At 41.0% G+C, this 136,132-nt stretch overlaps 3 protein-coding genes across 6 annotated transcripts; 2 read left to right on the plus strand and 1 right to left on the minus strand.

Annotated features, from left to right (window-relative positions):
- The first annotated feature begins 844 nt into the window (after nucleotides 1-844).
- Nucleotides 845-34,787, plus strand: LOC130928036 (oocyte zinc finger protein XlCOF6-like). 2 transcript variants are annotated; one of them, XM_057854229.1, is made up of 3 exons: nucleotides 845-1,212; nucleotides 10,495-10,893; nucleotides 30,000-34,787. In XM_057854229.1, exons 1-3 carry the CDS (start codon nucleotides 1,206-1,208, stop codon nucleotides 31,637-31,639), a joined length of 2,046 nt encoding a protein of 681 aa, XP_057710212.1. In that variant the 5' UTR covers nucleotides 845-1,205; the 3' UTR covers nucleotides 31,640-34,787. The 2 variants fall into 2 exon arrangements, with proteins under 2 accessions (XP_057710212.1, XP_057710213.1); XM_057854230.1 differs by lacking the exon at nucleotides 30,000-34,787 and adding an exon at nucleotides 12,073-12,406.
- Nucleotides 34,788-58,218: 23,431 nt separating this feature from the next.
- LOC130928022 (oocyte zinc finger protein XlCOF6-like) lies at nucleotides 58,219-92,102 on the plus strand. 3 transcript variants are annotated; one of them, XM_057854199.1, is made up of 4 exons: nucleotides 58,219-58,508; nucleotides 68,939-69,343; nucleotides 70,101-70,160; nucleotides 89,539-92,102. In XM_057854199.1, exons 1-4 carry the CDS (start codon nucleotides 58,502-58,504, stop codon nucleotides 91,344-91,346), a joined length of 2,280 nt encoding a protein of 759 aa, XP_057710182.1. In that variant the 5' UTR covers nucleotides 58,219-58,501; the 3' UTR covers nucleotides 91,347-92,102. The 3 variants fall into 3 exon arrangements, with proteins under 3 accessions (XP_057710182.1, XP_057710183.1, XP_057710184.1); XM_057854200.1 differs by lacking the exon at nucleotides 70,101-70,160; XM_057854201.1 differs by lacking the exons at nucleotides 70,101-70,160; nucleotides 89,539-92,102 and adding an exon at nucleotides 82,827-84,114.
- A 27,081-nt stretch (nucleotides 92,103-119,183) lies between these two features.
- On the minus strand, nucleotides 119,184-119,883 carry LOC130927982 (histone H3-like centromeric protein A). Its single transcript, XM_057854144.1, has 4 exons — nucleotides 119,611-119,883; nucleotides 119,482-119,556; nucleotides 119,327-119,417; nucleotides 119,184-119,248 (listed from the first exon to the last, which is right to left on the minus strand). Exons 1-4 carry the CDS (start codon nucleotides 119,881-119,883, stop codon nucleotides 119,184-119,186), a joined length of 504 nt encoding a protein of 167 aa, XP_057710127.1.
- Nucleotides 119,884-136,132: the final 16,249 nt, after the last annotated feature.

Consider the following 136,132-nt stretch of genomic DNA (forward strand, 5'->3'; position numbering starts at 1 on the left):
GACATATTGCGACATCTCCCGTGTCTGCGTGCGTTGTTTTGGGCGCTTGAGTAGCACATGATGGACGGATTGACATAATTTGTCAAACCAACCAACACCCGACACGCTGACACGAAAAAAAAAAAAAAAAACACTCGGGAAAAAATTGACATGTATATACAGTTTCATTGCAAATCAGTATTATGGTGATCATACTAAATATTTTTTTCTGTGCACATATGAGGTAAATGTCGCTGCCATGAAGCCTCCATATAGTGACAGTTCTCTGCCCGCTTCACTGCCGTCACGCGACCGCAGCTCAGCTTTTGCTTGCCTCGTAGCTACCCGTGTTTTAAATTACTGTAAATTTGATAGTATGTCGTCATAGGCAGTCACGAGTTTGTTGAGAAAAGTACTACTCTAAACAATGCTCGCTAGATTTGTGTGGTCTTTTTGTCTGTTTGAGCAGCATTTGATAGGCTCCACGTTAACAAATATGTGACAAAGTCATTTCCTTTCATTTTCTGATTCGTTCACCGCATAGTCATTGTCATTACTGGAAAATCAAGTTAGCAGCAAGCTAGGTCAGGAACCGGAGGACCGAGTCACTGAACGGGAAGTGACAAAACTCAGTCTTGCCCCCCTGCCTGCACGCTGGCTGCTTATTGGCCACACGTGGACGTGAGTGACAAACGCCCTGATTCTGTTTCCGCTCCCTCCCCTGCCCGCGATGAGGCTGGCGTCTGATTGGTCGTGTGCGATGTCAGAAGACGCTGCCGCTTGCTCAACGCCCTCCCACGCAGCGAACAAGCACCACCTTCATAGAACGAATCAGTGCAGATGATGATTAGTTCGGTCTCGTTCACCAAAACAATTCGTTCAAAAAGAACGAATCGTTCGCGACCGATACAACACTAAGGTATACGTGCGCGTCATACGTCATGACGTAAAGAACGTGTGGCTGGAGTTGCATTGGATTGCTTTGGAAAAGTCGTTCTTTGAAGACAATCCACTAAGCCCCAAGACGTAATGTAATCGATTGAAAGGTGTCAGATATTTTGGGCAAGAATCCGTTCAATTTCACTTCTGCTTCGAGTCGTTTGGGTGCACGTTGAAACTTCGAGGCCTGCTTTGTTAGCCTAGCCTAGTTTAGTAGCTAACAAAAGAGAACAAGCAACGGTCCTGGGATAAACACGTCGCCGAACAAGCCAACATCAAGTCCCAAAATGTCAGGTGAGTCAGTACCATTCGAATGTTTAGAGTCACAAAATGTCTGATTAGTGCTGTCACTCGGCACCACATTTATTTATTTATTTATTCTTTTTTATTTTTACTGTTTTTGATCGTCTCCTTCTAATTTAAATGTGATGTAAAGCACTTAAATTATTCTCATTTAACAATTCTACACATTTACCAATGGAAAAATGGAGTAATTTAATACGTACAAAATGGGCTTTTGCCAATCCAATAAATGTCCAAATCAAGGGCGTAGGTTTGGTTTCAACATTGGTAGGGACGGTATAAACACATAACTTGCATGTACACTTTTTGCTGAAAAGTTGGAAGTGTTATGTCCCTACCGTCCCTATGCAAACCTACGCCCTTGGTCCAAACTGTCAGGAGAATACTCCAGATTAGGGCTGTCCCAAACGACTAATTTTCTCCCGATTAGTCAGCCGACTATTTTTACGATTAGTCGACTAATCTTATAATTAAATTTTTTTGTTTGTTTACTAATTTAGCAATGAAATTTTTGTTGACGCTTATCAATTCACAAAAAACATATTGGAACACTTAAATTATTTATTAAAGTACAAATAAACACATAAATAATAATAAATCACAAATAAACAATTAGTTCAAATGCTGATAGAATTTACTAGTGTAGCATCCCTGATTGAAAAGGTGGTCTCTTAAACTGATGGTTTACAACTTTTATTCCATCCTTGATGTAATCACACCGTAAGAGCTATGGTGCACACAAATAAAACAACACAATTAGAAATTAACAAAAACTTTTCACCTTTTTCCTTTTAAACCTTATTTATATATCAATGAATTGCCTTTACCTTAATTTATTACCTTATCATTGACAATCTCTCCCTTGAGTGCAATCACTGTATATACTGTATATATTTATGACCTTTTAACCTTATATAATTTTCTATACCATAAAATAAACCATACCATGAAATAAACCTTTCAGTTAGAGTTAAGGACAATACTAATAGCACTTAAAGGCCCATTGTCAATGAAACATTATTATTCAGTAAGGCGACAGCACCCTCTGGTGTACAAAAAATGAAAAAAAAAAACGGTGACGGCGCTTGAGGTGTTTATTCACGGCCGACGTGCAGCCAAGCTTGGCATTGAACAGACAGGACAGAAGAGTGTACCCTCCGTTGTTTCTTTGAAATAAGTCAATGTTTTGGACACTCTGGTGCGCTTTTTTTGTCTTTGTGCCGCTTTCCCCGCTTGCATACAGAGCATCCGACATTCTGAACTTTCCACGCATGTATTTTTTTTTTTAACCCTTCATTAACCGTCGACGGGATGTTGTGCTCGTCGACGGATTTACGTCATCGATGACGTCGACTATGTCGACTAGTCGGGACAGCTCTACTCCAGATACATATTTGTACAACAGGTCTGGCTGCGGGTAATGAAGGAACTCTCATCCCTTTCGAACTGCGGGATTCCATTGTCTCCAAATCTTGCCCTGCTTGGTGATCTGAATATTTCATGTAATCAGGCCCGTCTGCTACTAGCGACTTTAACGATCGCTTAAAAAACATAACAATGTTGCTCAATTGGAAAAATAAACAAAATATTAACACTAACTAAGGGCTAAATTTAGACATGGAACATATAACACTGGAGCAAATACCTGCAAAACCCAACAAACAAATTGTTCAACGATGAAAAATAATGGTCAAAATTCACTTGAATGCTGAAGCTAGAATCATGGTTCTTTCTTGCATGTGAAGTAGGGGTGTGACAAAATATCGAAATGGTGATATATCGTGATACTTTGTATCCCAAAAGGTTATCGATATGCTCCTGCCAAGAGTTGATATATCGTTGGGGCGCTTACAGGTCCCTTTTTGTTCATTTTAAGGCATTTACATGTTTGAGTCACTGCCTATTCATTTTGGGAGAATTTTTGCTCCTGTCCTGAAACTCAAAATAAACTGAAAGTGACCAATAAATGCCCCAAAATCAGAAAGAAGTGACAAAAAATCATAGAGCTGAAACGAATACTTGAGCAACTCCAGTAACTCGAGTTTAAAAACTGATCCGAGTAATTTTATTCACCTCGAGGAATCGTTTAATATTGCCAGCTCTAAGCATCACATTTTGCCCGGACTGCTTTTAATGCGGGACAACGCGCTGACGTCACGTGCGTAGAGGAAGAAGCAATAAAAATAAAAAAAATAAAAATTAAAAACCTTACTGCAGCCAACAGCCGCTACAAACTACGCTGACGTTGCTAAAAATTACGCCCGCATGATGCTAGTGTGGTAGCAGGTAGTGTCCGATGCGTCTCATAGATATCCCATGCATTTAGGACTAGATGCGAAATGACAGACTCGGCCGAACAACGAAGTTTTTGCAGAACACTGCAAAAACTCAAAATCCTTTCAGCATTTACAGTTTAGACTAACTTAAAACTTAACTAAACCTAAAAATAGCTTGACACAAATGGAAAGCCAATTGAAACACGTGGGAAAAACACATAGCTTTCAAGTGATGTTTGAAGAAATGTTTTTTTTGTTTTTTTTTTTTTGTTTAAGATGTAGAAGTTTTTTGAGTGAAAGCAGTGAATTTTTTTTCTCGTCACAACTGAGATGCAATTGTTGGCTGTTTTCAACAATGTACATCGAAAATAAAGACATTGATTGACTGAAAATGGTTCAATATTGTATTAAATTTCTTTTTTTTTCATGTATATTTATAATTGATCTTTACCTAAAAAAAATATGTTATCCGATTACTCGATTAATCGATAGAATTTTCAGTCGATTACTCGATTACTAAAATATTCGATAGCTGCAGCCCTAAAAAATAACTAGCAAATAAACAGATTCAGAACATTGTGAGTGACTTCAATTTTCCAACAGGATTCAAAACAATTCTTACATTTTCTTTTAGTGGTATGACTATATTGTCCTGAGCATTAGCGTGAGCACCAGCAGAGTAGATAAATAAATGTCACGAATCACTGGAGTGAAGTAAGTGAAGAAAACTTAATGATGCACATTGATTGGACACTATGACTAATTATTAAGGCAAAAAAAAATCAATAAAATAAGGACTACGACATTAAAATTGTACTTTTGCTATGAGAAAAAAAAAGTCACATTGTCACGTAGGGGTAGTTGCTGTGAGCAGCTACGCACTTTCCAGGACGTACATGTACCTTAACTTGGAGCTACGACGGAGCATGAGTATAACAGGGTTTTCCCTAGGATTTTTTGAAGCTGTGGTGGTGGTGGACTGTGTCTGAGTCGGACAACCCCATCATGTTGTGCCGCGGCGAATTTTTTTCATATCATCAATCAATCAATCAATCAATCAACTTTATTTGTATAGCACATTTAAAAATCCGCCAAGGAGACCAAAGTGCTTTACATAGCAAAACACAGCAAAATAAGTCAACTTTGAAAGATAAAACAAACACATAAAATAAAATAAATAAAAGACGAGGTCATAAACTGTCATTGCACATTAAAAGCTGACGAAAAATAAAATGTTTTAAGACGTGATTTAAAATCCGTAAGTGAGGGGGCCTGTCTAATAGTAAGTGGTAATTGGTTCCACAGCCTGGGCGCCATCACCGCAAATGCACGGTCACCCCTAAGCTTCAGCCTTGATCTTGGGACTACTAGAAGCAGGTGGTCAGCTGATCTGAGGGTTCTGGTTGGACTGTAAGGCTGAAGCAGTTCTGACAAATATGGCGGCGCAAGATTATTCAAACATTTAAAAACAAATAATAATATCTTAAAATGTATTCGGTAATGTACCGGGAGCCAGTGAAGAGATGCTAAAATTGGGGTGATATGTTCACGCCTGCGGGTTCTAGTTAGGAGTCGAGCAGCAGAGTTTTGTACAAGTTGCAGACGGGCCAGTGCCGCCTGACCGACACCTGCATACAAAGAATTACCGTAATCCAGCCGAGTTGTGACAAAAGCATGAATCAATTTTTCCATATCAGAGCGTGAAACAATAGATTTCACCTTAGCAATCTGGCGAAGCTGATAAAAACAGTCCCGAACAACACAAGAAATCTGCTTCTCAAATTTAAAATCAGCATCAAATTGGACCCCTAGATTTTTGACATAATTCTTAAGAAACGGAGACAATGAACCGAGGTCAACATTCAGGGAGGCCTGGCTACTCGGTTTGAACACCATGACTTCAGACTTACTGTCATTCAAACTTAAAAAATTACATGAGAGCCACGACTTTATATCGTTGAGGCATTCAATAAGTTGACAGAAAGTGCCATTCTGCGCCAATGGAAAATAGATCTGACAGTCATCAGCATACAAATGAAATGAAACACCATGTTTTCTAAAAACAGAACCAAGAGGCAATAAATAAAGTGAAAATAAAAGAGGGCCGAGAACAGATCCCTGGGGAACCCCATGTGGAAGCGATGCCTTTTTGGACATGAAATTGCCCATTTTCACACAAAAACTCCGTTCATTTAGGTAAGACTTAAACCATTCAAGAGCGACACCTTGAATACCCACACTGTGTTCAAGACGAGAAATTAAAATCTGATGGTCTACGGTATCAAATGCTGCAGATAAATCTAAAAGAACTAAAACAACAAACTTGCCAGAGTCTGTTGCCAGAAGTATATCATTTGATACTCTTAAAAGTGCCGACTCAGTGCTGTGGAGGGATTTAAAACCAGACTGAAATGGTTCCGAAATCTGGTTTTCTTCAAGGAATGGTAGCAGCTGACTATAGATAACCTTTTCTAGTATTTTAGAGATGTATGGAAGATGAGAAATGGGCCTAAAATTTGAACAGAGGGTGGAGTCTAGGCCGTGTCTAGGTCATGACAAATAAGATTTTTAAAAATTATTTTATTTTTTTCAAGAATCATAACAAAGATCTATTTGCAAAGTTTGCATCCTGCCTGGGAACACTTGATTTTCCTGGAAAAAAAAAATGGTGGGGGGTGGATGGAGGGAATCAGCAATAGACCCTACTCACGTGACGTCACAGCCATTCCCCCGCGCCATGTCTACTCGTCATGTTAATGCATTAGCACTTCGTAAATTCCTCCTATTATGGCGTGTTTTTCTGCTCGTTAACATTAATAATCAAAATGGTGAAGGCGTGTGTGGCGGCCGGTTGCAATAACAGAGAAGATAGACGGAGAGGCTTGAAGTTCTACCGTATTCCGAGAGACCCGGAGAGGAGAGCGACATGGACTGCTGCAATTCAACGAGAAAATTGGGCTCCAAACGACTACCACAGATTATGTAGTAGTCATTTTATATCTGGTAAGATGCATTTAATATATATTTAGAGGGTTTTGGGCTGACAACCATAATTAAGATCATTGCTAGGCTAATCGCCGACAACATACACTCAGACGTTGTGAATGAACTACCTGAAAATATATAATTATAAGGGGATAATAAGACAGTTGTCATACAATTAATTTACAATTTAACTATTGAGGTCAAAAGCCAAAAAATAAATTCAACTAGGGACAATCTGGAGTAGTGCTATCGCACTTCATATTTATTACATATTATATATGTATGTAGTGAGAGTGCTATCGCTAAACCATATAAACATTAAAAGCCCTAGCTCCATTGACAAATGACATGAAATACATTAGACTTGACAGTGGATGTTAGCAAGAACAAAAGATTTTGAATTGAAAATTTCGTTACTCACCTTCCCGAGCACACGATAGATTCCTGCCGAATTTTCGTGGACGAGGACCTGTTTCACCCAACCAGCAACGAAGTATTTATAAGCCTCCAAGCTCTTAAAGTTTTTCAAACTTTCGTGAGAATAGGCTGATTTTGTGTGGACAAGATAGTTGTAAATGTCAGGGAAGCAGATGTCAGGCAAAGACGGCGAAGACAGCGGGTCGAAAAACATCGATTTAGGCATCAAATATGGATCTGGCGAATGGCTAAACTGAAGCTCTTCCACATAACGCCTTTTATGCAACGCATCCAATGAGTTTACAGCATCAGATAACACCGGGGCTTCCATGAATTCCTCTATAACTTGCACGACTAATTGAAAACAATGAGAATAGGTCTAAAAAATACGGACAATATGGCGGCCGGATACAGCGACACGTCATTTTGTGACGTAGGTGAGTAGGGTCTATAGGTGGTCCTTTTATAGTCAATGTGAGGCATGCTGCAAGATTGTCCCCCTGTTCCTCAAGTCTGTTTCACCTACACAGGAATTTAAAGAAAAATGAGATCAAGGAAATGAAAACACTCAAGCATTTAAAACTTACATTGTACAGTTGACAAAATGTCTTACTCAGTTCATTGAAGAAAAATCTCACAGTTCACTGTTGAGATGGGCACTGTCAACGCAATGGCCGACGGTTGCCGTCAGCAGCACTCCCCATTTATCAGTCTGTGATGCCATCTTTGACATCGTGCTGACCTGGTCCATATTCTGAAACACATTCAATGGATTACCCATTTAGATTTAAATCAAATATGTTAAATTTACATAAGCCAATCCAACTTCATTTCAAAGTGAAGTGTCTTTGTGGGAGTTACTTTTCTGATTGTTAGTACAAATTCATATAATGATTTGTTTCAAGGAGACGAAAAATACTTCTTTAAATGCAAATACACCATCTGTTTTGTCATTATTTTCCGATAAGGATTATGCCAGGTTATAGACAATGAACCTTTTTCAATTTCACAATTTATGGTAAAATAATACAATTATGATTATTAAAAATGATAGGTGCAAGATTCTAAACACTCACCTTGATTTTTGTGGTACAGCCACGGCTTGAACTTTGCCATTTTTGTGCAGGTTGGGTCCCAGCTAGATTTCCTGTTTGCTTTTTTGCATACTTCTCCTACCCTGGACTGTGTGCCTTCCTGATCTGCGTCTCTATGTGCTATCTCCTCTCATTCAGTTTTTGAAAAACTCATCTCAACATTAAAATACTACGCTTGCCATAACCATTTGGTTATTTCTACTCCTCCGAACGTGAGAGCGTATACATTCGCAACTGAAGAGCACCTGAGAGCATGAGCCCTCCAGTACGTTCCGAAATATTTAATTAACCTCATACGCTAATAAAATATTTCAGAACGTGACGTTCTAGATCATCATAACAATAATGGTCACTTTGTCAGCGGACCCTCGTCCTCAGGAACTTTTCTCTTTCCAAAATACTGTACTTCAATAACAACAAGTGACGTCAGTGCCGAACAAAAACATGCCATAATGAACTTAAACGTTATGTCAGTGTCAGTATATTAAGGTCATTTTCACAGTCTTAAACCAAAAGTACATCCATTAACTTCAAATGCCTTTCCGTGGTTTTGTCTCCCAATTTCCATCTCTGCGCCGAGCCGACGTACCAGGCGCAAGCTTTCAATACAATTGATTAGAGCTGGGAATCTCTGGGCACCTAACGATTCGATTACGATTACGATTCAGAGGCTCCGATTCGATTGTAAAACGATTATTGATGCACCCCCCTCCTTTTTTTTTCTTTTTAATGTTTTGTACATTAGTTCCAAAATTGTTCAAAAATACTCTCAGGCTAAACCACACTACTATTTCAGTATCAAGTTAACATATAGCAGTAAACAAATGTACAAAAATAACATTAAATAAAAAACTCCAGTCCCCATTCTGTATCAGCAGCTTTAAACTACATTCAATTAATTTAATGTTGTGAATCAACCGTTAAATTTGTTAAAATTGCTCCCGTTATTCCATAATTTCCCTTTTGTCTACTTTCGACATGTGAAAGTTTTAAAACTATTTTAAAGATAGATTCAAGTCAATATTTTACCGATTTAGGAGTATTTTAGATAAAAAGTTAATTAGGTTTGCTTGGAAGGTTCGCTACAACAGCCTTGCAGGGAAGTGTACTGCTTTAAGATGGCGGCCGTTTATAACGCCCGCATCTAGCTTTTTGTAGATGTGCTGCTAACACTACCAAATCTATATTGCATCTAGTCCTGTATAAATGATATCCGCCGTAACATTATATGGATGTACTTGTAGCAGCTTTTCGGCAGCAGTCAGGTATGTTGTTGTGTTTTTTTTATCTCGTTGCATGAGTTGAGCTAGAGCCGTGAGTTGAGCATTGGCATTACCCAAGGGGCCGGGTAATGGGAAGCATGATGTTTAGCTACTCTCGCTCCGTTCCGTCCCGAAGACCGCGCGGCGCGCTGAGTGTTGTGTACTTCCGCTTTACTTCGCATATTTCAATAATCGGAAGTTGGATGTTTGTGAATCGTTCTCGAATCTTCCACGGCCGAATCGCGAATAATCTAAGAATCGGAAATTTTGCACACCTCTACAATTGATACACTTTTCAAAATAAAGCGTGTAAATGAACAATTTGTATTTTACGTGCTAGTTTAGACGACTTATGGTAAATCGTGCATACAAATGAGCTTCATGAATTCATTTAGAAGGCATGTTAAATGATACAAATTATAAATTAGAATGGATCTTTAAATCTTAAAAAAGAAATAATAATAATCGCATTTGCAAGGCGTGGCGGCTTTCATTTTGGTGTGGCGGCCCGCCACGATAATTCCTATGTAGGGGAAACGTTGGTATAAATCCTCCTATTATTTCTTCAGCTACATTAGCCCGACGCAATTATACGACTTTTAGTCTCGCACTATTAATTCAACGTTTATTCTAGTAGTAACAGTTCAATGTTTTTTCTCGTACTATAACGATGAGAGTAAAAGTCGTATTATTACGTAGCTGAATAAACAACTGCGTACTTAACATAACGCCATGCCACCTCCGTTTAAATCAGCAATCGTACAACTTTATTCTCGTAGTTCTCTTTTACTTAAGGCCATATCGCCCATTCCTAATATGGATTTACGAGAGACTGCACACGACAGTGACACCCTCCTTTTATCCGTTGAATTAAGTCCATGCTTTGGCCACTGTGGTCTGCTTTTTTGGCTTTGTGTCGCTTTCCTCGCTTGCATCCTGGGCATCTGACATTCTCAACTTTCCACGCATGTATTTTATTTGATTTTTTTTTTACTCACCTTTAACCGTCGATGGGATATTGTGCTCGTTGACGCATTTACTTCATCGACTACGTCAACAGCGTCGACTAGTCGGGACGGCTCTATTACATTGTGTTGTAGTGGATGACAACGAAATACGAATAAATACAAAATCGTCACAGAGGATTACTTCTGAAGCAGTACATTTTTGGGGGGACAGATTATGGCAAATGAAGACATAAAATTTGTCCCATGTGTTTTTTTGGTCTTGGTCTGGCAGATGTCAGTCACGCGCATCGTCCTGAACGCCTGGAGTCTGCTCGCATGGAGTTAGCTGAAGAGTCGCCATACATCAAAAAGCTGGAGGAAGAATTTGTCCACATTAAAGAGGAGCAGGAGGAGTATTTCATTAGAGTGGAGAACCCCCACATTGAGGAGCAGCAGCAACCTGATCCCCTCAAAAAGGATGAGGAGGACCCTCCATATGTTAAAGTGGAGTTGGTGAACATCCCCAAGTGGACTGGTGAGCCCTTAAAGGGTGAAGATGGAGGTCCGAGTGAGGGCAGCAGAGGGGCGGAGCCTCCAAATGGCAGCAGCTGTTCAAAAGAAGGGTCCCAGGCAGACAACCTCATCGCTCGACCATCAGAGAGTGACGATTTCACATCACACTCCCTGTTCTGTGAGTATCACATTACTCAGCTTGATGAAGTGCCGGGCTCTGTCTGAAGAAGAAGCCAGAACTGTCATTTGGTGGCATTTATTTAATCCGTTTAGTCTTTATGCAATAGTGTGTCCAATCCTTGTGGTTTTACGAAATATGACTAACTCGTTTTGACATCGGCACATCAGCGCGTTTAAGGTGCAACGCATCTATGTATAAACTTAAGAAACGGAAGCACGTGTAGCGTAATGGTCTGCAAAACAAGCATGTGCACCATGATTGTGTGAAAGATGAGCACATGGCAGAAAACACTCATGTGGCTTGAAATTCTGTTCTGAGACCTCCAATTCAACCATATTTAAAAAATCTCAACATGCATGTCTGATTCATCATTGGAAACTGAGCAGGAGGGCATTTTTGACACCCTAAAAGTAGTTCAAATCATGTGAGCTAAAAATCGAGTTTCTCATTTTAAAATCAAGTTTTGGACACCCGTACTGGTACATATTAAATAACATATACTTTTGCAACATAAAATGTATTCAAATCAACAAAGGGGAGATAAGTAGGTAATTTTGGAGCAAGGAAAGTTTTTTTTAAATCAGGGAAACAAAATCAACAACTACATCTTGAAGAGGAAGTCCCCCCTTTTTGTAATTTCATAGTTAGTGGGATTAAGGACTACGACCCATCTGAAGTAATCAGGTGGCCCTTCTCGGATGATGCCAACGTCTTCATCTCTGCCGTAGGTATTGAGGCTTCTTGAGGTAATGCACCGAGAAGCCATTGTCATAATCATGTATTTCATTGTTTCCTCTCGCACAACTGATACTCGGGGCTGAAACTGTCTGCGGTCCACGTCCCACCAGACTGACGTTATTCCAAACCGCCGCCCAACATAAGTTTGTTGCAGTCTTTGTCATTGTGTAGCCCGTCTTCCAGCAATTGTGCGTTTTGTACTGAGGAAGTATTCAAGGGTAAGGTTTACAAGCGCACCCATGTGTAAAACGAGGTGCAGAAATCTCTCGTCTGTACTGTTCGCCTCCATGGTTTACAAAAAATTGCGGTATATGAACGTGCCGGTTACTGGTTTGAAGGTATAACGTGGTATGAAAACGACACGGTTTCAAAATCACTAAAATTTTCCGTCATACCGTTCTTTTGGTATTAACTATTCTTTGTACCCCAAAAATGCAGGTAGAAATCCCTCGCAGCTGCGAGTATGGCTCACCCCCCTCCGGTTGTTGCTCAGTGTGTCAGCTGTGCAACACGATAGCTGCAGGAGGTGAAACACCTCAACTTTTTCCCTCATCGAAGAAAACAAAGTTAATGGTATGGGTTTGGTTAGGTTTGTAGCTTTGACCTAGCGAGAGAAAGTTCCGTAACGCTACGATCGAAGGCTTCAAATGTGTCAATCATCGTTTAATTTGTTTACCACCAGTCTATGGCAATTCATTCAAGTGAGAGGCTGTTGTCAGTCACTCAATGAAGCCTTGAATAAAGACAAGCATTTTTTCTTTTGTTGTTCTTGTTTGAAAATAATTCACATAATGAATAGGGGTGGGAACCTCTTGGTACCTCATTAAACGATATGAATGACGATGCAAAGCTCAAGATAACGATGATCTCACGATATGGCAATGCAACGATTATTGATACATTGGTCGGGAAATCGTTCTACTAAACAACTAATAAACATGAAGAACAAGCGCTTCTCATCCTGCTGTGAGTTTTATCACTGGTAGACGTCTGATCCATTTGAACTGGGAGTGTGAACGAACGTTCATTTGCTGCCATCCCTCCCACTTCAAACGGATCAGTTGTCAATGGCCGTCAATGGCAACTCATGAGTTTAATTTGGGGGCATTTTAAGTCATTTGTTGTTCATTTTGGGGCATTTCCGACTCACTTCCTGTTGATTCTTCCGGTCTAAGTGGATTGGGTGTCTAGCGCCGTCAAAGGCAGCCAGAGTTAAGAGAGCCAGTGAAAAAAAAATACTGCAAAGGTAAATTTGCAGTCATGTATCTTTAATTATTGGCGAATGTTCTCTTTATACATCAACAGTAAAGTTAGTAAACAATATGATGTACATGAACTACAATTTACATAAACGATGCTTCAGTTGTTTGTTTACTTTCACACTTGCTTCAGTTGGTAATGGTGTCATGCATACTGCTATGTTGTGCATCTTTTTTTTAAATTAATATTTTAACATCCCACAAATAATATACATTGTACTTACAGTGATGAGTAAATACAGTCCATTTCTCCATTCCTTACATTTTTCTTTTAAGGAGAACAAAAAATAATAAACATAATTTAGAAAGAAAAAGGTAAATAAAAATAACGCACAGCAACTTAAAAACATTTGGGAGCACACCAGGTATTGTTTTCTCACCCAGCATACTTAGGAGGTACTTTCCTTTTTGAGCGTCAAATGAAGTCCATTCTAATTGGTGTTACGTACTCTGTCCATTTGGACCATATCAAATAAAATGTATCAATGTCAAGTAGAGCTGAAACGAATACTGGAGCAACTCCAGTAACTCGAATTTAAAAACTGATCCGAATATTTTTATTCACCTCGAGGAATCATTTAATTTTGCCAGCTCTAAGCATCACGTTTTGCCCGGACTACTTTTAATGCGGGACAACGCGCAGACGTCACGTGCGTAGAGGAAGAAGCAATAAAAAAAAAAGTTACCGCAGCCGACAGCCACTACAAATTACGCCGACGTTGCTAAAAACTCGCATGATGCTAGTAGCAGGTCGTGTCCGATGCGTCTCATAGATCGCATGCATTTAGGACAAGATGTGAAATGACAGACTCAGCCGCGTCTGGTCAGCGTTGGTAAACAGCCGTCATCTTAAAGCAGTAGACTTCTCATCACTAATAAATATAATGTTACTGTCGCTCGCTCACGTACCGTTAGCCCTTCAGAGGGCTAGGTTTCTATTGATTATGACCACTGTCGATATGTCGCTAACGTGTCTTACAAACAGTCTTTATTTAATCTGTAAAAACACAGCGCTGTAGAGTGATGAGGGTGTAAAATTAAAACATAATAAAGCTTACTGTCAGTTTTAGCTCAGTAGTCATTGCTGAATAAAACACCAAGTAGCACTGGCCCCTAATGTGCTCCAATACAGCAGGTATCATATATTTATTTTGAACACTGCAAAAACTCAAAATCCTATCAGTACTTACAGTTTAGACTAACGTATAACTTAACTAGAACTTAAAAATCACTTGACACAAATGGAAATTAAATTGAAACACGTGTAAAAAACACGTAGCTTTCAAGTGATGTGTATTATCAAGCGTAATTACATTTTTAGGTAAGAAATATGTTTGTTTTTTATAAGATCTAGAAGTTTTTTGAGTGAAAGCAGTGATTTTTTTTTCTAGTCACATCTTAGATGCAATTGTTGGCGGTTTTCAACAATGTACATCGAAAATAAAGACATTGATTGACTGAAAATGGTTCAATAGTGATTAAATGTCTTTTTTTCTCATGTATATGTATAATGGCTCTTTACCCCCCCCCCAAAATGTTTTATCCGATTACTCGATTAATCGATAGAATTTTCAGTCGATTACTCGATTACTAAAATATTCGATAGCTGCAGCCCTAATCTCAAGTTTGAGTGAAAACAATTCTCCATGATATAGATTTCATGTACAATATCTAGCCATTCTTCAATAGTAGGTGATTCTTTTTTAAGCCGTCTCCTAGTAATAGATTTCTTAATGGCTGCTAGTAGGCCTGTCGCGATAACAAATTTTAGTGTGCGATAATTTATCCCATAAATTAGTGCAATATGCGATATTATTGCGCCCCCACCATTTTTTTTTTTTAAAAACAATTTACAATAACACGGTGAGAATACAGTATATATTAATAGATCAAGTACAACCATTTAAACGCGATAAATGTTTACTATTAAATTCAAAAATACTTGTTAAGAAATCCCAACTAAAAACAGAAGACCATGCCTCGTAAGTAAAAGACACCAATATTACTACCGGATAGAAACACAGAAGAAATAAAATGTCTTCCCCCCCCCAAAAAAATAAAATTGCACTAAATAACTTAAAGTGCATGTGACATGAAAAAGCATGTTAATTTCATAATACACGCGGTATTTTATTTTGGTATGTTTACATTCTCCGAAGCCGGGGAAGGGAAATGACATATGTCCGATTTAGGTGTCATAAAATATCGTTCGGGAGGTGCGAAAGTAAAGGTGAAGTCGACAGTTTTGACCATTATGGAGTAATTTTGCCATTTCGTCCTGAATTGATACATTTTTATTATTTCATATTCCATTTAGCACAAGACTGTTATTTGTCATGACCATGCCATTTATTTAGCAATTGGGGAAAATACTTGGATAAAAAGAATATCCTGTAAAAATATTGAAGGAAAGAGACGGAACCAATGACATTTTGCAGCTCTCTTCGTCGCGTTTTCCTTGTTGTTATTAGTTCCCCCTTCGACGGGCTGACTGGTCCTTCTCAAGCCATTTATATAGCTATTGGGGAAAAATATTTGGATAAAAAGAATATCCTGTAAAAATATTGGAATAGAGAGACTGAAACAATGACATTTTGCGGCTCTCTTCGTCGCGTTTTCCTCGTTCTGAATAATTCCCCCTCAATGGGCTGAATAGTAAAACCGATGAGCCCAGTCTACCGCTGACGTCATCCACCTGTTGGGGACGCTAAAGCCCTATAATGGTAGGCGTGGCTAACCGGTAGATTAAAAGACTAAGTTCTCGTCATCTGCGCTTTGCTAAATTGTTGTATATAGTCGAATCGTCTCAAAATATGATTCAAATTCACATAATAATGCCATTTAAGACTTTTTTTCTCCTGTCGTATGCTCTTTAAGCATTTAGGCTAAGGTTGTCCCGATCCGATATTTGGATCGGATCAACTGCCGATATGTGCAAAAACAATGCGCATCGGTATCGGATCGGCCGACACGGAAAAATTTCGATCGAGACTCCCGATCTAGTTGGGTTTTTTTTTCTTTTCTTAAATCCTGTCCGGGTTTTCCAGCTCACCGATTTCCATAATCCATTACAGTTTTTTCTTTGGTTTCCCTAAAATCCGGTCTGCATTTTACTGCACACCCAATTTACCTCGGTGGCATCTCCTATATTATGACTGCAATGTAAATTTAAAGTTTATCGGTAAAAATGTCGGCTGTGTGGGATTATTTTACCTTAAAGGACGACAAAGACGAAGAGGCAGAGTTCAACATATGCCACAATAAAGTCAAGTGTGAAGGTAAAGCTGTAAGAAGTTTTAATACAGCCAACCTAATCAAGCATTTAGCGAAATAACACCATAAACAATATAAGGAGTATGTTAAGAAAACCGAAGACAAAACGAAAAGTCCTACGCAACTAACACTGGCAGAAACACTTTTGCTATGCTGACAAACTGGCACTTGACAGTCCCAAAGCCTAGGGAATAACAAGAGTCATTGCCGAAGAAATCATTCTGGATGACGAGCCATTATCTCTCATGAATAAAGTGGGATTTAGCCGCACCATCCAACATCTAGAACCACGGTACAACATGCCCAGCCGTCATTACATCCTTGAGTGAGCCTTGAGCGATTCGGCCGTGGAAGATTCGAGAATGATTCACAAACATCCAAATTCCGATTATTGAAATATGTCAAGTAAACCTGAACTAAAACACAGCGCGGTCTTTGGGACGCAATGAGGAAGGGAGCGCATTGCGTCCCGAGAGTAAACATCCTGCTTGTCATAGACACGGGTAATGCCAATGCTCAACTCATGCCGCTAGATATAAAACACAGGAATACCTGACTGCTGCTGACAGCCGCTACACACTACGTCAACTAGATGCAAAATGACAGACTCGACGGCGTTAGCAGCACATGTTTGTAAAACTAGATGCGAAATGACAGACTTACCAGCGTTAGTAAACAGCCACCATCTTAAAGCAGAAGACTTCCCCAGAAGGCTGTTGTAGCGAACCTTCCAAGCGAACCTAATTAACTTTTTATCTAAAATGCTCCTAAATCGGCAAAATCTTGACTTGAATCTATCTTCAAAACAGTTTTAAAACTTTCACATGTCGAAAGCAGACAGAAGGGAAATTATGGAATAACGGGAGCAATCTTAACAACTTAACAGTTGATTTGCATCATTAAATTAATTGAATGTAGTTTAAAGAGCATACGACATGAGAAAAAAAGTCTTAAATGGCATTATTATGTGAATTAGAATCATATTTTGAGACGATTCGACTATACAGTGGTACCTCTACATACGATCGCTTCGACACACGAACTTTTCGACATCCGACGTAAAATTTGACTCGCGATTTGTTTCTACATCCGACGACATGCTCAAAATACGACGACAATGGCAGCACCGCAGACGAATGCTTGGCGGATTTTCTTGTGTGACAAATCAACACAGGTTTCAGAAAAGGTTGGTACAGGTGGTGAAACAAGGAAAAAGTTGACGCTTACCTTCTAAATGAAGATGCAAATGACAGAAAAATATGAGCGTAGGGTGGGCATCCGTGAAATGGCTCAACAATACATCTCCACGGTCCTCCTCCGACCATCGTTCGCCAGTCTTTATAAGTTAAGCTGACAATTCTTATTGTGGTAACATCTCCAGAGAAATCGCCAGCTTCGCCACGTTTTCATCATTTCTTTCACAACTTATTTTACACAAAACGCCTGCTGTCTGCCGCAATTGACGATGTTCTCAAGAAAGCATTGAAAGCGAAAGTAAACTTTCACCCGCTCCCCTCCCTCTTTGTCACGTCAGCGCCGCGGTGCCTTCAGGTACAGAAAAAAACGTCCGCCTTATTAGAACCCGTTTCGTTACACTATTACAGGAATTATTATTATTATTATGTTATTAATCCGATTTTTATTTATTATTTATTTGTTTTGCTATATGTAATTGCCATTTTAATAGTACCAGCAGTATTTTTTAAGGATTTAGTGCAGGTTTTTGGGCTGTGGAACGAATTAATGGAATTATAATGTATTCCTATGGGAAAATCCTGCTCGACATACGACCATTTCGACTTACAAACAAGCTCCTGGAACGGATTAACTTCGTATGTAGAGGTACCACTGTATACAACAATTTAACAAAGCACAGATGACGAGAAATTAGCCTTTTAATCTGCCGGTTAGCCACGCCTACCATTATAGGGCTTTAGCGTCCCCAACAGGTGGATGACGTCAGCGGTAGACTGGGCTCATCGATTTTACTATTCAGCCCATTGAGGGGGAATTATTCAGAACAAGGAAAACGCGACGAAGAAAGCCGCCAAAAGTCATTGTTTCAGTCTCTCTACTCCAATATTTTTACAGGATATTCTTTTTATCCAAGTATTTTTCCCCAATAGCAATATAAATGGCTTGAGAAGGACCAGTCAGCCTGTCGAGGGGGAACTATTCACAATGAGGAAAACGCGACGAAGAGAGCGGCAAAATGTCATTGTTTCTGTCTCTTTACTTCAATATTTTTACAGGATATTCTTTTTATCCAAGTATTTTCCCCAATTGCTAAATAAATGGCATGGTCATGACAAATAACAGTCTTGTGCTGAATGGAATATGAAATAATAAAAATGCATTTGTTCAGGACGACATGGCAAAATTACTCTATAATGGTCAAAACTTTCGACTTCACCTTTACTGTCGCACCTCCCGAACTATATTTTATGACACCTAAATCGGACATATGTCATTTCCCTTCCCCGGCTTCGGAGAATGTAAACAAACCAGAAGGCGTGACAGCTAGCCGACATGCTAACCCGAACCGAGTGATGTTTCAAAGTCTTCAAAGCGGAAAATCACACATAACTATCCTGGATTATTTGACATGACGACCCGGTTGTCTATTGTCGTCGCGGATCGGCAAACCGCCCGGCGGAGAGCAATTTACAGTTCGTTCCCCGGAGGAGGGTGGCTGGAGTTGTTGTGCAGCTAACGGGCTGCTGCTAATGACCATTAGGACAGCTTTTTACATGCCTATCAATGATCAAACGTTAGTAGTCCTTCATTTAAAGGAAGTTTGTAGTGTTTACTTTGTAATCGCTGTATTCGTATTTGACATAATACAAAACAAGATGTTTACTCACTTCCTCGTAAGTCCAATGGTCCCACAGTAAATATCCACGGTGAATGGGAACCTTTTGAAACTCCAAAAAGGCGCATACGCCTCTCCCTCATACAGAATGATTTTTCTGCAGCCGTTTGGCTGGCGTGATGCGAAAAATAAACGTATTAATCCGCAAAATCAGCTGAATCCTTCGTCCTCATACACAACAGTACACTGTAGCGTGAAGAGGACGTCTTCTACCGTACACGTCACAGCGCCCTCCTCCTTAATGCAAGACCGAAGCCGGAAGTCACTCATTTTCCTGGCGCGGGATTCAAAAAACTAAATAAATATAGCGATCGCTTCCACACAGATCCAAGCGGTACATATCATTCAGGAGCATAAAATACCGCGTGTATTATGAAATAAACATGCTTTTTCGTGTCACAGGCACTTTAAAGCTGCTGATACAGAATGGGGACTTGAGTATTTTATTTACTGTTTTAAATTGTTAAGTTGATACTGAAATAGTCGTTTATTTAAGCCTGAGAGGCTTTTTGTATAATTTTTACATTAAAACAAACATTAAAAGCAGCTAATAGCTTGGGCGGTTCGTGAAATTTTCCACTAAGGTTGTTTGTGTGTTTTGCTTTTTTAAGACAGTTTACAATATTATTTGCACGTTTTACTGACTGACTATGCCATTTCTGTTTGTTATTTATAATGCCTTGTGTTTATCACTGAATAAACAGGTCAGTTTCTTGTTACCAACCGTTGTGTGTTATTCAAACTCGCCTAATTCAGCTGGCCAGTTGTTATCAAGAGTACTAAAACCCTTTTCAACATGACTCTGACAAATAAATAAGGAGGCAAAATAACTTTAAACTTTAATACATGCTCAGATAGGCCGGTATCAGTATCGACCAGTATCGGTATCGGATCGGAAGTGCAAAACGATATCGGTATCGGATCGGAAGTGCAAAAACCTGGATCGGGACATCCCATTTTAGGCAAATGAAAACTTTTCCCCTCATACTGTAGCTTCTGCTATGGCGTTCCTTGTGTAATATTCTGATTGGATGTTTTCTTAGATTATTCGCGATTCGGCCGTGGAAGATTCGAGAACGATTCACAAACATCCAAATTCCGATTATTGAAATATGCCAAGTAAAGCGGAAGTACAACACACTCAGCGCGCCGCACGGCCTTCGGGACGCAATGAGGAACAAAGCGAGAGTAGCTAAACATCATGCTTCTCATTACCCGGCCCCTCGGGTAATGCCAATGCTTAACTCACGGCTCTAGCTCAACTCATGCCACGAGATAAAAAAACACAACAACATACCTGACTGCTGCCGAAAAGCTGCTACAAAGTACATCCACATGTTACGGTAGATATCATTTATATAGGACTAGATGCAATATAGATTCGGTAGCTTTAGTAGCACATCTACAAAAAGCTAGATAAGGGCGTTAGTAAACGGCCGCCATCTTAAAGCAGTACACTTCCCTGCAAGGCTGTTGTAGCGAACCTTCCAAGCAAACCTAATTAACTTTTCATCTAAAATAAACCTAAATCGATAAAATATTGACTTGAATCTATCTTTAAAATGGTTTTAAAACTTTCACATGTCGAAAGTAGACAAAAGGGAAATTATGGAATAACGGGAGCAATTTTAACAACTTTAACTGTTGATTCACAACATTAAATTAATTGAATGTAGTTTAAAGCTGCTGATACAGAATGGGGACTGGAGTTTTTTATTTACTGTTATTTTTGTATATTTGTTTACAGCTATATGTTAACTTGATACTAAAATAGTAGTTTGGTTTAGCCTGAGAGTATTTTTGAACAATTTTGGAACTAATGTACATAACATTAAAAGAAAAGTTTTTTTTTTTTTTTTTTTAAAAAGGGGGGGGGGGTGCATCAATAATCGTTTTATAATCGAATCGGAGCCTCTGAATCGTAATCGAATCGTTAGGTGCCCAAAGATTCCCAGCTCTAGTTGTTAGCACGTCATGTGTTTGATATCTTTGCCAGAAAAGCGTACATAATAGACCCTACCCACGTGACGTCACAACTCCGCTCTCCTGACTGGTGCCGCCCACTTGTCCGGCAACACATCGTGTTGACCTGTTACGGCTACGTACATTCCTCCTATTTACGGCATGTTTTTCTGCTCGTTAACATTAATAATCAAAATGGTGAAGGCGTGTGTGGCGGTCGGTTGCAATAACAGAGAAGATAGACGGAGAGACTTGAAGTTCTACCGGATTCCGAGAGACACGGAGAGGAGAGAGCGAGATGGGCTGCTGCAATTCGACGAGAAAACTGGGCTCCAAACGATTACCACAGATTATGTAGTAGTCATTTTATATCTGGTAAGATGCATTTAATATATATTTAGAGGGTTTTGGGCTGACAACCACAATTAAGATCATTGCTAGGCTAATCGCCGACAACATACACGTATGTATGTAGTGAGTGCTATCGCTAAACCATATAAACATTAAAAGCCCTAGCTCCATTGACAAATGACATGAAATACATTAGACTTGACAGTGGATGTTAGCAAGAACAAAAGATTTTGAATTGAAAATTTCGTAACTCACCTTCCGAGCACAAGATTCCTGCCGAATTTTCGTGTACGAGGACCTGTTTCACCCAACCAGCAACGTAGCATTTATAAGCCTCCAAGCTCTTAAAGTTTTTCAAACTTTCGTGAGAATAGGCTGATTTTGTGTGGACAAGATAGTTGTAAATATCAGGGTCAGGCAGAGACAGTGAAGGCAGCCGGTCAAAAATCATCGATTTAGGCATCAAATATGGATCTGGCGACTGTATAGAATGAAGCTTTTCCACATAACGCCTTTTATGCAACACATCCAGTGAGTTTACGGCATCAGAAAGCACCTTCCATGAAATGCATTTTAAATTCCTCGATCAATTGAAACCAATGCTAATACAGAGACAAAATGACGGACAAGTGGGCGGAACCATACAGCGAGCACGTGGTTTTATGACGTCGGTGGGTAGGCTCTATAGGACACCATACAGCCTCCTTTTAATGTTGTCCTTATCATGATGATCTGCTTCATCGTAAATCACTTTGTGACTTTCCACCTCCATGATGGAGCGTTCTTCGTCCATGTTCGCTGGTTAAGCCGTGAATAAGCAACTGGGCTGTTGATTCGAGGCCAGGCTCCGCCCATTTTGACGTTTGCGTATCCGGCAAAAATAAAAAATAGCCTAAACCATCCGGCGTGCCGGAGCCCGCCAGAGATGGTCCGCAGTCAATCCGGAGCACTGACATGGCCGGTATACATTGAACAATAGGATATAATGGGAACGGATTGGCTCCGGTGCTATTTTTGCCGGACCCGGAACTAAGATGCATTTTGCGTAGATGGTAACAAGGAAGCCAAACTTTTGATAGCACGTCTGCCGCACGCGCCCACGCACATGCACGCGAGGCGATAAATCGCAGAGGAAAACTTTCCGCCTTCATTTTCATTTACCGTGCTATATATGGAAGTATTGCATATTGCGACAGGCAGACCTGTTAAGTTTCACGATTTGGTCGGGAGACTCCCGATTTTGACCCCAATGCTCACGCCTCACGATTAGAAATCCAAATCTCCCGATTTTCCAAAAATGTGAATTTTTTTTTTTTTTACGTTTTTGTTTGTCACTGTTTTGTAACGATACCATTCGGCCCGATTCGGAAAGTGACCAACAACGAATAGCCTGGCCGCCTCCGACTTCCCTGCCCTCCCTCCCCTTCAGAGCTGGAAAAGCCCACATCTGACAGGGAGGGAAGAGGCGAAGCACCACCGACTTCCCAAGATGCTGGCACTAATAAACCGGCTTTTAGACTGGTTCAAGTCTTTATTTTGGAAGGAAGAGATGGAGCTGACCCTGGTCGGCCTCCAGTATTCGGGAAAAATGACGTTCGTCAACGTAATTGCCGTAAGTCTTACCTGCCAGCGATAGCTAACTAGCCTAATGCTAATAGCATTAGAGCTAATGATGGGAGAACGATGACGAGGAAGAAGTCGCTGCTTTACTCTGTTTTCGTGGATCAAACATCATGGAATATTAAACCACTGCGGTCCTACCCCCACAATATATGAATTTAAGTGAGAAAGCGTATCGTTACTTACTTGAAGTTTAATCATTTAGATTCGCTATTATGCTAAAGCTAAAGTGTATACTATACACTTTGTTACATTATATCATTGTTACTGTGCTTAAAAAAAATATATAAAGTTTCAATTCTAGGTTACAATTCAATTAAAAAACTGCCATGACAAAGATACTTTTAAAAACAAATATGATTAATTTTCTAAATGATGTAATTAATGTTTTTAATCTTGCTGATTTAGTCTGACGAAACCCTAATTGGAGTGATGGTTGATGAGATGAAGAGGCTGCTGAGGAAGCTGATGTCCAAATTTGTGCAAATGGATGTGATCAGGAAAGCTGAGGATATCCTAGATGTTGATTACAGGAACAAGGAGAACTGGCATGACACAGGCAACATAGCAGTATCACATGATGCCAGACAATACATGGAGCAAGTTGAAGACTATCTCTGATGCCACCAAAAAGAGGTTCTTTGACAGTGTAGTTAATTTTTACACAAGTGTTGTGACCAAAATGAACTTGAAAAAAAAATGGTTGCATTTTGTCTTAGCGATTGTCGCGCGCGCGCGCGTCATCGGGGTTGGCAAACAGAAATCTCCCTATTTGCAATTTCTACAACTTAACAGGTATGGACAGGCTTAGCTGCGAGTAAAATCTTTAATGGTTTTTTTAATAATTGGATTTCCAATTTTCCAGCTTCAAATCACCCTCATACAGACATTCGCATTTAAAAGGGATATGTTGCCCGAACATGTTCTCCAAATGTTCATAAATTTCAGTTCAGAAGGGTTTAATAACATTGCATTTCCAAAATGTATGTGAGTGGTCCGCTCCATTTGTTCCACAGTCACTCCAGCAGGCATGGGGTTATAAAGTATCTCATAATATTTTTCCAACAGAATTCGCGGCATACATTCGAGCCTGTCGTGGTCCTTTGCAGCTGGCACATGTTCTCCCAACATATTTTATCAAGTGGCATAATTCCTTCCCATTATTGTTTTATATAATGAGTATTATCCATCTTTGTTGACCTCATAATATTATACAATTTGGAAAGAACTTTATCACAGGTCTTCGCCTCAAAGAGATCTACAGTTTCTGGTGGAACCAGAGTTTCTTGTCTAGTTAGGTTCTTTGTTACATCATGGTAAAAGTGTAGTGATGATGATAGTGTCTAACCTGAAGGTATCTGTAAAAAATCATCTTTTTGTAGGCCGTTTTTGGATGTCAAGCTTTCAAAATCCTGAAATGTATCATCTTGTGTGAATGAGTGATATGAAGTCAAACCTTTATGAAATCGACTTTTTAAACCTTGCAGGCATGAAAATCTCTCACCTTTCGGCGAAATTCGCCGTTTTGAAGTCAAAAAGGATGACCTACGTGAATCGTGTAGATCGAGGAGAAAAAATTTTAAGGGGGGGGGGGGGTCGTTTGTAGGCATGTGCCAGTTACCTTCACGGATTACCATGCTATGAAAACGTCGCGGTTACAAAACCACTAAAATTTTCCGTCATACAGTAGTACGTATTCGTTATTTTTCATGTGTCGAAAATGCAGCCAGAATTAGCTTGGCGCGGCAGTGCTTACCCCTTCCCCTGTTTGATGCTGCGTGTGTCAGTGACGCTATTCCAGCAAACCCAAAAACAAGCACTCCAAATGCAAGGCGTAAATTCTTCAATTTATTGATCTCTCAAATCGTGGTAACTGAAATATACCAAATGAATACATTTAAAACGTTGTACACTTGTATTTTTCCACATGTGAGTAGCTTCAACAGTTTAGCTTCATGAAAAAGTTCGTCAAAAACAAAACACACATTTTCCTTTCAAATTCAATACACAAAGTTACTAAAAACTTACAAAGACGAATGATAGTCAAGGCTTAGCTAGGACAGCAACTTCATTGAGGTTAATCACAGCCGCTGAGAGAGAAACAAGTTTGTATGCGGGGAGGGGAAAAAAAAAAGAGCGTCAAAGATCGCTAATTGCGACAGATGATCTTGTACTAAGCACAAATTCACATTCGCTGGAGGAGGTAAAGTATCACTCCCAATTGTTTTTAGATGAATGCATTTGCCAGCATATTGAATTTAGTGAGTAATGGTTTTCGTTTTCATATTTTGTGGTATGACAAAGTTACTGCCGTTCGTTGCAGCTTGCGTTGAACACTGCCGGAGCGTCCGGTGAAAAAATAGCTCCCGTTAAGGTAGCGTCAAGCTTGTGTATTTAACGGTAATATAAAAGCAGTGTTGTCAATAACGCGGTATCGTAATGCGTAACTAATCTGATTACTTTCTTTCAGTAAAGAACAATCTAACGCGTTCATTTTTCTAAATCAGTAATCTGAGTAAAATTACTTTCCTTGATGCCTGTGCGTTACTATTTTGTTATTGCCCCATAATGTGTGTAGAATGAAGAATACTGTAGTCATGGGAGTGACATCACATGTCACATTTTTTAATCGGGGATGGAACAAAAAGGGTCACGTGTATTACCATGATGCGTGAGCGCTGGGAGTTTGTGGCCAAAACAACATAGCCTTGCTACTTCGCCAGGATGCAATGAAATAGGCAGGAGATATACTACAAACTAGGAGTGGGAACCTCAGGGCACCTCACGATACGATACGATTCGCGATACAAGGCTCACGATAACGATTATATCACGATACAGCGATTATCGATATATTGGTCAGAAATTGGATACATGAAATTCTTCGATACAACTGTTGAAACGGAAAAAAAAAAGAAAATATATTTGAAAATCGAAAAAATACTGTTTAAGTCATTTATTAAACAGTGACACCTTTTCTGTGCAACATTGCTGTAAAATATAAATCTACTGCAAATTGTGCCCCTGCACATATAGAGGAAACCAACCACGACCACTGATATCGCTTGGAGAGATCATGATGAATGGCACCCTTGATTTCTTTAAAGTTTTAAATCTTTAAAAAATAAATAAATAAAAAGTGCCGTAGGTGTCAGCAGTTGAGCTTGGAGTGGGGCAATGATCAAATTGGTGGGTGTTTTTTTCGTGTATGAACTTTGTTGCTTGGTTTGAGCACTTCCGCTATCTGCTTCAGCATTTAAGATGTCAGACTTGCTCAGTCACAGTCTTCCTCACCTTAAAAACAAACAAAATAAAACAAAAAATATTAGCTACTTCATAGCGTTTGAGTTGAAATCCTGATTTTTTTTTTGTATTGGAAGTATTGAATTAAAAAAAAATATGAATTGAATGTATAGAAATTAAAAAATCAATAATTACCTATTTTTAATATGTAGGCTACATTAATTATCATGCACATCACTTTATATATCTTGGAACCTATTCAAACCATTTTTATAGCTTATTGTATCAAAATGACAGTAATGACAGTTTGTGTAGTAAACTAGATGGAAATTGGTTCTCAAATAAATCGGTAAATTCATGTGGGCTTGTTCGATATTCATTTTCATCCAGTTTAGGGTCCTGGTTTATTTTATATCATTCATCACCAAATGTCATCATAATAATACATGTAAATTAAAAAGTCAATTACATTGCAAAACTTTCTTACCTCAAGTGATGAAAGCAAAGCTCACAAACTCCAGTGTCCACTACGTCACCAGCTCCCAGTGAAACTTATTTTTCTTAGACAATTCTTGCATACAGCAAAGTCCTTGTTCACCTTACTTCCTTTCTTGTTGGTGTAAAATCTAAAGTGTGTCCCCATGTGTGATTTGTGGCAATATTTTTCTCATTTTTTCCTCCACCGTTCTCACGGAGCTTTTTTATTTTTTCAACCCACTTGGAGCTTCTTCTCTAGACAACTTGTGCGCACTTTACCCTCACCGCCACTCCCGAGCGCCCCTAGTGGACCGCCAAGGGATTGCTCAACAAACATTGAGCAGTTTACAGCATCCATACTCCATTGTATGGCCAATATGTTAAATAAAAGTATCGATTCTTGGCGGGAGCATATCGATAACCCATCGGGTTGCAAAATATCGCGATATATCGCTGTATCGAGATATTGTCACACTCTTACTACAAACGGCTGCATTTGCACACTGGAAACACAGCCATTACTTCACATTTTTGTCCAGTAAAGATAACAAAAATATCTCCGTGCGCTGCAAACTTTGCGCTGGCTCAAAAAGACTGTCCACCGCTATAAGCATCCAATTCAAGCACCACTTGGAATTACAGCACAACAGGTAACACGACAGCCAGGACTTTTTTGATACTGCTCGTGCTCAATCCTCGGTTCAAGCTCAGTGGTTGTTGAGGGTTTTGAAAGCTTAGGTTTAAAGAAATTCTAAATATCCATCTTGCCTCCTCAGCTGTAGTTTTGGCTAAGCAATGCAAACGGCTGTCTCTAAGGTTCTATAGTCACATGATCTGTTCGAAAAATAATTTGGACCCATTATGAAATACTTTGAAGGATTCCTGTTCATTTTATTCATTTGTGTTGTTTGTTTTATTGCTCTAAAACTTTTATAGACAACATTTTAAGGGTCATATTCAATGGTCTTTATTTTAAAGGGGAAGTTCAGAATTTTTTACATTAGGCTTAATCTTTGAGTTAGCTGGGGTTTAATTAGTCGTTGGAAATGATTTGAACAAATTCTGTGCAGTTTGACAGTTATTTGTTAGTTTCAGGGCTCCGGAGTGGCTAAGCTAGCGCGAGTCAATGGTGGTTGAAATCAACTCCTTCAACTAATTAAACCCCCGTTAACTCGAATATTAAGCCTTATGTGAAAAATTAAAATGGTCAAATTCGCCACATGTAGGACGTTTTGCCGACGGCGGACATTTTGGCAGAACGCCGGAACATATTTCCTCCACACCTTTCTCACCTTTTTAACCCCTGACCCATTTTCATGCCTGACCTTGTATCTGTTTTGCTCGGTGTAAATTCTGTATCGAAAACACAACATCTTAACCTTTTCAATGAGTTCTCAATTCTACATTTTTATTGCAGCTCTCCTGCCTGACCTGCAGTAAATGATGGGTCATGTTGCCACCTGCAATGTTCAAACCTTGCCACAATACAATGTCCGCCATCAAAGCAGACATTGGAGTTCCCTTCAGCCTTTTACATTCAATTTCTTTCCAACGTGTATTGTATGTTGGGGAAAATAAACAAATTAGAGGTTTAAGCTGGGCTGCCTAGAAATAATCTTGTAAATTCAGAAGTTCCATTCCACCTTTATCTTTACTCAATTGCATTGTTTTAAATTTGATTTTAGCCTGTTTTCCTTGCCACAGATATCTTGAAATTAACCTCTCCCATTCCAAAAAGTGTTTAAATGGTATGTTAAAAGGTAGACATTGGAAGAGGTAGAGCAGTCGTGGAAGTATGATCATCTTAATTGATTCTGTCTTTGAACTCAGACTCAAGAAGGGTATGAGGTTCCATCTTTGGAGATCTGCTTTAAATTTAAGGGATTATAGTTAAGTTCGAATAAATTTGTCATGTCTTTTGGTATCTGAACACCCAGGTACTTAATTGAACCCGCCTCCCAGTTCCAGTCATACATTATTTTAACCTATGGTGGAGGATCATAGTTAAATGTCAGGGCTTGTGTTTTATGTATGTTAATTTTATATCCCAATAGCTTGCCATATTCCTCTAACATAGTCATTAATTTAGGTAACGTCTGTCCATCGGGCCTATTAATTATGTTATCGGATTTATTGGGATGACGTCCAACCATCCATCCATTATCTTCCGCTTGGTAGTCGACACACAAATACTGAGTCTCATGGTGCGGTCGAACAATAAACACAAGTTTCAATGAATGAGTCACACATATTTCACAATCCGACTCCATTATATACCTCACATTTTACAATCTAGTGGGCGTTAACGTTAATCATTCAAACCATTGGTCAACAGTTCTGGGGGTCGTCTGTGACTTCCCCATATTGGATTATTAAAGACTTGAGTAGACTAAGGGGGATCATGTTATACACCTTTGTGTTCTTCAAAGGACTAAGATAACTTTGCTTACTTTTATGACACCAAATGGCATATGTTAAAACTAACCAGAATGTGAATGCATGGTTGCCTTAACTTAGAATAAAAGGCTACATAATTGCACGCAAGTAAACATATGAGTACATAACACTCAGAAAAATGATTTGCGCTCGACAGGGAGTGCAGTGTTTCCCACAGTCTCGTTTGCCCAGTTTGGGCAGTGGGAAAGGGGTATAAATGTCATTACATGGTGATCAGACCATTATACAACAATTTAAATTTTTGGATATTTTGATGGTGCTTGAAGTGTTTGTCTATTTTTTCTTTTATAGTATTGACCAATATTTACACACACAAAAAAAACTACAGACAAGTTTCCTGAGCGAAATATGGGCGAAGCCATCTTGGACAGTGTCTGCCTCGAACTTCCGGTTTAGAAAAAACCCTCATCAGTTGCGGTCGAAGTTGGCAAAGTGTTGACTAAGTTAAAACTGCGAACTGAAGTCAGAGGAACCAACGGAATCATCCAAAATGGATTCTGCCCGACGTAGATGAGACGTTGATGAGATTGGATGATTGTTCTTATCACTTCGTTGATCATTCGTGGACAAAATTATGACAACAATTATAACATTGGACACCGAATTTTCGGTCACACCTCTATGCGAAACAATGTCTCTTGTGTCTCAAAATGAACTGACGAGTATTTTTTCACTTTTATTTTTTGATGAATATATTTTCAAACCCTGCAATGAACTGTACCCGCGCAACGTAAACCGGGAAGTCTTGAGGGATCACTGTTCTCATCTTCAAGTTCTGCACAAAGAAAAGACTGGCCGATGAAACGGTGGTGGTCCATAAAATATATAATTGATTTTCTTGTGTCTTGCAGGTTTCAGAAAATATCTTGGTGCTGAGCCAGAATCTCCTGGCGTAAAAGAGGGTGTTGAGCTCCCCCAAATCAAAGAGGAGCCAAAGCCCTGTCAACAAAAGCAACTTCCAATCAAAAAGGACGAGGAGGAGCTGCCATATGGTAAAAAGGAGGAAGAGGAGGAGCATATCACCAGGTCTACTGGTGATCCCTTGAAGAGTGAAGATGGTCTAAGTGAGGCCAGCAGATTGGCGGAGCCTCCAAGCGGCAGCAGCTCAACAGAAGGATTGCAAGCAGACATTTTCATCGCTACTTCAGACACAAATGGCACCATGTCACACTCACCTTACATTGATGATGGTCATAATACATCTCACGGTGACAACAAACTCTGCAAATGCTCTCAGTGTGGGAAAACCTTTGCTAATAAGTATAATTGTCGGATGCATATGAGGAGCCACACTGGTGAAAAGCCTTTTTCCTGCTCGGTTTGTGGAAAAGATTTTGTTTCAGTGGGAAACCTAAAAAAACACACAATAATCCACACTGGCGAAAAACCTTTTGCCTGCTCAATTTGTGAGAAAAGATTCAGGCACAATAGCAACTTCATATCCCACGCAAGAACCCACACTGGTGAAAAACCTTTTTCCTGCTCAATTTGTGGTCAAGGATTCAGTCATAAGAGTGCCTTAAAAGTACACACAAGAACCCACACTGGCGAAAAACCTTTTTCCTGCTCAGTTTGTTGTCAAGGATTCAGTCAGAAGAATGCCTTAAAAGTACACACAAGAACCCACACTGGCGAAAAACCTTTTTCCTGCTCAGTTTGTGGTCAAGGTTTCGCTCGAAAGGATCACTTAAACAAACACACGAGAACTCACATTGGCGAAAAACCTTTTTCCTGCTCAGTTTGTGGTCAAGGTTTCGCTCGAAAGGAACACTTAAAAAAACACACAAGAACCCACACTGGCGAAAAACCTTTTCCATGCTCAGTGTGTGGTCAAAGATTTGCTCAAAAGCGATCCTTGAAAGAACACACAAGAATCCACACTGGCGAAAAACCTTTTTCCTGCTCAGTTTGTGGTCAAGATTTTGCTCGAAAGGAACACTTAAACGAACACACGAAAACCCACACTGGCGAAAAACCTTTTTCCTGCCCAGTTTGTGATAAAAGATTCAGTTACAAGACCACCTTAAAAAGACACACAAGAACCCACACTGGCGAAAAACCTTTTCCATGCTCAGTTTGTGGTCAAAGATTTGCTCAAAAGCGATCCTTGAAAGAACACACAAGAACCCACACTGGCGAAAAACCCTTTTTCTGCTCAGTTTGTGGTCAAAGATTCAGTCATAAGAGCATCCTAAAACAACACATAAGAACCCACACTGGCGAAAAACCTTTTTCCTGCTCAGTTTGTGGTCAAGGATTCTCTAAAAAGCAACACTTACAAAGTCACGAAAGAACCCACACTGGCGAAAAACCTTTTTCCTGCTTAGTTTGTGGTCAAGGATTCTCTCAAAAGCAACGCCTACAAAGTCATGAAAGAACCCACACTGGCGAAAAACCTTTTTCCTGCTCAGTTTGTGGTCGAGGTTTCGCTGCAAAGATAAACTTACAAAAACACATAAGAACCCACACTGGCGAAAAACCTTTAGGTTAGGCTAGGGTTGGGCGATTACGTTCGTATTCGTGGTACACTGTATTTTTGTGATAGCATTTCTGTTTGGACTTTGCCATTTTGTGTTTTACCTTTTCTGGCCATCAACGTCTTTCCTTTGGGTCTCTCGGCAACTGGCATCATTTATATCATAATCTCCTATTCAAACTACACTTTTCACATTTAATATTTGAAACCGCGGACCCCAAATTCCAAAAATTACAAATCATTCATAACACTATCAGGAAATTGAAAAGGGAAATTAGAATATATTGTTAAATATTGCAAAAATACTGATAATAGAAAAATCAATTCTTGCTCACAAATGATTTTTTTGTGAGGGGATAAACGTTACCAAGGCGCAAATATGAATTTTCACGATACAAAAACTGGGACATTTTCTAAAATTCAATTGGAGGTCAAAAATGAACATGATTATGATGATAGTAATAGTGCCCAGTGGGGAAAAGTTAGTTGAGGATCTAGATTGTGGAGTCCTGAAAGGAAATCTATCATTGGTGTCTTCAAATTGGTAGAATATGTTTTTTAGCCATAATATTTGTTGTTTTTTATTCGTGTGCAATTTATTTTAGCGTTGTGAAAAGGGGGTGTGAAACAGAGTCTTATTGGACCTTTTAGTTTTCAAATGTGTTCGTGTGTCATTGCGCCGTCTAGCTGCGGGGATTTGCATTAACATACATGGGCACTTTTATTTCCAATACCAGAACACTAAGTTAATTAGAAGTAGTGATGCACGATAATGCATTTTTCAGCCGATACCGATAACCGATAATTTCCTCCTCGTTCCAACCGATAACTGATAATGTCAAGCCGATAATTTTATTAAAAGATTTATGTAAAATTTTAAAGTATACACAAGAGAAAATATTACTGTGCAAAAATATTATTGCGCTTTTTTTCCAACATCAAATGTGAAAAAGTAGTAAATTCCAACATCTGAATAAAGACAGATTGTCTGACATTGTGTAATGGTAAACTTTTGGCAACAATTACTCAGAGTAAATACATAAGTTGCACAAAAATGGCTTTAAAAGTAAGCCATTCCTAACGTATAACATTACTACACAGCAAAAACACAACTCCTTAAAACTAGTTTAATTCCCTTGTTTTCAGTGTAAATCTATTGGAAATAAGTGAAATTAACCGCCAGCACTTAAAGTATATTTCACTCAGATTCCTTGAAGAAAAATAGCCAGCTGAAAATAAGCTTAACAGCCTTATTTTAAGCAATAAATTATACATAATCCTAAAAAAAAAAAAAATTGTCAGAAATGTTCTTTATTCGAGAATATGTATGGTGGAAAATATTATTTGAAAGCAATTTTTTCTTGATTTAGGTGAAAAATGACATTTTTTAGATGTTTGGGCTTAATAAAAACAAATGGCAATATTTAGTTCAAGTAAGTGGAATAATCTGCCACATTCATCTGTTAACTAGTCTTCAACACTCAAATAAGCTGGGGAAAATTATTTGACTAGATTTAAGAAGAATGATGTGATTAAGACGTCATAAATTTAAAGCGTACTGAATGCATTACTGACTGGATGACTTCTTTGTGTGGTTTGGTGCATGTTAAAATTATCAACTAACCACTGTGCCGTCATGAAAAACATGCTTTCTTGACATCACTTGTGTAAATGTCCGTGGTAAAACTGAGGTGATCGGCATGTCTTTCACGAAGAATCGTGGTCGTATAAATTGCGTTATTTTTTTCATCCAGGGGTTTGGCTATCGGTCATTTCGGGAATTTCCCCCCGCCTGTGCCCTTCAGTCCGCCTGGCTGCCAAATTAGCACCCGCGCCAGGCCTCTGTCTCGAACCGGAGTGGCGGCGGCAGCTAAGTTCGTACCGGATATCCGCCCACCCCGGCCAGCTCGCTGCAGCATATTCAGTGCTTGGCTCTGCTCTGCCTGCCGAGGGCGAGGCGGCGGCCTGCATGACCAGACCGGCGGGCTCCGTCGGAAGACAGCTACTTGTTGACTGTCGGTCTCGTGAGGTGTTTAGCCATAGATGGGATTTTACCACCCGCTTTGGGCTGCATTCCCTAACAACCCGACTCCGGGAGGACCGCAGCGTCTCTGTATCGTCACAAGCCCCTTAGCTTATTTTATAGTTTATTTGTGTTTACAATAGCTTTAGCATTCGCGCTAGCAACAGCCTCGTATTCGTTCCAAAAATCATTGTAATGCAGTTTTAAATGGCTGCTGGGTTACTGCTAGTGGTGTTCAATGAGGACGCTTTCTTTACGCCTCGTGGAACTGTTTTGTAGATGGCGAGAGCGTCGTTTATTCCATTTCACACACGGGAAAAGCAACGCACGCTAGTAAGAGTGCCTCAACACTGATGTGTAACACCACCTCCTCTATGACGCCGTACTCCTCAACCCCTCCTCCCACAGTGGGTTCAGAGAGGGGAGGGGTTGAGCAGGCGGAGGTGGAAAAGTGGAGAAAACTGCTTGGTTGCGCACATTTGGAGGCTAAATCAAGTATATGATTATCCGATTGCATTATCGGTTGATTTTTTTTATTGTTTTATCTGTATTATCTGTGTGACGTCATAATTGCCATTATCGGCCGATAATTATCGGTAACCGATATTATCTTGTATCTTTAATTAGAACAAGGAGATAAAGGCTTGGATGAGTAAAAATTCTTGCAGCTGAACAGCGCCAAAAGAGAAGCTATTCACATGGGTCCTCCTCACCAGCTCCATTCCGCCCCCATTTCCTCAGTCTCCATTTTCGGCCACAAATTTTCCTTCTCCCCTTCTATGACTAATTTGGGAGTCAGGTTTGACCCCCATCTTAGCTTTAACAATCACATCAATTATATTTGCAAAACCTCCTTTTTTCACCTCCGCAATATTGCCAAACTCTGACCATCTCTCGCCCGTCCTGCTGCAGATAGACTCGTCCATGCTTTAAAGGGCGACAGGGCCTTTGCAGCTGCTGCTCCCCGTCTGTGGAACGCCCTCCCAGACCACCTCAGAGCCCCGCAGACAGTGGATGCATTTAAGAAAGGACTAAGGACTTTGTTATAGGTAATTTGGTGAGTGCCACGTTGATTAGCTGCTCTCCAGTTTTGTGGATCAGCATCCCTACACATGATTATCTCACTTTGGGTGGGCTTTGTATTTCACTGGATGGAATACAGGGGTTGGGCAAGGGATTGTTTTTTTTCTTTTTTTTCTTTCTTTTTTTTTTTTTGCATGTTAGGTAGGCGTGAGAGTGTGGATGAATGTGTAAGCTTGCAAAGAAGAAGAAATATATATATATATATATATATATATATATATATATATATATATATATATTGTTCCTTCCTTTGTGTAAATTAAACATTTCATGGACAGGACAAGCCAAGAAAACAATTTCAATGCAATAATAACTAGTTGGAATGTCAGGGGCATAAGAAAATTAACAAAATTGAAGAAAATATTGAATAAAATTAAAGACATTAAATCAAAAATAGTTTTTATTCAATAGTCTCATCTACCAACATCAGATATTAAAATGTTAACAAAAAGATGGCCAGGTCAGGTGTTTCATGCTCCCTTCACTAGCCAAGCTAGAGGGGTAATTACGTTGATTCATAAATCAATACCATTTCAAAAATCTAAACTTATTGTTAACACAGGGGGAAGATATATTATTGTTCAAGGCACAATCTATTCACAAAAAATAAATCTTGTTAATCTATATGGCCCTAATGAAGATTCCCTATCATTCTTTGGTAAGCTGTTTCTGATAATCTCTGCTCTTGATGGAAAATATTTGGGGGGGACTTTAACTGCACTCTCAACCCAGTATTAGACCGGTCCACTGAAAATGATTACACACATATAAAATCTAGAAAATTATTACAAAATTATATGCATGACCTTGCATTACAAGACGTATGGAGGGCGAGAAACACAACCATCAGACAATATTCATGTTTTTCAAGTAGGTTTAAAAGCCATTCGCGCATTGATTATTTTTTAATATCAAATACATTACAAAAACGTGGAAGAATGTTGGTATAATAGCATTGTGATGAGTGATCATGCACCTGTATCAATAAAAATACAATTGGATAATACTGACACTAAATCAATTAGGTGGCGATTACAAACTTTTCTATTAAAAGATAAATCGTTTATCAAGAATATTGAAAAATCCATTGAACCCATTTTGAACACAATAAAGAAGAAACGTCTGCTAATATTAGATGGGAAGCTTTTAAAGCATATATTAGAGGGGAGATTATTAGCTATAAGAGCTCTCGTAACAGAAAAATAAACCAAGAGATGAGATCTTTAGAACATGAAATAAAGACATTGGAAACTGAACTATACAAAAGTAACGACCCCATTAAATTACACAGTTTAACTATGTTGAGAGCCAAATACGACAAAATCTCAACAGATAAAGTGACAAAACAAACATTTTACGATCAAGGTGAAAAAGCAGGCAAACTGTTAGCCTGGAGGATTAAAAAACAACAAGCTGATAGAGCTATACTAAGTATAAAATCGGAAAACGACCACATTACGAACGATCCCCTAGAAATAAACGAAAAATTTAGAGAATTTTTCAAGAAATTATATACATCAGAATCCATGATAAATGATCCTCTTCAAAATGCATTTCTTGATAAATTACAATTTCAATCATTATTGGAGGGTGACAAAGAAATACTTGACAGCCCACTGTCAAGAAATGAAATTTTAGAAGCCATAGGTAACATAAACAGTGGGAAAACACCAGGGCCAGACGGAATACCGATAGAGTTCTACAAAATATTCAAAAATAAGTTGACCCAGCCACTGCTTGACATGTATAACAAATCATTCAAAACAGGGACTCTTCCAGATACATTGAGATTAGCCACAATTACACTGATTTTGAAACCAAACAAGCCACAAACGGAATGTGCCTCATATAGAGGAATTAGTTTAATGGGATGTGATATTAAGATATTGTGTAAAGTATTTGCTAGAAGATTAGAAAAATACATTCCAAAGCTAATATTGGATGATCAACAAGGCTTTGTTCAAAAAAGACAAAGCTATCATAATATTAGGCGAGTACTGAACATAATGCATGAGAAAAAAAGTGCTAAGGATACAGCAATGTTAGCAGTGGATGCATGTCAAGCATTTGATAGGATAGAGTGGAATTATCTTTTAAAACTACTTCCAAGATACGGATTTGGGGAAAAAATTGTAAAATGGATCAAGTTACTATATACAAACCCTGCTGCTCAAGTCCTAACTAACACCAATACTTCCAAACCGTTCATTTTGCAACGTTCAACTAGACAAGGCTGCTCATTGTCCCCGATTTTATTCATTCTGGCAATGGAACCATTGGCTATGGCAGTAAGAACACATCCTACTATCTGGTATCTCTCTAGGAGGAATAAACCATGTAATATCTCTATTCGCAGATGACATAATATTTTTTCTGTCTGAGTTGAAAAAGACTATCCCAACCGTGGTTAAGTTATTGGAGGACTTTGGTACCTTTACAGGATACAAAATTAATAATAATAAATCAATGCTCATGTTCCTGAATGAGGAAGACCAAAGAAATCCCCCAATAAATACCCAATTTACAATTGCAACAAATGGCTTCAAATATCTGGGTATCAAGATTACTCCAAATTTAAACAAATTTATCGAATCAAATTATCACCCACTGGTGGATGAAATTACTGAAACTTTAAATCGCTGGTCAACTTTACCCATTTCCATGATGGGACGGATTAATGTAATAAAGATGTCAATACTACCAAAATTTTTATATTATTTCCAAACAATTCCTCTGCCATTACCACTGATTTTTTTTCGACAATATGAATAAGTTATTAAGAAATTTTATCTGGGATAAGAAAAAAGCGAGACTTCGATTCAAATTACTTTACTTGCCTTATGAAAGAGGAGGCCTACAACTCCCAAACCTTAGATGGTACTATATGGCTGCGCAATTAACATCAGCTACCCACTACTTCAACATAGACTCTCCTCCCCCATGGGTAAAGATTGAACAACAATCAATATCAAACATACCAATCCACAGTTATCTATATTCTGCAAACTTGAAAAAACTAAAAAAGGACACAAAAAAATCCCTTTTTAAATGATACTTTAATGAACTGGCACAAGGCACACAATCTTATTGATAGCCCTATAACAATATCTTATTTTTCTCCTTTGCAGAATAATGATAATTTTCCACCTGGGAGAATGGATGGAGGTTTGAAATTATGGAAAATCAAGGGTATCGAAACAGTTGGGGACTTGTATGAAAATGGAACATTGTTTACATTTAACTCTCTATGTGACAAATACCAAATCCCCTCAAGACATTTTTTCAAATATTTGCAAATGAGGAATTTCATTTACACAAACATTGGAGATGTCACACATTCTCTTAATCTATCGCAGATTGAGGAAATAACCTTCAAGCAATTAAGAAATGGTCTACTGTCAAAGTTCTACAATCTACTTATGCTCAACTGCAAGGAATCATCAGTGGATAAATTGAATGCTTGGAGAAATGACTTGAACGAAAATATTTCTGAGAATGATTGGAATGAAGCCTGTTTGAAAGCCCAAATAAATACAATAAATACTAGATTAAAACTGATTCAATACCAGAGGTTAACAAGAATGTATATAACTCCTGAAATATTGCATCACATGTCTGGTAACATTCCTGATACATGCTATAAATGTAACAACTTTAAAGGTACCCTCATACACTGTGTTTGGGAGTGTTCGAAAATTTTGAATTTTTGGAAATATATTACAAAATGTTTATCATATGTCTTTAAAGTGAATGTACCTACCTCGGCCAAACTTTGTGTTTTGGGTATTTATCCCACAGATGCTGTTATAACCAAAAAAGTGAAAAAAATGTTAGATTTTGGATTTTTGCATGCACGAAGAGTGATCGCTTTGAACTGGAAGAACATGGAACCCCCTTCGTTAAGACAATGGATTAAGGAACTGAAGCATCGGAATGGAAAGACTGACTTACATTGCAAAAGGAAAATCGAAAGAATTTGTGAAATTATGGGACACATATATGTATATTGTATCAACATTCTAAAGAAATCTGGGAATGTAATGACATATACAGTGCCTTGCAAAAGTATTCGGCCCCCTTGAATCTTGCAACCTTTCGCCACATTTCAGGCTTCAAACATAAATATATGAAATTTAATTTTTTTGTCAAGAATCAACAACAAGTGGGACACAATCGTGAAGTGGAACAACATTTATTGGATAATTTAAACTTTTTTAACAAATAAAAAACTGAAAAGTGGGGCATGCAATATTATTCGGCCCCTTTACTTTCAGTGCAGCAAACTCACTCCAGAAGTTCAGTGAGGATCTCTGAATGATCCAATGTTGTCCTAAATGACCGATGATGATCAATAGAATCCACCTGTGTGTAATCAAGTCTCCGTATAAATGCACCTGCTCTGTGATAGTCTCAGGGTTCTGTTTAAAGTGCAGAGAGCGTTATGAAAACCAAGGAACACACCAGGCAGGTCCGAGATACTGTTGTGGAGAAGTTTAAAGCCGGATTTGGATACAAAAAGATTTCCCGAGCTTTAAACATCTCAAGGAGCACTGTGCAAGCCATCATATTGAAATGGAAGGAGCATCAGACCACTGCAAATCTACCTAGACCCGGCCGTCCTTCCAAACTTTCTTCTCAAACAAGGAGAAAACTGATCAGAGATGCAGCCAAGAGGCCCATGATCACTCTGGATGAACTGCATAGATCTACAGCTGAGGTGGGAGAGTCTGTCCATAGGACAACAATCAGTCGTACACTGCACAAATCTGGCCTTTATGGAAGAGTGGCAAGAAGAAAGCCATTTCTCAAAGATATCCATAAAAAGTCTCGTTTAAAGTTTGCCACAAGCCATCTGGGAGACACACCAAACATGTGGAAGAAGGTGCTCTGGTCAGATAAAACCAAAATTGAACTTTTTGGCCACAATGCAAAACGATATGTTTGGCGTAAAAGCAACACAGCTCATCACCCTGAACACACCATCCCCACTGTCAAACATGGTGGTGGCAGCATCATGGTTTGGGCCTGCTTTTCTTCAGCAGGGACAGGGAAGATGGTTAAAATTGACGGGAAGATGGATGCAGCCAAATACAGGAACATTCTGGAAGAAAACCTGTTGGTATCTGCACAAAACCTGAGACTGGGACGGAGATTTATCTTCCAACAGGACAATGATCCAAAACATAAAGCCAAATCTACAATGGAATGGTTCAAAAATAAACGTATCCAGGTGTTAGAATGGCCAAGTCAAAGTCCAGACCTGAATCCAATCGAGAATCTGTGGAAAGAGCTGAAGACTGCTGTTCACAAACACTCTCCATCCAACCTCACTGAGCTCGAGCTGTTTTGCAAGGAAGAATGGGCAAGAATGTCAGTCTCTTGATGTGCAAAACTGATAGAAACATACCCCAAGCGACTTGCAGCTGTAATTGGAGCAAAAGGTGGAGCTACAAAGTATTAACGCAAGGGGGCCGAATAATATTGCACGCCCCACTTTTCAGTTTTTTATTTGTTAAAAAAAGTTTAAATTATCCAATAAATTTTGTTCCACTTCACGATTGTGTCCCACTTGTTGTTGATTCTTGACAAAAAATCAAAATTTTATATCTTTATGTTTGAAGCCTGAAATGTGGCGAAAGGTTGCAAGGTCCAAGGGGGCCGAATACTTTTGCAAGGCACTGTATATTTGTGTATAAGAATTTTTCATTTTTTTCTTTGCAAGCTATGTGAATGTGTGTGTGAATGTGTATAAGATTATTCATTATTTTTGTTTTTTATTCAATTGGATTGCGAAATATGGCCATGATGTTTTGAATTTTCAGTTTTTGTCTTTTTATTTTTTGAAAAATAATAAAAATATAGATGAAAAAAAGAAAGGACTAAAAACTTACCTTTTTCAAAAAGCTTACTCTGGCTAATTTTTATCTGATTTCTATCTGATTTTATCTGTGTTTCTGTCTGTTTCTGCTTTTACTCTTTTATTTTTAGTCTTTTTTTTTTTTTTTTTTATATATATATATATATACATGGTAATGAGCACTTTGAGATTTGTTTTTCAAATGTAAAGTGCGTTATAAATAAAATGTATTATTATTATAATTATTATAGTTCTGTAAAAGTGCTCAGTGAAGAAAAGTTCGCTGCAGATTTAGACTGTGGAGTCCAGAAAGGAAATCTATCTTTGGTGTCTTCAAATAAGTAGGATAATATTTTTTTAGCTACAATATTCTTTGTTGTTGCTGTTGAGCTTCCACTGTGCAGAGCGCTGTTGGTTATCTGTGTGCAAATTTATTTTAGTGTTATGAAAAGGGGTGTTAAACCGAGGATTATTGGACCTTTTAGTTTTCAAATGTGTTTGTGTGTCACTGGGCCGTCTCGCTGTGAGGATTTGCACTTTTATTTCCAATACCCGAACTCCAACACACACAGTAATTGAAATAGAACGTTGTCTTTGTTGTAACCTAGTACTTAAAATATCAGGCATGCGTGTGTACCGCCATCGTGCACGCCTTGTGTGGAGAAACATACAAATTTGGACCGAAACGGCTGTTTTTGGATGGGGAAAACCTAAAACAGATTCTCAGCTTCTAGCGCCCCTGTACCAGCCCACGCCGATGAAAATCTCGTCTCTGCCTTGAACTTTAAAGTGCTTGCACCTCACCGCCCTTGTTTATTTTTATTCATAATTCATACCTTGTTTTTGTTTAGTCCACTACATTTAAATATACTTTTCATATTTTATCCTGATATTATGTGATATAGTTATTAACCATTTCTATTCAGTGTTAACACATTTGCAACCAATTTATGAGGGATGGAACAATACAACTCATGATATCATTCGCCTCAATATGTAAGGGTGACGACATTATACAGCAGGGGCGTCACTAGATTTTTTTGAACAGGGGGGTCTTAGCCCCCAGCAGATGCATAGGATCTAAGTGAACATTGCCTACAAGCACAAAACCTCACAAACAGCAAACAAAGACTCATAATTTATTCATTAATATCATTGTTGTTTCGGTCTATTTTTTAATACAGTATAACAACAGGAAAACAATGGCTAGAATTGCAATTTACTTGGTAGATGGAAGCATCAAAGAATGCTGACTGTTTTTAAGGGTAGCAAATTGGTCTATCACTCTGCTCTGACTCCTACAGGTCAATAAAGATTGTAGAGTGACTATTATTAGTGTATTATTGTGACTATCCACCGATGATATTCAATGTGAATGAGCTCAGCTCCTGTACTCTTCTATGCGTAAAGTGACAAACAACCGATACTCCAGAAGGAAGTCACCCCATAGATAGTGGTAAAAAGAGTGCACACTTAACTCTATAAGCGACCAGGACCTTCACAATGCATTTCAGGCTAACTAGCGAGCAGCAGCTAAGTAGCGGCAGCTGCTAAATAGAATAATTGTAGAGCTGGGATGAAACTTTTGACCGCAAAACAACAAAGGTAAGACGTCCGCAGATTGTCTGTTGTGTGCAAGTCAGGTTTCTATTTGTCAAACACGGAGCAGTTACATTAATTACATGGGACTTTCTGCTGTTAGTCGAGGGCTAACTATTACTACCAGCAGTGATAAATATTTACTTTCTTGGAAAACCTTCTTACAGTGAAGGAAAAAAAGTATTTGAACACCCTACTATTTTGTGAGTTCTCCCACTTAGAAATCATGGAGGGGTCTGAAATTCTATCTAAAGAAAAATCCAGAAATCAAAATATATGATTTTTTAAGGATTTATTTGTGTGATACACCTGCAAATAAGTATTTGAACACCTGAGAAAACAAATGTTAATATCTGGTACAGTAGCCTTTGTTTGCAAGTACAGAGGTCAAACTTTTCCTGTAGTTTTTCACCAGGTTTGCAACACTGCAGTGGGGCTGTTGGCCAACCCATCATTCAGGTTCCTGGGCTGTCGCTGAGAAACACGGAGTTTGAGCTCCCTCCAAAGGTTTACTGTTGGGTTTACATAGGTGAAGTTTGACTTTTGGGGCATGGGGGGCACAACATGTTGATGACCCCGATATGCAGTGTCAACAATAAAATTAACTTACAATAATATTTATAATGATAAGTTAAAAATGAGCGGGTTTTTTTTGGGGGGGGGGTGGGGTTCCCATCATTCTCGAGGGAAATTCTAAATCAGGCTGCATAGGACAGCTATACTTTTTGCCAAGATTTTCATCCATTGAATATGGTGAGCCCGCAGGTGTCGTGCCAATGTAGTTGCTCCTGTCTAAAATTGCATCACCTTGAAGGATCCCCTGATTTGCTTGATTTCCGTGTTTTGGTGATATAGGTATCTACGAGGTTTTAAAACTTGGCCCATCCATAAAAAAACAAACTTTTTTTCTGTCGTATAACGTAACATACGTACTGTACGTAAAAAAAGGAAACGTTATAAGCGTTGCTGTCCAAAATACATAACACTGGTTCTTCTCTGGCTTCAATTAATTGTTTAAGTCGACATAACGAATGTGTACTCCTGCGGCCAGGGAATACAATTTTTGACGGGGGTAACTACATTGGCAAGACACCGGTGGTGGCTCTTTTGTACAATTGGCGTTTTTAGTGGGCAGATTGAAACCCCGCTCACCATTTTGGTGGTGCTCTCTGGCGTTTCATGGTCCACATTTTCAATCCTTGGATCTTGTTCAGTAGTTGTCACTTTTGAAAGTTTAGGTTTGAAAAAATTACGTATATCTGTCTTGCCTCTTCGGTCCTCGGGTGGTTTTGGCTAAGCAAATGACTGTCTAAGGCAGTAGTCTCCAAACTATTCCACATAGGGCCGCAGGATTTCATTCCAACAAAACAAGACAACACCGATGCACCAGTCGGGTGTCTTACAAGTGTAATGTGTTGATTGTAGTCAGGTGCTGCTTGTTTTAGCAGAAACTTCATTGGTTAAACTGTCGTTACTTGATCGGTTGTAACAAAAACCAGGACCCACAGCGGCCCTTGAGCACCAGATTGAAGACCCCTGATCTAAGGTACTAGTCACATGATCTGTTTGAAAAATAATTTTGGGGGTTTATTTCATTCATTTTTGTTGCGTTTTATTGCTTTGGAACTTTTATAGACAATATTTTACCAGAAAACTTAAAAAATAATCATAGATAAATAAAATCATATATAGGAAAGTCAATTACATGCAATGATACTTTTTGGCCACCGGGGGGGGCTGTCCCCTCAGCCCCCCCTTAAACTCCGCATATAGATTTAGGTCTGGAGACCAACTAGGTTGGGGATCGGCAATCCGTGGTTTGAGAGCCGCATGCTGCTCTTTAGCGCTGCCCTAGTGCCTCCCTGGAGCATTTTCAAAAATGTTAGAAAATGGAAAAACATGGTTGAGGGAAATATATTTTTTGTTTTGATATGGTTTCTGTAGGAGGACAAAAATGACACAAACATTCTTAATGTTTTCCAATGCTTAAAAATGTGCAGAAGAAATATTAAATTTCAACATTTCTGTCAACGAAGATTTGCGTCATTGCCTGCGACACATGTTTCTATCAGCAGGGTGGGATACTAGGCAGGTGACTATTGTAAACAAATTGGCAGCAGAGTCCCCAGTTGGGAGTGAGAGAAAAAGTGCAATTCCATTACTTCTGAAGAACTTACAGGAGCAGAAAAATAGATTTAAGAAGTGGATTGCATCGCCAAACTCCACGACGACTGCTGCATGTTTTGTTGCAACCCGAGAGTAAAGCGTGGAAAACCGTTCACAGATGGTGAGTACATGAAGGAGTCATTCATCAACATATCAGAACACCTATTTGCATACTTCAAAAACAAAACTGAGAAATTAAAGAAAATCAAAGACATGCCCAGATAAGGGGCATGTTACGCATGTTCCATTTTGTATTTCTATAATTTCATTTAAGCTATGAAACAATTCATTATCATCATAATGAAGTTAACTTGAAGTAGCATCATACAACAGAGTAGTCACGTGATGCGTTGGATGCACTGCAGGGAAAATAAACTTTAAATCATGAAGGCTCATTATGCATTCTTAGCCGACTTAGTCATTTTGATAGTAGGCTAATATAGCGAATACAGATAAATAGAGCATGTGTTGCCTTCATTATTATGCTTATTTAAAACTTTTTTGCGGCTCCAGACATATTTGTTTTTTTGGTCCAACATGGCTTTTTCAACATTTTGGGTTGCCGACCCCTGGACTAGGCCATGCTCGAACCTTTTTATGCTTCTTATGGAGCCACTCCTTGGTTTTCCTAGCTGTGTGCTTCAGGTCATTGTCATGTTGGAAGACCCAGGCACGACCCATCTTTAATGCTCTGATTGAAGGAAGGAGATTGTTCCCGAAGTCTCACAATACAGGGCCCCAGTCATCCCCTCTTTAATACAGTGCACTCGTCCTGTCCCATCCACAGAAAAACACTCCCAAAGCATGATGCTACCACCCTCGTGCTTCACAGTCGGGACGGTAGTCTTGAGATAGTACTCATCATTCTTCTTCCTCCAGACATGGTTAGTGGAATTATGACCAAAAAGTTCTATTTTACTCTCATCTGACCACAAAACTTGCTCCCATGACTCCTTTGCATCATCCAAATGGTCATAGGCAAACTTAAAACGGGCCATGACATGTGCTGTTTTAAGCAGGGGAACCTTCCATGCCATGCAAGATTTCAAGCCATGACGTCTTAATGTATTACCAACAGTAACTTTGTGGTCCCAGCTCTTTTCAGGTCATTGACCAACTCCTGTCATGTAGTTCTGGGTTGATCCTCATCTTTTTTAGGATCATTGAGACCCCACGACACGAGGTGATATCTTACATGGGGCTCCACTCCGATTGAGATTGACCGTCATGATTAGCTTCTTCAATTTTCTAATGATTACTCCAACAGTGGACCTTTTAATACCAAGCTGCTTGGCAATTGCTGTGTAGCCCTTTCCAGCCCTGTGGAGGTGAACAATTTTGTCTCTGGTGTCTTTGGACAGCTCTTTGGTTTTGACCATGTTACAAGTTTGAGTCCGACTGATTGTATGGGGAGGACAGGGGTCTTTATGCTGCCATCGACCTCAAACGAGTGCATTTCATTCAGAGTAATACATGGAGTGGAGGTGGACTTTTAATAGGCAGACTAACAGGTCTTTCAGGGTCAGAATTCCAGCTGATAGACAGGTGTTCAAATACTTTGCAGCTGTATCACACTAATAAATTGTAAAAATAAATAAATAATGCATGGTGATTTGTGGATTTTTGTTTTTTTATTATCTCTCCGTGGGCATGCACGTACGATGAACATTTCAGACTCCTCCATGATTTCTAAGTGGGAGAACTTACAAAATATTAGGGTGTTTAAATACTTATTTTCTTCACTATATAATATATATTAACTATAAGAGAGTAGCGTCGTATAGGTAAATACTAGTAAATAATAAATAATATAAAAAAACATCTGTTCATGTGGCTATAAGGCCCAAATATATATATTTTTTTAATTGTGATGTTCATATCAAAAAGGAATAACTTGTAAAAAAAAAAATAATAAAAAAAAAGGATTAATAGTTGTACTTGTTTATATTGAAATACAACAATAGCAACAATAGAAAAAAAAAAACACAAAGAAATGTATTCGACATACATTTAAAAAGTACACTAAATTTATTCATTCATTCATCTTCTGATCCTATCCCAGCCGACTATGTGCAGTAGGCAGGGTACACCCTGAATTGGTTGCCAGCCAATTACAGGGCACGAGGAGACAAACAACCTGTCACGCACACACACCAATAACTCTGGACAAACTGGAGTGTCCAATCAGCCTTAGTCTGCATGTTTTTGGGATGGGATTTAGGAGGAAAGCCAAGCAGCCGAAAAAAACCTCTACAGGCACTGTTACAAAAGTCAAACTAAACACTGGAAAGCCTGGGATTGAACCCCTTTAAAGTCAGAACTGAGAGGCATATATGCTAATTACTCTTCCACCATGCCGGGACCAGGGCATAAAAGCCAGCCTACGCAGGGTAAGAAGGGAAAAGAAAGAGGGGGAAGAAAAACGAGGGGAAAAATTGTGCAGATATCTAATGAGGTAGCCTGCGACACAAGCTAGAATCGAAATACCGCCAGACAGAAGAGCGGTGACTTGCACTCATGTGTTTTTCTTTACTTTTTTTTGCCAATCAAATCTTTAATCCACAATACGTCATCACTGTTTTTGTTGTGTGTGTTTGTTTGTATTTAGTAAAGAGAAATTTGAATTCCAGTTACCCAAAAACAAAAAAAGTATAATCTTTAAAGAATTTGTTTGAAATTTTGCAGCTCCAAAAATGTTGACAATGTAACGTTAACATTAAAGTGACATTTCTGTACCTCCAACATTATGTCACTTCATTTTTTTTTTTTTTTTTTTTTTTTTTTTTTTAAACCTGTCCTGTTCAGCTGTTTGACACAGAGAATGGAAGTCTAAGTGCCCAGATTCTGAACAGTTTTAATGTTTCACATTGAGAGTCTGACATACTCCCATTGTGATCATTCAAAATACCTTTTTATTATGACAAAGCAGCGAACAGGAAGGGATTATGGGGGGACAGAAGAAAAGAAATACAAGAGAAGAAGGAAAAGAAACACATACACAAACAACAACTAGATATACATTGAACATCTAAACTAGTTACTAATATGCTGGTGCTATCGTCAGCGAGATGTATTTCCGGTTTACACCATGTGGGGGCCTATTGGCCAGTGAAAGAGGAGAATGGGGGTGGGGGTGTCTATAAGCCTATAAGCTAAGTGATTGAAAGGGGTAGAGTGTGCACAAATCAGTTCTGTGATCTAGAACCCAGTAATCGTGTGAATCTCTTACGAGTAAGCCCGTTGGCGACCAACCCTACGCCGCCGCATTGCCAATCCCGGCACCGGGACCCCCGACCCGAGAATGCCCTACCACATCCAGCAGCACGCAGGCCCCACCGGGCGCGCGACAGCCACGCAGACGGGCGGAGAAGCCGCGCGGGCGCCAACCCAGGGCCACAGCCCCCACCCAGCCAGCCCGGGGAGGGAGGGAGGGAGGGCGGGCGCGGGGGCGGGGGGCCATGCGCAGCCCATCCCTCCTCCCGCAGCCCAGCAAAGGAGCCATCGTCCCCCCCCCCGGGACCCAGGGTGGTCCCCCGGGCCACCCGCGCACCCATCAACCGGCCTTCAGGGATGGCAGGAGGGGACGCACCACCAACCCCACGCCTGCACCCACTCCCGCCCGCCCACCCGGGCCACGAGCCACAGCCCCCCAACCGGCACGGCACGCCACGGGACCCCCAGTGGCCCACCAAGCCCCAGGCAAGGCAGGGTCCCCCACCGGTGCAGGCGACACCCCGCTGATACACCGGCGCCCAGTCAGCGACCCGCGACGGAGCGCAGGGCGGATGCCCAGCCAGAGAAGAGAGGGGAAGGCGGAGGCAGGAGAACGCCCAGGAACTGCCACGGGGCGATGCAAGATCGGGGACCCGACCCCCCAACCTACTCCCGCGGCCGGCAGCCGAGGCAGAGGGGAGGCCACACCCCAGGAGCCACGCCATATAAAAAAAGTGTGGGACCCACCTACCACCCTATTACTGTGGCTGCCAGGTTCCCGACTGGCAGCCATCACCCAGCACCGTGATGGGGGTGTGAGGGGAGGGTAGTGCAATGTATGCATTAAAATAGGAGAGCTTGGCTTGGGGCAGTGGGACCGCAGCATGGAGCTTCTGCCCAGCCGCCCGTCCCACCGCCCTTTGCCAGAGCTCTCCTGTGGAGTATGATGTGTGGTGCATTTAAAAAAGGTGCAGAGATGGCGGGGCCTGTGGTGAGGAGGCAGCCGTGAGGTACCCCCACCCCCAACAGGTCCCAACCATCCCACAACCTTGGTGTGTGGTGCATTAAAAACAGGGGGGAGCCGGGCCGGGACTGTAAAGCCACGTCCCAACTCTCCCCGGAGAAATGTATGAGCATGTAAGTGCCAAGGTGAAAAATATTTACAGTGCCGAAGTGAGAAGTGCGTGAGTTAAGAGGCAGGCTCCCGCGGGCGTGGCCCCGTCCACCAGAACCACCGGCCGCAGGGCAGAAGAGGCGTCAGGGCCCCAATCAATCCCCGCCCCAGACCACCCACGGCGCCTCCGCGACCGCCCCCCCCCCCCCCCCCCACCACCGAGCACCCACCCCGCACCCCGAGCAGGCGCCACACCAAGCGCCGGCGACCAGGGGACGTCCACCCCACCGGCAAGGGACAGCAAGCCTCACCCAAGGCCCCGCGGGCCCCAAGAGGCCCCGCCAACGACCCCGCCGGCCGGGGGGCAGCAGCGGCCGCCGCGGCCCAGGGAGGCGGACAGGGCCGGAAGCAGACCAAGGGGACGGAAGCGCGCCCCCCACAACCCACCCCCGGGCCAGGAGGGGCGCGCGGCATGACACCAGAGGGCACCTCCCCGGCACCCGGTACAGGGAGACGCGGCTCCGGCCGGGCGGACCTGGGAGGGAACCATGGCTGCCGCATGTACCCCCCGGCCCCCACCCCAACTCCACCCCACCCCACCCCGGCCGGCCGGGGAAGGGCCGCGGCCCCGGACCGGCACCCGCGCGGCCCCCCCACCCGCCCACGACACCAGCGCGCGCCCGACGGGACCCCCGCACAGCCAGACGCAACCAGACGAGCCCCGGCCGAAAATCCCGGGGGCCAAGACCGGCGACGGGACGGCCCAGGGCAGGACGCCAACAAACTCCACCTGCAAAGCTGACAGAAGAAGAGGTTTATCAAACACCATTAGATGTATGCCAAGGACCGGTGAAGTGTATTATTTACGCATAGTTCCTTAATTGTTCCAAGTCTGATAATATATAGGGTGTTCCAAAAAAAAGTTGCATATGTTCCCCAGCAGCTGGAAACCAAATTGTCTATGAGTATCCTTGTAAAATAAGCCCATTGACCGACTAAACTATGAAGGAAGAAAGTGTATTTATTACATGCTGTTGGGAGTGTACAAAACAGTTTGGATTTAAACATGTCCTGTTTCCAGCTGCAGAAGGATGCATACAACTTCCCTGGACACCCCGCATACATCAATTTATGTGTACATTTTTATTATTTTTGTGGCATTCCTTCGCAGGTGAAAGAGAATCCTTATTCTATGTTCATCATTCTTGCGACCGTTTCCCACTGTTGTTCGTATTTGTCCATTTTATTTGTCTGTTTGGCAGATATTTTCTCTAATGTTATATATTCAATGATTAGATTTAGCCATTGGTTAATGTTAATGTTTTGTTTGACAAACATTATGTCACTTCAAACAAAAAGCAATTATGCATGACCACAAATACAACAATAATAAAACCTGGAAATTATTCAACAAATATCAACATCATGTATATCCAAAAATATTTATTATATAAGACAAAAGTGGGAATTATTCACATCCAAAACTATTTACAATATGCAATTTCAAGCAAATATTTAAAATATACAAGGACAAAAAAGTGGCAATTATTCACAAGCAAAATTAACAATATTTAGATTTGAAAAAACAGCAAGAATGTTACCAAATTATATTTACAATAGTAAGCACTTTAAAGCGTGTTTTTCCACTCCTGTATGGTTTGGCCAGAATCAGGTCAATACCATACCATGGTAGTGGAGCAGTTTTTTGTCTTTCCACATTTTCGGCACTGGTATTGATAATTTTCTTCATATCGCCTTTTCTTTGGAGCTTCCCCTCTTGCCTCATGCTCCTGGTCTTCAAGAGTGGAAGAGTCTGTGAAAATGCAAGATTGTAGTCAGTATTTTGCTATGAGATGAGACACACGCAAATAGACACAAACCTGTCAGCTGCTTACTGGCCAGGCACAGAACCAGCAGACTTGCGAAAAGTTCTCCAGGGCCCAGGCAAGGTTTTCTTTTTTTATCTTAATGAATGTTTTGAAGAAGCCATGTCAGATGGATGCAGGCGGGAGTACAGCTTCAATATGTAGGAGACTTCATGTGTTGACAATGCTGTGACAGTTCAATTCAGGCCAACAAACGCCGCTAGATCATCCACTGCCTCCCAATTAGCAATTATGCTGGCAAAAAAGCACACAAAACCATCTTTACAAAACTTCAGTAAAAGTAGAGATGAATTCATCAATGCATTTGTGATGAAATGCGAGGTTATGCGGGGTTGATGTCCGAAGCCCACTTGAATCCTTTCTGCCAATCAGTTGTATCAATCCCTCCGCAATTGCTTTTTATTATCAAGTTAAAGTCTTTGAATGGAATTGCAACATAGTATGAAAACATGAATTGCTCATATGACAATGTATTTTGTCATTAGCAGCAAATGAGAGTGTAATGAGAGACTCCTGACATCACAAAAAGCACCGTTTTAACCTGGCGTATTGATGGTAATTGGCTGTCTATTTAGCCAGCGACCGAAATAAAAACGAATTATAACGTTTTCAAATAATCATCCTGAAGTGAATTGAGTGGTATTGTTCAAATTAGTCCAATGTGACTATCAAAAGAGTTTTGAGTTTGTAAAGTCAGCAACAGACAGTTTTTTAAAACATTTTTTTAATCACTCCCTTCAAGTAATTGCCCAATTGCACAGCCTTAAGAGTGTGTATATCATGAATGCTGTGTCTTGATTGGTTTTCTGAGAATTTACTGTACCTATACTGACTTGTCTGCCATGTGGCAATAAAAATATACCAATTTATCTGGTTGGTCACATTAGACCAGAGGTCTATAGACCCCACTCACATGACGTCATAACCACGCCTCCGCGCCATATTGTCCGTCAGCTCGTCGTGTTTACGCATTACCGCGACGTAAATTCCTCCTATTATGGCGTTTTTCTGCTCGTTAACATTAATAATCAAAATGGTGAAGGTGTGTGTGGCGGTTGGTTGCAGTAACAGAGAAGATAGACGGAGAGACTTGAAGTTCTACCGTATTCCGAGAGACCCGGAGAGGAGAGCGAGATGGACTGCTGCAATTCGACGAGAAAACTGGGCACCAAACGATCACCACAGATTATGTAGTAGTCATTTTATATCTGGTATGATGCATTTAATATATATTTAAAGGGTTTTGGGATGACAACCACAATTAAGATCATTGCGAGGCTAATCGCCGACAACATACAGTTTCAAATTCAAGATGCTTATTTCTTCCACCATCATTATTTTTTTAATAATATTTAGCTGGTAACAAGTGAAAGAAGCTGGCCTTGTCTACAGATCATCAGTTAAACAGGGGTGTCCAAACTTTTTGCAAAGGGGGCCAGATTTGGTGTGGTAAAAATGTGGGGGGATACCTTGGCCGATTTACGTAGAATAATATATTTAAACAAATTTTAGCAAGCCCATCTGTGTGTCACATTTGCTTTATTATTATTTTTTTTAATTCATAATTTCAACAATCTCGCCTTTGTGGCATTCTCTTTCGACACTCGGGCTCTTGCGAAATACTGCTGCTGTGAAATGAAACTAGCTTCAAGTTGCTTTAATATCTCGCTGCGTATCTTCCCTGTAATGTTGCGTGTCTTTTTTGGTAATATCGCGTCACATCAAACTCTTTGAAAACAGCGACTGTCTCTTTGCAAATGAGTCAGACACAGTTGTTGCGTATTTTATTGAAGAAATAGTCCAATATCCACCTATCCTTGAAGCGTCGGCCATCGCAGTCAACTTTTTTTAATTAAAAAAAAAATTTTTTTTTTAATTGATTGTCGCCATTTTAGAAAATTAGAAGTAAAGGGTCACACGGGGTAATGTTGCTTAGAGTGCAGCTCTTTAAAGTTTTTCAAAATTTTGTGAGAATAGGCTGAGTTTCTGTGGACAAGGTAGTTGTAGATATCAGGGTAGCAGATGTCAGGCAGAGACGGCGAAGACAGCGGGTCGAAAAATATCGATTTAGGCATCAAATATGGATCTGGGGTAACGCCTTTTATGCAACACATCCAATGAGTTTACAGCGTCTGAAAGCACCGGGGCTTCCATGAATTGCACTATAAATTGCACGATAAATTGAGACCATTGAGAATACGGACACACAATGACGGACAATATGGCGGCACAATACAGCGACACGTCATTGTGTGACATTGGTGAGTGGGGTCTATAATTCCAAGTGCTTCCTTGTTGAATTGGATGTCGAGTTTTTAGCGGTCCAGAGTCTTCCTGAGCCTGCGCAGAGTTTGCAACGCACAGAGATATTTTTGTCATCTTGACTGGACGGATATGTGAAGTAATGGCTGTATCTTTAGTGAGCAAATGCAGCCGTTTGTTGTATCTCTCCGGCTACTTTACTGTTAGCATCCTGATAAGTAGCCACTAGCCAGGCTGTTGTTGACCGCCGTGGCAGACGGCGCGCGCACAGGCAGGATGGGAATACACGTGACCCGTTTTTTTCCCCCCGATGAGAAAACGTGAGATGTGATGTCACTCCCAAACTCAAGCGCAGTATGTTCTTTTCAAATGCTCTTCGTACATGACTACAATATTCTTCATTCTACATACAGTATGAGGCAACAACAAAATAGTAACGCACAGGCACCGAGGAAACTAATCAGATTACTGACTTGGAAAATGGAACGTGTTTGATTGCTCGTTACTGAAAGAAAGTAATCCGACTGATACCCCCTTCCCACTGGCCAAAAAGCCCGTGTCAACCCGCTAACAATCGGCTTTTGGTGGCAGTGGGAAAGGTGCAGCGACCCGCCTCGACCCGTGTCAATCAACGCGCTAAGCGACCCGCGTTAAAATCACCTCGGCTCCGATCGCCATGCAGTGTGAAAGCAAAACCCCGGGTCAACAGTCAACACCCTAATCTACGTGGTGACGTAGGCTAGTACGTGATGCGTCATAACAAAAAACAAAAACCATGTGCTCTAGCCCAGATCCACATACGGCGAACAATCGGTGTAGCAGCGTTAGCAATAGCCATAACAGATGAAACAAAGGCTCTTCTCCTCCTTCTGTGACGTACACGACTCCTTTCAATTTCAGACCAAAATTTACGTCGCCTACGTTGCCTCAGCACAAGCACAGTGTTGATCTTTTGCTGCATTTCGACCATTTTGCGGGCAGTAAAAAGCATGAAAACAGAGAACACAAACGGAAAGGAGGCTTCCATGTTGCTTTGCACTGTCAACTTCCTTGAACTGAATGAATTCGGTCGCACTTGTCGAAGCGCATCTTAGCGTGGTGACGTCACGCACCTTACGCACGGCTGAGGAGGGGTGGGGGTTAGACGGGCGAAAAAAAAAAAAAAAAATGACACGGCTTTTTTCGTCAATAGGAAAGGTGCCAAATAACAATTGCTAGTGGGATGCATCGGCTTGAAAAAACGCGCGTTGACCCACTAGTTTCAGTGGGAAAGGGGTATGAGTAACGCGTTACTCACAACACTGTTTAGATGTGATTTTCTGAAGCAGACATTTTATTAATGACAACGTCATGATTAGATATCATGACGTTTATTCCGTGGAAGGGAAAATAAGCCTCGGCAATTTGTAGCGAGCGTATACACTCATTTACGTAGCAGATGGGAGTTTACGCCGTTAGCGTAAGTGGCCTTCTTCGTTTACTCATCGTCGTTGCTGTCGGCAATACCGCCCTCCTTCATCACAGATTCTGATGGATCGCAGATTTCGGTACAACACCGGGGTGAAATTTTTTTGCGTTTTTTTTTTTTTTTTTACCATTTTAACAGCGATAAGTGATGTCATGGGAAAGGGGGGGGGTCAATATACATACTGTTTATATATGTACACACACACATGCCCCCCCCCCCCAACACACAGGAAAGTTAACCACCAGTTAACTATGTAAAATGCGATTAAAAATTCGAATGCCTTGACAGCACTACTTATAACAAGAAAAATGAATTCTCATCACCGGGATCAGTCTCCGTCATGTACGATATACAGTACGTATCATCGAACGTGAACCAACCTTCTAGTCTGTGAAGAACAACTTTTGCGTGCATTATATTGCACACAGTCAAGGGCTGGTGACGTGGGGGCTCCTCTTTTACTCCACAAAGTTCCTCCTGGAACTTTACTGCAGCCGGTGTCATTCTCGCTGACATTTTCCTGACTTGATTTCTAAACGCTTAACAACGTGCCTTTCAGCTTTTTTAGCAGTTGGTCAGCTTGGCTAGGCTAGGGTGACCAAACGTCCTCTATTGCCCGGACATGTCCTACTTTCACGTTGTGTCCTCGTAATCCGGCCGGGTTTTATAAATTCATGAAAATGTCAGTTTTTTATGATTTTTCACGGGATCAATTTGAAGAGAATCCCACCGGCCGCTGGGGGGCAGCGCTTGCCTGCGTTGTCGTGGCTCCTACTAGTAGGGGCGGGAGAACGAGTACAGTTTGGATCCAAAACACAGACCAGGAGATCAGTAGAGCGAATTTTTGTATTTAATGAGTACAACAAAAGGAGCACGCTAGGAAACGCGAGTATAACAAAGTACAACAGAGAGCACACAAGAGAACGTGAGTATAACAAAGTACAACTGAGAGAGCACACTAGAGAACGCGAGTATAACAAAATACAACTGAGAGAGCACACTAGAGAAGGCGAGTATAAGAAAGTACAACTGAGAGAGCACGCTAGAAAACGCGAGTATAAGAAAATACAACTAAGAGAGCACGCAAGATGGCGCGAATATAACTGAGTACAAAATTACAACTACAAAATACAAAAGAGCACAAAAGTAAATGAGATCAAACCAGAACACGACCGAAGAATGTCGGGAAGCACCAAGGGTGACGATGAGCACACAGCGGTAAGCAAGGCAGGTAACAAGCATATACAATAGTCCGACACTCTTGTATGGTGACAGGAGCCCTTAAATAATAAGTGCTCCTGATGCGTTGCAGGTGTGTTGTGCAGCCCCGCCCATCCAGCTGATTCATGTGTTGGAATGAAAGGAAAATAACTGAGAAGGCACACAAACATGGCACTCTTAGCACAGACAAACTTTACTCATTGTCTGCGTAGTCCAGCTCTTTTTCTTGCGTTCAGGAACTCATGGGTGCTACATTGCGACAAATGGCTATTTGTACACCACATAGCGTGACAGATTTGAACCATTTTAGCGATTTTTTTGATAAAACACGAACGCAACTCTTCTCGTTGATAAACAACGATGGCACCTGCCTCGACATTTTGTTTCCTTGTTGTGACGTCTCCGCCCCATTTGGCTGTTTCCGGAATACTTTCGGAAATGTTCGTAATTTTCGATCTATTTTCGATAATTGCTCATGAATGTGATTTATTTTTTTGGTTAACTTTATCAATATTGGTTATCTTGCCACATAACGGTTCTATTGATATCTCACAGCCCCTTAGTATTATAATACACTTTAAAATAATATGAATTTATTGGTAATATTGTCAAATGGATGGATGAAAGAATCCAAGAAACCATATTTGTCATGATTGTTTGTGTTCTCAGTTCATTTTCCTGTATTCAGCACCTGATTGAGCCAGCTGGGCGGGGTAACGTGACACACCTGTGCTGCATTAGGAAGGCTCAATATTTAAGGAACCCTGTCACCATCTGCAAGTGTCGGACTATTACATGGCAACCTGCTTGCTTACCGCTGTGTGCATCATCTCGAGTTCTACTTGCCATTTACCGTTGTATTCTTTGTTATCACATTGTTGTGCTAGTATTTTTGTTGGACTTTGCTATCATTTAGTTTAGCCTTTTTCCGGCCCTTGTGCCTTCTCCTTAGTTTACTCGCCGACTAGTTTCGTGCCATTTTTATTTTGTATTTTGTCTCTCGTGTTCTGGCGTGCTCCCTTAGTTCTCGTTTTGTAATAAATACGACAAACTTCCACCTCTGTGTTGGATCCATGCTTAACGGCTTGCCGTATCACAACAATATTTATGCGTTTTTCATACACTTTTATAAACTTGAGTAAAATTACAGTGCATAACAATATAATTAAAAAGGTCCATTGATAAAATTAACTTACCGATGCAATCTTTGAATCACGGAAAAATTTTTTTGCTCCTGCAATATTGTGGTCCTTTTGTTAGGAACAAAAATTATACAACATAAAATATAGAATATAAATGAATACTACATTACATTTTTAAAACATAAATGCGTGATAAAATAAATAATAGCCCATATACATAAAAAAATTTGAAATAAAACACCTGTAATTAAATAATAAGAATAATACAAAAATCCTGCTTCCACAATTAAAGCGCCACGCAGAAATTCATAAATTTAACTTGAGAAAACCCATCAATAAAACTTTAGAAAAATGTTCATACGAAAAAAAAAAAGATGCACTGACTCATTTCATTTGTAAAAAACTTTGTCATTGAGATTGCTTTACACTTTAGCACAGGACTTTTTTTTCTCCTTTCTTTCAGAAAGAAAGCTGACCAATATGTAGTGTTTGAAAGGCAAATCAAATGGTTGTTGTATTATTATCTTTAAATACCCACTACGCACTGCTCAAAAACGAGTCCTATGGAAATTGACGCCAAGCGTCACTGCTGCATTCACGCGCCGTAGACATCTCTTGGTCCGCATTTACCCCTACGCCTCTGAATGCGGTGCATTGTCTCGTTGACAAACGGTGACAAAATCAGAACGGCGAAAAAAAAATGTAATGCATGAAAAACGTACAGATTTTTAACGTACGGCGTACATATTTAAAAATCAGTACTCACTTGTACAAATTACGCCGAAACCGTACAACTTTACAGATATGGGATGATGTTGTTGAGTCTGTTGCTCGATGAGTTTGTGTGCCGCTGTACTGACAAATTGGGAACCCCATTCGTCAGAACACCGGAGCACATGGAGTCCAAAATCAAGAGGTACCGGAACATGTTCCGGCTCAAATTAACCCCTGGCACCAGTTGAATGTCAGTGGGCTGTAACGGTAAGTTTTTGGTCAAAAATCACAACCACCCATGTTTTTCTGCCATTGAAAATAAATAAAGGGGAAATTTTTCCCATTCGAAATGAATGGAACGACGTACGTGGGAATGGCGTGACATTAGAAACTAATAGGAAATTTGGGGGCGAATTTGGGGGGAACCGTAGGGTTTTGGTAAATTCTGTTCAACTTTTCTACCCCTAGATTCCCTGAAAATTTTAATGTTATGATGATTAATGTGAATTGGACAAGAATTGTAGGATTTTGAAGAAAAAAAAAAAATTCCCTGCATCGCTCGAGAATTCCGGTCATTTCGGTATTTGAACGGTGTCGACGGGCAACCGGTTTGGGCTGTGCCGTGCGCCGAAGAAACGCCATTCCAAAAAAAATAAAATAAAAAAAACGAATTGACAAAGATTATTTCTTTTGTATTACATGCAAAGCTACCACCAATGACCATGGATAAATAAGGCCCTTAAAAAATAGTGTTCCTGTCTGTTTCACGTTGGACAATGAAAAGTATGCAAAAAAAAAAAAAAAAAAGCAAGAGGTGTGGTATACGTGCGCGTCATGCGTCATGACGTAAAGAATGTGTGTGGCTGGAGTTGCAGTCCGATTGCTTTGGAAAAGTCGTGCTTTGAAGACAATCCACTAAGCCCCAAGACGTAATGTAATCGACTGAAAGTTGTCAGATATTTTTGGGCAAGAATCCGTTCAATCTCGCTTCTGCTTCGAGTCGTTTGGGTGCACGTTGAAACTTCGAGGCCTGCTTTGTTAGCCTAGCCTAGTTTAGCCGCTAACAAAGAGAACAAACAACGCGCCTGGGATCAACACGTCGGCGAGCAAGCAAACATCAAGTCCCAAAATGTCAGGTGAGTCAGTTGACTTATGACTCAAGCTTTCTGAAGCAGTGAATCAATATCAAGCAATGTGTCGAAATGGTTCAGTGTTATGAAGTATTAGCCATGAAGCAGTGTGGTGGGTCATGACACTGCTTGACCACTGCTTTCTGTATCACTGAAGCAAATGTGTTGAAATGGTTCAGTACTACGAGGCATTTGACACAATTCAGTGTGGTGAGTCACGACACTGCTTCACCACTGCTTTCTGTATCACTGAAGCAAATGTGTTGAAATGGTTCAGTGCTACGAGGCATGACACAATTGAGTTTGATGACATCTGTTGGACAAAAATATATTGAACTTTCATATAACCAGGTGTCATCTGAGCAACTAAATATTAAGCTTGAGAACGATAAACCGATACGACCGGATATCCGGTTTTCCAGGTGAGAGATACAGATGTATCGATTGTAAAGTTACCATTCGACAGTAATTAGCCATTAAATATTCAGTGAACCGATAGTAGAGATAGAATTCGGCTATCGTGAGCACAAGAATCGGCTTCTAATGCCTAGTTCAATGCATTGCTTAATGTGATAATTTAACTTTTACTTCACATGCTACGCTTGTGTCTTTCAGTGAATGACACAAGTGCGCGTCATTCGCCACACAGCGCACACTTAGATCGAGACCGCACGCATGATATAATATGGACAAGCACTACTCACAGTCGTGGTTGCCACAAGTTACTTCCCATGCATTTCGATAGAACCGCTACTAGTCGCCGTCATTACCTGATCGTCACGGGCGTGTCATAACAACGCGAGAGCTAACGAAACCACTGTAACGCACGCAGCGTCGCGTTTTCTTCACAGCCCAAAACGAAAACGAAACTAGTAGTGGCAACGAAGCAACATGCTAAAACAATGGACCGTGTGATCACCGACGGCAGCGACGTGCTGTGATTGATTTTCAACGCACCCAGGAAAACAAAAGTCGGACTTTTAAGTGATGAAAGCAGCCAGATCTGTTCGCATGGGACAGAGTTTGTGTGAAGTGTGGATCGGTACAGAAATCGTGAGTTTTAACCCTGAATAATAACCCACTACAATGCTGGAAAGGGCGGCATATTGTTTCCACGAAACGCAGTCTGCTTAAACAAGAACATGTGGATTAGTTGATCTTCCTCAAGAAAAAATTGCCCTTCAAAAAAGATATGGACAGTGATGAGCAATAAAAAATGAGGAAGCACGGGCATAAGTGAATGACTTTGCTGTGTATTAGGTTAAAGTAATGATTATTGACCTGTCTAAAATGCTGTTTTTATTCCCCCAATTATACCAGTCGTAAAGCATAATTTATTATTTATTTATGATAACACTAGCAGGTTTAATTTTTTTTTCAAGAGCTGCTGCATATAATTAATATTTTTTGTTTGTAAGATGTTTACATTGAAAGTTTGCACTTAAATTACTTACCTCTTGTGTTAAAAACACCAGGAAATACAGTAATTGAATTACTGCACTTTATTGTTGTCTGTGACTGGAGTTTTATTGTATTATCAGTCCCATCCAACAAAATGACGGTCATATAGTAAGCCGTATTTATTTTCTCATAAAAAATAAAACATAACATTGGTATGAAATTTTGTAAATTTTGCTATTAAAAAATATGGTCTTTTTTATATTTTTAAAATACTGTACGAACACACACAACAAATGTTTACTATCGTATCATTTTCACTCTGTATCGAACCGTATCGTTCTTAAACTGTATCGAATCGTATCGAATCGCTGGGCCTTAAAAATGTATCGTTTTTTAATCGAATCGTAACCTGTGTATCTAGATACATATCGAATCGGCTTCATGCCAGAGATTCCCAACCCTACTAAATATGTGGGTCGTATGGTGGTTACATACTTTGCCTAGTGTGCAAGCAGTAGTGAGTTCGACCCCTAGCATGAAATGTATCCTTTATTCTTCCCCAGATTAATTAAAAATGATAATAAAAACAAAGAAAAAGCTGTTTTGTTACTTTTAAATGAAAAACGGAAATGCTTGTGGAATAGGGAACTCTTGATGGTAGGTGTATAGAATGCTAGTGACACTGGGATGGGGATTTGGGTGTTTCACACATTTTTATTTAAAAACAAACTCATCTCAGCAGCATTTGGTTTCAGCCGGTTCCTCTTTTTGCTAATGACCTCTCCAGCTTTTGAGAAATACAAATATACAAACTGGCAGATAGACAAACAAACACAAAAATTGACTGATAGACACAAAAAGTAACGTGTGTTTGGGGGGTGCGTGTGTGTGTGTGTGTGCGTATTATATAAATCAGTGTATAGTGTGTCAATGAATGCCTATACTATGTGCATTTGCAATTTAATGTGTGATCTAATTTCACTTTACTCTCCCTCGTTCTCAATATGACGTAATGTGCGCAAAAGCTCTCCTCACAACCCACAACATTTTGAGGGATATTTCCCCTTTTTATAAGCATTGTGAGTTTGACTGACTCGACCCCTCGCTACCTGAGTGACACGGTCACGGCCGACACGCGTGTGACATCACAACGCGTTGCTTCCGCGGCCAGGTGTTTTTCCACTGAATGAAGTGAGGCATCAGTACAACGTATCGGAATACTTGTTGCCGCGAGCGCTCGACACTTGTCGGGCGTCTGCTTCGAGCGTGACGTCACTAGCTGTTCCACCGGATCCAGCGAGACATCGGGACGACTGATTCGTGATACTTCTGCCGCGAGCGCTCGACACTTGTCTCGAGCGTCTGCTTCAAGCGTAACATCACTACTATACATTAGGCCAGAACGATATTGGAAAAAACTATTGTTGCGATTTTTTTGAGGTGTGCAATATATTGCGATATTATATTGCGATAGTAAAAAAAAAAATATATATATATATAAATATATATATATATATATATATTTTTTTTTTTTTTTAAAGAAATTTTCACTAGATGACTTGAATAGCTGTTTGGAAATACTTTGCATGACACACCGTGACCACAGTGTATTCATATAATACCGTTTCATTTGTGAATGATTAAGATTGCTGTATTATTATGAAGGGATCCAGGAAGCAATGTCTGCACAAAATAGATAATTTATTGAACACAATATTTGACACTTCAACAGCAGCAAATACATTAAATGACAAATAAAAGAGCAGGTGCATTCGTCCCCTAAGTTTTTGACAAAATATAACAATAAATAAAAACTTCTGTAAAATAACAACAAAGTTGTAAACATAGTTGAACAAAAATATTAAATATGACAAATAAGAGTTGTTCACAAACTATAACAATAAATAAAAACCTCAGTAAAACAATAAAGTTGTCAACATATTTGAACTTAAATATTAAATCTGTCAAATAAAAGTGCAAGTGCATTAGTCCCCTGAGTTGTTTACACAAAATATAACAATATAAAACTGCAAAACTGCAACAAAGTTGTAAAAATATTTAAAAAAATATTAAGTATCAAAACTTTATTTGCAGCTGTACTATAGTTATTTGAAAAATACGATTTACAATTAATTTAAATATAAAAGAAACAGAAACTCAATTGAACTTGTAAATAATTGAACTGAATAACAGCAAATAACTGATGAATAACAGAACCATTTTAACTCCCAAATTTCCTGCCTTCCTGTTAGCTGTCACATGAATAAAAAGAAGAAAAGACATTCCTGCAGCTGTGTTATGTATTTGTCTGCATATCGTCCACCTTCCTTGCTCAGCAATTCTCAACTGGGTCTCATAGGTTTTTGGCCAAGACTACTAGTTTATCCACCATTGCAGGCTTGAGACAACAACGTTGGCACGTAACAATGTTCCCAACTGTACTAAAAAGCCTCTGATGGGAAGCTCGTAGCAGGAATGCATAGATACCTGCGTTTTAAATGGTCCCACATGTTCGACGGATTACTTCTTGTTGAGGCAACCATGGCGAGGCACTGTCAACAGGGCTGTTTTTTGTTCCTTATATTCTTGTCGATAGCCAAAATACTTCCAAAACTCCTTTTGGAGACAGTCTTCCCTATTCAACGTGTTGCTTGCTTTCACTTTGAAAACGGCCCCTCCTCCCTCCGCTCTGCTGTTCGGCCCCTCCTCCCTCCACTCCGCTGTAGCAGGGGAGGGGGAGGAGCCGATGACTGCGAGTTGGAGGGAATGAGATGAGAGGCTGTGCGCTCTCCTTCGCGCTCCTTCCTCAAAACAAACGTTTTTGGATTTAAAAAAATGAAATGAAAAAACTATCGCACGTCCTTGCGATGGGACTATTGCGCATGCGCACATCGCGATGGCGATGTTTAAACGATATATCGTTCAGGCCTACTATACATTACCATTCGAATGTTTAGAGTCACAAAATGTCCGATTAGTGCTGTCACTCAGCACCACATCTGTTGTTTTTATCTTTACTGTTTTTGATCGTCTCCTTCTAATTTAAATGTGATGTAAAGCACTGAAATTATTCTCATGTAACAATTCTACACATTTACCAATCGAAAAATGGAGTAACGACTTTTCACTCACATCCTATAGTAGTTGCTGGGACACAAATCTGTAACAATACATTTATAATGACTACGAACAGCAATCTGCAATTTATCAAATTTAAAATTCTGCATAGATAGCATTAAACTCAATTTAATGCGTACAAAATGGACTTTTGCCAATCCAATAAATGTCCAAACCAAGGGCGTAGGTTTGGTTTCAACATGGGTAGGGACGGTATAAACACATAACTTGCATGAACACTTTTTGCTGAAAAGTTGCAAGTGTTATGTTCCTACCGTCCCTATGCAAACCTACGCCCTTGGTCCAAACTGTCAGGCGAATACTCCAGATACATATTTGTACAACAGGTCTGGCTGTGGGTAATGAAGGAACTCTCATCCCTTTCGAAGTGCGGGATTCCATTGTCTCCAAATCTTGCCCTGCTTGGTGATCTGAATATTTCATGTAATCAGGCCCTTCTGCTACTGGCGACTTTAACGATCGCTAAAAAAACAAAACAATGTTGCTCAATTGGAAAAATAAACAAAATATTAACACTAACTAGGGCTAAATTTAGTCATGGGACATATAACACTGGAGCAAATATCTGCAAAACCCAACAAACAAATTGTACAACGATGTAAAATAATGGTCAAAATTCACTAGAATGCTGAAGCTAGAATCATGATTCTTTCTTGCATGTAAAGTAGGGGTGTGACAAAATAGCAAAATGGTGATATACCGTGATACTTTGTATCCCAAAAGGTTATCGATATGCTCCTGCGAAGAATTCATATATCGTTGGGGCGCTTACAGATCCCTTTTTGTTCATTTTAAGGCATTTACATGTTTCTGTTGAGTTTGAGTCACTGCCTATTGACCCCAATCACGTGACGTCACAGCTCCGCCCCCTTGACTGGTGCCGCCATATAGACCCTATTCACCAACGTCAAACAATGACGTGTCGCTGTATCCGGCTGCCATATTGTCCGTCATTGTTTATCCGTATTCTCAATGGTTTCAATTTGTCGTGCAATTTATAGTGCAATTCGTGGAAGCCCCGGTGCTTTCAGACGCTGTAAACTCATTGGATGTGTTGCATAAAAGGCGTTATGAGGAAAAGCTTCAGTCGATCCATTCGCCAGATCCATATTTGTTGCCTAAATCAATATTTTTCGACCCGCTGTCTTCGCCGTCTCTGCCTGACATCTGCTATCCTGATATTGACAACTATCTTGTCCACAGAAACTCAGCCTATTCTCACGAAATTATGAAAAATTTTTAGGAGCAGCACTCTAAGCAACATTACCCCGTGTGACCCTTCCAATTTTCTAAAATGGCGACAATCAATTAAAAAAAAAAAAGTTGACTGCGATGGCCGACGCGTCAAGGATAGGTGGATATTGGACTATTTCTTCAATAAAATACGCAACAACTGTGTCTGCCTCATTTGCAAAGAGACAGTCGCTGTTTTCAAAGAGTTTGATGTGACGCTGACACGCTCACATGTACGACAACATAACAGGGAAGATAAGCAGCGAGAAATGAAAGCAACTTGAAGCTAGTTTAATTTCACAGCAGCAGTATTTCACAAGAGCCCGAGTGTCGAAAGAGAACGCCACAAAGGCGAGATTGTTGAAATTATGAATTAAAAAAAATAATAATAAAGCAAATGTGACACACAGAAGGGCTTGCTTTGTTTAAATATATTTTTCTACGTAAATCAGCCAAGGTAGCCCCCCACATTTTTTCCACACCAAATCTGGCCTCCTTTGCAAAAAGTTTGGACACCCCTGTTTAACTGATGATCCGCCTTCACCATTTTGATTATTAATGTTAACGAGCAGAAAAACATGCCATAATAGGAGGAATTTACGTAGAGGTAATGCGTAAACACGATGAGCTGACGGACAATATGGCGCGGAGGCGTGGTTGTGACGTCATTTGAGTAGGGTCTATTGTCCGTCAGCTCATAGTATTTACATATTACAGCTACGTACAGTCCTTCTATTACTGCGTGTTTTTCTGCTTGTCTAAGGAATCACCGCCTAGTAAACGAACCCAAAAACCTTCCTGACAATCGTTAACATTGATTAATCAAAATGGTGAAGGCATGTGTTGCGGTTGGTTGCAGTAACAGAGAAGATAGATGGTCAATTTAGTAGTTGCTGTGTGCCCATTGTGGGCAAATCTCAAAATCAGCACGGTTTGTTTATCTCGGTCCATGATGCGTTTGTGTCGACAGCCGCTAGACAGCGGCAAAAACATCAATATGATGCCAACACGATCGCAGACATCATCAGACGGAGACTACGAAGCTCGTCGCCACGGTCGCGCAGCAAGAAGGTGAGTGCAACAACAGGTGTTGTGCCGAAAAATAGCTGCCCTGTGTGAAATGTCCCCCCTGACGGCAGCGCCCACACGGAGACGACTTTCTTGTACCGTGAATATGTATTCTTTTACTCTGCTAAATGTCATACCTGTGTGATTGTCATTGGGATATGGTCGCGAAAACCTGTAGACTAATACATTTCTGTTCAAAGATGGTTATGTGGCCCAGTCCACGATTTGTTACTAAAATACAGTACTAATATTTTGTGTAATTTAATTATTTAAAACTGATCTTACAGTCGTAAATCCATTACTGTAATGCGTCCATGAAAACATTTGTTTTAACATCAATCAAGCGCCATAAATAAGCACTCCTGTCAGGGGGGGACATTTCACGCTGGGCAGCTATTTTTCGGCACACAGCGGCCCGTTGTCGATCAAGTTTCATTTTACAATCGTGACAACGGTGACGCTCAGCTGACCAAATGTCGGTTTATATTCGGGCCGGTGCCGATTTTGGGTACCCGACTCCTCATCGTGACATAATCTGGAGTATGATTGGAAATTTTGTGGTCTCAGGACGAGCTCTGACACACGGGACGGGACCAGACGGGAGGAAACATCGGTTTGGGCATCAAATATGGATCTGGCGACTGGATCGACTGAAGCTTTTCCAAAAAACGGCTTTTATGCAACTCATCCAATGAGTTAACAGCGTCTGAAAGCACCGGGGCTTCCATAATTTGCAAGTGAATCTACTTTTAGAAACTACGATCAATGGCAATACGGACACACAATGACGGACAATATGGCGACACAATACAGGGATCACGTGATTGTGTGACGTTGGTGATTGGGGTCTATTCATTTCGGGAGAATTTTTGCTCCTGTCCTGAAACTCAAACCGAAAGTGACCAATAAATGCCCCAAAATCAGAAAGAAGTGACAAAAAAAATCATAGAGCTGAAACAAATACTTGAGCAACTCCAGTAACCCGAGTTTAAAAACTGATTCGAGTAATTTTATTCACCTCGAATCGTTTAATTTTGCCAGCTCTAAGCATCACGTTTTGCCCGGACTGCTTTTAACGCGGGACAACGCGCTGACATCACGTGCGTAAAGGAAGAAGCAATTAAAAAAAAAAAAAAAAAACTTTACTGCAGCTGACAGCCGCTACAAACTACGCCGACGTTGCTAAAAACTATGCCCGCATGATGCTATTGTGGTAGCAGGTAGTGTCCGATGCGTCTCATAGATATTGCATGCATTTAGGACTAGGTGCGAAATGACAGACTCGGACGCGTCTGGGCAGTGTTAGTAAACAGCCGTCATCTTTAAGCAGTAGACTTCTCACCGCTAATAAATAGCACTGAATAAGTAAATAAGTATAAAACTAAATAAGTAGCACTGGTTCCTAATGTGCTCCAGCACATTAGGCAGCGGCAGGTATCATACATTTATTTTGAACACTGCAAAAACTCAAAATCCTTTCAGCATTTACAGTTTAGACTAACTTAAAACTTAACTAGAACTTAAAAATAGCTTGACACAAATGGAAATCCAATTGAAACACGTGGGAAAAACACGTAGCTTTCATGTGATGTGTGTTATCAAGCGTAATTACATTTTTAGGTCAGAAATATGTTTTTTTTTTTTTTTTACAAGATGTAGAAGTTTTTTGAGTGAAAGCAGTGAATTTTTTTTCTCGTCACATCTGAGATGCAATTGTTGGCTGTTTTCAGCAATGTACATCGAAAATAAAGACCTTGATTGACTGAAAATGGTTCAATATTGGATTAAATGTCTTTTTTTTCCATGTCTATTTATAATTGCTCTTTACCTAAAAAAAAAAAAGTGTTATCCGATTACTCGATTAATCGATAGAATTTTCAGTCGATCACTCGATTACTAAAATATTCGATAGCTGCAGCCCTAAAAAATCACTAGCAAATAAACAGATTCAGAACATTGTGAGTGACTTCAATTTTCCAACAGGATTCAAAACAATTCTTACATTTTCTTTTAGTGGTATGACTATATTGTCCTAAGCATCAGCGTGAGCACCAGCAGAGTAGATGGATAAATGTCACGAATCACTGGAGTGAAGTCAGTGAGGAAAACTTAATGATTCACATTGATTGGACACTATAACTAATTATTAGGGCCAACAAAATGAAATGAAATAAGGACTACGACATTAAAGTTGTACTTTTGCTATGGGAAAAAAAAGTTGCTGTGAGCAGCTATGCACATTCCAGGACGTACATGTACCTTAACTTGGAGCTACAGGGTTTCCCCTAGGATTTTTTGAAGCGGTGGTGGTGGTGGACTGTGTCTGAGTCGGACAACCCCATCATGTTGTGCCGCGGCAAATTTGTTTCATATCATGAAAAATAAGATTTTCAAGAACCATAACAAAGATCTATTTGCAAAGTTTGCATCCTGCCTGGGAACACTTGATTTTCCTGGACTTAAAAAAAAAAAAAAGGAGGGTGGTGGATGGAGGGAATCAGCAATATGTAGTCCTTTTATAGTCAATGTGAGATGGTCCCCCTGTTCCTCAAGTCTGTCTTCACCCACACAGGAATTAAAAAAAATTAGATCAAGGAAATGAAAACACTCAAGCAGTTCAAACTTGCATTGTACAGTTGTGTCCAATGTACCAAATGTCCAAATGTCTTTCTCGGTTCATTGAAGAAAAATCTCACCGTTCTCTGTTGAGATGGGCACTGTCAACTAATGGCCGACGGTTGCCGTCAGCAGCACTCTCCATTCATCAGTCTGTGATGCCATCTTTGACATCGTGCTGACCTGGTCCATATTCTGAAACACATTCAATGGATTACCCATTTAGATTTAAATCAAATATGTTGAATTTACATGAGCCAATCCAACTTTATTTCAAACTGAAGTGTCTTTGTGGGAGTTACTTTTCTGATTGTTAGTACAAATTCATATAATGATTTGTTTCAATGAGATGAAAAATACTTCTTTAAATGCAAATACGCCATCTGTTTTGTCATTATTTTCCGATAAGGATTATGCCAGGTTATAGACAACGAACAAATAAGTAAATCCTTAATATATTGATTCATATACATCAATGACTTTTTTTTTCCTTGTAGCAATCGTACAACTTTATTCTCGTAGTTCTCTTTGACTTAAGGCCATATCGCCCATTCCTAATATGGATTTACGAGAGACTGCAGACGACAGTGACACCCTCCTTTTATCCGTTGAATTAAGTCCATGCGTTGGCCTCTGTGGTTTGCTTTTTTGGCTTTGTGTCGCTTTCCTCGCTTGCATCTTGGGCATCTGACATTCTCAACTTTCCACGCATGAATTTTGTTTTGTTTTTTTAACTCACCTTTAACCGTCGATGGGATATTGTGCTCGTTGATGCATTTACTTCATCGACTACGTCAACAGCGTCGACTTGTCGGGACGGCTCTATTACATTGTGTCTTAGTGGATGACAACAAAATACGAATAAATCCAAAATAGTCGCAGAGGATTACTTCTGAAGCAGTACATTTTTGGGGGGACATATTATGGCAAAGGAAGACATAAAATTTGACCCATGTGTTTTTATGGTCTTGGTCTGGCAGATTTCAGTCACGCGCATCGTCCTGAACGCCTGGAGTCTGCTCGCATGGAGGTAGCTGAAGAGTCGCCGTACATCAAAAAGCTGGGGGAAGAATTTGTCCACATTAAAGAGGAGCAGGAGGAGTATTTCATTAGAGTGGAGAACCCCCACATTGAGGAGCAGCAGCAACCTCATCCCCCCCTCGAAAAGGATGAGGAGGACCCTTCGTATATTAAAGTGGAGTTGGTGAACATCCCCAAGTGGACTGGTGAGCCCTTAAAGGGTGAAGATGGAGGTCCGAGTGAGGCCAGCAGAGGGGCGGAGCCTCCAAATGGCAGCAGCAGCTGTTCAAAAGAAGGGTCCCAGGCAGACAACCTCATCGCTCCACCATCAGAGAGTGACGATTTCACATCACACTCCCTGTTCTGTGAGTATCACATTACTCAGCTTGATGGAGTGCCGGGCTCGGTCTGAAGAAGAAGCCAGAACTGTCATTTGGTGGCATTTATTCAATCCGTTTAGTCTTTATGCAATAGTGTGTCCAATCCTTGTTGTTTTACGAAATACGACTGACTCGTTTTGACATCGCCACATCAGCGCGTGTTTAAGGTGCAACGCATCTATGTGTAAACTTAAGAAACGGAAGCACGTGTAGAGTAATGGTCTGCAAAACAAGCATGTGCACCATGATTGTGTGAAAGATGAGCACATGGCAGAAAACACTCATGTGGCTTGAAATTCTGTTCTGAGATCTCCAATTCAACCATATTTAAAATATCTCAACGTGCATGCCTGATTCATCATTGGAAACTTTAAAATATTTTTTTTCTGAGCAGGAGGACATTTTTGACACCCTAAAAGTAGTTCAAATCATGTGAGCTAAAAATCGAGTTTCTCATTTTAAAAACAAGTTTTGGACACCCATACTGATACATATTAAATAACATACACTTTTGCAACATAAAATGTATTCAAATCAACAAAGGGGAGATAAGTAGGTAATTTTGGAGCAAGGAAGGTTTTTTTTTTTTTTTAAAAATCAGGGAAACAAAATCAACTACATCTTGAAGAGGAAGTCCCCCCTTTTTGTAATTTCATAGTTAGCGGGAGTAAGGACTACTACCCATCTAAAGTAATCAGGTGGCCCTTCTCGGATGATGCCAACGTCTTCATCTCTGCCGTAGGTATTGAGGCTTCTAGAGGTCATGCACCGAGAAGCAGTGACGTGCGGTCAGGGGAGGCAGGTGAGGTAGAGCCTTGCTCTTAATGTATGACTCATTTCAAACATTTTTTATAGTCAAAATCGCTGAATTTGCCCATTTCCTGTTCAAATAACGAAATGAAACGAGAGGTGCGGCAGCAACGAGTAAAGCCTCACCTCTGATTGCGCAATCCATAACAAACTGGGTTGATACATGGAATTGGAGCGTGCTGGTTGCCGTACATCTGCATGTCACCATTATAATGTTTCCAGATACGTTTATTTGACCTGATTTTCCACAGTCTGGCTAATGTCTTTAACCCTTAAAGTTTAATGTTTGTTAGCGACATATTTAGTTTAGCTGATGGGAAATAAAACCGCAGTGAAAAGGCACAGGTTGCGGCAGATAGTACTCTGCCGCACTGAAAGGGGGCGTACGTGAAACTGGACTTTCCGTCAAAAGTGGACGCGATTAACAACACCGGAGCTAAAAGGTTTGCTTCAAACTATGGGACAGAAGATAACTCGTGCTTTTCAAACGGACTGGTACACCCGAAAAGACTGGCTATGTGGCTGTCCTTCGAAAAATCGCCTTTGCTGCTTTCCCTGCCTTTTCTTCTCAACTTGTGGCAATGTCTGGACTAACAAGAGATATTGTGACATTAAAAAACTACCACGAAGCCTTAGCAAACATGAGAGCTCGACCACTCACATTTAAAGCCTGATTGCTTTAAAAACTTTTGGAAGCTCAAGGATCGATTTGGCTTTGACGAACAGCGGAAGTTCAACGGTAGCATCCACAATGCCCAAGGTAAACCGAAAGAGTTTGAAAGACCTCATTAATGCAACCTGCATCCTAGCTAAACAGGAGTTAACATTTCGTGGTAACGATGAGCGTGTAAACTCTTCTAAACGTGGCATATATGTAGAACGATTACATGGTTTTGCTGAGAAAGATGAAAGGTTAGCTAGACATTTGGACACATCCACTGTGTTTTCTGGCTTGTCAAATAGAACTCAGAACGATCTAATTAAAGCAATTCTCTCCATTGAGGCGGAGAGATTTTTTAAAGTAAAGGAAAATAAGGAGGACTTTTACAAAAAGGGCGTAGGTTTGCATAGGGACGTTAGGGACATAACACTACCAACTTTTCAGGATGCTAAAAAGCAACCTTACCTTTTTTGCTTGATATAATGTTCAGTTATATAGAGAATTTAGATCTTTCAATAGTTCCATATGTTGTAAGGATAGAATTGACCCTACCATTATTAAGTGAATTATTTTCATTATGTTTATGTTTGCTAATAAAAACCAGACATTTATTCAGGAAGTTTTCAAAATGTTTCTTTAGTATTTTTTGAAAACAAAGGTTTGAATCGAACAGTGTATCATCTGAACCAATGCATGTTAAAGTCATTATCAGTAGATAAGGATTTATTTTGCATTGATAATTTTTGCCTATTAATTAATTAGGTTCATATACATGAGAAATGTGGCCCTTTGCCCCCTTCATCCAATCTGTTTGGTCTTATTAATGTCCCGTCCCCAGCAAAAAGTGTACCTACATGCAGGTTATGCTGTTATATCGTCCCTACGAATGTTGAGACCAAACCTATGCCCTTCCAAAGTAACGGCGGTTTTTGTGGTGAAGGACAGGCGCAAGACCACAAAAATTTTTCATTTCAATCTTATTAAAAAAAAAAAAAAAAAAGAGCTTAGACTAAGAAAAATACAATAGAATATTTAAAAACTACATTTTGGACTTTGTTTTTCTTTTCACACTTTTTGTTTAGCAATCTGTAATAAATTGATTTAAGTATCAGAATTTTTTAAAAACAACTGAATATTTCACTAAAGGTCAGAATTGAATTCTGTGGTTTTGTACACCACTCTTTACTCTCATTTATGTTGCATGAATTATAGAATTGCGACGGCCAACACATTGAGGGTGTAGAGCAAATGCATGTTATTTTCTTACTTTTACGTATCGATAATATGTACGGTGTGCGCGTGTTTTGTGAAGAATGCTGATGAGATATGAAATAACCAGTAGCCAATTGAATAAGCTACCCTTTTTGGTTTATATATTTGGAAATCTGACACTAAAGGAGTCAGTGCCTCACCAACCATGAACCTTACCGCACGTCACTGCCGAGAAGCCATTGTCATCATCATGTATTTCATTGTTTCCTCTCGCACAACTGATACTCGGGGCTGAAACTGTTTGCCGTCCACGTCCCACCAGACTGACGTGATTCCAAACCGCCGCCCAACATAAATTTGTTGCAGTCTTTGTCGTTGTGTAGCCCATTTTCCAGCAATTGTGTGTTTTGTATTCAGGAAGTATTCAAGGGTAAGGTTTACAAACGCTCCCATGTGTAAAACGAGGCGCAGAAATGTCTCGTCTGTAATGTTCGCCTCTATGGTTTACAAAAAATTGCGGTATATAAACGTGCCGGTTACCGGTTTGAAGGTATAACGTGGTATGAAAACGACACGGTTTCAAAATCAATAAAATTTTCCGTCATACCGTTCTTCTGGTATTAACTATTCTTTGTACCCCAAAAATGGAGGTAGAAATCCCTCGCAGCTGCGAGTATGGCTCGTTGTTGCTCACTGTGTCAGCTGTGCTACACGATAGCTGCAGAAGGTGAAACACCGACTTTTTCCCTCATCGAAGAAAACAAAGTTAGTGGTATGGGTTTGGTTAGGTTTGTAGCTTTGACCTAGCTAGAGAAAGCTCGGTAGCGCTACGATCGAAGGCTTTAAATGTGTCAATCATCGTTTTATTTGTTTACCACCAGTCTATGGCAATTTATTCAAGTGAGAGACTGTTGTCAGGCACTCAATGAAGCTTTTAATAAAGACAAGCATTTTTTCTTTTGTTATTCTTGTTTGAAAATAATTCCCATCATGAATAGGGGTGGGAACCTCTTGGTACCTCATTAAACGATATGATTGACGATGCAAAGCTCAAGATAACGATGATCTCACGATATGACAATACAACGATTATTGATACATTTGTCGGGAAATCGTTCTACTAAACAACTTATAAACATGAAGAACAAGCGCTTCTCATCCTGCTGTGAGCTTTATCACTGGTAGACGTCCACTTCAAACGGATCAGTTGTCAATGGCCGTCAATGGCAACTCATGAGTTTAATTTGGCGGCATTTTAGGTCATTTGTTGTTCATTTTGGGGCATTTCCGACTCACTTCCTGTTGATTCTTCCAGTCTAAGTGGATTGGGTGTCTAGCGCCGTCAAAGGCAGCCAGAGTTAAGAGAGCCAGTGCAAAAAAAATACTGCAAAGGTAAATTTGCAGTCATGCATCTTTAATTATTGATGAATGTTCTCTTTATACACCAACAATAAATTTAGGAAAGTAAACAATATGGTTCACATGAACTACAATTTACACAAACGGACGCTTCAGTTGTTTGTTTACTTACACACTTGCTTCAGTTGTGAATGGTGTCATGCATACTGTGATGTTGTGCATCTTTTTTTTTTTTTTTAATTAATATTTTAACATCCCACAAATAATATACATTGTACTTACAGTGATGATTAAATATAGTCCATTTCTCCATTCCTTACATTCTTCTTTTAAGGAGAACAAAAAATAATAAACATAATTTAGAAAGAAAACGGTAAATAAAAATAACGCCCAGCAACTTAAAACATTTGGGAGCACACCAGGTATTGTTTTCTCACCCAGGATACTTAGGAGGTACTTTCTCTTTTGAGCGTCAAATGAAGTCCATTGTAATTGGTGTTACGTACTCTGTCCATTTGGACCATATCAAATAAAATGCATCAATCTCATGTTTGAGTGAAAATTATTCTCCATGATATTGATTTCATGTACAATATCTATCCATTCTTCAGTAGTAGGTTATTCTTTTTTAAGCCGTCTCCGAGTAATAGATTTCTTAATGGCTGCTAGTAGGCCTGTCGCGATAACAAATTTTAGTGTGCGATAATTTATCCCATAAATTATTGCAATATGCGATATTATTGCGCCCCCACCATTTTTTTTAAAACCAATTTACAATCACACAGTGAGAATACAGTATATATTAATAGATCAAGTACACCCATTTAAATGCGATAAATGTTTACTATTAAATTCAAAAATACTTTTTAAGAAATCCCAACTAAAAACAGAAGACCATGCCTCGTAAGTAAAAGACAACAATATTACTACTGCACAGAAACAAAGAAGAAATAAAATGTCTTTTTTCCCAAAAAAAAAAAAAAAAAGCACTTAATAACTTAAGCATTTAGGCTAAGGTTGTCCCGATCCGGAAAAATTCCGATCGAGACTCCCGATCCAGTTTTTTTTTTTTCCAAATCCGGTCCGGGTTTTCCAGGTCACCGATTTACATAAGCCATTCCAGTTTTTGCTTTGCTTTCCCTAAAATCCGGTCTGCATTTTACGGCACACCCAATTTACCTCCGTGGCATCTCCTGCATTATGACTGCAAATTTTGTAAATTTGCAAATTGGTAAAAATGTCAGCCGTGTGGGATTATTTTACCTTAAAGGACGACAAAGACGAAGAGGCAGAGTTCAACATATGCCACAATAAAGTCAAATGTGGTAGTAAAGCTGTAAGAAGTTTTAATCCAACCAGCCTAATCAAGCATTTAGCGAAATACCACCATAAACAATATAAGGAGTATGATAAGAAAACCGAAGACAAAAAGAATGGTCCTACGCAACTAACACTCTCAGAAACACTTTTGCTATGCGTGACAAACTGGCACTTGACAGTCCCAAAGCCCAGGGAATAACGAATCATTGCCGAAGAAATCATTCTGGATGACGAGCCATTATCTCTCATGAATAAAGTGTGATTTAGCCGCACCATCCAACACCTAGAAGAGGGGTGGGCAAACTATTCCACAAAGGGCCGCAGTGGGTGCGGGTTTTTGTTGCAACCCATTAAGAGGACACCTTTTCACCAATCTGCTGTTTTACAAGTGCAATCAGTCGATTGCAGTCAGGTGCTTCTCATTTCTGCTGAAACCTCATTGGTTAAACTATCTGTGTTGGCTCAGTTGGAACAAAGACCAGGACCCACTGCGGCCCTCGAGGACCGGTTTGCCCACCCCTGACCAAGAACCACGGTACAACATGCCCAGCCGTCATTACATCCTTGAATGAGCCTTTAGCGATTCGGCCGTGGAAGATTCGAGAACGATTCACAAACATCCACATTCCGATTATTGAGATATGTCAGGTAAACCTGAACTAAAACACAGCGCGGTCTTCGGGACGCAATGAGGAAGGGAGCGCATTGCGTCCCGAGAGTAAACATCATGCTTGTCATAGACACGGGTAATGCCAATGCTCAACTCATGCCGCTAGATATAAAACACAGGAATACCTGACTCCTGCTGACAGCCGCTACACACTACGTCAACTAGATGCAAAATGACAGACTCGACGGCGTTAGCAGCACATGTTTGTAAAACTAGATGCGAAATGACAGACTTGTCGGCGTTAGTAAACAGCCGGCATCTTAAAGCAGAAGACTTCCCCAGAAGGCTGTTGTAGCGAACCTTCCAAGCGAACCTAATTAACTTTTTATCTAAAATACTAAATCGGCAAAATCTTGACTTGAGTCTATCTTCAAAACACTTTTAAAACTTTCACATGTCGAAAGTAGACAGAAGGGAAATTATGGAATAACGGGAGCAATTTTAACAACTTTTAACAGTTGATTCGCAATATTAAATTAATTGAATGTAGTTTAAAGCTGCTGATACAGAATGAGGACTTGACTATTTTATTTACTGTTTTAAACTGTTGATACTGAAATAGTCGTTTATTTAAGCCTGAGAGGCTTTTTGTATAATTTTTACATTAAAACAAACATTAAAAGCAGCTAATAGCTTGGGCGCTTTGTGAAATTTTCCACTAAGGTTATTTGTTTGTTTTGCTTTTTTAAGACCGTTTACAATATTATTTGTAGTGATGCACGATAATACATTTTTCAACCGATACCGATAACTGATAATTTCCTCCTCATTCCAACCGATAACCGATAAGGTCAAGCCGATAATTCTATTTAAAGATTTATGTAAAATTTTAAAGTATACACAAAAGAAAATATTACTGTGCAAAAATATAATTTATTGCTCTTTTTTTCAACATAAAATATGAACAAGTCGTCAATTCCAACATCTAAATAATGACAGATTGTCTGACATTGTGTAATGGTAAACTTTTGGCAACAATTACTTACAGAGTAAATACCTAAATTGCACAAAAATGCCTTTAAAAGTATGCCATTCCTAACATATGTAACATTAATACACTGCAAAACACACCTCCTTAAAACTATTCAGTTTTAAGTGTAAATCTATTGGAAATAAGTGAAATTATCTGCCAGCACTTCAAGTGTATTTCTCTCAGATTTCTTGGAAGAAAAATAGCTAGCTGAAAATAATCTTAACAGCCTTATTTTAAGCAATACATTATTATACTTAATCCTAAAAAAAAAAAAAAAACTTGGAAGAAGAAAAGATTTTGAATAATATTTGTGGCTACAGAATATTATTGTTATTTCATTACAACAGGAATGTGCATATTTAAATTGATAAGTGTTAATAAGTGCCAATAAGTTTTGATTATCTACAGCGACTGCAATTGAGCAGACAAATAAATTAGATTAATTTGAAAAGTGATTACTAATGTTATATGCTTTGTTGCACACTGTGAAAATGATTAACTCAAAAGAGCGAGATGTCATGTACCCATTCTGCAGCGCTTTGTTTACATTTGCGGCACTAACGACATGTGTTTTACAGCAGCTAAACTGATACACGGCAGTACTATTTGGATGGAGTTGGAGCTCGCATCTCCGTGCGTGTTGTTTTGTGCCTGAGTTTTGTTAAGCCGAAAATAAAGGCAGCGTTACAAAGTCATCTGACCGCTCGTCATTTTACATACTGAATGCATTATTGGCTGGCTGACTTGATTTTCTCCATGTTAAAATTATCATCTAACCACTGTGCCGTCATGATAAGCTTGCTTACTGGACATCACTTCTCCAAATGTACACGGTGAAAATGTGATTGGCATGTTTTTCATGAAGAATGGTGGTCGTATAAACTGCATTATTTTTTTATCCAGGGCTTTGGCTCTCGGGTCATTTCGGTAAAAAAAAAAATCGTATCTCGTCTCCGCGGCGGCTACGTTCCTACCAGATAATCCGCCCGCACCGGCCGGTTCGCCGCAGTGTATTCGGGGGCTGGCTTTGCTCGCACGCCGTGAGGGAACGCTCGAGAAACCGGGGTGTTCGCCGGAGGTCCTGAAGCCGTGGAACCGGGCTCTGCCCGCCGCGGCGGCCTGCCGGACCAGCCAGAGCGGCGGGCTCCGTCGGAGGATGGCTACTTGCCGACTATCGGTCTCCAGTCGTGCCGGTGTTTAGCCTTAGATGCGAGTTTACCACCCGCCTTGGGCTGCTTTCCCAAACAACCCGACTCTGTATCGTCACAAGTCCCGTAGTTTAACTTAGTGTTTACAATAGCTTTAGCATTCCCGCTAGCAGCAGCAGGCTCGTATTCGTTCCAAAAATCTTTGTGATGCAGTTTTAAATGGATGCTGGGTTAGTGGTTTTGAATGAGGACGCTTTCTTTCGGTCTCGTGGAACTTCTGCGGTACATGTTTCGAAGATGGCGAGAGCGTCGTTTTTTTAGTAACAGCCGCCATAATATTCAACTATTTCTTGTCGTGTAACTCCGCCTCCTCAACCCTTCCTCCCTCAGGGGCTTCAGAGAAGGGAGGGGTTGAGGAGGCAGCATGCTGAATTCTTCGGTTGTGCACATTTGGAGGCTAAATCAAGTATATAATTATCGGATTGCATTATCGGTTGAATTTTTTTATTATCTGGATTATCTGTGTGACGTCATAATTGCCATTATCGGCCGATAATTATCGGCGACCGATATTATCGTGTATCTTTAATTATTTGCACGTTTTACTGACTGACTATGCAGTTTCTGTTTGTTATTTATAATGTTTTGTGTTTATCACTGAGTAAACAGGTCAGTTTCTTGTTACCAACCGTTGTTATTCAAACTCGCCTAATTCAGCTGGCTAGTTGTTATCAAGAGTACTAAAACCCTTTTCAACATGAGTCTGACAACAGAGTAAGGAGGCTAAATAACTTTAAACCAGGGGTCAGCAACCTTTTTGGTGTGGAGTGTCACTTTCACATTTTCTTGTCAATCAGTGTGCCACACCGAGATTAATGACGCACATCTAATTTTTTATATCCAACAGAGCTGTAATTTTACCCCAAAGAAAACAACATGAACATATATTGAAATCGTATAACTACCATTCTTTTTCAATTAACTAAAAAATAAATGCATATTGTAGAAAATGTCAAAACTTGAAAATAAGTGCAACAATTCACTAGCTAGTTGTTCACTATCAACTTAAACAGTAAATTATATGCAGCATTTTAGATATTCTTTTATATTACAAAGATAAAAGATGCCTACCTTAATGTGATCCCTGGCCCTGTTTTCCTTGGCTCAGCTCTGATTTCGGGGTTGTACTTTGTGACTTTTAGCAGCTTATCCTGTTTTTTTTTTTTTTTTTTTTTTGAGTGTCTCTGTGTTAGTAAAGCCATCAACCAAAACCTCTGAGCTTGACAAGATCGCCTCTTTGATATATTCGCCATCAGTTTTTCTTTTTTTCATCAGGTTTTCCTTGCTTTGCAATGCAGTGAGCAAAGTGATAGCTTGCTTCGGTGGCGGTGTTTTAGCAGTGACAAAGGTTTTCAGGGTGTGTTTGTTTACTGTACCTGGACACTGCACGTTTTAATGTCTCTGCCTTGTCAGACTCATCCTTGAATGAATTTTCATGTTTTGTCTCGTAATGACGTTTGACACTTGTTCTCCCCGGGGAGAGGCACGGGCCCCGTTGAAGCCGCCGCGGCCCCCGGGAGGCTGGCTCTTGCGGTGCGCACGAAAGGCTCGGGCGCGGGCCCGGGTGGAGCCGCGAGGAGCGAGCCTTTCCCCGGGGAGAGAAAGCCTCCCTATCGCGGTGCGCACGGAAGCCTCGGGCGAGAACCCGAGTGGAGCCGCCTATCCCTGAGGAGGCAGGCTCTCGTGGTGCGCATGGAAGCCTCGGGCGCGGGCCCGGGTGGAGCCGCTAGGAGCGAGCCTTTCCGCGGGGAGAGAGAGGCTCGCTCTCGTGGTGCCCAAGGAAGGCGCGGGCGTGTGGGGCTAGAAGACTGATCTAGCCCCATACCAGCCCGGGTGGAGCCGCCGGTGCAGATCTTGGTGGGGGATTAACACTCTTAAATACAGTCTTGATGAGATTGAATTGGCTGCAGTTACGACGTTGGGAACGCTGACTCTGGAATAAAACACGATATGACCAACATTGTGACAGCCGATGCCCACCAAAAATGACGTAATGTCAGAGGTTATAAAATCGCGCCAGCGGCCCTTCCCGCACAGAGAGCGCCAGTGGGCAATACGGGACAAGTCTGTGAAAGCGTCCAACCCGCTCCATTCACGGGACATCTTTTTATACGTGAAAGCACTGACATGAGTAAATCCCATGTCTCTTTACACAGGAATTCTCTTGGATGTGTGTGTGGCTTAAATAACAGGGCGCGCAACAGAAAATGTCTGTATTTCAGGTAAAAAAGGCGCTTTTTTCTTGTTTTTTTGCCATGCGCTCGCGTGTCACTGGTTAACCCTTCGCGTGCCAGTGCTGACACGCGTGTCATAGGTTGCCGACCCCTGCTTTAAACTTTAATACATGCTCAGATAGGCCGGTATCAGTATCGGCCAGTATCGGATCGGAAGTACAAAACAATATCGGTAGTGGCTCCGAAGTGCAAAAACCTAGATCGGCCTCCCTAATTTAGGCAAATGAAAACTTTTCCCCTCATACTGTAGCTTCTGCTATGGCGTTCCTTCTGTAATATTCTGATTGAATGTTTTCCGAGGCACTCTTAAGCGCTGTTGTTGTTCATGTGATGCAACGCAGCTTGCCGACAGCCACAGGTTGAGGAAGTGTTGTTAGCGCCATGTTAGGGCTGGGCGATATGGCCTTAAACATGTATCACGATAAATTGAGCAGATTTATCTCGATAACGATAAATGACGATAAATTCGCCCAAGCGTACTGTTATATAATTTGAAAATCTGAATCAATGCATGAAATACAGATTAACTGTTTCTTGTTGATTTATTTACCAGCATTCAATTTCATATACTGTATTTAACAATTGTATATGCAGTCTAAACATTAAGTTTATAAAAATGTAATGTAAGCAATAAGAATTCAAGTATGAACATTTATAACAGCGTGTATGACTTGAACAATGTACATTATCAAAATCAATATGCCTGTGCAAACATGTCATTGTAACACAAATGATTTGCAGCTTGAACAGTACACTTCAAAAAGACAACTTGTTAATGGCTGCTGTGACATAATTATTAAATACAAGTGTTTACATTATGGTTTCAGGGTCCCCCCCAGTGCATTTTTTAATAAATGCACGCACAAATGAAACCCCAAACAAACAGAGAGACACACACACATTAAAGCTATATTGATCTTCTTCAAATGAAACGCTTAAGATTTTATGATAGCAATAATGACACAGAAATAAGCACATACAGAAAAATAGCTGGGGCCATTTCTCGGTCATTAGAAGTTTCGCCGTTGGATTGTACTTTAAGCTGAATGCTTTACCATCACAAAAGCTATCAGAGGAATCACACACAGACAGATACAAAATAATGCCACATAGTAATTGCTAGATGCAGTCCGTGCCCAATCCACTCATTAAGTTCAGCCGTTTCGACAAGTTAGAGCCGCTATCCGACTACATCACGTTCATTTGTAGCGTTAGCCGCTAGCTAGCGTTAGCCTGGCTACCAGTAGAAAGCACTGAAAGCACCATCTCCGGAAATTGTGAGAACAGCAGGGAGGACAGCGGGTGAAAGCCCGTCTGGATGCCACCAAGAGTCTACTAAATGTCGGTTAAAAGTTTGGTGAACCTCCCTTAAGCCACACTCCATCACGTTTTGGTTGTAGCGTTAGCTGCTAGCGTTAGCTTACTGGGCTTTTGTTTGATTGGCTCCTTGATGATCACGTGACTCCCTACGTAAGCCCATTGACGGTTTCTTAAAGGGGAATGAACATAGACGGACAACACAGAATCAAAGCGGGATGAAAAGACTATATTTTCTTGTTATATTAATTTACCGAATTTACCGACATGGTCAAAATTACGTCGGTCATCGTTAAGAATTTCGGTGACGGTAAATTTTCGGTTTACCGCCCTGCTCTACGCCATGTATTAATAAAAAACAACGTTGATAGCACGTCGTGTGTTTGATATCTTTGCCAGAAAAACGCTCATAATAGGACACCATAGAGGCCTCCTTTTCAATGTTGTCCTTATAATGATGATCTGCTGCATCGTAAATCACTTTGTGACTTTCCACCCCCATGATGGAGCGTTCCTCTCTTCATGTTCGCTGGTTAAGCCGTGATTAAGCAACTGGGCTGTTGACTTGAGGCCCGGCTCTGCCCATTTTGACGGATGCGTCTCCGGCAAAAATAAAAAATAGGCTAAAAACCATCCGGCGTGCCAGAGCCCGCCGGAGATGGTCCGCAGTCAATCCGGAGCACTGACGTGGCTGGTATACGTTGAACAATAGGATATAATGGGAACGGATTGGCTCCGGTGCTATTTTTTGCCGGACCCGGAACAAAGATGCATTTTGCGCAGTTGGTAACAAGGAAGCCGAACTTTTGACAGCACGTCTGCCGCACGCGCCCGCGCACATGCACGCGAGGTGATAAATCGCAGCGGAAAATTTACCGCCTTCATTTTCATTTACCGTGCTATGTATGGGAGTATTGCATATTGAGACAGGCTTAGCTGCTTGTAAAATCTTTAATGGTTTTTTAATCATTGGATTTCCAATTTTCCAGCTTCAATTCACCTTGATACAGACATTCACATTTAAAAGGGATATGTTGCCCGAACATGTTCTCCAAATGTGCATAAATTTCAGTTCAGAAGGGTGTAATAACATTGCATTTCCAAAATGTATGTGAGTGGTCCGCTCCATTTGTTCCACAGTCACTCCAGCAGGCATGGGGTTATAAAGTATCCCATAATATTTTTCCAACAGAATTCACACCATACATTTGAGCCTGTCGTGGTCCTTTGCAGCTGGCACATGTCTCCCAACTCATTTTATCAAGTGGCATAATTCCTTCCCCTTCCCATTATTGTTTTATATCATGAGTATTATCCGTGTTTGCTGACCTCATAGTATTATACAATTTGGAAAGAACTTTATCACAGGTCTTCGCCTCAAAGAGATCTACAATTTCTGGTGGAACCAGAGTTTCTTGTCTAGTTAGGTTCTTTGTTACATCATGGTAAAAATGTAGTGATGATGATAGTGTCTAACCTGAAGGTATCCGTAAAAAATCATCTTTTTGTAGGCTGTTTTTGGATATCAAGGTTTCAAAATCCTGAAATTTATCATCTTGTGTGAATGACTGATATGAAGTCAAACCTTTATGAAATCGACTTTTTAAACCTTGTATCTGTTTTGTTTGGTGTAAATTCTCTATCGAAAGCACAACATCTTAACCTTTTCAATGAGTTCTCAATTCTACATTTTTTTTTACGCAGATCTCCTGCCTGACCTGCAGTAAATGATGGGTCATGTTGCCACCTGCAATGTTCAAACCTTGCCACAATACAATGTCCGCCATCAAAGCAGACATTGGAGTTCCCTTCAGCCTTGTACATTCAATTTCTTTCCAACGTGGATTGTATGTTGGGGAAAATAAACAAATTAGAGGTTTAAGCTCGGCTGCCTAGAAATAATCTTGTAAATTCGGAAGTTCCATTCCACCTTATCTTGACTCAATTGCATTGTTTTAAATTTGATTTTAGCCTGTTTTCCTTGCCACAGATATCTTGAAATTAACCTCTCCCATTCCAAAAAGTGTTTAAATGGTATGTTAATAGGTAGACATTGGAAGAGGTAGAGCAGTCGTATGATCATCTTAATTGATTCTATCTTTGAGCTCAGACTCAAGAAGGGTATGAGGTTCCATCTTTGCAGATCTGCTTTAAATCTAAGGGATTATAGTTAAGTTCGAATAAATTTGTCATGTCTTTTGGTATCTGAACACCCAGGTACTTAATTGAACCCGCCTCCCAGTTCCAGTCATACATTATTTTAACCTGTGGTGGAGGATCATAGTTAAATGTCAGGGCGTGTGTGTTCTTTTTATATCCCAATAGCCTGCCATATTCCTCTAACATAGTCATTAATTAAGGTAACATCTGTCTATTGGGCCTATTAATAATGTTATCGGATTTATTGGGATAACGTCCATCCATCCATCCATTACCTTCCGCTTAGTAGTCGACACACAAATACTGAGAGTCTCATGGTGCGGCCAAACAATAAACACAACTTTCAATGGATGAGTCACATTTCACAATCCGACTCGATTATATAGACCCTACTCACCAACGTCACAGAATGACGTGTCACTGTATCCGGCTGCCATATTGTCCGTCATTGTTTATCCGTATTCTCAATGGTTTCAATTTGTCGTGCAATTTATAGTGCAATTCATGGAAGCCCCGGTGCTTTCAGACGCTGTAAACTCATTGGATGCGTTGCATAAAAGGCGTTATGTGGAAAAGCTTCAGTCTATCCATTCGCCAGATCCATATTTGATGCCTAAATCGATATTTTTCGACCCGCTGTATTCGCCCTCTCTGCCTGACATCTGCTACCCTGATATCTACAACTATCTTGCCCACACAAAATCAGCCTATTCTCACGAAAGTTTGAAAAACTTGGAAGAGCAGCACTCTAAGCAACATTACCCCGTGTGACCCTTTACTTCCAATTTTCTAAAATGGCGACAATCAATGGAAAAAAAAGTTGACTGCGATGGCCGACGCTTCAAGGATAGGTGGATATTGGACTATTTCTTCAATAAAACACGCAACAACTGTGTCTGCCTCATTTGCAAAGAGACAGTCGCTGTTTTCAAAGAGTTCGATGTGACGGGATAATGATATTACTAGAGCTGCAGCTGTCGAATATTTTAGTAATCGAGTAATCGACTGAAAATCCTATCGATTAAACGAGTAATCGGATAAAACAAATTTTTTTAGGTATAAAGCAATTATAAATATACATGAGGAAACAAGACATTTCATCTAATATTGAACCATTTTCAGTCAATGTCTTTATTTTCAATGTACATTGTTGAAAACAGCCAACAATTGCCTCTCAGATGTGACCAGAATAAAAAAATAAAAAGATCAATTCACTGCTTTCATTCGAAAAACTTTTAGATCTTATAAAATATATATTTCCTCCCTAAAAATGCCATTACGCTTGATAACACACATCACTCAAAAGTTAGGTGTTTTTCCCCACGTGTTTCAATTGAATTTCCATTTGTGTCAAGCCATTTTTAGGTTCTAGTTAAGTTTTAAGTTAGTCTAAACTGTAAGTCCTGATAGGATTTTGAGTTTTTGCAGTGTTCAAAATCAATGTATTGTAACTAGGGCTGGCAAACGATTAAAATTTTTAATCGAGTTAATTACAGCTTAAAAATTAATTAATCGTAATTAATCGCAATTAATCGCAATTCAAACCATCTATAAAATATGCCATATTTTTCTGTAAATTATTATTGGAATGGAAAGATAAGGCACAAGATGGATATATACATTCAACATACGGTACATAAGGACTGTATTTGTTTATTATAACAATAAATCAACAAGATGGCATTAACATTATTAACATTCTGTTAAAGCGATCCATGGATAGAAAGACTCGTAGTTCTTAAAAAAAAAAAAAAAAAGTTTGTACAAGTTATAGAAATTTTATATTAAAACCCTTCTCAATGTTTTCGTTTTAATAAAATTTGTAAAATTTTCAATTAAAAAAATAAACTAGTAGCCCGCCATTGATGTCAATAATTACACAATGCTGATGGGAGCTGAAGCCTATAAAATCAGTCGCACCCAAGCGCCAGCAGAGGGCGGCAAAACTCCATAGACACAACAAGTGAGCGTTTCACTGCACTATCATTTAAATCTGTCTGAGCGGGCCATCTGCATTAATTGCGTCAAATATTTTAACGTGATTAATTAAAAAATTTAATTAACGCCCGTTAACGCGATAATTTTGACAGCCCTAATTGTAACATCAGGTTATAATATGGCGGGGATATTTGCATGCGTTCCTGAATGCACCGCGTGACGTGCGGGGGTGAGGGAGGTGCGGGAGAGTGAGAGACGTGCCTTTCGGTTGTTGTTGTCCTTTCACAAGATCCCAAAAAATAAATAATTGCAACCTAACGAAGCAGGTGACTCCTTGTCAACGTTACAGTACGATACCTGCTGTATTGGAGCACATTAGGGACCAGTGCTACTGGGTGTTTTATCCAGCAATGACTACTGAGCTAAAATTGACAGTTAGCCTTATCATATTTTCATTTTACACCCTCATCACTCTACAACGCTATGTTTTCACAGATTAAATAAAACCTGTATGTAAGACATGTTAGCCACGCGCAGCGCTAACGTTACGTGAGCGAGTAACGTTAATCTTATTTATTAGCGCTGTGAAGTGTACTGCGTTAAGATGGCGGCTGTTTACTAACACCGCTGACGCTGTCATTTCAAATCTAGTTCAACATACCTGTGATATCTATGAGACGCATTAGATGCTACCTGTTACCGCGGTAGCATCATGCGGACTAGTTTTTAGCAACATCGGCGTAGTTTGTAGCGGCTGTCGGTTGCAGGAAGGTATTTTATATTTTTTTATTGCTTCCACCTCTGTGCACGTGACATCAGCACGTTGTCCCGCATTAAAAGTAGTCCAGGCAAAACGTGATGCTTAGAGCTGGCAAAATTAAACGATTCCTCGGGGTGAATAAAATTACTCGGAGCAGTTTTTAAACTCGAGTTACTCGAGTTGCTCGAGTATTCGTTTCATCTCTAGATATTACCGAACAAGACACGCTGACATGTACGACAACATTAGAGGGAAGATACGCAGCGAGAAATTATAGCAACTTGAAGCTAGTTTAATTTCACAGCAGCAGTATTTCGCAAGAGCCCGAGTGTCGACAGAGAACGCCACAAAAACGAGACTGTTGAAATTATGAATTAAAAAAAATACTAAAGCAAATGTGACACACAGAAGGGCTTGCTAAAATTTGTTTAAATATATTGTTCTATGTAAATCAGCCAAGGTAGCCCCCCGCATTTTTACCACACCAAATCTGGCCCCCTTTGCAAAAGGTTTGGACACACCTGTTTAACTGATGATCCGTAGACGAGGCCAGCTTCTTTCACTTGGTACCAGCTAAATATTATTCAAAATGTAATGATGGTGGAAGAAACAAGCATCTTGAATTTGAAACTGTATGTTGTCGGCGATTAGCCTCGCAATGATCTTAATTGTGGTTGTCAGCCCAAAACCCTCTAAATATATATTAAATGCATTTTACCAGATATAAAATGGCTACTACATAACCTGTGGTAATCGTTTGGAGCCCAGTTTTCTCGTCGAATTGCAGCAGTCCATCTCGCTCTCCTCTCCGGGTCTCTCGGAATACGGTAGAACTTCAAGTCTCTCCGTCTATCTTCTCTGTCATTGCAACCAATCGCCACACACGCCTTCACCATTTTGATTATTAATTTTAACTAGCAGAAAAACACACCATAATAGGAGGAATTTACATAGCGGTAATGCGTCAACACGACGAGTTGACGGACAATATGGCACGGAGGCGTGGTTGTGACGTCATGTGAGTAGGGTCTATACCTCACATTTTCAATCTAGTGAGCGTTAACGTTAATTATTCAAACCATTGGTCAACAGTTCTGGGGGTCGTCTGTGACTTCCCCCATTGGATTACCAAAGACTTGAGTAGACATAGGGGGATAATGTTACACCTTTGTGTTCTTCAAAGGACTAAGATAACTTTGCTTACTTTTATGACACCAAATGGCATATGTTAAAACTAACCAGAATGTGAATGCATGATTGCCTTAACTTAGAATAAAAGGCTACATAATTGCACGCAAGTAAACATATGAGTACATAACACTCAGAAAAATGATTTGTGCTTGACAGGGAGTGGGAAGAAGAAAAACTAATTTAATCCCACCCCTGATCTCATCGTCCAGCAGTCTTATTTTGTGGGATACTCCTGCCCTTTGATTTTAAATCCACACAATGAAGAAGCTGGAAAGAAAGAAAAAATAAGACAAAAACAACTAAACCAATAGACAACCAACTATACCAACAGAGTTGGCTCCTGAATAATAATTCTCAATATTCACTCACCGGCCACTTTACTAGGTACACCATGCTAGTAACGGGCCGGACCCCCTTTTGCCTTCAGAACTGCCTCAATTCTTCATGGCATAGATTCAACAAGGTGCTGGAGGCATTCCTCAGTGACTTTGGTCCATATTGACATGATGGCATCAAACAGTTGGTGCAGATTTGTCGGCTGCACATCCATGATGCGAATCTCCCGTTCCACCACAACCCAAGGATGCTCTATTGGATTGAGATCTGGTGACTGTGGAGGCCATTTGAGTACAGTGAACTCATTGTCATGTTCAAGAAACCAGTCAGAGATGATTCCAGCTTTATGACATGGCGTATTATCCTGCTGAAAGTAGCCATCAGAAGTTGGGTACATTGTGGTCATAAAGGGATGGACATGGTCAGCAACAATACTCAGGTAGGCTGTGGCGTTCCAAGGATGCTCAATTGGTACCAAGGGGCTCAAAGAGTGCCAAGAAAATATTCCCCACGCCATTACACCACCACCACCAGCCTGAACCGTTGATATAAGGCAGGATGGATCCCGGCTATTATGTTGTTGACGCCAAATTCTGACCCTACCATCCGAATGTCTCAGCAGTAATCGAGACTCATCAGACCAGGCAACGTTTTTCCAATCTTCTATTGTCCAATTTCGATGAGCTTGTGCAAATTATAGCCTCAGTTTCCTGTTCTTAGCTGAAAGGAGTGGCACCCGGCGTCTTCTGCTGCTGTAGCCCATCTGCCTCAAAGTTCAACGTACTGTGCATTCATAGATGCTCTTCTGCCTACCTTGGTTGTAACCGGTGGTTATTTGAGTCACTGTTGCCTTTCTATCAGCTCGAACCAGTCTGGCCATTCTCCTCTGACCTCTGGCATCAACAAGGCATTTCCGCCCACAGAACTGCCGCTCACTGGATATTTTTTCTTTCTCGGACCATTCTCTGTAAACCCTAGAGATGGTTGTGCGTGAAAATCCCTGTAGATCAGCAGTTTCTGAAATACTCAGACCAGCCCTTCTAGCACCAACAACCATGCCATGTTCAAAGTCACTCAAATCACCAACTGTGTGACGCCATCATGTCAATATGGACCAAACTCTCTGAGGAATTCTTCCAGCACCTTGTTGAATCTATGCCACGAAGAATTGAGAAAGTTCCGAAGGCAAAAGGGGAGGTCCAACCCATGACTAGCATAGTGTACCTAATAAAGTGGCCTGTGAGTGTATGTAAATCAATTCTCCAAGAACAGCGTCAAAAATTGTCAGTAAATGTCATTACATTGTGATCAGACCATTATACAACAATTTAAATTTTGGGATATTTTGACAGTGCTTGAAGTGTTTGTCTGTTTTTTTCTTTTATAGTATTGATCAGGGTCCTGGTCCGGAATTCCTGCAGCCAATTCTGAACCAATATTTACACACACAAAAAAAAATTATAACTATTGAACTATAAAAAAAAAAAACTATAAAAAACTATAGACAAGTTTCCTGAGCAAAATATGGGCGACGCCATCTTGGACAGTGTCTGCCTCGAATTTCCGGTTTAGAAAAAAAAACTCATCAGTTGCGGTCGAAGTTGGCGAAGTGTTGACGAAGTTAAAACTGCAAAATGAAGTCAGAGGAACCAACGGAATCATCAAAAATGGATTCTGCACGACGTAGATGGGACATAGACGAGATTGGATAATTGTTCTTATCACTTCGTTGATCATTCGTGGACAAAATTATGACAACAATTATAACATTGGAAACCGAATTTTCGGTCGCATCTCTATGCGAAAAAATGTCTCCTGCGTCTCAAAATGAACTGACGAGTATTTTTTCACTTTTATTTTTTGATGAATATATTTTTAAACCCTGCAATGCACTGAATCCGCGCAACGTAAACCGGGAAGTCTTGAGGGATCACTGTTCTCATCTTCTCCAAGTTCTGCACAAAGAAAAGACTGGCCGATGAAACGGTGGTGGTCCATAAAATATATAATTGATTTTCTTGTGTCTTGCAGGTTTCAGAAAATATCTTGGTGCTGAGCCAGAATCTCCTTGCGTAAAAGAGGGTGTTGAGCTCCCCCAAATCAAAGAGGAGCCAAAGCCCTGTCAACAGAAGCAACTTCCAATCAAAAAGGAGGAGGAGGAGCTGCCATATGGTAAAAAGGAGGAAGAGGAGGAGCATATCACCAGGCCTACTGGTGATCCCTTGAAGAGTGAAGATGGTCTAAGTGACGCCGGCAGAGGGGCGGAGCCTCCAAGCGGCAGCAGCTCAACAGAAGGATTGCAAGCAGACATTTTCATTGCTCCATCAGACACAAATGGCACCACGTCACACTCACCTTACATTGATGATGGGCATAAGACATATCACGGTGACAACAAATTCTGCAAATGCTCTCAGTGTGGGAAAACCTTTGCTAAAAAGTATAATTGTCGGATGCATATGAGGAGCCACACTGGTGAAAAGCCTTTTTCCTGCTCGGTTTGTGGAAAAGATTTTGTCTCTGTGGGAAACCTAAAAAAACACACAAGAATCCACACTGGCGAAAAACCTTTTGCCTGCGCGGCTTGTGGCAAAGGATTCTCTCAAAAGCAACACTTACAAAGTCACGAAAGAACCCACACTGGTGAAAAACCTTTTTCCTGCTCAATTTGTGGTCAAGGATTCAGTCGTAAGAGTGCCTTAAAAGTACACACCAGAATCCACACTGGCGAAAAACCTTTTTCCTGCTCAGTTTGTGGTCAAGGATTCAGTCATAAGAGTGCCTTAAAAGTACACACAAGAACCCACACTGGCAAAAAACCTTTTTCCTGCTCAGTTTGTGGTCAAGATTTCGCTCGAAAGGATCACTTAAACAAACACTCGAGAACCCACACTGGCGAAAAACCTTTTTCCTGCTCAGTTTGTGGTCAAGGTTACGCTCGAAAGGAACACTTAAGAAAACACACAACAACCCACACTGGCGAAAAACCTTTTCCATGCTCAGTGTGTGGTCAAAGATTCGCTCAAAAGCGATCCTTGAAAGATCACACAAGAACCCACACTGGCGAAAAACACTTTTTCTGCTCAGTTTGTGGTCAAGGATTCTCTAAAAAGCAACACTTACAAAGTCACGAAAGAACCCACACTGGCGAAAAACCTTTTTCCTGCTCAGTTTGTGGTCAAGGATTCTCTAAAAAGCAACACTTACAAAGTCACGAAAGAACCCACACTGGCGAAAAACCTTTTTCCTGCTCAGTTTGTGGTCAAGGATTCTCTAAAAAGCAACACTTACAAAGTCACGAAAGAACCCACACTGGCGAAAAACCTTTTTCCTGCTCAGTTTGTGGTCAAGGATTCTCTCTAAAGCAATGCCTACAAAGTCATGAAAGAACCCACACTGGCGAAAAACCTTTTTCCTGCTCAGTGTGTGGTCAAAGATTCGCTCAAAAGCGATCCTTGAAAGATCACACAAGAACCCACACTGGCGAAAAACCCTTTTTCTGCTCATTTTGTGGTCAAAGATTCAGTCATAAGAGCATCCTAAAACAACACATAAGAACCCACACTGGCGAAAAACCTTTTTCCTGCTCAGTTTGTGGTCAAGGATTCTCTAAAAAGCAACACTTACAAAATCACGAAAGAACCCACACTGGCGAAAAACCTTTTTCCTGCTCAGTTTGTGGTCAAGGATTCTCTCAAAAGCAACGCCTACAAAGTCATGAAAGAACCCACACTGGCGAAAAACCTTTTTCCTGCTCAGTTTGTGGTCGAGGTTTTGCAGCAAAGATAAACTTACAAAAACACATAAGAACCCACACTGGCGAAAAACCTTTAGGTTAGGTTAGGGTTGGGGGGTAACGTTTAGAGGTGTGCAAAATTTCCGATTCTTGGATTATTTACGATTCGGGCGTGGATGATTCGAGAACGATTCACAAACAACCAAATTCTGATTATTGAAATATGCCAAGTAAAGCGGAAGAACAACACACTCAGCGCGCCGCGCGGTCTTCGGGACGGGACGGAACGGAACGGAACGGAGCGAGAGTAGCTAAACATCATGCTTCTCATTAGGCAAGGCAAGGCAAGGCAAATTTATTTATATAGCACAATTCAACACAAGGCAATTCAAAGTGCTTTACATCACATGAAGATCATAAAAATCACATTTAAATCAACACAACGTAGAAACGAAGACAAAAGATCGCATTTAATCACAGAATAAAAATAAATAAATAAAATAAAAATAAAACAAAAACTACTACAAATAATAATTGAAATCAGCAATGGAGATAAAAACGAGGAATAGAAAGCAGGTAGATTGAAATATATAGACAGTTATAGATATGCAGTGCTAAACAAAAGCGTTTTTAGCCCTGATTTAAAAGAGCTAACAGTTTGAGCATACTTCAGACGTTCGGGTAACTTGTTCCAGAGGTGAGGAGCATAATAACTAAATGCTGCCTCACCCTGCTTGGTTCTTGTTCTTGGAACATGCAGAAGACCGGTTCCAGACGACCTTAGGGGTCTAGATGTCTCATAGGACTCTAACAAGTCAAGCATGTATTTTGGTCCAAGGCCATTAAGTGTTTTGTAGACGAGCAGTAGTATTTTATAGTCTATCCTTTGACTTACTGGAAGCCAGTGTAGCGATTTCAAAACTGGTGTAATGTGGTCCAGCTTCCTTGTATTTGTGAGGACTCTGGCTGCAGCATTCTGTACCAGCTGCAACTTCCTGACTGATTTTTTATCAAGACCTGTAAATATACCGTTGCAATAGTCCAATCTGCTGAAAATGAATGCATGCATAAGTTTTTCCATGTCTTGTTGAGTCAGAAGCCCCTTAATTCTGGTTATATTTTTTAGGTGGTAATAAGCGGATTTAGTGACGGACTTTAAATGGCTATCAAATTTTAGGTCTGAGTCAATAATTACGCCAAGGTTTCTGACTTGATTTGTAGCTGTAAGTGACATTGTGCTAAGTTGGCTGCTTATCTTTGACCTTTCCTTTTTTGGCCCAAAAATGATCACCTCTGTCTTCTGCACATTTAACTGGAGAAAATTCTGGCACATCCATTCATTGATTTGATGAATGCATTTGCTCAGGGTGACTAAGGGACTATAATCATGTGGGGACACAGAAATGTACAGTTGTGTGTCATCTGCATAGGCGTGATAGGAGATGTCATACTGTTCCATTATCTGAGCTAACGGAAGCATATAGATGTTAAATAAGAGTGGTCCAAGAATTGACCCTTGAGGGACTCCACACGTGAATTTGGTTTGTTCTGACTGATAGTTTCCGATTGACACAAAGAAATCCCTATCATGTAGATAGGATGTGAACCACTGAAGAATAGTGTCAGTAAGCCCTACCCACTGTTCCAATCTGCTGAGTAGTATGTTGTGATCAACCGTGTCAAATGCGGCGCTGAGATCCAATAGTAGCAGAACAGATGATTTGCCTGCATCGGTATTCCGACGAATATCATTTAGGACATTACCCGGCCCCTCAGGTAATGCCAATGCTCAACTCACGGCTCTAGCTCAACTCAGGCCACGAGATAAAAAAACACAACAACATACCTGACTGCTGCTGAAAAGGTGCTACAAAGTACAGCCACATAATGTTACGGTAGATATCATTTATATATAAGACTAGATGCATTATATTTTCGGTAGCGTTAACAGCACATCTACAAAAAGCTAGATGCGTGCGTTAGTAAACGGCCGCCATCTTAAAGCAGTACACTTCCCTGCAAGGCTGTTGTAGCGAACCTTCCAAGCAAACCTAATTAACTTTTTATCTAAAATACTCCTAAATCGGTAAAATATTGACTTGAATCTATCTTTAAAATAGTTTTAAAACTTTAGGGAAATTATGGAATAACGGGAGCAATTTTAACAACTTTAACGGTTGATTCATAACATTAAATTAATTGAATGTAGTTTAAAGCTGCTGATACAGAATGGGGACTAGAGTTTTTTTTATTTAATGTTATTTTTGTATATTTGTTTACTGCTATATGTTAACTTGATACTGAAATAGTAGTTTGGTTTAGCCTGAGAGTATTTTTGAACAATTTTGGAACTAATGTACAAAAAAAAAAAAAAAGGGGGGGGGGGGCATCAGTAATTGTTTTATAATCGAATCGGAGCCTCTGAATTGTAATCGTAATCGAATCGTTAGGTGCCCAAAGATTCCCAGCTCTAGTAACGTTCGTATTCGTGGTACACTTTATTTTTGTGATTGCATTTCTGTTTGGACTTTGCCATTTTGTGTTTTACCTTTTCTTGCCATCGTCTTTCCTTTGGTTCTCTCGCCGACTGGCATCATTTATATCATAATCTCCTATTCAAACTACACTTTTCACATTTAATATTTGAAACCGTAGACCCAAAATTCCAAAAATTCAAAATCATTCATAGATATTGTCATTAAATAAATATGGAAATGTAGAATACATTGTTCAATATTGCAAAAAAAAAAAAAAAAACTGGCTCACAAATGAGTTTTTTGTGTGGGGGTTAATGTAAATATAAATATAATTTTTTCAATTACTATTACTACTCGTGATTGACAGAGTATGAGATCCAAATAAACAAAAAGAAAAAAGGACTATGACAGAAAAGTGTTCTCACTACAAGAATTGTTTTTTCCTTGTAGCAAGTCAAGTTTTGGGATCTAATTTTTTTTTTTTTTTTTTTTTTTTATCTAAATAAATAAAACGCACAGAATCATTTCTGTATTTAACTTTGCAGATTATGTTTTGTGTTGAAAATTTTGTTTTCTGTTTATAACATGTTCGCCACCTGACACCTACAGGGGTCGCATTGAATAAGGCGCTATTGGAATGGAAAAGTTCACTGTTGCCATGGTTTTTTTTGTCATGAATTCTACACAAACTTCCTCGTCTGTGTTGGATCCATATTATTCTGCTCGCCGTTTCATTACAAAGTTAATTGGCATTATTTATATCATCCTCTCCCTTTCAAACTACAGTTTTCACATTTAATATTTGAAACGGCAGACCCCAAATTCCAAAAATTACAAATCATTCAAAACATTATCATGAAATTGATATGGGAAATTAGAATATATTGTTCAATATTGCAAAAATACTGATTATATTAAAAAAAAAAAAAAAAAAATCAATTCTTGCTCACAAATGATTTTTTTGTGAGGGGAGAAACGTTACCATGGCGCAAAAATGAATTTTCACTATACAAAAACAGTGACATTTTCTAAAATTCAATTGGAGGTCGAAAATGAACATGATTATGATGATAGTTCTATAATAGTGCCCAGTGGGGAAAAGTTAGTTGAGCATCTAGACTGTGGAGTCCAGAAAGGAAATCTGTCATTGGTGTCTTCAAATAGGTAGAATATGTTTTGTAGCCATAATATTTTTTGTTTATTCGTGTGCAATTTATTTTAGCGGCGTAAAAAGGGGGGTGTGAAACCGAGGCTTATTGGACCTTTTAGTTTTCAAATGTGTTCGTGTGTCATTGCGCCGTCTAGCTGCGGGTTTTTGCATGATCATACACGGGCACTTTTATTTCCAATACCAGAACACTAACTTTTAGCTTTAAGAAGTTAACAATTTTACCTTGCCGCAGTTTCCAACGGGTCCGGGCGAAAAGCTGGGATGGAGAGGGGTTCCGCCTCCTCATTGCTGATTGGCGATAACTGTGCTCCCGTCTCTCACTATTGTCAGTCATTTGTTGTCACGAGAAGAGAGTGACGGTGATAGGTCTAGGTCACTGGACTAGAGCAGGGGTCCCCAAGCTTTTTTGCACCGCGGACCGGTGTTATTTGGGTCTGTTTTTCACGGACCGGTGTTCTGACAAATTTTGCAACCCATCAAAAATTGCAACGATGTGGTTCTGCGCATGCGCGTAACGTTAAACATAGCTGCAAAATGCGCAAATGCAGCGATTCCAAAGTAAACACTACACAAACTTTCTTGAAAGAAAGGAATATTAACTTACGTTTGATCATGGAAGGACTTGTAGAAAAGTTCTCCACAGATACATCCTGCCATGTTAGCTGCACACAAAAACTGCACACCGCTCTCACCATTAACGACTTCGCCTTGTCGTTAAGCATTAATTAAGAAGCCCGCTTCACAAAGATACGATGTTGGAAATTGTAGCAAGGCTTTCAATGCTCTCGTAGCAATGTCAGGATATTCAAGAATGACTTTAATCCAGAACCTTGGTAGAGTTGTTGTCTCAAATGTACGTTTAATAAGGTCGCCGTCATTTGCGATCTCTACAAGTTGATCCTCCTGATGCACAGACATGCTCGAATCACTCGGTTTATTCACAAACGGGTCACGAATCCACTCCTTCGCTGTTCGTGGGTCTTCGAGGTTGTACGCTCGTCAGGTGGCCTTCTCGCCGTAAAAATATCTCCAAAGAAGTCTGTTTTCCAGTCATCTTCGCTCGTGTGGGGGCTAATTATTTCCGGGAGCAAATGTGCTGCGCCCACGGCCTAGTAATACGTTATTTTGGAGGACAAGCGCATATAGATATATTATATACACACACAAGATGTACTGCTAGCAGTCCAATGAATGGATTTCTATGACGACATTGTAATCTATCCCGTAGTATTATATCTAGAGTAGACAGGGATATTGGTGTGTTAAGCAGGGGCACAGGGTTAATTCGGCCAGAATGCGGTCGTTATTAAATTATTATTTCCGTGCGGCCCGGTAGCAAATGCGCACCGGAACCAGCCCGGCAGATGGGGACCCCTGGAGTAGAGTGTAGATTTTAGCATGGACTACGGTTTTGAAGTTAACGGTTTCACTCAATCGTTGACAAACCCCCGTCCCTACTGTACCTTGCTAATGTAACATTAGCCCTGCGGAGGGCTAGGTTTCTACTAATTATGACTAATGTCGATGCGTGGCTAACGTGTTTTTCATACAGGCTTTATTTAATCTGTAAGAACTGCCCTGTAGAGTCATGAGGGCGTCAAATATAAAAATATTAAAGCTAACCATCAATTCTAGCTCAGTAGTCATTGATGGATAAAACATCAAGTAGCACTGGTGTCTAATGTGCTCAAATACAGCAGGTATCATACATTTATTTTGAATACTGCAAAAACTCAAAACTCTTACCCGGACTTACAATTTAGACTAGAACCTAAAATTAGCTTGACACAAACTAGTGACAGGATCTGTCGTTCACTTGAGTAAACAAATCCATTCCGGTTCGTTCAGTAAAAAGATTTGTTCAAACAAATCGTTCAACAAATCGTTCGCCCCCCTCATCTCCCTCCCCGCCCAAATGAATCGTTCGGTTAGTGAACGGGAAGTGACGTTGCTGAACGAATCACCAAAGACCGCTTCGCAGTATAACTGAACGGGAAGTGACATTGCTTGGTCCCTCCCTCTCTTGCACATTGGCTCCTCATTGACCGCTCGTCATAGTTTCAGAAATGAGTGACAGGCGATATCATTCTGCTTTCACAGACAGCCTCGTCTCCCTCCCGCTGCTGCAAAAGCGAGGGAGAACTTCCGCGTCGTCTGTCCTAGCTCTATGGGCTCAAAGTCATGGCTCGTGCTTGCATTTCGATTTAGGACACGGTTAAACATTTTCCTTTTGTGAGGGGAGTGGGGGTCGGGGGCGCACGGACATTCTTTAGCATGTTCTTGATCACATATACAATGCTGCTGCTACCAGCCAACGCAGCATGCTTGCTGTCACGAAAATAAAAATAAATCGAGGAGTTTAATTTCTAAATATGGAACGATCAACACATCATATTTACCTCTCGCTCTGTTGTATTTTTGTTTTTTAGTATTAAGATGATCGTATTGAATTTCTGCACTGGTATTAATAAATAAAATAATCCGGTCAGCTCCCCTGTCGTCCCTGCATCTCAGATCGTCAAATGCTGACGAGAAATAATTGTTTGCTCTTTACGATGTCGCCTTTCTACTCTCATTAGTCTGTTAAGAAAAATGTAGACATATTGCGACATCTCCCGTGTCCACGTGCGTTGTTTTTGGGCGCTTGAGTAGCACATGACGGACGGATTGACATAATTTGTCAAACCAGCCAACACCCGACACGCTCTGACACGAAAAAAAAAACACTCAGAAAAAATTGACATGTATATACAGTTTCATTGCAAATCAGTATTTTGGTGATCATACTAAATATTCTTTTTTTTCTGTGCACATATGAGATAATTATCGCTGCCATGAAGGCTCCATATAGTGACAGTTCTCTGCCCCCTTCACTGCCGTCACGCGATCGCAGCTCAGCTTTTGCTTGCCTCGTAGCTACCCGTGTTTTAAATTACTGTAAATTTGATAGTATGTCGTCATAGGTAGTCCCGAGTCTGTTGAGAAAAGTAGTACACTAAACCATGCTCGCTAGATGTGCGTTGTGTTTTTGTCTGTTTGAGCAGCATTTGATAGGCTCCACGTTGTGCACATATGAGGTAAATATCGCTGCCATGATGCCTCCATATAAACCCTACCCACGTGACGTCACAACTCCGCCCTCCTGACTGGTGCCGCCCAATTGTCTGTCAACACATCGTGTTGACCTGTTACGGCTACGTACATTCCTCCTATTTACGGCGTGTTTTTCTGCTCGTTAACATTAATAATCAAAATGGTGAAGGCGTGTGTGGCGGTCGGTTGCAATAACAGAGAAGATAGACGGAAAGACTTGAAGTTCTACCGGATTCCGAGAGACCCGGAGAGGAGAGAGCGAGATGGGCTGCTGCAATTCGACGAGAAAACTGGGCTCCAAACGATTACCACAGATTATGTAGTAGTCATTTTATATCTGGTAAGATGCATTTAATATATATTTAGAGGGTTTTGGGCTGACAACCACAATTAAGATCATTGCTAGGCTAATTGCCGACAACATACACGTATGTATGTAGTGAGCGTGCTATCGCTAAACCATATAAACATTAAAAGCCCTAGCTCCATTGACAAATGACATGAAATACATTAGACTTGACAGTGGATGTTAGCAAGAACAAAAGATTTTGACTTGAAAATTTCGTAACTCACCTTTCCAAGCACAAGATAGATTCCTGCCGAATTTTCGTGGACGAGGACCTGTTTCACCCAACCAGCAACGTAGCATTTATAAGCCTCCAAGCTCTTAAAGTTTTTCAAATTTTCGTGAGAATAGGCTGATTTTGTGTGGACAAGATAGTTGTACATATCAGGGTGGCTAGCAGATGTCAGGCAAATACGGCGGAGACAGCGGGTCGAAAAACATCGATTTAGGCATCAAATATGGATCTGGCGAATGGATAAACTGAAGCTTTTCCACATAACGCCTTTTATGCAACGCATCAAGTGAGTTTACGGCATCCGAAAGCACCGGGTCTTCCATTAAATGCATTATAAATTGCTCGATCAATTGAGACCATTGATATTACAGACACAAAATGACAGACAAGGGGGCGGAACAATGCAGCGATCATGTGATTTTGTGACGTCGGTGGGTAGGGTCTATAGTGACAGTTCTCTGCCCCCTTCACTGCCGTCACGCGACCGCAGCTCAGTTTTTGCTTGCCTCGTAGCTACCCGTGTTTTAAATTACTGTAAATTTGATAGTATGTCGTCATGGGTAGTCCCGAGTCTGTTGAGAAAAGTAGTACACTCAACCATGCCCGCTAGATTTGTGTGGTGTTTTTGTCTGTTTGCGCAGCATTTGATAGGCTCCACGTTAACAAATATGTGACAAAGTCATATCCTTTCATTTTTTTGACTCGTTCACCGGATAGTCATTACTGGAAAGTCAAGTTAGCAGCAAGCTAGGTCAGGAACCGGAGGACCGAGTCACTGAACGGGAAGTGACAAAACTCAAGTCTTTCCCCCCTGCCTGCACACTGGCTGCTTATTGGCCACACGTTAAAGTGAGTGACAGACGCCCTGATTCTGTTTCAGCTCCCTCCCCTGCCCGCGATGAGGCTGGCGTCTGATTGGTCGTGTGCGATGTCAGAAGACGCTGCCGCTTGCTCAACGCCCTCCCATGCAGCGAACAAGCACCAACTTCATAGAACAAATCAGTGCAGATGGTGATTAGTTCGGTCTCGTTCACCCAAACAATTCGTTCAAAAAGAACGAATCGTTCGCGACCGATATAACACTAACACAAACGGAAATTCAATTGAGACACGTGGGGAAAACACTTGGTGATGTATGAGGTCAAGAGTAATTACATTTTTAGGTAAGAAATAATTTCTTTTTAGAAGTTTTTTGAGTGAAAGCAGTGATTTTTTTTTTTTTTTTTTAATTCCAGCCACATCTGAGATGCAATTGGCTGTTTTCAACAATGTACATTTAAGATAAAGACATTCATTGTCTAAAAATGGTTTAATATTTGGTGAAATGTCTTGTTTTCTCATGTATATTTATAATTGTAGCGTACTGAAGGGGGCGCTGCGGACAAGCGTCTGAACTCTCACCCCCCAGGTGCTCCCAATCAGCTTAATTAGCACTTGTCCGCTATAAATACGGCATTGGGAGGACACATGAAGGTCCCGCTTCGCGGACGAACGCCGCACCACGGGAAGAGGACTAGAGGTGGACGCATTGTTATTCTTTTTTAGATCCATTTTTATTACTGTTTTTTAACTTTTTAGAGACACTTTGAGGGGTGTCCCAGCAGGGCCTTGGTAGGCTCAACCCCTCGGAGGCCTGCTCAGAGGTATTTTTTGGGGGTGGTTTGCCGTGACTTTTCCTAGTTTTATTTGTTACGTTTGCAGTGCATACCGAACCATGGAGCAGTGTCCTCCCAGGGGTGAGATGGACGCCACGCCACCCTGCCCTAGCTGGGACCTAGGCAACCCTCTTTTAACCTGTTTTTAGCTTGTTTTATTGTGTTTTAAATTAACTGGTGTGAACTCCAAAGCCCTTCCGAGCCTCCTCCTTGCCGCTGTCTCAGGGGTAAACGAACATTTCCGCGTTTGTTACAAGTGGCGTTGTTGGCAGGACCCCTGATGACACGGCAGGAGGAGGGCAAGAGTGAAGGCCTAGCCAGGGCATAATTTGAGTTGCCTGGCCGACGGGAGCGGCCCCACCGAAGTACGATCGCCGACGACAGCGAGCACGCCGAAGCACGATCGCCGACGACAGCGAGCACGCCGACGAGAGCGCCCCGCACGGCGACGCACGAACGCCGACGAGAGCGGCCCCGCACGGCGACGCACGAACGCCGACGAGAGCGGCCCCGCACGCCGAAGCACGAACGCCGACGAGAGCGGCCCCGCACGCCGAAGCACGAACGCCGACGAGAGCGGCCCCGCACGCCGAAGCACGAACGCCGACGAGAGCGGCCCCGCACGCCGAAGCACGAACGCCGACGAGAGCGGCCCCGCACGCCGAAGCACGAACGCCGACGAGAGCGGCCCCGCACGCCGAAGCACGAACGCCGACGAGAGCGGCCCCGCACGCCGAAGCACGAACGCCGACGAGAGCGGCCCCGCACGCCGAAGCACGAACGCCGACGAGAGCGGCCCCGCACGCCGAAGCACGAACGCCGACGAGAGCGGCCCCGCACGCCGAAGCACGAACGCCGACGAGAGCGGCCCCGCACGCCGAAGCACGAACGCTGACGAGAGCGGCCCCGCACGCCGAAGCACGCACGCCGACGAGAGCGGCCCCGCACGCCGAAGCACGCACGCCGACGAGAGCGGCCCGCCGACGCACGCACGCAGCCGCCGATGCACGCACGCCGACGACAGCGGCCCGCCGACGCATGCACGCACGCAGCCGCCGATGCACGCACGCCGACGCACGCACGCAGCTGCCGATGCACGCACGACGACGACAACGGCCCGCCGATGCACGCACGCCGAAGACAGCGGCCCGCCGATGCACGCACGCCGAAGACAGCGGCCCGCCGACGCGCACGCCGACGCACACGCCGCCGCCCAGCGCGCACGCCGAAGACAGCAGCCCACCGACTCACGCAGCTGCTCCCGCACGCTGAGCGACTGTGGTATGGCCGATCGTGGTCGGGACGACCACCGCCAAAAGGGGGAGAAAAATGTAGCGTACTGAAGGGGGCGCTGCGGACAAGCGTCTGAACTCTCACCCCCCAGGTGCTCCCAATCAGCTTAATTAACACTTGTCCGCTATAAATACGGCATTGGGAGGACACATGAAGGTCCCGCTTCACGGACGAACGCCGCACCACGGGAAGAGGACTAGAGGTGGACGCATTGTTATTCTTTTTTAGATCCATTTTTATTACTGTTTTTTTTACTTTTTAGAGACACTTTGAGGGGTGTCCCAGCAGGGCCTTGGTAGGCTCAACCCCTCGGAGGCCTGCTCAGAGGTATTTTTTTGGGGTGGTTTGCCGTGACTTTTCCTAGTTTTATTTGTTACGTTTGCAGTGCATACCGAACCATGGAGCAGTGTCCTCCCAGGGGTGAGATGGACGCCACGCCACCCTGCCCTAGCTATATCTACATATATATAGCTAAATATATATATTTCAGAAAATGTTTTAGGAAGGGAGCCTTGCCTAAATGATTCGCAGAGCACAGAACAAAGTTGTGGAGACAAAAGTAAAGAGAACTTTTTAAAGAACTCAGATGGGAAACCATCGGGGCCTGGACTGCTGCCTGACTGCATTGAAGAGATAGCTGAAGCTATTTCAGCCTGTGTTATGGGCTCATCAAGTCTCTTACCATGGTCTGGTTGGAGTTTGGGAACATTGAGACTGTTTAGAAAGCTGTATATGGCATTCGGATCGGGAGGAGATTCTGAGGAATAGAGATTTGAATAGAAGTCCCTGAAAGCATCATTAATTTGAGTACGGTCCCTGGTGATTTCACCATTTTGTGTGTGAATTTTAATTATGTCTTGTTTCGCAGAGGAACCCCTCAGCTGGTTTGCAAGCAGTTTGTCGGCCTTGTCTCCGTGGGCATAAAATGTGGCTTTATTTTTTAGGAGCAAATATTCTACTGAATGGGTGGTAAGTAGGTCAAATTTAGTTTGGAGCTGTAAACGTTCTTTATAAAGATTTTGATTTTTAGTTAGCGCATATTGTTTGTCAATTTCCCCAATTTGATGAGCTAGATCTGAACGCTCTTTGTTAGCTTTACTTTTCATTTGAGCCGTGTAAGATATAATTTGTCCCCTGAGGTAGGCCTTAAGGGCATCCCATACAATCAAACTGGAGATCTCGGGGGATATGTTAGTGGATAAGAAAAAGGTTATTTCATTTTTTATGAACTCTACAAATTTGTCATCCGACAGAAGAGTGGAATTAAAGCGCCACTGTCTGCTCCTTCGGGGGAGATTTGGGAGGGAGATGGCCATGGAGACAGGCGCGTGGTCTGAAATGACAATACTATGGTAATCACAGGAGCGGATAAGGGGCAGGAGTCTATGGTCAAGTAAAAAATAGTCTATGCGTGAAGATGTATGGTGGACATGTGAAAAAAAGGAATATTCCTTTTCCTGAGGATGTAGAGAGCGCCACACATCACAAACACCATACTGTATGAGGAAGGCCTGAATGAGATTGGCTGATTTACTCAGCATGCCGGGGTTGGTGGAGGACCGGTCTAAGAGTGGATCCAGCCAGCAGTTCAAATCACCTCCAAAGACGAGAGAGTGTGTATTTAAGTCTGGAAGTAATGAAAATAGGCGCTCAAAAAAGGTTGGTTCGTCCACATTGGGGGCATAAACATTAGCGAGGACCACCATTGTGTTGTATAATTTCCCAGTCACAATAACGTACCGGCCAAATTTATCAGAAGTCACATTATGAGGCTCAAAGGTGATATTTGGAGAGATTAAAATTGAAACTCCTCTGGCCTTGGCCTGAAAGGAGGAGTGGAATGCCCCTCCCCCCCAACCCGTCAGGAGACGCCTGCTGTCTGAGCTGCGAATGTGTGTTTCTTGCAGAAAAGCAATATCTGCTTTGAGCTGTTTTAAATGTGAAAAAATCTTTCTCCTCTTCACTGGGTGGTTCAGGCCCCTGACATTCCAACTGACAAAGTTCACACAACTATCCACAAGCAATAAAAAAAGTGAAGAATGTGAAATTAACTAAATGGCAGGTCAAAGAAAAATAGATATATGTATGTACATTTGATTCCCCAGCTGGTGGCAGTGACCACCTCCCCATCCCTCCCAAGAAAGCTGCCAAAAAAAAGAGCAGTAGTTAAACCCAAACATAACTTTAAATCTTCCTGTCTCAACAAAGTTAATCCTCCGGTATTGAACATTGGAATAGTAAAAATAAAACATCCCTTTAGACAACATTGGAATGTCAATCAGTCCTGAAAGACTTGTCAGATTATATTCAAATTAAATTGAATTAAATACGGAACCAATTAAAAAAAGAACAACTGAGTGTAAATCAGTGCACACTGACATGTCTACAGTCTTAAAGTTTCAAATGAGCTGGCTCCACGATAGCTGTCACTCCGAATGCAAACGTAAAAAGAAAAAAAAACTGATATATGTATGGCGCACGCACCCACACACATACAGGATTATTATTATTATTTATTTATTATTTTATTATTGTTATATATATTTTTTTTTAAAATAAGAGTTACGGTAAGCGCGCTCCAAGCGTGTTCTGCATGGCTCAGCCGCGGTGCTGTAATAAAGTGGCTAATTACGGTGAACATGTATAGACAAACCAGCATATCAGTACTCCGTGGCCATCTGGATCAACGGCAGAATTACCTCTCATCCAGACATGTTGAAGAAGGTGTTTATGAATTCTAACGTAATTTGGGAAGGCCGTCGATGTACTTCTGTGCCTCCTCCACTGAGCTGATCCATTTCCTGGCTCCCCCAGCCAGCGTGAGCCGTAGCCGGGCTGGGTACAGCAGCGCGGGCTTCAGACCCCGCTTGTACAACTCCGCCATGACATCTCGATACTCCGTGCGCTTGTTGGCCACATCGGGACTGTAATCCTCCACCACTCGGATCTTGTGGCCGCGGTAGTTGAGCATCCCTCTCCGACGCGACTCCCTGATGAGCAGGTCCTTGGTCTGGTAGCGGTGGAGGCGGACGATCACCGGCCGCGGTCGCTGTCCGGGAGCCGGTTTAGCCGCTAGAGTTCGGTGGGCTCTGTCGATGTCGGGCTTGGAAGGCAGCGTCTCAGAGCCGAAAACCTCCAGCAGCAGGTCCGCAAAAAACTCGGAGGGGCGGCCGCTCTCGATGGACTCAGGGATCCCCAGGATACGGATGTTTTGCCGGCGGCTTCGTCCCTCCAAGTCAGTTACTTTTGCCTTCAACTTGGCGTTGTCGATGCTCAGCGCGGCACACCTATCCTCAAGGTCGTTAACTCGCTGGCTCAGGTCGTCCGCGGTGAGTTCCAGTGAGGACACACGTTGGTCGTGGTCATCCACAGTCTGTCTCAGCGTGTCCAGCTTTGAGTCCAGTTGGTTGAAAGAGCTTTTGAACTCAGCCGCGATTTCCTCGCGGTGTTGTTCAAGTAGCGTCGAGATCGCGTCAAATGTTAAGCTAGGGTTAGCTTCTTCTCTCCTGCTCGATTTACTGCCTTTGGAAGACATTAGGAAAGTTGATTTTGCCGTTTAGAGCGATGTCAAGCAAAATAAACGAATGACTTAAGTTCGAATGAGCAGAGTCGAGGGCGATGTTGTTAATGAAAGGGTAAATTAACCGGAGAGCACGTGCTGCGCAGCTACTCCATCTATCTCCGGAACCGGAAGTCCATACTCCTGGTGAAAAAGAGTTTTTAAACATAAAACATACATACAGATCTGCAACCCTGCTGTGTATGTGATTAAAACGTAAGTTATTTTTTATTGATTAGCATTACTCATTATTCATTTCGGGGACATTCTTGGGTCATCTCCTTTTTAGCAAGCCAAAATCAACTGGAAGTGACCCGTAAATGTCCCCAAAACAACAGGATGTCACCTGATATTGTCCTTGAAATGTCCCAAAATCAACCTGGGACGCTTCTTTGATCTGTCTCTACCACAGCAGAGCCCCATAGTCATTTCTCCAGAAATTGCCGTTTCCAATACACTGTAATAATAAAACTCGAAGTCGATTTTCACCAGATAACTTGAATAGCTCTGTTTGGGTTAGGCCTGAACGATAGTTGAAAAATTTTACACTGTGATATATATTGCCAAGGCTCCACAATTAATTTGTACATTGGTTACACTGGTGCACCTAACTTTTTTCTTAAGGTGCACCAGCACAAAATGTAGGCATGAGCAGGAACCCCGAGAAAACCCACACAGGCAACATGCAAACTACACAGTCATTATGTGAATTATTTTTAAACAAGAATAACTTAGAAAAATCCTTGTCTTCATTGAGTGTCAGCCTCTCACACCTTCCTCCTGCTAAGCAGTGTGGCCGGTAGCAATGACTGACAGGTCTGTAGCTTTGATCTAGACATAGACGGTTCGGTAGCTCAATGATCAAATTGTGTAACTCAGAGGCTGTTCTCAGCAGCGTATGCATTAAAGCGTGAGTTAATCTGTGGTGCTGTACAAGCTTGAAGCGTGATTGCGTCTTAAAAAAAATATATATATATATATCAGAGGTTGCGCTAGACATTTTCGTTGTCTGTCATTTTGACTGACAGGGTCATAAAAATCCGGTCATAGTCTATTTTTACCCGTCACTTAAATTTTTAAAATGATAATGATGACATATTCAATAGTTTAGTTTTTATTCATTTTTAATTAATATTGTAACGCTTGCTTGGCGGCGAAAAATTAGACACGGAAGTCGTGGTATTTTTCTCCCTTTTTACTCTGCTTACCGCCAACAACTCCGCCCCCAAAGAAAAAGAGGCAAAAAGACCCCAATCACCAACGTCACACAATGATCTTGATTGTGGTTGTCAGCCCAAAATATTCTAAATATATATTAAATGCATCTTACCAGATATAAAATGACTACTACATAGTCTGTGGTAGGGATGGGAATCGAAATCCGATTCCAATTCGGAACCGGTTCCGAGTGTTTCGAGGCCTCGACATCACAATGAAAAAGCCTTAACGATCCCTTCAACGATTCCTAAAGACGCGTATTTCGTCGCGACGTGTGTTGTTGTCCAGACGCATCAAACTAGCATGGCGCCAAGAACCACTCGCTCCAAAGTTTGACTACACTTCACCAGGAAAGAGTGTGAAAATGAAAGGTTACGACGGGTAAGCACGAGCATTGCAGCCATAAGCATAACAATGACAGCACGTAGGTTCAAACGCTCGAAAGTGTGTCTTCACTTCACGAGGAAAAATTACAACAAAGCGACTTGCAGTCATTGCAAGGTGGAGATAACTGCATCGGGAGGGAATACGATTGCGCTGTCCTCACAGAGAGGCTCACTCCTGGCTATAAAAAAAAAAAAAAAAAAAAAAAGTCCCGGCTATACAGCTAGCTAAACTCCCAAATGACGATGCAGAAGACGTTGGTATAATTTGCTGACTTTATTCAACCATCACTTGAAGAGTGAAACTAAGAATAGAAATGAAACAAATCAATTTCGTCCCCAATAACAAACAGGTTTGCATCAAAGTAAATCAGCGATGATTAGCTGCTAATAACAGTATGGTTAGCATTCGTTCGCTAGCATTAGCACATCGTTCAAACCACTACACAACTGGATTTAAGTGTCCGATCGCGAGTGGAAACACAACAACAACAACACAAAAGATGATACATACAGGCGTTGCCTCTGTAGATATTAACATTAACAAAGAACGTAGGCTCGTAGAAGTGTTTCCCTCTCTCTCTCACTCGGATGCCGCATTTCTTCTTTGGGTGTATGCGCGCTCCAGCAGTCCTCAAACTGCGGCCCGCGGCCCAAATATGGCCCGCCTCCACATTTGGTCCGGCCATTTTGAATTTTTTTTTTTTTTTTCTCAATCGTGTTATTTATTTTCTGGCCTTTTCCTTGAAGAATTCAGAGAGGGTTATTTGGTTATTATCTATATAATTAATAGTGTTTTTATTATTAATTATTATTATTATTACAAAGAATCCAGAAAGGGTTATTTGATTGTGGCTTTCTGAAAAACAATAATGTTTTACATTTATGCACTTCTGCAATCGTCACACTTTTTCTGTAACAAACTGACCCCGGCCCCTCATCAGAGAAGGGAAAAGTTATGTGGCCCTCAGAGGAAAAAGTTTGGGGACCCCTGCTTTAACACATATTGCCAAAGGCAGAACAAAAACCTATCTGCCTATATATACCAATATTTTTTATTTCTATTAGACAAATGTTTCAGTAAAATGTTACACATTCTTGTGTATTTGCCACTCATTGCCACAGTTAACATTGAGGCTTTGGGCCTCTTTTGATCTCGTTGTGAGTTTGTAGGGTTGTGACTTCTGATTAAACAAACTCGATGCCAATCAAAACGTTTGTTCTTTTTCCCCAAATTAGAATCGATAAGAGAATCGATAAAGAATCGAATCGTTAAGCAATATCGATAATGGAATCGGAATCGTAAAAATCCTATCAATTCCCATCCCTAGTCTGTGGTGATCGTTTGGTGCCCAGATTTCTTGTCGAATTACAGCAGTCCATCTCGCTCTCATCCTCGGGTCTCTCAGAATACGGTAGAACTTCAAGTCTCTCCGTCTATCTTCTCTGTTACAGCAACCAACCGCCACACACGCCTTCACCATTTTGATTATTAATATTAACGAGCAGAAAAACACGCCGTAATAGGAGGCATGTACGTAGCGGTAATGTGTAAACATGACGATATGGCGGCTCCAGTCGGGGGCGGAGTTGTGACGTCATGTGATTGGGGTCTATACACAGGTGGCAATCTTGTCCATCAATTGGATGACGCACTGGCACACCGGGTGCACCAATAAGAACCTCGCGTTGATGTGTCAATCACGGTGCCGCCGCCAGACCCCGGTGACGCTACAATATTCTGACAGAAGAGCCAACGACGTCATGCATTAAGAGAGACAATAGCTAATTAATATGCTAACTCGCCACCCTGTGGTCTGGGGTGTGAATTGCAACCTGTCAAAATGACGGACGGACTTCAGCTTTTTCCGTCACCGTTTTAAAAAACCGGTCAACGACGGAAAATATCCGGTTAACGCGACCCCTGCTATATATATATATATATATATACTGTATATATAATTTAAGCCTGTCGCAATATGCAATAATTTCATTTATCGCACGATAAATAAAAATGAAGGCGGTCATTTTTCTGCTGGGATTTATCGCCTTGTGTGCACGTGCGCATGCGGCAGACGTGCTGTTAAAAGTTCGGATACCTTGTTACCAACTACGCAAAATACATCTTCGTTCCAGGTCAGGCAAAAAATAGCGGCGGAGCCAATCCGTTCCCATTATCAACGTCAACCTATAGACCCTACTCACATGACGCCACAACCACGCCCCCGCGCCATATTGTCCGTCAACTCATCGTGTTGACGCATTACCGCTACGTAAATTTGTTGAGGTGGTTGCAGCTCAACGTTGCATTCGTAGGAAGAATTGACGGAGAATAAGTTGTCGTTTAGCCAAAACTCGGCATATTTAATTTCCACTGACATGCGGATACATCCTCTCTCATTGCTGTCTTCACAGGCAATCCCACAAATCAAAGTCAAACACAAAGAAGTAATGTAGCACTTTAGACAATTAAGTCCCATCCTGCCATCTTGTGGCGAAAAGATAATATGTCGATAATAACAAGCAATAGGAACATTATTTCAACATCAACTGAGGACACATTTATGAATACAAAACATTTCCTCCACCATTTCTCTCAACACCCCCACTTGTTCTCATGTTGATGCCTTTTTAACAACCAAATGAAATTTTACATTTCAAATTCCAAAAATAACACTGTCAAACTTCTTCAATTTAAACTTTGTTACAGGTTTTGTCATGATATCTGCCATCATGTCATCCGTTGTCAATCAGGTAGCACTCCGCATCTCCTCTTTTGAGTGCGACTCCACTGCACCGGGTACCATCTGCCAACTCGACGCTATGGTTCTCTGGTTTGAACGTCTCCTGGAAGCTTTTTTGGTCTCGTCAGCGATGATATGAGATGTCGCTCCCGTGTCCACCATCAGGCCTCGTTCCCGGATGCTGTATGTATCCTGCCGCCTGGTGTCGGGCTGTTCATCTCTCACCTTGAACGCGAAGTCAGGATCTCCATCTTTAGCAATTTTTCTCGCTCCGTCCGGTGTTTCCTTGCGTCTGCAAGTGGTGTCTTTGTGCGTGTCCGTTTTACAACGACTACACCATGTCTTTTGTCGACATGTTTTTGCACGGTGGCCTTTGATCCCACATTTGAAGCACACCAACTCTGTGTCGTCTTTGATCCGGTCACGAGCATTTGCTTTTGTGGCTTGCTTTGAAGCTCTTGCTTGAGTCTTCATCACTCTGTCGCTTGATTCTGCTGCATTTAACTTTTCCGTTTCTTCAAAACTTCGGAGTTTGGTTTTGAATTCTGCAAATGACATGTTCTCATCAGTATGCGCCACATGAATTGTAAATGGCTTGTAACTTTCTGGCAGCCCCTTCAAGACCATTGCGATAAGTAGACCATCTGCCATTGTTTCACCTGCATTTCACAATGCTGTGATGGCGGTCTCAGCTCTTATTATGCAGTCCACTATGCTTTCTTCGGTTCCCTTTTGAATAGATGTTAGCATGGTGTACAAATTTATAATCCTGGGTTTTCCCTTCCCAGCATAATATTCTCTTAATATTTTCAGAGCTTTTCTTCCGTCATTTGGCGCATCTCTCATTATTAATGAAAGGCTTTTATCATCAAGAAGTTGTATCATTTCAGCATACGCGTCCGCATTTTTCATTTCATCATTTTCTCTCTCTGCTTCAGTGGTTGGTCCTACCAGCACTGTGTTCTTTAGCCCGATTAGATGAAAATGTCCCAACATTTTAGTTTCCCATAGTTCATATTTAGCTTCATCTCCGTCAAATGCCAGTCGAGGTAACCTACTTGTTCCTCGTGGATCCATGTTGCCTGTTAGCTTTTTCCGCTAATCAGCAGTCCGTGAGCACGCTGTCCTTCGCGACCTTCTACACGGTGGAAACTGACTTTACCTTCGAATGACTTCTGGGCCCATAACCTGTTGAGGTGGTTGCAGCTCAACGTTGCATTCGTAGGAAGAATTGACGGAGAATAAATTGTCTTTTAGCCAAAACTCGGCGTATTTAATTTCCATTGACATGCGGATACATCCTCTCTCATTGCTGTCTTCACAGGCAATCCCACAAATCAAAGTCATCAAAGTCAAACACAAAGAAGTAATAAATGTAGCACTTTAGACAATTAAGTCCCATCCTGCCATCTTGTGGCGAAAAGATAATGTCAATAATAACAGGCAATAGGAACATTATTTCAACTGAGGACACATTTATGAATACAAAACATTTCCTCCACCATTTCTCTCAACAAAATTCCTCCTATTATGGCGTGTTTTTCTGCTCGTTAACATTAATAATCAAAATGGTGAAGGCTGTTGCAATAACAGAGAAGATAGACGGAGAGACTTGAAGTTCTACCGTATTCCGAGAGACCCGGAGAGGAGAGCGAGATGGACTGCTGCAATTCGACGAGAAAACTGGGCTCCAAGCGATTACCACAGATTATGTAGTAGTCATTTTATATCTGGTAAGATGCATTTAATATATATTTAGAGGGTTTTGGGCTGAAAACCACAATTAAGATCATTGCTAGGCTAATCGCCGACAATATACACTCAGACGTTGTGAATGAACTACCTGAAAATATATAATTATAAGGGGATAATAAGACAGTTGTCATACAATTAATTTACAATTTCACTATTGAGGTCAATAGCCAAAAAATAAATTCAACTAGGGACAATCTGGAGTAGTGCTATCGCACTTCATATTTATTACATATTATATATATGTATGTAGTGAGAGTGCTATCGCTAAACCATATAAACATTAAAAGCCCTAGCTCCATTGACAAATGACATGAAATACATTAGACTTGACAGCGGATGTTAGCAAGAACAAAAGATTTTGAATTGAAAATTTCGTAACTCACCTTCCCAAGCACAAGATAGATTCCTGCTTCCTGTTTCACCCAACCAGCAACGAAGTATTTATAAGCCTCCAAGCTCTTAAAGTTTTTCAAACTTTCGTGAGAATAGGCTGATTTTGTGTGGACAAGATAGTTGTAAATATCAGGGTAGCAGATGTAAGGCAGAGACGGCGAAGACAGCGGGTCGAAAAACATTGATTTAGGCATCAAATATGGATCTGGCGAATGGATAAACTGAAGCTTTTTCATATAACGCCTTTTATGCAACGCATCCAATGAGTTTACAGCGTCAGATAACACAGGGGCTTCCATGAATTGCTCTATAAATTGCACGAATAATTGAAACCATTGAGAATAGGGTTTAAAAATAACGGACAATATGGCGGCCGGATACAGCGACACGTCATTTTGTGACGTAGGTGAGTTGGGTCTATACCGGCCGCGTCAGTGCTCCAGATTGACTGCGGACCATCTCCGGTGTGCCGGAGCCCGCCGAATGGTTTAGGCGATATCAGGGGCGGACTGGGACTAAAAAGCAGCCCTGGACTTTGACTCAGCCCAGCCCACAAGAATCGCTATACGAAGGGAAACAGACCCCCTAAGGGTGTCTGGGGGCATAACCCCCAACCCCCGGGTAGAATTATTTGAAAAAAAAAATTTTTTTTTACATTTTATTGTAAAATGCATCAATTTCTTGCACTTTAAAAGAAAATGAAGAAAATATGTCCAGACTGTCACTGTCTGACATGGGGCGCTCAAAGTACTGCAAGGCTGAACTGGAGTCGGGTTCATTTTCTGTACTAGCTCTATGATAGACCTGAATAAACAAATGAAAGAATGTATTTTTCAAAGCAAGTTTTATGTATTCGGGCAAATTCCACATTCTGAAACTGTCAATGATTATGATGATGATGACAATAAATTTATTCATTCATTCATTCATTCATGTATCCAATTGATTATAATACATCTCTATATATCTCTGTCTATAAAACGATTTCATTGTTTATGCCATAATTCAGTGGTCTCCAAACTATTCCACATAGGGCCGCAGCGGGCGCAGGATTTCATTCCAACAAAACAAGACAACACCTATGCACCAATCTGGTCTCTTACAAGTGTAATCAGTTGATTGCAGTCAGGTGCTGCTTGTTTTAGCAGAAACTTCATTGGTTAAACTGTCGGTACTCGATCGGTTGAAAGAAAAACCAGGCCCCACAGTGGCCCTTGAGGACCGGTTTGGAGACCCCTGCCATAATTAATCTTGCCATACAAATAATAAATTTCAATGAAAATACAATAAACATTTCAAGACAAATCCTGTATACATAACCTTCATTGGAAAGTATTAACCAGAAAAAAAACGATATATAAACGATTAAAAATATATATCAATTTAACTACCTAAACTTTAAAGTAAAACTATTCATTTTATTAATATTTTGTTATATTTCTTCTGAATTAATATTGCTGCTGCGTGTGCATATGTTGTTTTACAGCTAAAATATTTTTTCTTAGGAGAGTGATAGTACGACTAGCATATTGCAGACACGACTGCAAACGGGTACATCGACTAGCTGGCACTAACCCTTTAATTGTCATTTATTTCATTTAAAATGTACCTACCTGGTGGATAACAATTGCCAGTATACCGAGCAAGTGACCTTCTTCATCCCTTTTTACTTGCTCTGCGCTTGTCTGGGGCACTTCCCTCTCTAACTTCCACCAGCTTATCATTAGCCCCTCCCTCTTTTTTTCTCTCTCCCTGCCCCGGCTGCACGTCAGAGCGGCTGCCGCTCCCCCTCTCACCATTGCCGGGGCTGGGCTGCTGTTACCCGACGTGGCCGTTGCAGCCAGACTGCTGCTTGCGAAAATATTTGTCAACTTATGACATTTTAATGCTTTGCTCTCCAGTTTCTTTAATTTTTTTCTTCCTAACCTTCTCCGCGCCACCCTTCTCTATTCTTTTTTTTGCCACCACCATCCATATTGTGCATTAATGCTCGTCGCCATTTTGCTTCCACAAGGAACCAATAAAGGCAACTTTGTGCTTCTTTCGTTCTTCTATCAGACTGGCGATGAACAGCCAGGCGCATTGCTGCCACCTGTCGGATTGGATGCGAACTGTAGATAATCAGAGGCTAGGGGGGACAAAAACAGTGATGTATAATGGATGGCGGCCGCCGGCCGTCCAGGGGCACTGGCCGTTCTGTGATCCTCCAGAACCCACAGATTACCAGTCCGCCCCTGGGCGATATTCTATTTTTGCCGGAGACGCAGCTGTCTAAATGGGCGGATCCAGGCCTAGAGTCAACAGGCCAGTGTTTTATAAACGATTTAAACACCAGCGAACATGGACAAAGAACGTTTCATCATGGAGGTGGAAAGTCACAAAGTGATTTATGATGCAGCAGTTCATTATTATAAGGACAGCATTAAAAAGGAAGCTGCAAGGTGTCCTATTAAGTGTGTTTTTCTGGCAATGATATCAAACACACGACGTGCTGACAACTTTAATTTTTATTAATTTATTGCGCTAACAATTCCTCAACCTGTGGCTCTCGGTAAACCGTCTCTTTCTCACTCTCGCATCACATGAACAAAACAACATCACTGTTGCGTGCGCTTCCGGATATGTACAACGAAGTCCGCCAAAACATTGTTACCAAATTGGCTGCTGCGAACAACCTCATTTTGACAACGGGTAGCAGAATGGACATGATTAACATTGAGTGGCAAATTAAGAGCGTTAACCCTCATGCTACACTGTCTACATTTTTTGTAAATTTTCGAATTTCTCACCTTTAAATCAAAGAAAAAGCATATTAAAAAAAACACCAGAGAGCTGCCATTTCCAGGGGGTGTCTAAAATGTCCTGAATTTCAAAATGCCACCTGCTGAGCTTTCTAAGGCATTGCAGCAATGAGATTTTACTTTTGATACTGAAACATAGCATTTTTACATTTTTTGTAGCATAGACACCCATTATAATTCCAATTTTTGAATGCATTGTAAACCTAATGTGCAAAAATGCATTTCCCGCGATTACCACATCAATTGCTTTATTTACGCTTGTTCAGACGTATGCATGCCAAATTTTTGGGTTGAGAGCATTTACACCCCTTCACTGTTAGGTAACGCCAGAGGCTCGCAAATGATTTTGCCTTTTTGCAGCCGGCTCCAAAATTTTGCATCTGTGTTCAACAATTCCGGTCGGGACTTTAGTAGGGCTTGGTGGGGACCTCCAGAAATGACTGGCCGAGTTCTTTTTCAAAAAATAAAGTGTTTGTTTGAATTTTATACGTCTACGCAATACGCATGCGTGTGAGCGTCTTTAGTTCAAACGGATGTTCTGCATAGAGATTGGCTCAGATTTCGAAAGTTACGTTTTAGTTGCGTTTTTGAATCTCAACTATGATTGGTCCGCCTCGTGTTTGAATTTATTAGCCCGCGATTGGTCAAGCTCCGATTGATAGAAAGAGGAGGTCCTCCTCTTATTACGCAGCGTCATCCTGGGGAGCGTCAGGATGACGGGAGTCATAATAGTCGGGTCGGATCCATCGGGCAGCGCCGATCATACTTATGGAACTCGGAAAACAAAAAAGCGATATGGCATCCAACCAACGAAGTGGCTGGACATTACGTCCCTGCGCAAATCCCCACGTTGTATGCAGTATGATGCTAGATGAGCAGTCGGGAGACGGCGTTTGCGTTATTTGTAAACCAGGAGATCGTCGCGAAAATAGTCGCATTGACCAACATCCAAGGGCTCCGATCGCTCAAGAACTGGTCTCCCCTCACGCCTCGAGCTGCGGGCGTATATCGGGCTGCTTGTCCTAGCTGGAATGTACCGCTCCAGGCATGAAGTGACGAGCAGCTTGTGGTGCGTCAAGACCGGGCGTTCGACGTTCCCCGACGCAATGGCTCATCGGGGGTTCATGGAGATCAACCGAATGCTCCGGTTCGATGATAAGCTGCTTAGACCACAGCGGTACTATGCAAGCTAACTGTCGCCGATTTAAGATTTGTGGATCAGCTGGATTTTCCGGCTGCATGAAATGTATAACGTGGGACGTAACGCGTCCGTGGACGAACACCTAATTGCCTTTAGAGGACGCTGCTGCTTCAAACAATATATGCCGTCAAAGCCCGCAAAGTATGGCATGAAGATTTGGGCCCTTTGTGACGCTCGAACCTCCTACGCATCAAAGCTGGAGGTCTACACCGGCAATCCTCCAGGGGACACGCGTCAACACAACGTGGGATTGCTTGTGGTGCTGGGACTCACTGACTGATTGCTTTATATAAATTCTGTTATAAATTCTTCATAGCTGTTGTGACTTTCCTTTTCAAGGTTATAGTGTATGGATAGCTCTGACTCCAGTGAACATTTTGAGTGGTTGAAAGTAAAAAAAATATTCATAAATGACTTCGTTATCACACCTCAAAACATTTACAATTATTGTAAAAATTGCGTGTTTACACAAAAATGGCCATCGCAAAAAATAGGCATGCATAAAAATATATATATATTATTATAACTCATTGACCTTTTCAAGGCTCTAATTGTGTGATATGAAATGTTCCAATTCATGTTTTATATATATATATGTATGTATGTATGTATGTATGTATGTATGGGGTATTATACACAAAAATGGCCATCGCAAAAAATAGGCATGCATAAAAAAAATATATATATTATTATAACTCATTGACCTTTTCAAGGCTCTAATTGTGTGATATGAAATGTTCCAATTCATGTTTTATATATATATATATGTATGTATGTATGCAGCATAGTTTGTTTTGGTTATAGCACAGTACTGCTTTTATTGTCCATAGAGGGCAAAACATACAAATAAAAAAAATAAAAACTATATGTATGGATAGCTCTGAGGCCACAGAATCATTTTGTGTGGTTGAATGTAAAAAAATATTCAGAAATCACTAAGTTATCGCACCTCAAAACATTTACAATTATTGTAAACAACTGTATGTTTAGGGGTATTATACACAAAAACGGCCATTGCCAAAAATGTGCATGGATAAAAAAAAATCTGTTGTTATAACTCTTTAACCTTTTCAAGGCTCTAATTGTGTGATATGAAATTTTCCAATTCATGTTTTATATATATGTTTGCAGCATAGTTTGTTTTGGTTACAGCACAGTACTGCTTTTATTGTCAATAGAGGGCAAAAAATACAAATAAAAAAATAAAAACTATATATGTATGGATAGCTCTGATGCCACTGAATTATTTTGAGGGGTTGAATGTAAAAAAATATTCAGAAATGACTTAGTTATCACACCTCAAAACATTTACAAATATTGTAAACAATTGTATGTTTAGGGGTATTATACACAAAAACGGCCATTGCCAAAAATGGGCATGGATAAAAAAAATTCTGTTATTATAACTCTTTGACCTTTTCAAGGCTCTAATAGTGTGATATGAAATTTTCCAATTCAGTTTTGTTTTATACATATATATCCAACATAGTTAGTTTTGGTCGTAGCACAGTACTCCTTTAATTGTCAATAGAGGGCAAAAAATACAAATAAAAAAATAAAAACTATATATGTATGGATAGCTCTGAAGCCACTGAATCATTTTGAGGGGTTGAATGTAAAAAAGTATTCAGAAATGACTTAGTTATCGCACCTCAAAACATTTACAATTATTGTAAACAATTGTATGTTTAGGGGTATTATACACAAAAACGGCCATTGCCAAATATGGGCATGGGTAAAAAAAAATCTGTTGTTATAACTCACTGACCTTTTCAAGGCTCTAATTGTGTAATATGAAATTTTCCAATTCAATTTTGTTTTGTACATATATATCCAACATAGTTAGTTTTGGTCGTAGCGCAGTGCTGCATTTATTGTCAATAGAGGGCAAAAAAGTACAAATTAAAAATAAAAACTATATGTGAATAGATAGCTCTGATGCCACTGAACATTTTGAGTGGTTGAAAGTAAAAAAATATTCAGAAATGACTTAGTTATCACACTTAAAATACGTCTACATTTTTTGTAAAAATTGTATGATGCGTTATATATTTTTTATGATCACACAAGGAGCGCTGTGCTACAAACTCGTTCTGTTTATGAAAGTCGATTGTCATATGCTGGTGTTGTCCAGTAATGAGCAGACGTGACTTCTGTGGCGTTTGCTAACTTTTTTAATGCACGCATACACTAGATATCATGAAATAGCAAACTATATGTGCTACGTCCCATGCCATTGGCTGCGTGAGCCCAGAGTGATGATGGGACACGTAGTCCATATACTACATCGATGAATTATAAACCGACATGACTGAATGGAAGTTAAGCAGGCCAAATCAATCCATACCAGTGACTATAGATAATGCTGCAAATATTGTTAATTCAGTACGTGACACAAATGGATTCGGACCACAAATAGGATGTTTTGCTCATGTAGTAATCCTAGCTGCTAAGAGAGCTGTAGCAATCTACAGTGTGCCCCGCCTCACTTTACAAACAGTAAAGATTGTTCTCAGCACTTTTATACAAAATTTCTTTAGATCATTAAGAAGTAAGCACATGAATATAATGCACTAAAATGCATGTTTATATGATGGCAATTTAATTTTTGCTCGTTAGCAAAAAAAAAAAAAAATGGAAACAAAAAAATACAATTTTTTTTTTTTTTTCCCAGAGCCAGAGCATTAAATGTATTGAATCGAATCGAAAATCGTGTCCCCCGTATCGAAAATCGTACTGAACCGTTACTTAACTGTATCGTTGCATCCCTGTGGAACACCATAGCAGAGGCTATGAGGGGGAAACTTTTTATTTGCCTAAATGCTTAAGTTATTAAGTGCTATTTAATTTTTTTCTTGTTTTCAGTTGTGATTTCTTAAAAAAGTAGTTATGAATTTAAGAGTAAACATTTATCGCGTTAAAATAGTTGTACTTGATCCATTAATATATACTGCATTCTCACTGTGTTATTGAAAATTGGTTTTAAAAAAATTGGGGGGGACGCAATAATATCGCATATCGCAATAATTTATGAGATAAATTATCGCACACTAAAATTTGTTATCGCGACAGGCCTAGTATATATATATATGTTGCACGTACTTGCGGTGGGAGTATGCGCGCATCGCAATGACGATGTTCATACGATATATCGTTCAGGCCTAACGTACAAAACTGTATATGTAACTTTTGTACCTCTTGTTGTCCTGATTTTTTTGGTGTAAACTATGTGATTTCAACAAAAAACTGTAGGACAAGTAGCCTTTTCAAAATGTCACTTTTTTTCCCCTAAAAAAACCTACGTTTTGGGGTGATCTTTGGTAACTTTTTGGGTGTCAAACAAAAGAGTGCCTCTGTCACCAATTGAGTGTCCAATATATTCGAAGTGGCATATGTACGCTCCTTTTTTTTGGCCATCTGCCCTTACACTTCAAATAGATCGGACGTCTAGTTCCGTTGATGAGTAAACACGTTTCGACACCGTGCCAATCGAAAATCAATGCCGGCTTAAGGATGTCACAGCGAGGATGCCCTTTGCTTTGATCGTTTAAGCCCACAAAGAAAGACGCTTATACCCACACAGTAGAAAATGCATTTTGATAGTGTGTCGGAAAGGTTAGCAGTCGCCCGATGAGGAAGTGGGCAAGGCCGAGCCACGAGACGCTTCTTCGTTCCAGTGCCCTTTATTGACAAAATACAAAACAAATTTGGATAAAAACAAAAATGGCCGGCGGCCGTCATGCTCAGATGGCGTTGGACCAGCTGATCCTATTAGTAAAGTGACCCGCTTGGCGTGGATGGCGCACAAGTTGGCGTCCCCAAACAGCAACACCAAGAATGCTTCGGCCGCCTGCGGGAGGAACGCCGTCGTCAGCGTGACATCGACGCGAGCGAGCCACCTGAGCAACACTCACCTCCTGAAGTGCCATTAGGGCAAAGACCTGCCACTTGAGCTCACGTCTGCTGACAGTCTGGCACACCTCAGGGAACTGTGCGGGGAAGGATCTCAATTTATGGCCGCCATCGGGCAAGTGAGGCCTCACCAGGCGTAAGAAGGGCACCTGTGGAAAGAGGACTCGGGTGCTTTTCTGATATTTGTGGATCTCCATCAAGGCCTTGGTCCCGGGGCAAAAGCGACGAATCCTGGGCGAGCGTTCTAAAACCACAAAAAAAAGCTCTGACGATTGACGACCCCAGTGGTGCGGCAGGCAGGACAGGCTCACCTGGGCGTAAGGAGGGACCCGGGTATGAAGAGGGATCTGGGCAAGGGGAGCGCCTGGGCGTGGATGGGGCCAGGGGCCTCTCGCGCCCGTCATCCGGCTAGACAAGGTCTAACGGCGCATGACGTCAATTATAGCGGATTCTAAATGTTTTTAGCCACATCCCCGTCAATTTTGTATGAAATGTTGAGTACATAATCTTTATGACATGAACTTCATGTAGTTCGGGACATTTGACACGACCACAGCTTTGACATCATTTAGTCACATCCTTGTACTAGCCAACATGATCAGAGCAAACTTTTTCACTTAACTTTTTCAAATATTTCACTTAGAAGATTTCAAACAACAACCTAGTAGGTTAAAATCGAATCTGTTCATCATCAATATTGACTCTGCTTCGAACTTTAAAGTGCATATTCTTCACCATCATTGTTTATTTTCCTTCATATTACATACAGTACTTTGTTTTTATTCCTGTTTCATTGTTCATGTCATCGTGCTACTTTTGGCCACTACATTTAAATGTACTTTTTATATTTTATCCTGATATTATGTGATATAGTTACGAGGGTCATTCAATGAACGAAGTGATTTTTTTTTGTTTTTGTTTTGGGAATAAGGACTTTTAATTCAGATAGAAGCTTACTTTTTGTCTTACTTCTTTTTAGCATGGATTTTATTTCATTAGCAGATAAAAAAATACTGAGTTTTGTTGATTATACTGAGCTTCTAAAAGGACATTGACAGAAACTAAATAAATTTAAGCAATGTGGTGCACACCAGAAACAATCTGTCTAACAATCTACCCAGCAATGTTTGACACGGCTAGTAACTAGACAATACATTTGGAAAGTAAACCTCAGAAGGCTTAATATTTTTAGAACAGAACCCTGTTTCAAATGTGAGCATCTAGAGTTGACCTCCTGCCAAGTGGAAACTGGACCAACTTGAATATCCTCTTCTTTATGTATGTAAGCCCGGCTGTCGTGGCCAATGACATCACCAGATTCCAAAAAAGAACACAAGAACGAAACCAAACGAGAAGGCATTCTGGATTGCTTCAAGTCAACATTGAAAGCTTATGTGGTGAGACGGCGTCTTCTAGAAAACCATGGCTGAAACACTGGTGGACCATCTTCAATGTCCGATCTGGCTGGACGTCTTCAAAGATCCTGTCATTCTGCCGTGCAGTCACAGCTTCTGCCGTGAGTGTCTGCAGCGATGGAAGGACAAAGGAGAGCAATTATGTCCAATCTGTAGGACACGATTTAGGTCGATGGATCCAACGTTGAACTTGGCACTGAAGAGTCTGTGTGAAAACATGACATGTGCCTCAGTCAAGTCAGAAGATATCTGCAGCTTGCACCAAGAAGAACTCAAACTCTTTTGTTTGGACCACCAAGAGCCCGTGTGCCTTGTCTGCAGGCACGCATAAATCCACGTTGGCCACAAGTTCTGTCCCCTTAGTGAAGTGCTGCAAAATCTCAAAGTGAAACTTCAGGACGGTCTACAGAACGCCAAGGCGAAACTCAAACATTATAATGACTGTAGAGAGACCTGCAATGAACAAGCAGAGTTCATCAAAGTCCAGAGGGAGAAGGTTGAAAGCAAGCTCAAGAAGTATTTTGAGGAACTTCGTCACTTCCTTGACTTTGAGGAGGAGGCCATGTTGGCCGCGGTCAGGGAGGAAGAGAAGAAGAAAACTCAGACCATCACGGAAAAGGTTGTGGCTCTCGAGGGACAAATGGCCGCTCTCTCGAACGTGATCAGAAGCACAAAAGAGGAGTTGGCATCTAGGGGCGTTTCCTTCTTTAAAAATCTCCAGACTGTGATGAACAGAAATCAACAGCTGCCCGATGAACCGGAGCTGCTCCGAGGAGGTCTGCTAGATGAAGCAAAACATGTGGGCAACCTCGAGTTCAACGTTTGGCAACGGATGAAGGAGACGCTCTCCTACAGTTCCGTCATTCTAGACCCCAACACGGCTCATCCAGTCTTCAGTCTGTCCGTACATTTGACCAGTCTGAGTTGGGCAGAAGAAGCACAGCAGCGTCCAAAAAATTCAAAGAGGAATATGCGGTATTTTGTGCTGGGTTGTGCTTTGGACTGGGGAAGATACATTTGGGATGTTGAGGTGGGAGACAACAATGATTGGCAGGTGGGGGTTGGTTGGGGGGGACCATTGTTTTTCAGATAATATACGCACTTGCCGCATTGGATTTCGTAATGGTGAATACGCAAAAAAACCATCTTCCGCATATGGAAAATGGAATCCACCTGTCAAAGTGCAAAGGGTCAGAGTTGATGTGGACATGAATGAAAGGTCACTTTCACTCTCTGAACCGCTTACAAACACTGAATTGTTTTGTAATAAGAACTCTTCCAATTGGCCAGAGTTGTCCAGTAACTCCAAGATGTATTCTTACTTTTACACAACAAGTGAAAGTTCTCTGAAAATAATCCCCTTTTTGCCTCGTGTTACGACTCCCATGAGTCAGTGGTCATGTTGAGACGGCTTGATTTTGTGATGTGAATAATTTTCTTTTTATCATGATTTTTTAAGAGATTTTTATTAGTTGTGTTCAGCGTATCATGGATTGGGTTGATCATGTGTTAAGACTTGAATGGAGCATCTCTTCCACTTTGTTGTATTACATGGTTATAAATACGTATGAGATGGGTCGGGGTCTTAATTTTCTAGACACTAATGCTCTGAATAACACATTTAAAATGAATTGACTGAAACCGGTCTTGACAAAAAAACAACTGTCTAACTGTGTTATTTATTATGAATTTTTTTCTGATGTTGGTGTGTTTAGAAAAATCCGTTAATATCCACCTATCAAAACCCACCCAGCTATGCATTCATACACACATAAATCCACCCCAACATACACCCACACACATACAGTACAGACCAAAAGTTTGACACACCTTCTCATTTGTGTGTTTTCTTTATTTTCATGACTACAATGATCCCTCGCTACTTCGCGCTTCGAATTTCGCGGTTCCAGTCAATCGCGGATTTTTTTTCAGTCAAAAAATATATATATACACGCATAAAACATTAAAATAATGGAGAAAATATGGTGTAAAATCTGACCATACCCTAACAGAAGGCAAGGGGAGCCTGCCCAACTCATGTATGTATGTATATATATATATATATATATATATACAGTGCCTTGCAAAAGTATTCGGCCCCCTTGAACCTTGCAACCTTTCGTCACATTTCAGGCTTCAAACATAAAGATATAAAATTTTAATTTTTTGTCAAGAATCAACAACAAGTGGGACACAATCGTGAAGTGGAACCAAATTTATTGGATAATTGAAACTTTTTTAACAAATAAAAAACTGAAAAGTGGGGCGTGCAATATTATTCGGCCCCCTTGCGTTAATACTTTGTAGTGCCACCTTTTGCTTCAATTACAGCTGCAAGTCGCTTGGGGTATGTTTCTATCAGTTTTGCACATCGAGAGACTGACATTCTTGCCCATTCTTCCTTGCAAAACAGCTCGAGCTCAGTGAGGTTGGATGGAGAGTGTTTGTGAACAGCAGTCTTCAGCTCTTTCCACAGATTCTCGATTTGATTCAGGTCTGGACTTTGACTTGGCCATTCTAATACCTGGATACGTTTATTTTTTAACCATTCCATTGTAGATTTGGCTTTATGTTTTGGATCATTGTCCTGTTGGAAGATAAATCTCCGTCCCAGTCTGAGGTCTTGTGCAGATACCAACAGGTTTTCTTCCAGAATGTTCCTGTATTTGGCTGCATCCATCTTCCCGTCAATTTTAACCATCTTCCCTGTCCCTACTAAAGAAAAGCAGGCCCAAACCATGATGCTGCCGCCACCATGTTTGACAGTGGGGATGGTGTGTTCAGGGTGATGAGCTGTGTTGCTTTTACGCCAAACATATCGTTTTGCATTGTGGCCAAAAGTTCAATTTTGGTTTCATCTGACCAGAGCACCTTCTTCCATATGTTTGGTGTGTCTCCCAGGTGGCTTGTGGCAAACTTTAAACGAGACTTTATATGGATATCTTTGAGAAATGGCTTTCTTCTTGCCACTCTTCCATAAAGGCCAGATTTGTGCAGTGTACGACTGATTGTTGTCCTATGGACAGACTCTCCCGCCTCAGCATTAGATCTCTGCAGTTCATCCAGAGTGATCATGGGCCTCTTGGCTGCATCTCTGATCAGTTTTCTCCTTGTTTGAGAAGAAAGTTTGGAAGGACGGCCGGGTCTTGGTAGATTTGCAGTGGTCTGATGCTCCTTCCATTTCAATATGACGGCTTGCACAATGCTCCTTGAGATGTTTAAAGCTTGGGAAATCTTTTTGTATCCAAATCTGGCTTTAAACTTCTCCACAACAGTATCTCGGACCTGCCTGGTGTGTTCCTTGGTTTTCATAATGCTCTCTGCACTTTAAACAGAACCCTGAGACTATCACAGAGCAGGTGCTTTATACGGAGAGTTCATTACACACAGGTGGATTCTATTTATCGTCATCGGTCATTTAGGACAACATTGGATCATTCAGAGATCCCCACTGAACTTCTGGAGTGAGTTTGCTGCACTGAAAGTAAAGGGGCCGAATAATATTGCATGCCCCACTTTTCAGTTTTTTATTAGTTAAAAAAGTTTAAATTATCCAATAAATGTTGTTCCACTTCACAATTGTGTCCCACTTGTTGTTGATTCTTGACAAAAAAATTAAATTTCATATCTTTATGTTTGAAGCCTGAAATGTGGCGAAAGGTTGCAAGATTCAAGGGGGCCGAATACTTTTGCAAGGCACTGTATATATATATATATATATATATATATATATATATATATATATATATATATATATATATATATATATATATATATATATATATATATATTCAGAATATTTATTGTCATTGTTGCAAAAAGCACAACGAAACTTTGTTTGGAGCATATACAGTGGGGAGAACAAATATTTGATACACTGCCAATGGGAAAACCCATTGGCAGTGTATCAAATACTTGTTCTCCTCACTGTGTGTATGTATATATGTAACATAGTTAAAAAAAGAGTTTTATAAAATCCAGTTAAATTGAGAAATGCGTCATCTTGTGGTGCAACCGCGTAATTGCAGGTGCACTTGCTGCAAGTGGTTGTGGGAATGTATCCACTTCAGTCGTCGTGGATTCGTTCTCAAGGTAACATGTGCTGAAGTCTGTGGGCAAAGTTTTCATGATTTAATTGAGAAATAAGAAAATTCAAGTGGCTGGCTTCGTTTAGTTAGCGTATGTGAGTCTCTAGGTGGTATCAGTGTTCATTGTTTTTTTGTGTATATTGCACCGTTTTATCCACTACATGAGCGAAGCCATTCACAAGTATTGACTTGCTAAATGCTAACGCAATGCTATTTTTCTAGATTCTGTTGCCCACGTGACGTTGCCTTTTTCTTTTTCCCCTTGCTGCAAATGCATAGGTAGGTTGCAGAAGTTTGTGAAAACATTATTTTGTATTCAATTTGCAATTGCTTAGTGTAATATGGAAAAAAAATGTTGCTCTATTTGTTGGAAACTACAGTGTATTTTTGTTTATTATAAAAGAAATGTACCACTATACGATCACAGTATTGGAAGTGAGTCGTCGTGGATTCGTTCTCAAGATTCTGTTGCCCACGTGACGTTGCCTTTTTCTTTTTCCCCTTGCTGCAAATGCATAGAAATTGTCAACAATAAAAAAGCTGTCAACACAAGCCACAAAGTCTCCTCGGTTCCTTCGTGAAGGCATCCCAGAAGACAGCGTTACATTGGTGCCGTGACCTGTTCATGACTACGCCGGACCGGGTGGATGTCTCCATAGCGTCGAGGAGCTGCTGATATTCTTCTGTGACGGCGACAGTTTGGGCCTTTAATTGCTTGCTACTCTGCCTTTGATTGTTTTCTTTTTCAAATATTGTGTGGGATTTATTTGCACAATGAGTTTTGACAAATTTGGGACCTTTACTATGACACCAGTTGGTCGGGGTAGAGGTTTGCACAGTACACCGGTCTCATTTTCAATGAGTGTGCATGGTAACGATGTATGTGATAATGAAAACATTCAAAGTCATGTGGGCAGTGATGATGTAGTAGTACCTGGTAGCCCCCTTGTGGATGATCATCGCTCACCTCATATTGCTGACACATCCGTCCCAGTGTCAGCTGCTGGTAATGCTGAATTGGTTAGTCAGATGAGCTCAATTATTCAACAGTTGGGGCGACAGATAGCTGATAGCATTTTGTCACAAATTAGTGCGTCAACCCCGGCAGCTGCTGTTCCTTCCAAGCAGGAAGTCATGCACGAGAAGAAAGGCAATTCTCCCAGCCACACCCTGGACTTGTCCCACGTCCAGCTGGTCACTCAGAGAGCTGTCAAAGACCCACCTGTTTTTTGAGGAGAAGATTCGGACACTTTGTCAATTGATGATTGGGAGGAAGGAATGAGGGACTATGTCCGTAAAAGTAATGTTCAAATTGAAGACCAAGCTGAGGAGATTCTTATGCATCTGAGAGGCAGAGCGAAAGATGTGGTCAGGTTTGGAATCAGGAATGGAGAAGTTGATGTCCAGAATAACCCTGAGGCAATTTATGGACTTTTGCGCAAACATTTTAGTTCAAGCCGTTATTCATCTGTGCCGCTTGCTGATTTCTATTCTACGTTTCCCTATGTTCAGGAGGATGCATATGAGTATTGGCTCCGGCTCAACAGGGCTGCTGATGTTGCTGCAAGCTGCCTCAAAGATCAAGGAAAGACCTTTGACAACCCGTCTGTAGAAGTGGCACGCATGTTCATCAGGCATTGTCCAAATAGAGATTTAGCTTTTACGTTTAGGTCCAAGACAATTGACAAATGGTCATCTCGCGAGGTTCAAGAGGTGCTGGATGAGTACCATCTTGAAAAAGGGAACAAGTCTTCCACGGGCCAAGCCGGCAGAGTCAATGTAAATAAGGTGGAGGTTGCCCTGAATAACAGTGATGTCTCTAGTGCCCCTGAGCAGCCAGCTGCTGTGAGCCAAGACACTGCTACTCTTGAAAGGCTGATAGGGATGTTAGAAAAGGTGTTGCTCAAGAATTCAGGTTACACTCAAGCTAGACGTAACCCACGTAACAACGCCCCTTCAAGAATTCAGGGTTTGAATGACACACCATGTTCCATTTGTAACGACAGCTCTCACTCTGCCTTCATACATTGTCGTGAAAATAACCTGTGTTTCCTTTGCCATGCCCCTGGCCACTCCAGTCGTTTCTGCTCAGTCGGAATGCGCCGACCTTCAGCTGGCCAGCAGGGAAACTAAATGGTCTGCGTGCAGGGGAGGACAGCGTGGATCAAGTGAGTCACCCTCCCAACATGGATTTAACAAATGATGATTGTGAAACTTTGTATAATTCGTTCAGCAATATGGTGCCATCGGAGAAGACACTCATAGTGCAAAACCTGCAAAAGCTCTCAAAGACTGATAGCTTGTTCTACACAGACGTTACTGTTGGTGGCGAATATGTTTTCAAAGCATTGGTGGACAGTGGCTCTATGGCATGCACTATAAGTGAAAAAGTTGATGAAAGACTTTCTAATTCAAACATCCCCATTGAGAGAAAATCAGCCAAAGACTTTGTTATTGTTGGCTGCGGTGGTCAATTTGTCACTCCTTCCGCCACGTATGATCTCGCCGCGTCAATTTATGGCCACAAAGTGATAATGCCGGTTTTAGTCCTGCCTGGTCAGGTTGATGAAATGATCCTTGGCAGTAATGCCATCAAATGGCTTATCTCCAGTATGAAAATGACTGTTGGGGATCAATGCAGCTCATTGCAAGCGAATGGTGGTGGGTCCGATGAGTTTCCCCAGCTAGCCTCTCTGCTATTCCAATCACATGAGAACTCCTTTCCATACATGATTGGCACGGCTAAGCTCAAAAGGAGTGTCTCATTGCAACCACTTTCTGAACATTTGGTGTGGGCAAAACTGCCCAAATTTGATGTTACAGCTGTGGGCTGTCCAGTCGTTATTGAGCCCACACGCTGCAAACCCAGACCTGCTCAAATACTGGTGGGTAGAGTTGTGACACCTTTATGGGGTGATGGCTGCGTCCCTGTCAAGATAATGAACCCAACTGAAAAGACACTCACCTTGAGAAGAAATTCCAAAGTTGCTGATGTGTGTTCCTGTCTCAATGTGCAGGGCTTGCCTGTTCCTGCTCAAGTCCAATCTAATACTCAGCACGCTTGGAACCAGCCACTTGCAGCAAGATCAGATGAGGAAATCAAACTCACCCTCAATGACATGGGCTTGCATGATTTAGATCTGTCATCTTGTGAAGTCTCCCAGGAGTGGAAGGATAAATTATTGCAAGTCATTGTGAAATATGAATCCATCTTTTCAAGACATAAAATGGACTGCGGTGAAGTGCCAGATTTTGTTCATAGGATCCATTTGGTGGATGACAAGCCCTTCAGATTTCCTTACAGACGCATCCCACCCTGCCACTATGACAAGCTTCGAACTGCTCTGAACGAGATGGAAGAGTTGGGGATTATTCGCAAATCCCAAAGTGAATATTCATCTCCTCTTGTTTTAGTTGTCAAGCCGAATGGTGATCTTCGTATTTGCAACGACTTCAGGTGGCTGAATGCTAGGACAGTGAAGGACGCTCATCCTTTGCCACATCAAACAGACGCTCTTGCTGCACTGGGAGGCAATGTGTTTTTCTCAACGATGGATTTGACCTCTGGTTTCTACAATATCAGACTCCATGAAGATGACAAAAAGTTCACAGCGTTTTCTTCTCCATTTGGTCTCCATGAATATAACAGAATGCCCCAGGGTCTGACGAATAGTCCTGCCACTTTTATGCGCATGACGATGTCCATCTTTGGAGATGAGAATTTCACAAGCCTGTTATGTTATTTGGATGATCTTATGGTATTTGCTCCATCCGAACAACTTGCTCTCGAACGCCTCCAATTGGTTTTTTCACGCCTTGCCTCCAATAACCTGAAACTTTCGCCCAAGAAATGCCATTTTCTTTGCCGCTCAGTCAAGTTCTTGGGTCATGTCATTTGTGAAGAAGGTGTGAAGACAGATCCTAGTAAAGTGCAAGCTATTAATGATGTTCAGGAAAGTGATTTGATGGATCCTGATGGAAGAACACCGTCTGCTAGGAAAATTAGATCATTCTTGGGCATGGTCCTCTATTACCATCACTTCATTGAGGCATGTTCAGCTAAGGCTAAACCACTTTTCAACCTTGTGGCTGAACCACCTGACCCGTCGAAGAGGGGAAGAGGCCGCAAACCGAAATTCAAGAAAGGCTATGTGAAACTGTCCCCTGCAGATTGGACTGAACAGTGCAAAGAATCTTTGAAGACTCTGAAGCAGGAACTGGTACAAAGTGTCACCCTGGCTCATTCAGATTTTGATGCACCTTTCATTCTCGCTGTTGATGCCTCCTTCGATGGATTAGGAGCTGTTCTCTCACAACTGCCTCCTAATGGACAGTTTGCTAGACCGGTGGCATTTGCAAGCAAGACGCTATCTCATGCCCAGCTGAACTATCCTGCACATCGTCTTGAGTTTCTCGCTCTCAAGTGGGCTGTCTGTGACAAGTTTAGCCATTGGCTCAAGGGGCGGTCTTTCACAGTTTGGACGGACAATAATCCGCTAACGTACATCCTCACCAAACCTAAGCTTGATGCATGTGAACAGAGGTGGGTTTCAAAGCTTGCCGCGTACAGCTTTGACCTGAACTATGTCCCTGGCACTAAAAATGTGGTTGCTGACGCATTGAGTAGAGAACCATTTGTCCAGTCATGCATTGCCCACCGTCTTGTAACTGAGCCTTATGCGTCTCTGCTCAACCAAGTGAATGGAATGGTGGATAGGAGTGTACAGGATGCTTTTCGGTGCACAACAAATTGCCTTATGGTTGTTGACCAAGCCAGTGCAGAAACACTTGCCCCTCCATCCTCACCTCAAGGGAACGTTCCCGCCTCGGATGTCTCTGCTGTGTTGGATGCACACATCTCAGGTGGTGTTAGCCAAGTGAGTGCCACAGGTCCTGCCATTCCCCAGCTTGTCAATAATGATCAGCTCACTTCTTTGCCTAAAAGTGAGTTGGCTAATTCACAAGAGCAAGATGGTGTCTTGAGCAGAGTCTTCTTCTACATCCATCGTCACAAGAGGCCCACAAAACATGAACGAACTGCAGAACCACGTGGTGTGATGAAACTTCTGAGACTTTGGTCCAAACTCTCGATCCGCGAAGGTCTGCTTTACAAAGTCAAGAAAGACCGACACCTCAATAAGACCATTCACCAGTTCGTTGTTCCTGATTCCCTCAAATCCCAGGTTCTTCAGGGCATCCACGACTCAGCTGGCCATCAAGGACAAGCTCGCACTCTCTCACTTGCAAGGCAAAGATTCTTTTGGACAGGGATGGAGCATGACATTGTGAACCATGTGAGAAATTGCTTACGATGTGTGGTCGGTAAGACCCCTGAGCCCAACGACCGTGCACCCCTGGAAAGTATCTGCACCACCGAGCCTATGGAATTGGTGTGCGTTGACTTTTGGACTGCAGAACAAACTGACAAGAAGTGTGTGGATGTCTTAGTGGTTACCGATCATTTTTCCAAGATGGCACATGCTTTTCCATGCAAGAACCAGTCTGCCAAGCAGGTAGCCCGTCGTCTCTGGGATGACTTTTTCTGCATCTACGGCTTCCCTAAACGCATCCACTCGGACCAAGGGGCAAATTTTGAGAGTCGCCTCATGAAAGAGCTCTTGGAGATGGCGGGCATTCAAAAGTCACACACTACCCCGTACCATCCGATGGGTAATGGGGTTGTTGAGAGGTACAATAGAACTCTTGGCAGCATGATAAGGACTCTTCCCTCTCATTCCAAGTCCAGGTGGCCTCAAATGCTTCGCATGCTGACGTTCTGTTACAACTGCACCGAGCATGAGACAACTGGTTTTGCACCTTTTTTTCTCATGTTTGGGAGAATTCCTCGTCTACCCGTTGATGTCATGTTCCAGCATGTACTCCCCTTGGATGGTGTTGTCAGTCATCGGGAGTTTGTCTCTAGATTGAAGCACGACCTGTCCGTAGCAGCACACATTGCCCAGCAGAACAGTCGAACTGAACAAGCGCGTCAAGCGAAACTGTATGACCGCAACGTGAAAGGATCTTCACTCACTGTTGGTGACAGAGTCTTGCTTGCCAACCGTGGAGAAAAGGGAAAGAGGAAGATCGCGGACAAATGGGATTCTGCTGTCTACGAAGTGACTTCTGTGAGACCTGGCATTAATGTATATCACATCAAAGACCCTGTCTCATCTAAAGTGAAAGTTGTCCATAGAAACCTCCTTCTTCCAGTGAACTTTCTCCCTTTGGAAGATGACAACTTGGGGTCTGATTGCTCCTCAGTGGCTGGTAGCGTTCAAGGTGATCTGGAGGTCTCGGATGACGTGCAAGACAGTGAGACTAATACTCCCTTCTGGCTCCAACAGATGGATGAGACAAGTGATGGATCAGCTGTGGATTGCTCTCCAGTCAGTCCTCGAGTTGTGTCAACGGACCCCTTAGTCTCTGATGCTGCTCTGACTGAAGTCCCCTGTGCCAATGCTTTGCCAACACAGTCTGTGCAGCTGCCGGTACCACCGGTTGACACACTAATTGTCCATTCATTCGCCCCAGCTGACATGGTTCAACGTTCCTCAGACTGTGTCACTGATACACAGGTAGATATTGCCACACAGGGTCAAGTGATTAGTTCCCAACCACCTAAAGTTTTCACTAAATTGGGTCGGGAGGTAAAGCCCCCTGCTAGACTAATTTGTGAAATGAATAGGCAGGTTGTAGATGACCCTGCATTTACTGTGAGATCTTTGATTTCTCTAGTGGGGTCAATGTTTTCTGTTTAGGTTATATATTTGGTTTGTTTTGAAGGTGCATACATTTCATGTGTGTTACCTGAGATATGCTAAAGGTACTAATCGAGCAATGTTTGCATTATTCGAGCTACACTTACATTTTAAGAGATGTACATGGCATCTTTTATGTCTGTTTTTTTTAAGGGGATTGGCCTGCCTCTTATTGAAATTATTCCTATTTGGGAAGGTTATTTAACTGACCAGTAACTTAGTGCTCGTGTTGCTGCATTGCTTGTAATTTGCGTTTTCTTCTGTGTTGCCCCAATTTAACAGGATTTTAGGGGGGTGTATGTAACATAGTTAAAAAAAGAGTTTTATAAAATCCAGTTAAATTGAGAAATGCGTCATCTTGTGGTGCAACCGCGTAATTGCAGGTGCACTTGCTGCAAGTGGTTGTGGGAATGTATCCACTTCAGTCGTCGTGGATTCGTTCTCAAGGTAACATGTGCTGAAGTCTGTGGGCAAAGTTTTCATGATTTAATTGAGAAATAAGAAAATTCAAGTGGCTGGCTTCGTTTAGTTAGCGTATGTGAGTCTCTAGGTGGTATCAGTGTTCATTGTTTTTTTGTGTATATTGCACCGTTTTATCCACTACATCAGGGGTTTTCAACCCAGTCCTCAAGGCACACTGTGGGTCCTGGTTTTTGTTCCAGCCGATCCAGCAGAGACAGTTGAACCAATGAGGCTTCTGCTAAAACAAGCCACACCTGACTGCAATCAACTGATTGCACTTGTAAAACACCAGATTGGGGAAAAAGTGTTGTCATCTTGTTTGGTAAGAATGAAATCCTGCACCCACAGTGTGCCTTAGTGGAATAGGTTGGGGACCCCTGCACTACATGAGCGAAGCCATTCACAAGTATTGACTTGCTAAATGCTAACGCAATGCTATTTTTCTAGATTCTGTTGCCCACGTGACGTTGCCTTTTTCTTTTTCCCCTTGCTGCAAATGCATAGGTAGGTTGCAGAAGTTTGTGAAAACATTATTTTGTATTCAATTTGCAATTGCTTAGTGTAATATGGAAAAAAAATGTTGCTCTATTTGTTGGAAACTACAGTGTATTTTTGTTTATTATAAAAGAAATGTACCACTATACGATCACAGTATTGGAAGTGAGTCGTCGTGGATTCGTTCTCAAGATTCTGTTGCCCACGTGACGTTGCCTTTTTCTTTTTCCCCTTGCTGCAAATGCATAGAAATTGTCAACAATAAAAAAGCTGTCAACACAAGCCACAAAGTCTCCTCGGTTCCTTCGTGAAGGCATCCCAGAAGACAGCGTTACATATATATATATATATATATGTATATATATATATATATATATATATATGCTTACAATTGCAATTGTGGGGGGGGTTAAGTGGGTCAAGATAACACCAACATTATTACTGAAAGTTAATATGGATGCGGAAAACTAAATTTTTATTGACTTGTACAGTCTGTTCAATTCTAAACATACAGTTCTTAGGCCCAACAAACAGTAAATTATTATAAATATAATACTATTCATAATCTCATTTAGACATATGGAGGTTGACACATTGCTTTAATAACACAACACATTTTAGGAGCACGCAGAGGCCATTACAACGATCTAAAGGTTTTCCCTGACCACATTGTTTCCCAAAAGATTTCAAGGTTTAAGGATAATGATCTGCCACATCACATGTTGGAGTTTTGAGATGGGTGCTGTTGGGACGTTTCAGGTGGTAAGGTTACAAATAGGCCCAGTTATGATAAGTAAGTATGACACATCGGCTATTCTTAAGTTTATCCTTATTTCTATTTATCGATCCCCTGAAACACCAGATGTGTATGTTCACAGGATGGGAAGACATTCACTCTGAACGCTAGCTGAGCTGGAGCTGGGTGTGACATGCAGAGCCATCGCACCGGTTGCGTGGGTGGGAGAAGGGATCGCCAATGGTTGGAAGATCAAAGGTTTGATTCCAGACCCCACCTATTCCCTCAGGGCTGCCACATGCGGGTACCGCACGAGCCGTGAGCTGGAGGTTGTGTGAGAACAGGTGCTCTCAAAATAATGGTTCAACGCCAAGGGACAGCCGTCACGACTGTCCCCACGGTTTTATACTCACCCCAGCTGACGATGCTGTGTTTCGTCGAGGTGAATGTTTTCCGGTCTTTTTGAGTTTGAGAGAGTATTTAAATGTTAGAGATATTACCCTGCCTTGGACGTCTCACGGGCATTGGGCAAAACTAAAACGTGAGTACGTGACATATTTTAAGTACACCACATAGTCCCAGATGTATTTGATTAAGATTCTTTACTTTTAGTATTTTATTTTCACTTTCTAATGATTAACTTTCCTGTAGGTACCGCATTATATTTTAGACACCTTAAACTCATTGTTTGTGTTTTACACAAAGGCAAAGTCGTTCTATGCTTTAATTAGGGAGTGTTTTAAAGTATGTTGGAGGCTCTGTATTCTTTTGAGTTGAACAGATTATAGCTACACTAGGATCCACTCGGGGGGGCAACCATGACGTATCCGGACTGGGAGAAAATAAGGACCCTGCCCATTCCCATTTGACCCATGTGCTAGGAAGCGACAATTGATTATGGAAATAAATAGGTTTAGAGTCATGGTCCCTGTCTCTATAGTGCTCTTGTTTAGGTGTTCTTTTTTAATATTATTTTTCGCTAAAAGGTTTGGATTTTCTTTCCTTTTTCCCTTATATTGATTTCACATGCGGATGTTGCTGTTAGAAATGTGGTGTGGAAAGGTGCCCCTGACATTGTTGGTAAATAGTGGGAATACACATTGTTTATGTAGTAGGGTTTTATTTTTCCGTCACCTTTTTTCGATGTTTTGCAGTCACAGTTGGGTTTGTAATTCCTCGACACATGTCATATAAGTTCACTGGGTTGTTTTATATTTCCACAATCACCATAGATGCATTTTGTTCTTGGAATTTTTGTTCGAAGACTACTATTTTTTCATTAGGTTCTAAATCATAGTACTCGGTAGATTTGGGCGATTTTTAAGTCCCAGTTTTTTATTCTTTAGCCTTTAGCCATATTTTGTCATTTGGGGTGGAGAATATAACTTTTATTTATTTATTTTTTTATTTTTATTAGGATATTTATTAATTTTTGGTGATTGGGGCGGAATAAAGTTTTTCTTTAATTGGGGTGGAATGAAGTTTGCCTACAGGCGTCTGTGTCCATCATTTTCAACAACTGGTAAGGGGTGAAGACGTTTATTTCGAGTTTCAAGTTCATTGTGTCCAAGTTTTTCTGTATTGCAACATTCCGCTTTTGTACAGTACCGCTTTTTCACCATTCTCTAGTCAATGGGGGAAGGTTTTTGCTGTGTTATGTTTTTAGATGTAGTAATTTGTCAGTGATGTTCTTTTTCCTCCTTTAAAAGCTGTTCTGAGGTGTTTGACACACTTTTGCCTTCCTTTTTGTTCAAGCCTGCGCACAGTTCTCTCTTACTACAGGTGGTGGTTGACCCTAACGTTACGGAAGTGGAAAAGGGGACTACTTAAATTTTAATTTACTGGACCAAATTTAACTCAGTACGGTTCTCACTTTTCCTAATTTAAAGGTTTTTATTCAATGAACCAAATTTAGCTTAGTGTGTCTCTCCTTTTTCCTAACTAAAGATTAACTTTATTTTTATTTATGGGGCCAAATTTAACTGAATGTATATCTCATTTTTCCTAGCGACAGGACTAACTTGATTGGTAAGCCCGTCTAATTGATCATGAAAAATCGGTCTCAATGCACCTGTACAAAGAGGGCACTGTGAGCTGATGCCTATAGCCACGGGACCAAAGACAACCAAGGATTAACCCTTTGAGGCGGTATCATATTGTTTTAAAGAGTACTTAACAGGAGTCCTGAGGGGGACTTGCAAATTTCGCACATCCCTGTTTAAACTGTTTATCAATTGCTACATTTTTTCCACCACTTGATAAAGCTAAGTTCTAAGGCCACATCCATGTTTTTACGATCCCCTGTCGGGGCTCGTGAGGGGATTGAAGGAGAAAAGATATCGTCATCGCACACACCATATAATTGTTTGCATTAGTCTAACACATATATAGTCTAACACATACATATGGTACAGGTTTTCGTAGGCACCGTCTAACTGTTTGCATTAGTCTAACACACGTAATATAATTAATCAGGAAATAGTATCATTTTCATATTTACGGTAGGACTACACTACTAATATGAAATAAATAGAACTCCATAGTTTAATGAGAAGAAATAGAAGAGATACACAATGCCGTCTTATCACAAGATTGACGCACCAACTCTGGCAATCAGCTCTCCCAGCAAACTCCAAGGACAAAGCGCTTTGTCCTAAAACAAGTACAACCAGCCCGGACGGCAAAGTTGATAGCGG

Source organism: Corythoichthys intestinalis, chromosome 13 (assembly GCF_030265065.1).
Source record: "Corythoichthys intestinalis isolate RoL2023-P3 chromosome 13, ASM3026506v1, whole genome shotgun sequence".
NCBI classification, from domain to species: domain Eukaryota; kingdom Metazoa; phylum Chordata; class Actinopteri; order Syngnathiformes; family Syngnathidae; genus Corythoichthys; species Corythoichthys intestinalis.

Bases quoted from the DNA above. Each gene is read 5' to 3' on its own strand.
- LOC130928036 (XM_057854229.1), top strand. The intron at 10,894-29,999 runs GTGAGTATCACA...TGTGTCTTGCAG, and splicing joins CACATCACACTCCCTGTTCT to GTTTCAGAAAATATCTTGGT.
- LOC130928022 (XM_057854199.1), top strand. The intron at 69,344-70,100 runs GTGAGTATCACA...TCTCTGCCGTAG, and splicing joins CACATCACACTCCCTGTTCT to GTATTGAGGCTTCTAGAGGT. The intron at 70,161-89,538 runs GTGAGGTAGAGC...TGTGTCTTGCAG, and splicing joins CGTGCGGTCAGGGGAGGCAG to GTTTCAGAAAATATCTTGGT.
- LOC130927982 (XM_057854144.1), bottom strand. From the start codon at position 119,883: ATGACGGGCGCGAGAGGCCCCTGGCCCCATCCACGCCCAGGCGCTCCC. The intron at 119,557-119,610 runs GTGAGGCCTCAC...TTCCCCGCACAG, and splicing joins AGGTGCCCTTCTTACGCCTG to TTCCCTGAGGTGTGCCAGAC. The intron at 119,418-119,481 runs GTGAGTGTTGCT...TTCCTCCCGCAG, and splicing joins CCCTAATGGCACTTCAGGAG to GCGGCCGAAGCATTCTTGGT.